At 31.8% G+C, this 144,179-nt stretch overlaps 2 protein-coding genes, 1 non-coding gene and 1 pseudogene across 9 annotated transcripts in view; 2 read left to right on the top strand and 2 right to left on the bottom strand.

Moving 5' to 3' along the window:
- The window catches only part of LOC139495598 (periostin-like), a 57,849-nt gene extending 19,297 nt beyond the window's left edge, over positions 1-38,552 (top strand). For 2 of the 3 annotated variants that reach the window (XM_071283880.1, XM_071283879.1), the window contains exons 2-21: positions 13,258-13,423; positions 15,584-15,693; positions 20,616-20,770; positions 21,707-21,866; positions 22,454-22,568; positions 24,082-24,226; positions 24,563-24,722; positions 25,166-25,425; positions 26,352-26,511; positions 27,152-27,266; positions 28,643-28,790; positions 29,449-29,614; positions 30,328-30,442; positions 32,158-32,302; positions 33,988-34,123; positions 35,000-35,126; positions 35,820-35,979; positions 36,553-36,721; positions 37,246-37,348; positions 38,266-38,552. In XM_071283880.1, coding sequence (XP_071139981.1) covers positions 13,258-13,423; positions 15,584-15,693; positions 20,616-20,770; positions 21,707-21,866; positions 22,454-22,568; positions 24,082-24,226; positions 24,563-24,722; positions 25,166-25,425; positions 26,352-26,511; positions 27,152-27,266; positions 28,643-28,790; positions 29,449-29,614; positions 30,328-30,442; positions 32,158-32,302; positions 33,988-34,123; positions 35,000-35,126; positions 35,820-35,979; positions 36,553-36,721; positions 37,246-37,348; positions 38,266-38,504 — 3,054 coding nt within the window. In that variant the 3' untranslated portion in view covers positions 38,505-38,552. Of the gene's footprint in view, positions 1-4,898; positions 5,186-5,348; positions 7,699-13,257; positions 13,424-15,583; positions 15,694-20,615; positions 20,771-21,706; positions 21,867-22,453; positions 22,569-24,081; positions 24,227-24,562; positions 24,723-25,165; positions 25,426-26,351; positions 26,512-27,151; positions 27,267-28,642; positions 28,791-29,448; positions 29,615-30,327; positions 30,443-32,157; positions 32,303-33,987; positions 34,124-34,999; positions 35,127-35,819; positions 35,980-36,552; positions 36,722-37,245; positions 37,349-38,265 lie in introns of those variants that run through there. The other variant, XM_071283878.1, reaches the window with a different exon arrangement.
- A 2,808-nt stretch (positions 38,553-41,360) lies between these two features.
- On the bottom strand, positions 41,361-41,467 carry LOC139496474 (U6 spliceosomal RNA). Its single transcript, XR_011657672.1, has one exon. It is a non-coding gene; the product is annotated as a U6 spliceosomal RNA (small nuclear RNA).
- Positions 41,468-55,829: 14,362 nt separating this feature from the next.
- Positions 55,830-119,761, top strand: LOC139495597 (NADPH oxidase 5-like). Of its 5 annotated transcripts, none has more exons than XM_071283875.1 (16): positions 55,830-56,073; positions 84,604-85,417; positions 99,224-99,335; positions 101,210-101,360; positions 102,863-103,073; positions 103,817-104,208; positions 104,634-104,809; positions 108,280-108,471; positions 109,246-109,378; positions 109,942-110,115; positions 110,844-110,867; positions 113,749-113,798; positions 115,610-115,666; positions 116,339-116,548; positions 117,133-117,408; positions 118,970-119,761. In XM_071283875.1, the coding sequence occupies exons 2-16, from the start codon at positions 84,936-84,938 to the stop codon at positions 119,099-119,101; spliced, it is 2,772 nt and encodes a 923-aa protein (XP_071139976.1). In that variant the 5' UTR covers positions 55,830-56,073; positions 84,604-84,935; the 3' UTR covers positions 119,102-119,761. The 5 variants fall into 5 exon arrangements, with proteins under 5 accessions (XP_071139976.1, XP_071139973.1, XP_071139974.1 ...); XM_071283872.1 differs by lacking the exon at positions 55,830-56,073 and adding an exon at positions 68,604-68,662; XM_071283874.1 differs by lacking the exon at positions 55,830-56,073 and adding an exon at positions 72,895-73,020.
- Positions 119,762-122,567: 2,806 nt separating this feature from the next.
- Positions 122,568-124,225, bottom strand: LOC139494852 (uncharacterized; annotated as a pseudogene).
- Positions 124,226-144,179: the final 19,954 nt, after the last annotated feature.

Raw genomic sequence — 144,179 nt, 5'->3', positions numbered from 1 at the left:
ACACAAAGAGTCTCTGCATGCACGAGATGGCTATTGAAATAAAGAAAGGAGATTTTAATGTATTCAAATAACGTTGAATAATTTTTATATCATCTAGTCTTTATATTTATAGACTGATTTATTTAAAAAAAAGAATGACTTAAAGGTAAATAACAATACGGAACCATTGAGACGTGCATAAGTATGTGAATGTCGGTGCCTTTTAGAACCGACTACATGGTATGGGTATTTCTCATAGTTGAAGGCCGAACGGTGGCCTATAATTGCATAAATCCACTTCTTTTGACCTTTGGTGGATAGTTGTCTCTTAAATCATACCATGTTTCCTTATTTGTTCATCAGTATGTGCATGTCGTGCAGGGTGTTAAGACAGCTATATTAAAAAAAAATCGCATATATATGCTTCTATCGAATGGTTGATTTGCTTTCGGACAAAACATGTTAAAAGCAAAATCACAAAAATACTGAACTCCGAGGAAAATTTAAAACGGACAGTCCCAAACAAATGGCAAAATCAAAAGATTGTGAACGGTTGCAAATTTTGAGTGCAAAATCAAAAGATTGTGAACGGTTGCAAATTTTGAGTATTAACTCCACACTTCCCTTTGATTGTCTAAAACCTAAATGAATACATACAGATGACATTTGTACTATCATACATCATGTTAAATTCGGTCGCGCCTTTTCTCTTAAGTACATGTAGCTTGTACCCAACAAATCTGTTTTTATGATTGTACCTAACCGTACCCACAAAAATAAAAATGACTCACAAAAAAAAAAAAAAATAACATTAAATGATTATATCCGCCACCAATTAATTCAACTAGGAGTCAAGCTGACTGGGAAAGGTTGTAAATTTAATTTAAAATTCGAATAAATGTCTTATTTCCGATATAACAACAACAATTTAAAACACTTTAGAATTTCTTCAAAAAGAAGTGAAAGGTTGTGACACTTTCTGTGTCCACTTAGTTTATTTTGTTTGGATATGTAAATTATTTTTGTGATAATAAACAAGCCCTGGATTAAAAAAAGTCTATAGTTTTCGTTTCCTGTTATTTATTTTGTTTGTGTAATCTAAAGGGTCAATATTTGTAATTGAAACTGGGTAAATGTTTATGTATGTTTGACCTATTATAAAAAGTACAAAAGGTTGACCTATTTTCAGTTGAACTTTTTTAAGACAACTACAATGTACAAACAAAAGACTATTGACCGTAAATGTTAACAACTGGTGGTCTTCATATTGTCTGAATCAAATGAGCAAAACCAAAACCTTATAGCAAGCTATAAATCCGGGGCGGAATCAGGATTTCTGACAGCAGGTGTAATTCCATAAAATGACAGTTTTATGGGGGGGGGGGGAGATAATGAGAAAGGCAAACAAAAATGTGGCGGGGTTCAACATGTTTCTCATCTCCTTACTCCTTACCCTTTAAACAAACGGTCTATTTTGATCATCAATAAATTGTCTCGCAACTATATGTTATTTTTCTATTAAGTGTTCCTATCGGAGACGTTACATGGAAAGTTATCGTCTTAAGAATATTAATGCATCTGGTATAGACATTATGACTTGTATATAACAAATAATGGTAACATGGTTTGTAAGATTCAATTAGACTGAATCTAAATCTCCCGTATAAATTACTCCCTTGGGGGAGGAATATGTCCTGAAGTGAATTAGAATCATTGGCCTTGTTGATATCAATTGCATTTTATTAATCGGTTTATAATCATCTGCCTTCTTCTAGACATACATACATGTACGTATACGACGGATTGAAAGACAAAAATCAATTTAAATTCATAACCCTGGAAATCTTTTCTTTTTAAGCCGTGGTAAACAAGATGCTTTTTTCTTTCATTGATTACTTTTTTCAAATTGACAATCGTACGTATGACTGATGGGAATTTGTGAAAAGGCTTATAAAGTTGCATTTGTTAACTGTCTGAAGGGCACATTATTTTCTTTATCTGTATTAGAATTGTTGAAATAAGTATTGCGTTATGCGTTTCAAATGACTTAAGTAGACTGAACACTTCACCAAGGATTAAAGAGGGTTGTATTGTCCTTTATTGGCCAACATGTGTTCCGAATTATCCAACATATTTCGGACAATCGTGTTGTTCGACGTCACCTGTTCATACATGGATCTTCTACACACTTTCTATGCGAATTCCTTTACGACCTACCTTGAAAGAAACAAAGAGAAAGGCAAATTACATAATCCAAAAGAAAAGGTATCTCGATCTAAACAAAGCATAATTTATATACATGCTTATTTGTACTTTTATTTAGAATAACATGATAACTCCCCTCCTCAGAGGCCTTTTTAGAGGGGACTAGGGGGCACCGGTCCCTCCCTTCGGTAGGAAAAATTAAAGTAGGAAGCAAGACTGGAGCGGGCCTTCTCTTGTGTAGTCAGTGTGTCTCCAATTATGACATTTTCTGGATCCGCCACTGCAGTCTTCTATCCCTTTAGGTTTTACCACTGTACTAGTAAAACGTCTTCCTCCAATATATGTACATATTAGTAGGCCGTTAAATACCTATTACGTTTGTGACAATACAAGTACAGGTTCTTTATTATTTTTTTTTAAATATTTTCAGCGTTCACTTTAAAACAGTCGTTGGATAAATTTAATATTCAGTTTATAATTCAATTGTAATGTTCTTTGTTGCTTAATGACTGTTGCTGCATGGAAAATCACATTGAATCAGTTTCTTTCCACTCATATTACTCTCTCCGAATTTTTTTCTCTATAAGTTGTGTCTTGTTTTTACATAATTATAAATGTAAAATTGAAAACGCTATCAATTGTAAAACATTTATATCTATTTAATACACAATGCGTTTAATCTTCGTTGGAATGTGTCATAGTTTATGTCATAACATTACGAGAGAGAGAAAATAGTAGTAAATACCTACATTGTACATAATTGATGTAATACTATTGAAGATATTTACATTGTGTTAGTAATGTAAGATACGTGTATTTGATAAGAGGTTTAACTTTATCTGTGTTTTTATGAAAGTGAAAGAAACAAGAAAGAGTAATCTTACATAATAGATTAGTTTGCCTATAAAATCGAAAAAAGTTATGCAATCCATTTAAAATCCTATACGACATATCATGATATAATGAAATAGTTCATATCAGTCAGAGAGGCACATGTACATATATGAATGGACTATACACGTTTCAAAATATAATTGCATGTTTCAAGTTTATTCATCTATGATTTATTGTATAAGATATTTCTTATTTAGCTAAACAGATAGGCTAAGCAAAACAAATCGGATATATGTTTTGACCGTTTTGAATATATATATATACATGTACATGTACCGTTTATCGACACTATACTAAACAGGTTATAGGGCTAACTAAGGACAAGAACGTTTAACATATCAACATCAGTATATTAAAAAATCAAAACATTCAAATAACAGGCGATGTCTGAGTCTGATGTATTTCTTAGTAGTATTTGCTGTCTGAAGTTTAGGAATTTTCGTTGTATGCTTTCTGAATATAAGGAGATGTGGTTCTACATGTATCATAATGATTGCCAATGAGTCAATGATCCATCAGAGACAAAAAAAACTACTGCGTACTTAATTACTGCAAACGTCAAATAATACATGTACAAGAAAGTACGAACAATAAACACAAAAACAGACATCGCTTCCTCAGATTCTTACATGTATGTGGTAGGACGAGATTTAAAAGTAAGACGGATATAACAATGAACCGAAAAGAATTTGTACAAATATTTACACAAAAGGTCTTAAATACTTTAAAGGTTCTTCAATATTGATAGCGATAAAAGCCTTCCGACAGCTGTTTTGAAACTAACTTAAACGCGATGAGCTTTGATTTGAAATAATATTTATATGGTTGACGAGACACTAATACCACTTTGTCCCCTATAATTACTCGGAGATTACAGATATTGGTTTGTATTGAACATTCACACAATAAACCTGAATGATAATCATGATATATAGAATGAATCAAATTTTTCAACATGCCTTTAAGATAAATAATTAAATGTTAATTAATATCTTTTATCATGCAGGCGGCATTGCAATGGGTTGATATTTAAGGTATACAAATCGTGTATGTTCCTTTGAAATAGGGTTTCATTGTTCAAGTTTTTTGTATCTAGTTCAGGTAACCGTCTTAGATTATCTATTATTCTTAAATCAAGTTTTCTTTTGGAAAAGGGGGGATGGGTATCGAACTAAACATCCTGAAACCTTTTTAAATAAATTAAAGTTCAACTTCGAGGCTATCTAACTGAAATCATACAGTCATTAGAATATGTGCACATGACCACTCTCTCTCGTCCTTTTTCATATACACACACATACATATAAATGATCGCAAAAAACTTCTATAGAAAACTCGTCTAAGCATGACTGCGAAATGATGGACGAGTTCGAACTTTGCGCTCGTCAGCTTATATCATCAATATTTCCCGTTTAAGTGGCTATTAAATAACGTTTTACGATCGATTACCGTAAAACAAACTGACCGAGGTAAAGTCACTATTGACAAGGGGTGATAACGTTGGATCAATATTTTATTTCGGAAGACTTGACACACAAGACTATTGATCGAATTTACATGTATAATCACTACCTTGGACGTTTGAGAAGTTTTGATTGAAAATTTGAATATTTTATATTAGAACCTTGATTGACACACAAGACTATCGATTGCATCCGTCACCTTGGACTTTATAGAAGTTTTGATTTAATATATTGTTTTTGAAACTTGACGCACTGTATTATTGACCTTGGAAGTTTTATAAGAAGTTTTGATTAAATATCTATGTGAAAAGATTATAGATCGATTTGATAGTAGACTGCTAGTGATTTGAATAAACGTTCTTTTCATTATACGGCTGAATATCATTCTTAAAAGAAGAATCTTTATAATTACGTGATTATTTAAGAAATCACATTTTTCTGAAGGAAGAATTGCTTTCATTCGGACTATTTGGAATACCACTTTGTATAAATAACTTTATATTTTAAACGCATCTGCAAAACTAATATACATAGTTGGATTTATTTTCTGTAAGAAAGTTATGGGCTTTCTTAACAATTTCTCTGAGGATGATAGACGTTAGCTATTTTCAGCTATTGAAAAGTCTGTGGATTTGCAATCAGCTGCTATTGAAAAGTCTGTGGATTTGCAATCAGCTGCTATTGAAAAGTCTGTGGATTTGCAATCAGCTGCTATTGAAAAGTCTGTGGATTTGCAATCAGCTGCTATTGAAAAGTCTGTGGATTTGCAATCAGCTGCTATTGAAAAGTCTGTGGATTTGCAATCAGCTGAAAACACATACATGTTCACTATACCGTATGTTATAGGACTTCTGTGTGGGACATACAACAGTTATGCATTATTGTCTAACCGCCTCCAATAATTCGGATTATTGTGATCAATTTTATAGAAGTCTGCCTACACTATGACAGATTTGTTTATATTTTTTCCCCGCTATTCCCAATGTGTAGAAACATGTCGCCGATGCTGTAACATTCTGATAGAACATCGTGAAGTGGAGACGTTAAATTGATACCCACGCAAAGTTGTACAAGACAATTACTTGATAAATTTCAAAGGTTAGCATTGCTCTAAACCGGGTGTTAAAACATCGGTTATTAGGAAATAAATACTATTGTCACATAGAACATCGAAAGCTTGGTTTAAAATTTCGGAACAGGAAGTTTTTTTATAATTGTTGTATTATCTAAAAGCAAAACATCAAAATCTTAGAGGAAATTAAAGTAGAAATATTCATGCATTTGTTTAACGAACAGTATTGTTATTATCAGGAATGCATTGTCTTGTGACGTAAACTTTGGAATACGAAAACTAAACAGAAACATACCTCGTGTATTTGTTTTGGCGATGCGATAATTGAAAATGTGCATTTCTCGTAATTGTTAACAGAATGCAGTAAATTAGATGATCTTCTCATAATGTATGTAAAAACAAGATCTTAATTAAGTGTATAATGAAGATCACTCATAAGTGATTTCTCATTTGTACCGCAACCGCCAAAATATATTTTTATATTTTTATGTTGGATTAATAACGATATATCGCTTCAACTACTTAGCCGTCTGTATGCAAATTTTGCACATGTTCGGATAAATATGGCATTTTGAAACATGCGGCATCAAAGTGATTAGGTGATGAAATTTATTAATGAAATTGACAACGAATTCTGTGTTGGCGGGAAAGGTGATTCTATTTTGGTTTACAGGCAGATGTGTTCATAGAGCAGCAGACGAGACGTACTAAATCGGGACTATAGCCTCCAAATAAATGATATCCGACATTTTTGTGTCTTGAAACTAGAATAATAAACTTTCTATCAAATATACTTATTTTCGAAAGGAGATCGTAATTTAGAAATGAGTATGTTTAATGATATTCAATCGGATTATTAAAGTGAGAGCTGATTTCCGATCGATTTAAAATTAAACACAATTCGTGATTTTTTTCTTTTTGAAAGACACGAAAAGAACAAACGCAAATCCGATGAACAATTATGTATTATGTGAATTATTTTAAGTGTCTATCAAAATCCAATATCCGGCCCTTTTAGTCGTAACACTATACAATACAAAAATACGTTTCAAGTTCTATATTTATCTGAGATTTTATCGAGACAATTTATTAACTAAGTCTATTGTTGACAACCTTACATTCCTCATTCGTCAGCGTGAACAATCTATATAAGTAAAAAGGACTATGATTAGTAGATTGTATACTATTACAGCTACTAATGTGAGCTTTGTTGAACAAGAAACAATATATCTATAGTTTATGTGCAATCGCATCTTTATACTTACATGCTAACTGAAGCATACACGGAAGGTAAAAACTTCAGCTATTTATTAAGTAAATAGTACAAATTCGGTCGTAAAAGTTTTTTTTTTACACCTGCAATAAATAAGAAAATGAACTATTTCTACACTCATAAAGTACTATTGTGTGTGTTTGTTTAAAGGAATTCATGAAAAGATAAAGGAATATATATTGTTTTGAGGATTTTCAGTGATAAATAAACGTTTTAAACAAATACTATTCATATTCACCGAAATCAATAGTTAACAAACTATTGAGAGTGCATATCTGTCGACGGGAATAATAGATGAATCGAAGTATTTTTGTTCGTGTAGATGAAATATATATATGGGGTAAACTATTTATTGGTTTTGGAGTGTTGTGAAAATTAAGTTGTATGCCATTGGGAATAAATCTTCCATTCATAAAACGCATGTTCCAAAAATCGATGACTTTTGTGAATGGGAAAAGACGACAATTAACACACGAACTGATAAATTATTAACTTGACCTATTTGAATTTGTCATGGTCCATTGCACCTCGAAATTGTTATCCATCAAAGGAGTATTATTTCCTCAATTCACTAGGGAAAACCACCTCCGTAAAATGTGAATAATTGAAAATAAACAATCAAGTGTAGGATTACATTTACTTGTTATTAGAAAAAAAGTGTTTATTCAGCTATTATAAACAATATGAGGATCTTTGTGGAATATGCACTTTTAGGAATTTTGTTAAATTTCAATGGAGTATTGCTGGACAATTTATACACGGAGTCTAAAACAATCGTTGAACTGATATCGGGAACTAATAGATTACGACAGGTAGGTTCGGTCATCTGTCAGGTAATGACCATGGGAAAAGGAGTAGGTTCAGTAAGACCCCTTTTTGGCCCAAAAATATAGCAGTTTTACAAAATTGTGAAAATGTAATCTTTTAACTATTTATTGGAAAGAAGAATGATTCTGTTACACAAATATGGGCTGTTTTTGACACAACAATGCATATATATCGGGTACTAACATCATTAAGTCATGCTAAGTTACTGAAATCTTCAAAATTTTAGCATTTTAGTTAAATTTTAGATGGTTTCCGGCTTAAATGAAAGTGGCCGCATTCGTGTTCATTCATAATATTGAAATGTATATTGTATTTTATGAATATACATAACATATATAAAGGTTGAGGATGAACACGGATGCGGCCACTTTCATTTTTGACAAAAAACTACTGAAAAGGGACGTTTTTTTTGCATATTTGATAGATTTTTCTTATTTCAACTTGAATCGGAGCGTTTTAATGCAGTTAGAATCTTTCACATAAACTAATTGAATCAATTAAAATAGACACTTAAGTGTTTAAAAAGTGTCCAAAATCTTTCGTTAGATAAACCTGAAATTTGAGGCCAAAATCGGCCCTTACCGGACCTACTCCTTTGTGAAAAATATCCATAAAACATCATATGGAAAGAACATGGGAAAATAGATGTCCGTCCGATTTTCGAGATTAATAACCAATTGAGAATCTCCATAAAACATCATATGGGTAGTTTGTTGGTCATATAGCATGGGCTAATATAATGTGCGTCCGATGTTAGGGATTAATCGAATCAATTAGTAGAACTTGTGAACTCTTGGCTTTTTATGTATTACATCTGTTTCAAAGATATACTTTGCGGTCAACCTGTATAATTCAGTCCCTACATGTTATCGATCTATCCTACTTGCTAGTTTTTACTTGAAGTAATCGTAGAATTTAGCGGAATATAACGACTGAATTATTCGGGTTTACTTGCGATATGTGGTTTACTCATTATCGAAGGCCGTACGGTGACCTATAGTTGTTACCTTCTATGTTATTTGGTCTCTGGTGGATAGATGCCTCAGTGGCAATCTTACCACACATTTCTATTCTTTATATTTTATATAAAAAAGAAGATGTGGTATGATTGCCAATGAGACAACTATCCACAAAAGACCAAGATGACACAGACATTAACAACTATTATAGGTCACCGTACGGCCTTCAACAATGAGCAAAGCCCATACCGCATAGTCAGCTATAAAAGGCCCCGATAAGACAATGTAAAACAATTCAAACGAGAAAACTAATTTAGTTAATTTTGTTGTAATCTATAGAAAATAACTATAAAAATGAAGGTCTCGCTCATTTATTGGCAACCTGTGTACATATAACATGTATTGCAGAAGAACCCGTATTCATGACTTAAACTTTAAAATTCCAATCTTTTTAGCCTTGCGTTTCATATCATTTGTGTACAATAGCACAAAGTAAATGAGAATTGTTTAAACTAATGACTAGCTATTATATTTGGCATCATGAAGTACGTTTACCTCTACTATAATAAAGATTAGAATACAATACACAATATTACAATTAACATTCTTTCGTGACGGGGCTAAAGTTAAAATGAAAATTAGCTAATTCGTATAACAAATAAATAAGTATATACAAGTACAGAATGTAGGCTTACTGTATGTTGATGCAATTGTCTTTTTATTATGGCGAGAATATAGATTTTGAAAGCACTCTTTAACAGGGGATGACTCTTTTTCTTGAAATATTGTGATGTATACATGTATGAAATATATATGTAACCAGGCACGGAAAAAAGGGGCGGAACACTTGTTTATGTTAATTAACCATACCCAGTAAAGGATCTAAAATTTAAAGTGAGGGTCTACTGACACTATGGAATAGGAGCTCAATCGGGTTCTGTTGTACTGATGAAAATATAGCGACACGAAACGAAACATATACATTTAATTGGACTGACGTTATGAGAGCTCGAGTATAGTGGCTCGTATTTTCTATTTGCTGCGTGCATTTAAAATTTTCAAATAGTTTTTTAATGACGGGAAACCGACATAATGATGTTAAAATCGATCCAAAAAAAGCCAGAAATCATGCAGGATATAAACGTTGAGAAAAGTAAAAATGAATCATTTATGGCAGTTCCAACATTTGTAGGTTACATGTTCGAGGTTTGACTATATGACGATATTTGTAAGTCACACGTTCTGGGATTGACTATATGACTATATTTGTAAGTCACACGTTCTGGGATTGACTATATGACTATATTTGTAAGTCACACGTTCTGGGATTGACTATATGACTATATTTGTAAGTCACACGTTCTGAGTTTGACTATATGACTATATTTGTAAGTCACACGTTCTGGGATTGACTATATGACTATATTTGTAAGTCACACGTTCTGAGTTTGACTATATGACTATATTTGTAAGTCACACGTTCTGGGATTGATTATATGACTATACTTGTAAGTCACACGTACTGAGTTTGACTATATGACGATATTTGTAAGTCACACGTTCTGAGATTGACGATATGACGATATTTGTAAGTCACACGTTCTGAGTTTGACTGACTGACTTCACTTGTTAGTTGTATACGTTCTGAGTTGGATTGGATAAATATTAATTTTGTAAGTTTCTCGTTCAAATTAAACTAAACATATGGATAGAGGTAAACATGTACAAATGTACATGTCCAAAACTATCAAAGACAAGTCGTAAGATTGTGTAAAACGTCATCAAATGTAGATATGTGTCTTTCATATTGATGTATTGGTCTCCAATTATTGGGCTGATTGATTTAATTAGATGTTTATGTCCATCGTTATGTTTACACGACATGTTTATTTATCATGGAAAGATCTCAGTATGTCTCTGTCTGTCGTGTAACTGTGTAAAGTTTGAGTCTTTCAATAGTGTCCCATGAAACTTTAGCGTATACATGATATAAAAATTGTATGACTTTCATTTGGGCAAGCACACTGTTGCATCATTTTTATTTCGAAAAAAGATAAGGTTTAGGACGTTGAAAAAAAAAGATAGAAAAATAAGCAAATAAATTAAGGAAAGATAGAGACCGAAAAAATCGAAGCAATTAAAGAAGAATTAAGAAATAAGGTTCCCCCCTCAATCCAGACCCTCATACAAGCAAATCTGACACTGAAATTCGTTTGTACAAAACTGCTTGTTACAGAGAAATTGTGTGTTTGAGTGAGTCTAGAGACAAATAGCAACTTAAACTGAACAAAAAACATACAGTCATGGCATACAAAGTTTTATGTGGCGTAGATCTGTTGTAAAATAAAGATCTGCTCTCAAATTCCCCCTCAATAAAACGTGTCACTATTTTAAACCTCTATAATCATGTAAAGTTGAATAACCTTGCATGTAAACTTAAATAGCGAAACACATCAAGTGGTATACAAAGAATAATGAATAATGTATGCATTAACGAATACAGAAATATCTGCACCATAAAGTGAACGAAAAGGCTTTTATTGCAAAATGCCTGTATCAAATTGTGTTGGGCCTCGGTGTATTGTGGCCTTTGTAGTGCAACTACTATAATTCTAGCTTGTCAACACTGATATTATTGTAAATTCGAACCCCGAGCATACGACGAGTGCATCGTATTATCTTTCTACTGCTGGTGTTTGTCAATGTGGTCGTCTCTACTGTATATGTGTATTGTTATGTTGCTGTCTTGTTGACGTTCCATTCGTCTCAACTCGGCCGTTTCCGTACCCTCATCTAACGGAGAGTAGCGGATTCTACCGAGGATTGCCGAATGATTGACGTTCACGTCATATCCCTTGTATTTATTGTATAAACATTTTGTTTTTCTTGAGAGTTATTCACTATGAAAAGAATAAATAAAAAAAGTGCCGGATTTTAAAACTATTTTTGATCGTGAACGGTTTGTAAAAGAAGACTTTTTCTCACTAGGAAATTATATTTTTAAAATACATGTCATAACGGTCAAAACTACAAAATGTAAAGGATTTATGTAATAAAAAGATAAAGATACGCACGAGTAAGACCTAAATAGATTTAAATTGACAATAACTTAATCTTTTAACCTATTCATATTTGAAATACGATGTTTAGAACGACATAATAATACCAAACTATATCTAAATTACCATGTTATCAAATAACATCTGGAAGATGGGCGGTATTCAGAGCGGATTATTAAACCATAATATACGTTTGACACTCTATTCGACCAAAGAGAAAAATCACAACTCTTTTCTCTGTTGATGTTTTTCTTTTAAAGAGAGGAGAAAAATTATGTAGTAAAACTTGTGTCGGCATGTCTTTCTTTTTTTTTCTACGTATTTGTTTGTATTAAATTGGTGTACATGCATGACATGTATTGACATTTTTTACAAGATAATGTACAATTGGTAAAGTTATATGCCTCGTCTACTGCACAAATATAAGTTTTATTGATATTTTTTCACAGTATGCTTCATTTTGGGTTGTTTGAACTTCCTTGGTGGTCTCGTGGTAACGTTCTCCTCTCGAGTACAGGAGGCAGAGGCAAACTATTAAATCGGTATTTTCTCTAAAGTGCAAAAGCCGGTCAGCTCGTTTTTTTTTTAAATATGTCCTTGTTGACTGCCATGCTCTCATGCAGACTGTTATAGCCTGTGAAAATTCGTTTTAACGTGTCGAGCTTGTATTACGGTACATTATCATACTGGGCGAATTTGTATCTAGTTCGTCACTGAGAGATAAACATAGTAATTAATCATCCTCTGCATCAAGATTTTCGGGTTGACCTTTTGATTTCAAAATAGCTAGTAAATCATTTCTCTATCATCCTATCAGCCAACCCCCCCCCCCCCCACCCCCTAGGATGACTGGGGAATAGAAATATGGTCACTTGGTCTTCTTCCGACCGGCAGTAAAACACTTGACGAAGTGGGGCGTCCGTTTGGCTGTGCAGGATGTATCAAGTTCGCAGTCACGTCCGGTCAGATTGGGGACGTTAAATCAGATGCCTCGTGTAAAGAGAGTGCCACGCTCTTTGCACGTTAAGAACCCTTGCAACAACTCTTTGAGGGCCCGCAGATGGCCTGTTGCAAGGCCAAATTTCTGTCCCTATCCAATTTACCCTCATTTTCCAGTGGCAGTCCAAATTTCCCCGACCATCATCCCAAATGGCCTCTATTATGACACGACCTACCTATTGTATTTATTGTGAACTTGTTCTCGTCCTGAATATGCATGAAATATTTGCCACTGGACGTTAAGCAACCAACAATCAATCAATCATTTCTCTATCATTCCAAAACATTATAATTTGTGGTATGACTTCCAATGAGGAAACTATACGAACAAAATCCGAATGACATAGATGTTAGCAACTATACATGTAAGTCTACTGACTGCCTTATGTGCAAAACCCATCTCGTTTAGTAAGCTCTAAAAGGTCCCAATATGTCTGTTTTGTGTTGGAAATCAAATATATTCATATCGTATTTTCCTTGCTTTAATTATCATTGATACTGTATATTCAATTCCACCATTTTGTAGGTTTCAACCATGATAGAAGACGCTGGTTTGTCCTTGTTCTTTGAACAGAGTCATATAACTGCCTTTATACCTACAACAGAAGCTCTATTGACATTCGACGACAAGAAGTACGGGTACGACTTAACAGACAGAGAAACAGTCAGATCTCTTCTGTTATATCATATGGGTAAGTGGTCTGGACACCTACATTTGTATTAGTAATTTTCCTGTCCAATGGTCCCGAAAAATGAAATTGTCTGGAATAGAACACGATAGTTGTACATACCTTTCCTTGTTAATCTACCACATTGAGAAAAGGATGTGAGCCATTCAAGTTATCTACAGGAGGTCTCGTGTAATAATAGAAACGTTCGATTGTGCAGAGGTTTCATAGGCATAATCAGATGCACAATCAAATTCAACTTAATATATGAAAGACAATATTGATTTAATTACGACAGATTACTTTTTCTGGTATCACACGATAGTCTAAACGGTTCCTTTTACATTTTACCACGTTGGTAACTCAGCCAGGAACGTGATGTAGATAACTCAGCCAGGAACGGTATAAGTCGAATATTTGTAATATTACGAGGTTTCAGGAAATGTAGAATCAAGTCAATTGCTTTTTCTAATGATACTGTTAGAACAAAAGTGTAGACATTAGTTTTGCATTTTGTCTAAGAAAGAAGATGAAGCCACACAAAAAAAAAATGTGTTTTTCTTCATAAAAAGCGAAACGGTCTCTATCTAACTCCAGGAGACCGCGACCTTTTAGAATAGTTAGGACGAAGTTACATAATATTTCCGATTTTCATTTCTGGTGTCATTGTAAGTTTTGAAAACACGACCAATGGTATTTTTCTTCTTCTTTTTTTTTTTAACCGGAGGCTGTCATTTGATTCGGTAAAACATCCGGTCACGACGATACGTTATTGACTCTTTAATTGATCTAGTTACTCTATACCTTTAAAAGATTTTGTTCTTAACGACTTGCTAACTGTTTGTTTAATAGCAGCTATCAGTTCGCGTCAGTATTGTATTTGTTAGAGAACAGTAACCATTGTTATTTTACATGTCAAAATTTTATGAAATTCAAAAGTTGACCTTCCGTGTCAAACCCTTTTGCTGATCAGCTAGAGGTCAAACAGATCAATGCGATTGGAAGAAAGAAAAGATCTCTGTAATTACAGCTGAATTAATCTGTGCGCCCACCCTAAAGAATTCATACTATGTTGTTAATATGTGGTTTCTTCTATTACATATGCTCACGTTTTATTCTGTTTTTGTTTTGTAGTTTTGTTTGTTTATTCTTTTAATAAATATTGTATTGAAAGTACAAAAAATAGGAACTAATCTTCTATTTACTTTACAATGTGTTCTTGCTCTTATCCATATACAGGATTACAATATCAGTGGTTTGTTTATGCTGCTCCTCTCTGTATTCACGGGGGATATATGAAAGAAAAGAGCGGAAGCATTAGTTTGTAGGGTCATGTAAGCCCCAAACTTAATATAATGGATTTTTCTCAATGTTGAATGGCGTACAGTTGCCTAAAGTTGCTAACAACAACTTCATTTGAACTTTGGTGAATAGTTTTCACATTGGCAAGCATAACCCATCCTATTAGTTTTTCGAAGCCACTGTTATTTCAGTATCGTATGGATAATGTCAGTACTTTGGTACCGACACGATTAATAATACTTTTCTTACATAATCCATAGATTCAATTTATGATAATATAAAAAAGAAGATAAGGTATGATTGCCAATGAGACAACTCTCCACAAAAGACCAAAATGACACAAAAAATTAACAACTATAGGTCACTATACGGCCTATAACAATGAGCAAAGCCCATACTGCATAGTCAGCTCTAAAAAAGCCCCGAAATGACAACGGAAAACAATTCAAACGAGAAAACTAAGAATACATTAAGAAACTTAAGGCACCAACTCGCTTATACAAAGTTTATTCGCCAAATGTGTTGTGATATTTAACATTAGTGTAATCTAACAGTATTGCTTAAAACAGCTAGTTGAAAAAAGCTTAATTACATAAAATGTCATGCTTAACGAGTGAAACTTTGCTTAAAATGTTTAAAGAGTCCCAAACATTTGACAAGTTTGTTACGTCCGAAAAAATCTGGGTTTAAGTTCAATATGAATGCTCAAACTAACAAAAAAAACCATGACATTTACAAAGCTATCAAATATTAATGAGTCGTCATGAATATGCATGAAATATTTGCCACTGGACGTTAAGCAACCAACAATCAATCAATCAATATTAATGAGGAAAAGCTGTATTAATTTTATCTTGTTAATGCATGTCCGTGTCTTTTCAGTTAAAGGTACGTATGTAGACAGTGATTTACCATCAGCAAAAGAAGCGAGATCACTTCATCCTTCCGGTTATAAACTTTATTTCAACCAGGTCACAGAAGGCACCGAAAAGGTCAGTTGGTTTCATTAAAAGTTAAGGTACCAGGTTATTAAGTTTGAAACTTTGTGCCAATATCGTGTTTAATAATTGCAGTCTACGAAATAGTCCAGGGAAATCAACGGAAAAGTCACACAACAAATAGTTAGAGACAATTTTTTACTATATATTATACATGATATATGCAATCAACAAAATACTCCTTCAAGTGACATATATATAATATTTAGAATGAAATTCAAAACAGTGTAGCTGTGGCCATTGATTGACACATTAAAATCATCCATTGACTGGGACAATTTAGGTGAACGTTTGTATGTAACGACCAATGCTTACTATGTACTTTTTAAAGACACTTAAACTATGGGGTCACCAAAGGTTCTCAACACCTAAATAAAGTAATTCGAAAAATTAATCAGAAATAACAAGATATTTTGATTTATATCAATTATATAAATTAAAACACAAAGGTTATTCCTGATTAATTTTTCGAATTATTTTATAATTAAAGGCGTTAAGAAACCTTTGGTGACCCAACAGTTTAAATGTCTATCGTAGGTACGTCGTGAACAGTGGTCGTTACAGACAAACGTTCACGTAAATTGTCCCAGTCAATGGATGATTTTAATGTGTCAATCAATGGTCACAGCTACACTGTTTTGAATTTCATTCTAAGTATAGTAATTCTGTATGCGATGTGCACAACTATAATGCAACGATATTACAACATTTTCAAAGTCCCAACAGCTTTTACACGAACATGGTTATTAAAGCAATTGTCATTTGGTTTTTTTGGTTAATTTTTGGCTGTATCTATTATAGAAGTGGATAATCAATGTCTTTTAAAACCACCCTTATCATTACTATGATATTAAAGTGAAAATTACAGTTCATACATTTTACGCGCCCGTAGCGCCTTTCTGACGACCCAGGAACGATAAAAAGTGAATATTTGATAACCAATTATGTATGGGAACCGAAAAAGTTGTTGAGCATAATGCCCAAAAAGGACATAACATGATAGCCAAATCCAATTTAGGCGAACTTTAATTTTATCATTTTTCCCTCAACGTCTGCAACCAATTTTCAGGATAAATATATTTAAATATTCTTTTTTTAATTGTATACCTATCCATTCCTTTCATAAATAGTTTAAACTTGTAAAAGCTTATTTTGATTCATGAAGATATTCATATACTCAAATTAATAGTTTGAACAGTAAAATTCTCACGAAAATTAATTCAGTCATACATTTTTGTAAAAATAATTATCGAGCTTTGCTTATACTGTTTATAAAGTATGTAACAGTTATTTAAAAGTTTGTGATAATAATTAAAACATTGAGATATTTTCTTTGCTCAATTGTAAAAGTTAGTAATTAAAAACAAAATTAATGTAAATTTACTTCGGGTTATTATTCCTATATCATGTTACCTAGTTCTCATTCACAATATTCCGATCTTAAGTCCAAATATATAAATTAATGCATATACAGGTACATATGTATATACATGTATATAAAATTAAGAAGAGTTGTTATGATTGTCAATGAGACAACTCTCAACAAGAGACATGCAGCAATTAACAACCATAGAAAACCGTACGGCCTTCAACAATGAAAAAATACCTCATAATCAGTTGATAATAAAATCATCATAGATTCCAGGACTGAATTTTATATATACGCCAGACGCGCGTTTCGTCTACAAAAGACTCATCATTGACGCTCGAATCCAAAAAAGTTGAAAAAAGCCAAATAAGAGTTCCGAAATAACCAATGTAAAACAATTCAAACGAGAAAACTAAACGGCCTATTTCATGTACAAAATACCAAATAAAAACAATATGATATACAGCAACAACCGACATGACGGACAACCATTGAATAACAGGATACTGACTTAGGACAGGCACATACATAATGTGGCGGGGTTTAACTACAAGTTTTAAGGCGCCCTACCTATATATACATGCATATACACGCACGGTGCATGAATAATAAAACATTTGAAAATTGGTATTTTCATGTAAATTATATGAATTAAATTTTACAATTAAATATGATTTACAGCTCCTGAGTCCATTTATTAATTACCTAAATATATAAATTTAAACAAGTTTGCCAATGGGTAGTTTTTTGTATTGGATAATTATAGTTAATATGCAATATACTTAAAATTGTTGAATTTAAAAGGTTTCCAATAAGGAAATAGATGTTTAAATTAAAAAAAAACTGTTTAAGGTGGTATGGGAGTCTAAAATAAAAATGATAGAATTTGTTCATACTTTGCCAAAACGTTGTATCTATTGATACATGTTGAAAAATATAATAAAAATGATAGGTCACCGCGCATTTTCTCAAGCTACAGGACGGGACAAAATGACACATTTTGTATGGATTATACAGGAAAAAACACCATTTTGTGATTAGAAACTAAACAAAATGATAGAATTGTTAAATACTTCAGGAAAAGATAGCTTTCAGACACTGTTTTGAGAATATCAAAAGAAAAGATAGGGTCACTGTACGTTTTTTCCGGCTAAAATACAAAATAGGAAAATTCCATACAGAATCCTTCAGAAAATGCACTTTTTTAAAGTTACCTCCCCTTAAAATGCCAATTTAAAAAAAAAAAAAAAAACAACCAAAAATAATTAACATTTGCAAAAATATCAATATTTAGAAGTTATATTCTTATAAATTGGTACTTTTAAATGAAAATGTACATTAAACATCTGCATTCCTGTATCAAATTTTGCTAACTTGATGGAAAATCTGGACCTTTGATTCTCTGTTTTTTACAATCCAAGATGGAGTAAGACACCCATACCACCTTAACCATGCTTGCGGTTATATTCGTAATTATATAATATTAGTTATCTTGGTGTAATCAGGGGTGTACAGAATTTTACACCGTTGTTGAAAATTCATACACCCTGAAATATTTTATTTTTTTTTGGGGGCAAAATTTCATTTATTTTTTTTTAATTTTGGCAAAATTTTATTTATCCCCGGGTGAACAAGGATTATTTACACCGGGGTAGTAAACCAATCAGATTGCAGTATTTTTGCTGCATAAGAAATAAGGATCCTTACAGGGTTTTTTTCACACATTTTACATTTCTATGCATCCTCTATGTGTCCACTTTTATCAGATGGAAGTTTAGTGTTAGGGATCTACTTTATTGGGGCTAAGATAACATTTAAAACAAAAAAGGCAGGATAGGAGTTTTGAGTAAAACTAAAGCAGGATGAGACACTAACTCCTTCTAAAAATCAAATGATAGCTCCCTATCAAATATGATTCCAACCAGTTTTTATTTTTCTTGTGCCAATTGCTTCCTTGTTCTTATGTCCTTTTTTTCCCTGTTTGTTATAATTGCGTTTTCTTTCAATTTTTGTTTTTCTTTCATTCTTGTTGCTTTCTCATCATAACATTACAACAAATCAACAACAGAAAAAAGATATCATAAGTTTTCGAATTCAGTTGTCCTTTTTATCCCTGTCAACACGTACAATTACAAGATTGTCACAGTATTCATGTATGGTCGCTTGTCCTTTTATAAAACTATAAAGTTGATCAATTTTGCTTTAAAGTTGTTATTTCATTGTGGTAAACCCTACACCTTCTGATAACATTTATAAATTACTACCTATAATTGATTATTATCAAGCAAACGTGTCTTTTTGTATTTTCACTTTAATCTAAATACAAGGCGTTTGGGTATCAAAAGCATACATTTGTATTTAGAAACGTGTCTTATCTGGTTTGATTCAGAAGTTTCATAAAACAAACAATTACATATTTTTAATCTTTACGAAACGTGACTAATCGAGTAATTAGAAAGATATGTTGTTGACAATTGCACTTCTTCTTTTTTGACATAGCAATCGGATATTACTGAAATACGATAAACAAATGCATATTCCTTACCAATAAAATAGGTCTAGACTTTCCAATATATAACCGATGAAGGTCAGATCTTCTTGTGCATCCCGCACGTAGACAGATGCACTTGACTCCAATGTTAATTTACTAGGATTGTGAGTTTTCCTACCGAAGGGCGGTTGTTATCTACCGATACTTTGGCTTCCTTCACCCATAAAGGCTGACTGCCATAAGATAGCATAACACATATTAAACAATCAATCAATCTTCTTGTTCAAAGTTGACTTTAACTTTAATATGTTTGGTTTTATGTCTGCTCTTGTATGTGGTTTTATTTCGTCTTTCAATTGCACCAAGTTATTGTTGATGTGCACAGTTGACATACACTGTATAATTGTTGGCTGTCAGTCTGCTCTCGTATGTGGTTTTAATTCGTCTTTCAATTGCACCAAGTTATTGTTAAGTGTACAAAGTTGACATACACTGTAGAATTTTTGGCTGTCAGTCTTCTTTTGTATGTGGTTTTATTTCGTCTTTCAATTGCACCAAGTTATTGTTAAGTGTGAACAGTTGACATACACTGTATAATTGTTGGCTGTCAGTCTGCTCTCGTATGTGGTTTTATTTGGTTTTGCAAACATGTCAAATTGACTTCGAACACCCAACACGTTCTACTAGTTTTCTTTTACTTCTCATTGCATATATAGTAGCAGTGACCCCGATATTGACAAAAGTACAATGATCTTCCTATCATAGCAACACCGCCGATATAATTTTGGAAATGATACCCTCTAGCAAATAAAAAGGATTGGTTCGTTGATATTGACAGCTGAAATCGAAAATAGTAGTGTAAGCGATTATATATATTTATATCAATTAAAGGTGTTACGTTATTTGTCTTTAACTTTACCATTTGTGATATAAATACATTTTCCTTAGTCTGCCCTTTTTGTTGTATCGTCGAAATATTAATCTTCTAATGACGAGGTAGTCAGTATACTTACGAATCCCTTAATGTTTTAAACATTCCTGCATTCTTCATTTCAGATATTTACTGTGAATGGCGCAGTTTTGATCACTTCTAACATAACAGCAAGTAATGGTGTTCTGCATATCATTGACAGAGTTATGGCCCCTATCACCAGTGCCAAAACAGTACATGACTACATCTTATACCCTGAGATACCCAGTTATTCATTTTCGTAAGTATTATATCTTTCATTTGTAGTTTATTTGTTATATATATTTTAATCTGCAACGCAACTATTTTATAATAAAGACAAGATATTTTAGTCTTAGGCAGCTACCATTTGATTTTTATGGGGGGGCTAGGATGAAAAATTTTGTCCTGAATTTTTTTTAGTTGTAATCTCTGTCCTGCCTTTTTATTTTTCACTCTATTCGGTCCTGCTTTTTGTTTTTTAGTTTATCCTGACTTTTTTTACATAAATTGTCATCCTGACTTTTTTTTTTGCAAGTGTCTCATCCTGCCTTTTTTTTTTACTCAAAACTCCTGTCCTGCCTATTTTTTTCAAATTTCATCCTAGCCCCCCCCCCTAAAAATGGTAGCTCCCTTAGGTACATGTTTTTTTATTACATGTGGTTGTTATTGACTTTGAATGAGCTTTGAGTAATTGCACACACTCTTGTGTATTTTTGTATAATGTGTTATGATTGTGTTGCGCTTTGTATCTCTCTGATTATTTAAGCCCTTTTCCACTGTATTTTCATAGTTTTTGTTGATATTCTACAACTACACCGCTGTCTCAACCTTAAGTAAGGGTTAAGCGCAATCAATCACATTTACCCAAAACATTGTATATGTGCATGCCTGTCCAAGTCATTAACCTAATTGCCGTTTGTTGTTGTATATAATACTTGATTTTCGATTTTTGTTTTTATATGTAATTCGGACCGCTAGTTTTTTCGTTTCAATTGTTTTACATTTATCATTACAATTTTGTGTATTGATGATATTTCTTCTGTTAATTTTGAGGACCATCGAACATTTTTAGAGCTTGATAAATTGTCCGAACACACTTTCATTGTTAAGAAATTAAGTTGAATTCTAGTTAATTTAGCTCAGTCAAATCTGCCTTTTGTTATTAATTCATTGGTTTGTTTACTTTAAATTACAGATCGATAAATAATGCTTCCATAGTCGACCTGGACTTACGACAGTGGACATCAGAGACAAACCGGAAGTTTACAGTATTCTTACCAAATGATGGCCATTTAGTATCTATGCCCAGTTACGGACAGGACAGATTATTCAAGGACTGGTACCTAATTAGAAAGGTAAAACAAACAGATTGATGTCCACAATTCGCCATTTTAGGTTCTAAAATATTGTAAATAATTCAATTGTTCATTCACTAAAATGACATATAAAAACTTACCAGATTGAGATGCTGCAACCAGGGGAGTGTTTGGTTATTTCAATGACAAAACTGACAAATGTCAATAACTTTTCATTAAAAACCTTTGATACAAAAACTCATACCCAACCAAACCACTGGAGAAGAACTCTATTGCTCTGAATGGTCAATGTTATTTTTAAAAGCTTATACTACATACTTTATATGAGTCACTTGTGTTCTATCTACAAAATCTGTGTTACATTTAAATATAGAACTTGGTGACGAAATCACATTTAATGACTAGTAAAATTGAGATTGGAAATGGTGAATGTGTCAAAGAGACAACATCCCGACCAAAGAGCAGACAACAGCCACCAATGGATCGTCAACACAGCCTGCACCACGTTGCGGGCTTCCGTTGGCTCCTGAAACAAAAATGTGCACTTTAATATTCAGAGAAAATGTATTATACAATAAAAAAAAACCTAACATATAAATGACCAAACTCTATGTGGTTTTTTCCAGATATACCATGCACATACAGTTCTAGATACATTTTCCTTCATACCATCTAAGGGTGATATTCCAAAACTGACCTCTATGCAGGGTGATATTACCTTCCACAGGGAGAATAATAGAGGTAAGAATATTACATGACCGTGTAAAGAGGTTCTTGCGGGGGGAGAGGGGTCCTTTATGTCTGTATCCTTTTACTTATTAGTTCATGTTTCTCTATTATTTGCCCATCATTTCTAGTCTTATTAGTTTAATTATATTTATACTGGACTCGTTCTATTTGAGCAGTTAAAATGCGTTGACTGTATATTTCTATGTCATATACAGTCACTGACCCGATATCACTTTTTCTCATGAATATTTAAATAGAAGTTGCCGAAACAATATTTAATTATTCATACGACCTCTTCAACCTGTCCTTGTTTCCAATGCATACAGCGATGCGTGGAACGACTCAACCTCGTTTCTTATGCAATTATTGGAAAAACATATTTCATTTGTTAATATTTTTTGTTTGCAACCTATAAATCATTGTTTTATGCTTATGGTTGATATTTTAGTCCATACTCAAACGATTTCGTTCACCATCGAGTGTGGGATTCAACAGGTAAATGTACATTTCATTGTGTTGTATATTTCTTAGCAAGCATGATATGAGGCCTTTTTAAAAGAGATTTCCCCAATATTAGAATAAAAAAAAATAACCTTAACGCATTAAACAACAGTTAAAAATGTTTTTTTAGATTGCAGTATAAAGACAATAATAGTGCATTGACCTGACATATCAACGGCCTCGCTTTCCCGTTTCTAAGCCTCACCCTTATATCGTTGATATGTCAAGTCAATGCACTATTATTGTCTATTTAATAATATAACACCATTATTCATTATTCTTTTTAGGCCTATTACTATGTATGTTGTATACCCCCATTCACACCCTCTATAATGTATTCTCCATAATTTTTAATACTTTAAATAATATGATATTACAAAACATTTTGTTGTCCACCCAACGTAACTATATAATATTACATAATTTAGTATGAAAGGGATACGATAATCACCAGTTTAGTAGTATAATTTGACTCTAAACTGATTCACATACTTACAGGGATAATTGAATATAAATACATCATTTGGTTAAAATAAACCAACTATCTAGAAAAAAAATATGAAAGATAGATTAAATAAAACGACATTTATTTATCATAATTCGTTCCAAATAAAAAATAACAAACATTAGTGCCTTTAAAAATGCTGCATGACGGAAAGTCTTTTTTTGTGGAAAAATCATGATAATGTCAAGACTATTTGGAAGGAAAATGATCTTGTTCTTTGTAATTTTAAATTCCATACAAACAATAAAATTGAGAATGGAAATGGGGAATAAGCCAAAGAGACAACAGCCCGACCATAGAAAAAAACAACAGCAGAAGGTCACCAACAGGTCTTCAATGTAGCGAGAAATTCCCGCACCCGGAGGGGTCCTTTTGGCCCCTAAACAAATATATACTAGTTCAGTGATAATGAACGCCATACTAATATCCAAATTGTACACAAGAAACTAAAATGTATTTCTTCATTTGCGTGTTTTGCTTCTTACACACCAAAGGTAAAACGCATGATCTCTTTTTCAGTATATATAAAGAGTAACAGAGTAAAAGCTTTGGTCATCCAAGCTAATGTACCTACTGTTAACGGTATAATCCATGTTATAGACAATCTGCTATACTTTATCTACATGAATATTGTGCAGACAATACAGAAACTACCTAATACTCAGTAAGTAATCTTTAGTTACATCTATAAAAGCAACCAATTAAAAGATGCTTTCCATCCAAGTCACAGTGTTTACAGAGTTAGAAACTATAAGTAAAAGTACGGAGCCTAAGCTCACAACGAACAGCCAAATATAAATTCAAAGGGCCGGCTGCTTGATTTTGTGTATTATTTCTGATATTTGTGTGGTAAAATTGACAGGGGATATTTAAACTGCAAATTTAAATCCCTTTGTAGCTTTAACGCTTTTAACATTGTAATGATTTTGTTTTAACCTTTTCGTCTGCAGTGTTTGTTTTGGAAGATATTACAAGGAACATTTTGTTTTGTATTTTTCAGGACATTTAAATTATATTTAGAAAGACAATCAGCAGTCAAATCATATCTTGGAAGTCTTAACGGAACAAAAACAGTATTTGTACCAACTGATACAGCTTTTGCTAAACTACCATCTAATAAACAACAACAGTTTACCAATGATCTTACCTACTTGTCACAGGTAAAATGTTATTGATATATACTTAATTTGACATTGTGAATATTATTATAATAATGGATAATGGTGTAAATTTTCCGAAATGCAAATCTTAAGTGCAATCGAAATGCGGAAGTCACCAAAGAGATGTGGAAAACGAGCTAACAATGCCATAGAAATAACTGAAAATGAGGAGAAAGCAAAGGTCAGTCTCCAAAACACACAAAACATAAGTGATGAGGAAAATGAATTCAATTAAGAAAAAGAGAATGATCTTTGATGCACCCTGAAGGGTTACCTGTTCTCGCTCCACAGGTGAAACTCGTCGTGTTGCAACTTAAATATTCCATGAAAACTGTAAACCATCCATTTTACATGTCGAAGCAGCATGTGTGGTTACTAATAGCACAGGAAACAACCAACAAAGTACAGATCTTTTTTTTTTTATATATTCTATATATTTACAGATTTTGAACAACCATATTCTGAGTTCAGAGGTAGATGAAGCATCTTTGGTTAATGGACAAACATTCACAACACTGTCCAACAAGACCATTACAGTTATTAGAAAAGATCAAACATTTTATTTGGAAACCGAAGATATGCAAATACAGGTGGTAGAAACAGATATTGGTTGTACCAATGGTGTTGTCCACTTAATTGATAATGTTATACTCAGGAAGGATTATACGGTGTGGGAAGCAATTACAGGAAATGATCAGTTAATGTAAGTAAATTTCATTTTCTCGCTGTGTTAAAAGACCAAAAACAGATTGATGGCTTTCGGGTTTTTCTGGTCTTTGGTTGGGTTGTTTTCTCTTTGACACATTCCTCATTTCCCTTTTCAATTTAAGTCGAACGTTTAACCTCACCAAACATTGCTGTAACTACAACATATAAAAACACTTATTTTATTGTGATATTAACAACATACATTTGTAAATAAATAAATGCTTTTCTACTATTTTGAAAAAGAATATGTATTAATTGCATAATATGCAAGAATATGCAAGATATTTGATAAGGGGATTTGAATAAAACATTTTATCTTTAAGTACAATGTGTCCGAATATATCTTTAAATCATTGTGTATGCAATTTAAAAAGCTAACCAAGTTCTGAAGTATAAATATCGAGAGCAGTCATTTGGAGATTTGCTTAAATCACTAGCTATATACACACTCAAACCATATGCAATGTGCATGTTACACAAGACTGTGAACACTCTTAAACTCCGAGATAAAATGACTGTGAAAAAGAGACAAATTTACGATACTAAAGGTGTATTCAAACTTATAAAAAAAAAATCAAAAATTTTATCGAACTATCAAATATATTGAATGTTTTGACTTCGTCTTTATTCAACTATTTCGTGAAAGTAAAAGTTTTGCATCCCTCATTATTAATAGTACATATTATAAAGAAACAATGTGTTACTCGAAGGTTGTTTTATTGCATTGGTAAACAAAGGCAAACTATGTTTATCTACCTAAATCTGCACGGCAATTTTGCTATTAGGGGTTTAGCAACCAGTAATAAATCGACCGAATACATATGCATCTACTTGTTGAAATATAAAATGTATGATTTAATCGTTAAGTTAGATTGTACAAAATTAAAATGTGTATTATATTTTTTTCATTATTTTTTTCAGAAAAATGAAAAGTTTTATGCAGAATTATAATGATTTACCAGCATTATTGAACAATGCCGGTGTTCATGTAACAGTATTCTTACCATTTGATTACGTCATGGATGATATTCCAGGATCTACACTTAGTAGCTTTTCTACAAATCCGGATCTTTTGTATGATGTATGAATTACTTCTTAGCAAATCACTTAGATGCACGCTTATTTTATCGGCTTAAACCGTCATCAATTCTTTAGAAAATACAAATTGAGGTAACAAAAACATGAGGAAAACCCTGTAACATTTTCTCCCGACAGTGTGGACGTCCCCATCATGAAAATCTTCACTCAGTCTCATTGGTTAAACATAAATTTGAAGGCCGTAGCATATAGAGTTAATAGCCGTACTTTGACCTATAATTGTTTACTTATTACACATTATGACTTGGATGGAGAGTCGTTTTATCATTGGCATTCATACCAAATCTTTTTATTTCTTTTAGCTTAAACAATTGGGAATTTTAACATACGTTTACATAAAATTTTCACAATTTCATTGCAGATGAAAAAACTCAGATTTGTAGTGTCAAAATTATTTAACTGTATGCACCACATTTTTAATGTTATTTCGAATAGACAGAAAAAATATTACAGTCATTTCTTATAATTTAATTCTAAATTCCATTTTGAACCGTAGAAAACCATGAAAAAATGTTGATGACGTCATGGTCACATGACTAAATTATGCTATGGGCTCATAACAAAATAATGTCAGCCAATCAGAAGACGCGTTACATCCAAAATTAAATTATTTCCATTTGTAGGCTCTGAGTGGACACATTATACTTGGTCATACACTAGCCACATTTAACATGAGTAGAAAAGAAACATTTAATACATACGGAGGACACCAACTTACTACAGTGTTTTCCAAAGAAGGTGAATATGAAATAACCTGTCCCATAGGCTTTTAATTCTACAATTCATATATTGATTGTATAAATCCGTTGTAGGTCAATACAAGTTCCAGTAATAATAACATTAACCGTACCAATTTTCCTGCACCAGATGCACATTTCGACAATACATGTCTCTTCAGTGATGCTCGTGACCAAAATATTTGAAAATCCAAAGCTTATATAAAAGATGAGCTATAATCCAAAAGGTCCAAAAAGTATAGCCAAATCCGTGAAAGGAATCAGAGCTTTGCATGAGGAAGATACATTCCTTAATTTATAACAATTTCTAATATTTTGTAACAGCAAATTTTAATAACACAAAAAATCATCCGTATTTTCATGCCAGTACCGAAGTACTGGCTACTGGGCTGATGATACCCTCAATAATACGCTGCACAACCAGATGAGGGGCCTATAGGGCATACGTCCTCTTTGGTCATATTTTTTGTTAAATATCATGTTTTTCACAATATATATATTTTAAATTTTAGTATAAAATCGTTCATAAATCATTTATGAATTATGCCCCAGTTAAAAAGTCTTGTTTCTTACCGTGGTAATAAGGATCATCTTCAATTATAATGTTATACTGCTAATGCATTGTAACAAGAATCATATAAAGCAAGTACAGGGTTGTCAAAGAACATGACAAAAAAACATGTATAGAACTTGTGTATTCAAAGCTCTATCCAACAACACAAAAAGTGGAATTATTTTCAAGGAATATAACACAAATACCGAACTAAAAAGGGAAATTAACAAAATCTGGAAGCCCCCAAAAAATGAAAAAAATCAAAAGTGAGAGAGTAAAAATCAACTGACATATACCTGACGTAGTACGGTCCTATTCTTAGTGGTGTAGCCAGTAACAAATTCCATATATTGTATTGCAGTTGCTTATATTTTATGTATAAATTAAATATTACAGGTTAACTTTTAAAATAGGGTTCAGTTCGCACTACACTTCTAGAAAAAGTGTTTATTTGTATCGAGAAAATTGATGAAGCAATTGAAGAGCATTATGACGTGTTCATATATCACATAGAACAACATATATCATAGTTAGAACGGTTGATAAATCAAGAATGATCCGCTGAGAAAACATTTAACTCTAAGTTTATGAAGTTGAGAACATTTGTAGAAATGTAGAGAAAACGAGTGAAATATCATGTAGAACAATTGAGAAAAAGGTTGAAAACAATTGGAAATTCTGTTAACATTTATAATAGTTGAGATAAATTTGTAAACGGTTAAAATAAGAGTTAAAACGCGGCAAGATAGCATTAGGTACTCTCGCTATATTATCAACAACGGTTAACGTAATGAAAATAATCAATTGTTTGTCACGTGTTTCAGAGATATCCGTGACTGGAAGTTACATCAAAGCTGGAGTTATTGTTAGAGATATATTATGTTCTAATGGAGTTATTCACATTATTGACAACTTGATGCATGTGGCAACAAGAAATGTATTAGATGAAATGAAAAGACACAAGGAAATTAGGTAAACCAGATCATTTATTTAAAAATAAATTCTTTAAGGCTAAACCATGGATTAAAAAAAACTTTTTTTTGAGTAAAAGCGACAAATTTGTTTTTGAGATTTATTGAAATAACAGATACAACATATTGTTCTATTTGGTGATGGTCGAAGGAGTCGAAGTTCCCGGAGAGAACCACACACTTTCGGTATGAAAACTGAGAGTCCTAAGTCAATTATGAATTGAGCCGCGTGCACTTAAATTGATCACACAACCTCAGTGTTGGTAGGCTAGTGATACAGTTTTTTGGATGCTAAGACCACTCGACACTTGAAGCCCCTAAACATACATTCTCTTCAAGCTCACATCTGTTTCAGTAGAATTCGTACAATTATTGTTGTAATACATTTTACAGTACAAAAGATTTTCTGAGATTTTCATTCCATTTCTAAATCAATTAGCATTTAAGGTGTCTTCAGATCTAACGAATATAAATAGTAAAATCGACATTCATACAAAATGACTTCTGTTTCTGTCCAAATATATTAAATTGATCTACTCCATAAAGAGTAAAAGTAGGTTTTCCATAACACAAAATAAACGTCGGGATATTTTTTTAAATAAGAGAACGAGTCAAACATTTATCACCATAAATTGATATTTAAATATATTTAATTGTAGTGTTGTATCATCATTCATTGGACTTTACACGATGCAAATGCTACAAAATCTTCTTTCTGATAAAGATGAAGATATTACCATTTTTGTGCCTGTCAATAATGCCTTCAATGACATACCAAGATCTCGTGCTGATAAACTTCTGATGGATAGTCTTCTTTTAGAAAGGGTAAGACATTATAAGTGAGAGTTTTAGCTAGCTAGAAAATCAGATTCAATCCACCATTATTTACATAAGAATATGCCTGTACAATATCAGGAATATGACAGTTGTTATCCATTCGTGTGGTGTGTTTGAGCTTTTTTTTTGCCATTTTGTGCTTATGAACTTTTACTTGGAAATCAGTATTTTTCGCATTTTACTTTCAAGAGGCATACATCATGTACATAGTGCACAGAATGTTATTCACACTCAAAGTAAAAGCAATTGTAAGGCATTGTTTAAAATGGAAAATGATAATCATATTATTAAGCTACGATTTGTAAGCTTAGAAGAAATCACAAGCACTGACAACAGTTATTTATTTTCAACTCAGGATCTGCTTCCCTTCCGGAGCACCTGAGATCACCCCCAGTTTTTGGTGGGATTCTTGTTCCTTAGTCTTTAGTTTTGTCTTCTGTACTATTATTTGTCTGTTTGTTTTTTTATTTTTAGCCATGGCGTTGTCAGTTTATTTTCGATCTATGAGTTTGGTTGTCCGTCTCTTTGGTATCTTTTCGTCCCTCTTTTATTGGACATTATATTATATTCAATATTGACAAGTTGTACACAATATGTATTGTATTTTCTGTTTCTGTGATACATTCTAAACTGTGACGTAAATAAGTAATGAACAAACACAGATCAATATTGAGATGTATATTTTTATCTTAATTTTTCAGATTCTTCAAGCTCACGTCGTAACATCCGGTAGTCATTTAGTTGAACAATTATACGCTGAACAAAATCTTATATCTGTCGAAGACACAATTTACATAAGAAAGTCTAACAATACAGGTATAGTATTACAAATCAAATGTATATACATTTCTGAAGTAAAACAGTATAAGATATTAAAAGGAACACGAACTATTGATAAAGGATTTTCTATCTTAAAAAAAAACAATTTATTCATTTGTTTAGCACACGAATCTGAAGAATTCCTACATATTTATAAAAAATGTTTAAATGCACATTTATGACACGGTCATTTTGTGGTAAGGAGGAAAGAAACAACCATTTTTTTTTTCTGAAAAGATACAACTAGTTAATACTAGAAATAATAAATCCTCGAAATCGAATTGTCATCAAATGAATACCAATTAATGAAGGCACTGGCTACGGTTACATGGAAATGTAACAATAATAAAAATATTATTGTTACATTGGAGACTAAATGCCGGAATGCATGGTTGGGTAAGGAACTGTTTAATTACGAATGTAACAATAATTATTGAGGCTACGGTTACATTGCGTTATTGTTACATGAAAAAACGCAATGTACGATGGGACTAGTAATATGTACTTAATAATAAAAGTTGAGGACATTTATTACATACGTTTATAACATACAATTTATTTACTGTAATTTTTTATTTACAATGACAATTTCTACAAATCCAGTAAGTTGTTTTTAAAGTCCGACACATTTTTGATGACCGAAATTACGTCCTCCACGGATACGTGTACATACATAATTTCTTAGTATTTAAGTTACAGTAAGCAAACTTTGCTTTTGATTATCAATTTGCGTCAAGTTATAAAGTTGTATGAAATGTATGTCTTGTTTCAGTTTCGTTTATTTTTTCACCATAAACAAAATTGGTCCAAAGTATAATGACAGTAATAAGAGTAGGTGTGCAGTTAAATACTTCAAAAAAGTGAAACCATTGAACTATATTTTTCGCCTTTGACAGTCACACTCCTAATCTTGAGTAGTATATTTAAGAACATCAAAACCATTAATACGTAGTAAAACTATTCAAGTTGTACACCATTTGTTGAATAATAATATTTTATTATTTATCAGTATTAAATTACAAGTATTGTTTAGTACATATGAAAGAATGAAGCAATACAACTATAGAAGATTTAAGTTTAATCAATCTAGCGTACATTGCTGTTTCATGTAACAATAACGTAATGTAACCGTAGCCTCAGGAATTATTGTTACATTTGTAATTAATCGGTTCCTCACCCAACTTTGCATTCCGGCAATTAGTCTCCAATGTAACAATAATATTTTTATTATTGTTACATTTCCATGTAACCGTAGCCAGTGCCATTAATGAAACTCAGATTTTTTCACAAATATTTCAAATACACAAGAATAATTCAACCTCCTTTATGAAACCATCAGGTCGAGATTTCGAGGTTCTCCTTCGATTGAAATATTTTACATCCTATATTTAAGTGTGAATTCACATTACTATAAGACGTGTCACGGTACTTTTCTATCCCAAATTCATGTATTTGGTTTTGATGTTATATTGGTTATTCTCATCGGATTTTGTCTAATGCTTAGTCCGTTGCTGTGTGTGTTACATTTTAATGTTGTGTCGTTGTTCTCCTCTAATATTTAATGCGTTTCACCCAGTTTTAGTTTGTTACCCCGATTTTGTTTTTGTCCATAGATTTATGAGTTTTGAACAGCGGTATACTACTGTTGCCTTTATTTATTGTAACACAGTTGTACTTCTATACTTTAAAATGTATTCTTATTTATTTTACAGTGGGTTTGGTTAGTAACAATGTTCATTCAAAGATAACCACCAGTAACGTAATGGCTACTAACGGTGTTATTCACATGGTGGACAGATTACTTTATTATCCATATTTTACGGTAGCAGAAACTATGTCAAAAGATAAAAGACTGATGTAAGATATTAAAAAATTAATATAATATTTTTATTGAATGATAAAAAAAATGGCGATATTCTATGTGAATACTCTTAATCCAGGCATATTGAAATAAAGGAGACATATGTCATCTTTTTGTTTCACAACATCAATTGTTTGTATCTCCTGCGTCCGAAGCGATTTTATGGAATAACCTTCATCAGAAAAGTTCACAGCTGAATATTTGTAAACCAAAGATATATAGGAGCCACAACATTTGAAAAGCTATATGACAAAAAGGGACATAAAACATAGTAAAATCCATTTAAATTCAACTTTGTCCGAGGGAGTTGAAACCTTCGTTGATAAATAATTTCTAAATTTATAATCGAACAATTAAAGAACCTCGAAAAATATGAGAAAATTGTATTTCTACAACTCGATTCGTTTCAAAATGAACAAATGAAGTGACAAAAGAGAGTAAAATAACTAATAAATGGATGTAATTTGAAAGAGTAAATTGTGGCTACATTCCATTAAATAATACAAAATCGAGAGATGCTCATATTGCTATGATGAATGTCGTCGTTCTGTTTCGCTGCAATAGCTGAAATAGTGTATATTTCTAAAAACATGCATGTACGTATACAGCAGATAAATTAATAAGAAGCAGAAACTATGTAATACGGTCATAATTTATGCTTATTTGACAAATTTACATGTACTTATTTACTTTATAAAAGGTTCATTAAGGGCATACGATAAGTTTTGATCTCGTATTTACAGTTTGATGAAAATTTCCATAAAGGCTATTTTTTGCCTGATTTAATCAAATATGTAATAAAAAATATACCTTCATGTGCTACTTTTTGAGTTAAACGAGGTCGAAATTTTGTATATTTGCTCAAAATTAGGATTTGTGGCCGTATTTTCCCTTTCGAAAGAAAGAAATAACTTTTTTGTTTTAAAAGATAAACACAAATTATGCTAAAAATTTATGCATTTTTTATTCAGAAATAACTCATATTTATCAAATGGTCATGAATTGAGAAAAAAACCGTCATATTTTGCTGTAGATTATCAAAATTAAAAAGATTGCACTATTTACAATCTTATAAAATTTGCTCCATATAATCTCCCTGCAAAAAGAAACAAAATTTCATTTTAAAAAGTAGGGGTCCATGCACTCGTATTCAAATTAAAACAGTTTGAATGATAAAAATAAGTCGAAAATGCATCTTTTCCCGATATGTCACAGTTTGACGTCGCGAAAATAACATTTTACGTTACCAACGTCATTACCTCCCCTGTAACTGTATCGTATACCCTTAAGAATAAATACAACATTATATTTTCAGAAACAAATTTGAAATAACAAATCATTCAAGAAAAAAAATGTTCGTTGTATTCATATAACAAAAATATGCAGATGATTGTATTGACATTGCGATAAGACGTGTCACGGTACTTGTCTATCCCAAATTCATGTATTTGGTTTTGATGTTATATTTGTTATTCTCGTGGGATTTTGTCTGATGCTTGGTCCGTGTCTGTGTGTGTTAGTTACATTGTAGTGTTGTGTCGTTGTTCTCCTCTTATATTTATGCGTTTCCGTCAGTTTCAGTTTGTTACCCCGATTTTGTTTTTTGTCCATGGATTTATGAGTTTGAACAGCGGTATACTACTGTTGCCTTTATTTATATAATTGTTAAACATTTTTTTAGACCATTCTTTAATATGATGTTTGAAAATGAAGACTTTCATGATTTGTCTGATGCATCTGATGAAGATATGACAGTTTTTGTGCCATCTCCTTCATCACTAGCAAATATAACTACAAACCCGTCAATTTTAACACAGGTAATTATTATTCCCTCTTATATATCTACATTACATACCATTGTACTGTACATGAAACGTTTCTGTTGCAAATTTAACTAGAATCTTTACACGGATAATCATTATTCCATCAATAATTTGTAAGTCTCTACAGCTATATGTGCTTGTTCATATTTTGTTTAATAATTTCCACCAACTGTAAATATAATACCCTTTACCAAAAGAGACTAATGTTAGTTATTTGAACTATAAATTATATGTTTTGAATATTCATCAATATCATTTTGTTAATGTTGCCCAAAAATTAAACACATTGATGTTCATCATAGAAATGAACATTGTGCACATTTTAAATAAATATTAATGCTTCAATGTAAGAACTGTTTTGTTTAATTTGATGTATGGTTATTTCTCAGTGTGACTATAACATGTATACACCTGGAAAAAAGTATTGCAACACTTCCGTTGAAAACAATGTTAAATGACATGATTGTAGAATGTGTCTAATTTGGGTTTTACCAAATACTTTTAGTTAATTTATGTTTTATAATTGAATTTTTGGTATTAACTTTCTTTTCGTTTTCTGTATCAGATGTTTAGTTTGCTGTAAAAATTACTTTTATAAAATGTCGGTATAGAAGACAAGACAAAGTTTGAATAACTTTTTCAGTACAGCTCTTATAATGCGTCTGTCTAGTCTTAATTTTGCCTGAAAGGTAAGTTAATGACACAAATTCAATTCGAAACTTTAACGGGGTCAAAAGTATTTGGTAAAACGCAAATTGTACACATTCTACATTCATATCATTTTACATTGTTTTCAATGGAAGTGTTGCAATACTTTTTGTCGGGTGTAGATAATCAATTTTCAAATAAATATAACAACCATTTTTGTAGCTGTACCTAGGTCATGTCCTGCCGGGATTAAAAATTGACCAGAAATATCTAAGTAAACAAAAACCCAAAGGTGCTGTTAACGTGACAGAAAACAACATTACATTTTCAATGACAAATCAAACCATAGGTGAGTATAAAAAAGTAAAATCACAAAAAAACTGAAATTAGAGGAAAATCAATTCGGAAAGTCCATAATCACATGGCAAAATCAAATAACAAACGCAGCAAAAACGAATGGACAAGAACTGTCATATTCCTGACTTGATACAGGCATTTTTAAATGTAGAAAATGGTGGATTAAACCTGGTTTGATAGCGCTAACCCTTTCACTTTGATGACAGTCTCATGAAATTCCGTAATATTTACATTGATGCGTTAACTAAACAGACACAATACATAAAGTAGTCAAAATATATAACCATAGTACTGTACATTACCAGAGAGTATTATATAGTGTCCTTTTTTAAAGGCAGAAAATGTTGAACAGTTATATACATTGTACCGCTGTTCAAAACTCATGATAGGTCTTCTTCATTCTAGAACTATGCCAGTGTTGTCAATTCATTTTTCAGTAACTATGTGACAAAGAAACATTGGAAATGTAATAATTGAACAGGTTGATTTTGATATATCTGAACATACTTGGAGTTATATATCTTACCCTATAACTACCTACGTTTGTCTCTTGGTGAAAATGAAAGATCACATTAGTTTTAGTTTCTATAATATAACATTCTTTGATTTTGATCACTTCTAATTAAACTTTTAAACTTAATGAAGGTAGAACATCTGAATTGATTTTATATTTGTTATTTTCCAGGTTATTCTATTGATGTTGGTTACAGTAATTTACGTTACTATTTTAACATCATATCAGACGGTATTGCCTGTAGTAATGGCATTGTGTATATGATAGATGGCCTGCTGAACTTTAATAATAAAACTTTGATTCAAGAGATACAGAGTGATAACAGTTACTTGTACGTATTTTTAAAATGTGATTTACTTGAATTCATCACTTTTTATATGACGGGAAATAAATACATAAATTTCAGAACAATTTATGTACATATCTTCTTAACTGGATGATTATATTTCATCGTTTATTTTTATTTATTACGCTTAAAAAACAGTCGTATACATTACCAAAAACGAATAAAAAGAATAATTCTATAGAAACAGTCGGATGCATGCATGTGATGCAGTGAGTGTATTTGCAGATAAATCAAAACCTTAATGCTTGTATCTATGATGAGTTTGTTTAATATATTATGCTCCTCTAATACCGTCGTAATCGCTGCAGAACAAAGTAAAATATACTGAACTTTGAGGAAAATTTAAAACGGTAAGTCCGTTCTCAAATGGCAAAATCAAAAGCTCAGACACATCAAACGAATTGACAACAACTGTCATATTCTGACTTGGTACATACATTTTCAAATTTAGAAAATGGTGGATTGAACCTGGTTTTATAGCGCTTAACCTCTCACTTGTATGACAGTCGCATCAAATGTCATATGTATGTTGTATGCATACTGTTATTACTTTTTCAGACATGCTTTTAACTACATGTTGCGGTTTTGGCCCTCTGATAGTGGTGACAAACTTCGACAACCTGATAGGAATTTTACATTATTTCTGCCTGCAGCCTTTGTTGTTGACAGTCTTTCTAAAGCAGCAGTTGATTTTTTAGATAGTATTACAGAACAAGAGAAGGACGAGGTACATAATTATTTAGCACATTTTTTTGAAAGTTAACATTAAATTTTCTAAAATTGAATTTCTAAATTGCATCTGGTAATTTCATATGACACTTGTTATACCTGTTATATGATTACAAAAATTGTCCAATTTATAATTTCGTTAAGAACGCTGTTAAATATTATGTTTTCCGTGAAATTATTACCGTGTAGAAATCAGTAGAGTGACTGATAATTATTTAACTTCCGGTACTTTGGTCTTTGTTGAATAGTTGTCCTGTTATTAACATAAGCAACACGACGGGTGCTACATGTGGAGCAGGATCTGCTTACCCTTCAGGAGCACCTGAGATCACCCCTGGTTTTTTGGTGGGTGGTTCGTATTGTTTATTCTTTAGTTTTCTATGTTGTGTCAAGTTTGTGTGTCTTTTTCATGTTTTACCATGGCGTTGTCAGTTTGTTTTAGATTTATGATTGTGACTGTCCCTTTGGTATCTTTCGTCCCTATTTTATAAATGATGCAAGATCTTATATTTATATTTTCAGTTCTACGCACGCCATGTAATAGAAGAACATGTCCTAACAATAAAAGATATATCACAGGGATGGAAAATGAAAAATAATGTTACTACTGAATTTATTGACAATGGTACGTACTATTTGATTCCTGAACGTGTTGGTGATACTGTAGAGTCTGACTTGACATCCAATTAAATGCAAACAGATAAATAAAAAAGCAAAATAAAACAAAACTTTGTAAAATTGCGTTTGTCCAAATTGCATTTTTGGATTTATCAACAATAGGAACTCGGTACGAGATATCTAAAATCTAATGACAGTGTAAGGAGCTGTTTGAACAAAACGAATCTAAAAATAGAGCCAAAATATTTCAACGGTTAAGTTCAAATATAAATGATAAAGTATGATACGAAAGCACTATTGTCGCTTCAATACGAAAATCACAACATATTATTAATCTATCAAAATCATAATTTTTATATGACTAAATTCAAACAAAATATAGCATTTATATTTTCTATAGGTTTGTGTAATAACTAAATGGACAGAAAGAACAAAAAGAGATTAATAAGTACATTAAATCATAAAGGGGTCAAATAGAGCATACACACATTTATTTTTAAATTTTAATTCATCAAAGATACCAGGCTTAGAAATGTGTATGCGAGGTGCAAGAAACTTCTGCAAAGGACTCATAAGTGACCAAATAAAAAACCGGGAGCACTAGAGCATTAATACTGTACTTGTTTTCTTCCTAGGTAATACTATCTTAATAAATACTAGGACAATAATACGATGTACTGCATTTAGAATATAATAGCATCTAAAACATAACATCAAAAACATATACTATCCTGCCTAAAGGATAGGTACCCGAATATTGAAAACAATTACGACTCATATGATGATTATTTTTGTCAGAAACAACTAAATGTATAAATAACATACATGTATATTTTTTACATTGACAATTAGTTTTCTTTTCATACGAGAAAGAGAATGTAATTATTTCTGACATATTGAAAACATTTTATTTTCTTGTTTCAGAAATTTTTCTAAAGTGGAATAATACTCAATCAAGAATAGTACATGCTAATATGTTATCATCCAATGGACTTATACATATAATAGATAAACTATTCATAGACTTACCTGAAATGCCAACAACAGTCTCGCCTAAAGGAACAACTAAAAAATCTTCACATACGAACGGTTCGGAATCTGTTTTAATTTTCCATTCATTTTATACAATAGTTTTGACTATTTTTATTATTTTATTAACATAGTTATGCATTGTTTTTTTGGTATTAAATTATATTATTTTTGTATTAAAATTAGTCTTTACTTTACTGATAACGCAAACTTTCAGCAATTCAATGGCATGATTATATAGTGATCAAATGTACCATGATTATAATTTAGTACGCCAGACGCGCGTTTCGTCTACATAAGCCTCATCAGTGACGCTCATATCAAAATATTTATAAAGCCAAACAAGTAAAATGTTGAAAAGCATTGAGGATCTAAAATTCCAAAAAGGTGTGCCAAATACGGCTAAGGTAATTTATGCCTGGGATAAGAAAATCCTTAACTTTTCGAAAAATTCAATGTTTTGTAAACAGGAAATTCATAAAAATGATCACATTATTGATATTCATGTCAACACCAACACACTGCGCTGTTGATACCCTCGGGGAAGAAACGTCCACCGACAGTGGCATCTGTCTTGTACATTATTATTACCTTTAAGGTTAATATCAAAATCAACAGACTCTGTTGGCCAGTTGAAAGTATATGAAATATTTATGATTATACGATACCTGTACTAATAATGTGCAGAACATATATTTGTGTAATATCAATCGAATACATTCATCAGAAACACAACACACATAACCACCTTAGTCAGTAGAATTCAGGATCTTCAAGTTTAACTGTTTAATCATACCATTACACATATTTGTAAACATACCTACTATCATGACAGAAAACACACATGAACAAAAAAGGTGGAAATTAATTTATCGTCTTTCAATTGAGCAAGTTTTGATTAAACGTACTTTCTTGACGTCTAAAGGATAATTTCACGTCTTAATGATTATACAAAGCGTAAAGAACACCACTTCTTAAAATCACTGCAACGTTGTGGTCATTTTCGCAAATATATTGTAGACATGCTACTGAGTTACTAATCATTACATACGCATTAGTGAAATTAGGAGTTATCTACTTTTTCATATGCGTTGGTAATATTTTATCATAATGGTTGTTTGTTTTACATTTATAATCCAAAAATTGAACGTTTATCCGAACATAGATGTACATGGAATGTCTAAAAAAATAATGGAATACGAAAAATGTGATGCAATGCATTTCTTCGTTCATTTTAAACTCATAATAGATACATTGTTGTAATTGATTCAACTTTGTTTTTTAATTCGCCAATAGCTACACGTTTTTTGCATAGAATTTTTCTAGTAGATGACTGGTCAACAGCGATCAAATAAAAACTTCTAAAAGATTAAATCATTTACAATCAAAATGGACATATGAAACAGACCCTCAAAATTGTGTTTTTAATTGTCTAAGAACATACCTATGCCCTGGTTTAAAATAAAAACACGCGTTTCGAATAAAAATTTTGCATCAATAACATTTCAGATGAGCACCAAATGTGTACAATTGGTAAACCTAAAACGCTATACACTCTGAACAGAAACAATTTAACATCCTTATTTCGACCAAATTGTCATATTTTCGAAACACATTTAGATGTGACATACATCTACTATTGACGACAATGTTGCTAACTTTTGGACATGCACATAACATTGTCAGGTGAGGATTAACTTGTCGCTTAGATCTTAACCATAGGCCTTTTAAGGTATATCAAGTGAAAAAAGGAAAATAACAAAAATACCGAGAATTCCAAGAAAATTCTAAATGGAAACCCATTATGCAAATGACAAAATCAAGAGCTAAAACAGACCAAACAAACGAATAATTTTTATTGTCTTGTATTATTATGATGTGTTTAAAATACCGAGGAGGTTTTATCGTAGGAATAAATCACCTTACTCGCTTAGTAAAACCTTCCTGAATTGTTGACCCGAAATGCTAACTAAATTTCGGGTTGGGTTTTTTTCGAGCGCCATTGACAAACCTTTTGTAGACGAAACCCGCGCATCTAGCGTACAAAACTTGTCTTCGGTCAGTTTTTCTTAATTACGACTAACTCACACTTATTGGTAATCATATATCTTTTAAGATTATAATCATATCATAATAAATTCGATAGTAAGAGGAAGGATACAACCTTATTTAATTGTGTACGTTTTGAAACCAAAAACGTGCACAGTAAATATTTATAATTCATTTCGGTTAATCAACACCGCAAAGACGATGACGCAAGAATGGAAATAAGAAATAAAAAATTTTCAAACAGGAAAATGAGTGCACAGAACGCCATATATTACTGCCATTTTCCTATTTACACATTAAGCTCAGCCGCTGCCACTTTCCCATTTAAATATTCAGCAAAGCAAACTCTGTGCCATATCTTAGTAAGTTAACAAATAAATGCATACTTTTTGTACATATCTAATTACAAATAGCAGATTACTGATAAAGATACAATGAATAATTAATGCGATTGCGAAACATGGGTGAATAAAAATTACTGCTGAAATGATGAATCTGATTTTGTTATAATAGGAAACCTGTGTCGTCTTTTTCTCATCAATGATAAAAGAAAACATCGCATTTTTTGTAATGTACGGTATATCCACACCAGTGGCGGATCCAGAAATTTTCATAAGTGGGGGCCCACTGACTGACCTAAGAGGGGGCCCGCTCCAGTCACGCTTCAGTGATTCCCTATATAAGCAACCAATTTTTTTCCCAAAAAGGGGGGCCCGGTGCCCTTGCCCACCCCTCCAAATTCGCTTATGCACACAGTCCATGTAACACAGAACTTGTCTATTATTCTTTAAATAGAACATACAAATTATTTATGTTTTTTTTTTTTTTTGCGATTTCTATCCTAAACCAGTTCACGTTCCCATTAAAAAGTTAGAGAGTGGGTGCAATCACTTCTGCGTTTTAATACTCAAGGAAGTCATATGAACAACGAAAATGTATAAAAAAATATGGAACGCTTCACGAATTTGCGTGTCATCCTTGCGCAGGGGCCATGCTAATCTTCTCTGTATCGTTCCAATTTTAGTATATGTACTGCCGAAGCGAGTACATGTAATACATTAATTGAGTTGAATTTATAGGCTATATTTCACAATAGTAATATACACGTGGTACGTTATATTTGCATTTGATTCTCATCGACTTGCAATTCAAACATCCATCTGTGACTAAAACATATAATTAACAATCTGAGAGAAGAACTATACTATTAATTTTCCTCTGATATTCATAATAACGGAAAATGTTAAAGATATATGTGAAAATTGAGATAATAGAAAAAAGATATCTTGTAAAGGGAGGTAATATTTGAAGTTCACAGGTAATTGTCTTTGTTTTTAAAGGTGATTTTTCAACCTGAAATAAATCTCATATATTTAACTTTATTCTTATGCCCCAATTATTGGTATTATGTTTTTTTTTCGTTGCGTCCGTCGTTCATTCGTTCGTTCGTTCGTTCGTTCGTTTGTTCGTCCGTTCGTCAGTCTGTATGTCCCGCTTCAGGTTATAGTTTTCGTGTTATTAAAAGGTCTGGTCGAGGTCGTTTTTTATGAAGTTGAAGTCAAATCAACTTGAAAATCATTACACATGTTCCCTGTGATATGATCATTCCTATTTTAATGCCAAATTAGAGATTTTACCCCCATTTTCACGGTCCACAGAACATAGAAAATGATAGTGCGAATGGGGCATCCGTGTATTATAAACACACTCTTATTTGAATGATAATTTTGTTTTAGCTATTGATACATGTGATAGTATAAGGAACTTGAAGTATATCTTTTGTATTAATACTTTGGTGCATATAAGATTTTGAATTTATTGGCAAACAGTCAGAGAAAACCTTTTTTATTTTTTGTTATTAACTTGTTATTTTTATAATAAAATTGAAAATGTATTCCCGCCTATTTTCGAGTACAATTATGTATATATAACCTACCAGAGCGGGTATCTACAACACAGGCGAAGATATAATCTTCAGCTTTCCCGGATTTAAGGTAGGTAGATTTTTTTTTATTTTGATTTAAAATGCAAAACATGAAATAAAAAACTTACTATCCAATTCCAAGTGAAAATTATGCGTTATTATTTTATATAGTTTTTTTTTCTGTGAGAAATAGATATTAGGATATAGATATAGGTGGAAATTGTCTCCGTTTTGAAAATTTGAACATTTTTGCAGGTAAATAATATCGAAAGCGATTATATTTTGTTTTCACTTGGATACAAAAATTCTTCATTTCAAATGCTTATATACTGCCAAACGAACAGCATAATAAAGTTCGGGTTTATCTAAATTGCAATTAATAAAATATGAACATTATGTTTCTGATATCCAAACCTGAAAGACTTTTTGATTATAGACTGAATATTTGATTCATATAAACACGTTAAATGTGTGCATAAACTTTCGCCTTTATCTTTCTATATTATAAATCATAAATACTAGCCATCATGATTACATGACAAATTATTTCTTTTTGTAAAATAACTGTATAGAAAAAAAAACTCTGATGTTCGAATGTTTTGTATTGGGTGAAAGCATTTCTGATGAAAAACAAAATCAGTTTTGCCCCAGGTATAAAAAGCCATATTTGGGACAACTTTTCGGACATTTACATTTTTAAGTTATAATGATATTCAACTTCGCATTTGATTTCACCCTCAAACTGTTTTGATTTTAACACCACTGCGCTCGACTGTCGTACCAAACTATCAACCTGGTATGTTCAATGAGTTTCTTAAAGTCTGTTTGCAAGGAGTGATTACACCTCCGCATCGACGGATAGAGCGAAGTTTGACTCCGGTGTTCGTCCGTCACATGACAGTTTCATTGCATTTGTTTTTCAGACACTATAAATCAGAGGTTCTGTTCTAGAAATATTTTACAAGCTTTATCGTATGACATGGTTTCAGATTCATTGATAATCAACAGAAAACTTATTTTCTCTAAAGATAATAGCAATTTGCGTTGCAATTTACAACGAGGAGAAGCTTTACGAAATTCGTTATGTAAGTAACATGCTACGTATAACGTAGATAGGCATATCGTATTAAAACTTTATATATTTATTTAATGAATTAACCCCTGTAACGTTATCCGACGTCATTATAAATGAAGCCACCACTGTCGGTGAGTTTTGTCTAACTGATTTATCAACCGTTCTAGAGGTGCCTTTATATACTCTCCGTGCTTAAGGTTTGTGATTTTGAATACCCGCCGCTTTTTGTAGAAGGTCTGCAATGCTTATTGTTATCAAAACTATTTTAAGAAATGATAAGAATAAACAATTTGAAATGTTTACATCGAAAAGCTGTGATGTGTTAAACAGGTTTTCCATATTTTGTGGATTTTTTTCGGTGTACTCTAAGTTATATAGTTTTTGTGAACTCTCTCTTTTGCACATGCCCAGAGTATCAACTAAAGTTATGGTATAATTTACATAATACCGAACAGATATAAAAAAAAAATGAAATGTCTTTATGATATCCAAAAAATGAAATGGTCATTTTTATAAATTTCCGGCTTACAAAACATTGAATTTTCGAAAAAAAACTAAGGATTTTCTTATCCCAGGCATAGATTACCTTAGCCGTTTTTTGGCACAACTTTTTGGAATTTTGGATCCTCAATGCTCTTCAACTTTGTACTTGTTTGGCTTTATAAATATTTTTATATGAGCATTACTGATGAGTCTTATGTAGACGAAACGCGCGTCTGGCGTACTAAATTATAATCCTTGTACATTTGATCACTATTTAACTTATATATATATTACTAACGCTTACAGACCAAGTGTGACACTCTCGTATAACTTTTCTAATGGATAACAAAAACTAAAATATCAAAAACACCGAAATCCAAGGAAAATATAAATGGGGAGGTCCCTTTTTAAAAAGGCAATATCCAAAACCCAAACACATCAAACGAATGGAAAACAACTGTCATATTTGTGACTTGGTGCAGGCAGGCATTTATTATTTGTATGTAGAAAAAGGTGGTGAAAGAAATTAGAGACGCTTGCAATATGTAAGCAGGCTTCTTGTGATCATGCGTTGTATTGTAATGTGTGTTAGAACGAACCATGTCCTATCTGATGAGAACTTAAAACGGTAGTATCTTTTGCGAACATTTGAATTTATTTTACTTAGTTAAAAATATTATCACTTTATGCTTCCATATATCGAAAGGGAAGACACATATTGGTTAAATGTAATTCACATCCGTATTTATGGTTTGGAAATAATAAACACAGACAACTGAAAAAGCATACTTCTGTTGGATGATATGTGTTCGTGACAGATGCCTCTGATGGATTAGAATCGTCTTACTCTTCCGGAGTACGTGAAATAAAACCTCGTTTTGATGGGTTTCGTATTGCTCATTCTGTAGTTTACTATGTATTGTTTTGTGGACTGGTTTCTTATTTTGCCGGTTTTCATAAACTCGTTTTTTTTCAAACAGAGGCGAAGAATATCACGGGGATATACATAATCATAAGTCGAAATTAAACTCTAACGCCATGAATAAAACAGAAAACAACTGAATAAAAAACCCCATAGAAAACCAAATACTGACCACGGAAAATTTGGAGCTGATCCATATACCCATATGTGTGATCCAGTCCAAATCATATTCAAAAACTGACATGAAACCGGAAAACTCGTATTTTTATTATCAAATATACAATTTTGTCATGATTGTTGTTGTGATAAAACAAAATAATGAATACTTGAACTACGTAACACATACAAGACTGGAACTAGATATTTGGCATCATTTAAGGTGGTACAAAACACTACAGTAAGATAACGCTGTGAAAAACAGCTGGGCGTTTTTTTCACATTTTATAGTTAAGGAAATGTTAAGCTTCTCAAATATTTGGTTTTTGTCAAAAGCCTATATATCCAATGTTTTTTGTCCAAAAAAGAGTTCGGTTCAAGTTTTTTGAATTTTTATATTTTTCTTAAAGTGTCAAAGTAAATATCTTGTCAAAGTTAAACTAGTCAAATCAATGTACAATGTAAGTCTAGGTGTTTGGTACCACCTTTACCGATAAGACGTGTCACGGTACTTGTCTATCCCAAATTCATGTATTTGGTTTTGATGTTATATTTGTTTTTCTCGTGGGATTTTGTATGATGCTTGTTCCGTTTCTGTGTGTGTTACATTGTAGTGTTGTGTCGTTGTTCTCCTCTTATATTTAATGCGTTTCCCTCAGTTTTAGTTTGTTACCCCGATTTTGTTTTTTTGTCCATGGATTTATGAGTTTGAACAGCGGTATACTACTGTTGCCTTTATTTACAAGTACAACACAATATATCATAAAGAAAGTCTGCACAAATTCGATCGTATGACATTCATTTACCAAAAATTGTAAATATCTTCTAATAAATATATTTCTGTGTCCACTAAACTGAAAAAAATATATGAAATAATTTAAAAATTACATTGTATGATAACTATTTTTCTGAATGCTTGATTTGAAAATTAGAAACTTATACAAATGATAAGTTTGTTATTAAACTAGTATTCATAAACGACCAACTCAATAATTTTTTTTTTCCATAACTTATGAACAATTTCAAAAGTGATTTTAAACTTTAATTGCATTAAATTGTTTATGCTGAAGTACAATAATACAGTTATATACAGATTTAAATTATTACAAGCAACTTTGAAGTTTTTTCCCAAGAATAGATTAACTAAGCCGTATTTGGCACAACTTTTTGGAATTAAAGGTCATCAATGCTCTTCAACTTAGTACTCGTTTGTCTTTATAACTATTTTGACCTGATCGTCATTGGTGAATTTTATGTAGACGAAACGCGCGTCTGGTGTATTAAATATAATCCTGGTACCTTTGATAACTATTTCAATTTTGTTGTAATAAACTTCAAAATAATCTTTAAAAAAGAAGTAAACATTCATTTTGTTATAATGGGCAAAAGAAATTATCTTGAACTATAAATTAATCAAACTTAAAATTATAAAAACTGGGCAGGAAATACGGTTACGGCATCAGCAGTGTATTATTAAGTGTGTAGACATTCCGCCAATTTCATAAGTTAAAAGTAGAAACATCGAGTTTTGAACCTCCTTTGGAAGATACAATATCTGTGATGTGTGTTTACATAATGTATTGTAACTGATTTATCGCGTCAACCAATTATGTATGTATGGGTTAATTTGTCAGAAGTATAAACAACTGTCATCCGTCTTGGAGGTACAATGCATAGCAATTTGACTGAGCACAGGTAACAAAATTTGAAAATGTGTGTTAAAAAATTATAAAATTAAATCTTCATGAAATAATTTAATTAAAAGTCATAAGAAATCACTCAGTTATCTTTCTTACTGTGAGAACAGAACGTCCACATAAAATGTCAGACATTAAGCTGCAATATACCTGACGACCTCAAACGTTCAAAAAACGATGAGCACATATAAAGACGTTCGACGTGTTGGGAATGCAAATATCCGCTATTATCTTTGAAAATACTATACCTAAGGCAGAATCAAAACTAATTAGTTAAAGAGAGGGCGATAGAGAGCTGTCCTCCACGTTGTAAAGTAATCATTTAATTTTGGATGTAGAGCGTCTTCTGATTGTCTGGCGATGTTTTGTCTACCATCTAATATACATAATGTTGTCATGTGATCGTGACGCCATCAACGTTTTTCAAGATTTACTCCGGTTTAAAATTGAATTTAGAATTAAATTATAATGAAGCAATGTAATATTGTTTCTGTCTATTCGAAATAACATAAAAATGGGCTGCACACTTTTAAATAACCAGGTACGCGAATTATTCAGTGTGCACCACATTTTTATATCATTTCTTATACATTGTAGACTTAAAGAAAGAAATGCATGGTTAAGGACAAATACGATATTAATGTTACATTACGGCAGATTTTCATCAGAGTGTGGATGTCCAAATGAAAAAAAAATGTGGGCAATGATATTTTAAAATCTATTTATTGAGTTTCATAGTAAAATGTAACATAATACGGCTTTTTCAGACTCCAAATTGAAGCAACATATATCTTGGAAATACGCTATAGTAATGACACCAAATATGTAATACACATATAAAAGAGGGACGAAAGATACCAAAGGGACAGTCAAACTCATAAATCTAAAACAAACTGACAACGCAATGGCTAAAAATTAAAAATACAAACAGAAAAACAATAGTACACATGACACAACATAGAAAACTAAAGAATAAACAACACGAACCCCACCAAAAACTAGGGGTGATCTCAGGTGCTCCGGAAGGGAAGCAGATCCTGCTCCACATGTGGCACCCGTCGTGTTGCTTATGTGATTATTATAAATCATTACCTGGACTAGAAATTATACAATTTATCAAATATACATTCCTCTTAGAGAAATGGAAACGATAAGAAACTACGATTTCATACGAAATCCAATTGGGGACGCAGTGAAAAAAAAAACCTTGTTTATGGCCGAAATCGGCTATCGAAATTTCTAAAAATTAGAAAAAAATCATTTTTATTAAAGTATGGATATAACTTTAACAATTGTTCGTCTATTTTTAAGATTAAGATTTAAATATTTAAGAAGTCAAGGTATGAGATTAAAGTCAAGATTTTGATACACCAAAATACTACAAAATGCTTTTATAATCGATTTCAATATCATGTATCGTATTTCACATACGTCCCCGGTACTCACTTTATTAATCCACTTTTAAATTTGACATTTTATAAAATAAATGTTATTCGCTTTATGTCTTAGTTATGTTTAAGGATTAGCTAGTTATACCTTTGCAAATGATATTTTCATGTCTACCAGGTGTCACATTCGTCTCAGGGATATCCGATGTAATTGAATTTGATCAATATTTTGATAAAAAATTAATAGTGAAAATTAATACAAAAAGTCATGTGATTTTACTAATAAAATGTATTTCAAACATATAAAAAGTATTTAAATTCGAATCAAAATAGATATTGAAATGCTTAAAATTGGTCATTTTTTAAAAATAAATAGACAGATGTCAAACAGAATTTAATTCATTAGAGTAAAAGTTACTAATAGCAGTATGTTTAACATATAAAAAAGTATTTAAATTCAAATAAATTAATAATGAAATGTTTGATACTGGTCATTTCTTGAATAAATAAATAGGTGTCAAAAGGGACTGCGAAGAGAAATCTGAATGACAAGAGACAAAAACAGTTACATCACCTTTCACCCAACATATATATATAGATATATATATACATATATATAGAAAAGAGATCAACTGGTGATTTTTTTTTGTATTGCAAACGCATAGTTGTATAACCGAATTTTTAATAGTTGTCTTGATTGATTGCTGCCAAAAAAAATCAATTTAGTGTAAAAAGTGTTCTTCCAAGCAGCAATAGGCTATAATGATTATTGAAGCCAAAAGAATCAGTTCAACGTTTATTCAAGATTAGATAATAAATACACATTTAAGAATTGAATTTGTTCAAATCAACTTCTGAGCATCTTTAGTCTATGCTTTAAAAATAAAAGAACAAACAATTAAAATTTTCTTATAATATGATGCTTTCTTTATTCTGTACATCACACATTTATGTTATCAATATAGTTCTAAAAAATTAATTCACACAAAAATACTGAACTCCGAGGAAAATTTAATTAACTCCCCAATCAAATGGCACAAGCAGAAGCTCAATTACATCAAAAGATTGGATAACAACTGCCAAATTCCTGACTAGTACAGGCATTTTCTTATGTTACAAATGGTGGATTCAATAAGGTTTTATAGCTAGCTAAACCTCTCAATTTTAATGGCAGTCGCATAGCATACCATTATATTGACAACGATGAGTGAACAAAACAGACGAAATAGGTAAAAAATGTCAAAAACTGGGATACAACAGTCAACATTGTTGTATAACCTTAATCACTATAAAAACAAACAAATATGTAACAAAGAAACTAACTTACTCTTGTATTTACTACAGTTATTCTTTATACATTGGCACCCATTATTCTCTAGTCTTAAATGGCAATTGTTATATTATAGTTCGTTTCTCTGTATGTTACATTTTAGTGTTGTGTTTCTGGGTTTTTTTTCTTAGTTCTCCTCTTATATTTGATATGTTTCCCTCAGTTTTAGTTTGAAACCCGGATTTGTTTTTTTCTCAATCGATTTATGAATGTCGAACAGCGGTATACTACTGTTGCCTTTACTTTACATGTATTGCTAATTATTCTCTTTTCATTATTTTCTCTGCCAATTATTCTCTATTCTATAAACCCAAGCCAGTTCTTCAAATATCGCATAACTGGTCACTTTCACTAAAGAAAGAATGTTTGTATTTGATCAACATATTATGTACTTAAATATTTCAAAAATAATACAAGTAAATCGTGCAGATGACATCCGATTATAAATTCCCAAGGTGTTTTATAACTGTATATTTTCTTTCAGTAGTCAGCCCTTTAAATATATATATGTGTTATTTTAAATAATTATGGATGTTGACGATTTAACTGTGAAGTTTAACTACAAACTAACCAAAATAAACAAGAAATTATGATAGTAATGTCAAAGGAATTAAAATATCAAAATACGGATAAACTTAAAAGTAAATATTTAAAATTAAAACTTTAACAGATTAGTAAAATGGTTAGAACCCCGCACATGACAGGTGTATTTGACTCCAATCTAAATTCACTAGGATTGCCATTTACCTTCCCAAATTGGATACTTTTATCCGGGCGCTCCATCAGGGTGGATCTCTCTAGGGACTCCGGCTGTCTCCACCAGCTGAAGCCGGAATTTTCGATATCCATTTAGTTATAAAAAACATATGCATAGTATGTTTTTAATTTGCGGTTTTATGTGACATTAAGTTAGATTCTCTGTTTTTCACAATCCAAGGTGGCGAAAGACACCCATAGCACCGACCGTGCTAGGGCTGTATAGCCAGTCAAGGTCGTTAAAAACTTCCATTTGTTTGCGCATACCATCTCAAGTACCACGTTATTTTCTATTCTTTAAATTTAAACACCCAGTTATTCTCTATTCTTAAATTGTTTGCCTACTTTTCACTTTTCTTTATAGCTTCCCCTCTTTGTTCTGCACTTTTTTGCTCATTATTTATTCTCTACTCCCATCCAGACCCTCATACGTTATTGTCAAGATATTGAAGTTGGTCACATGAATGAAAGTTTCCAAAGCTATGAAATTTAATATTCTCCACAATAGTGTTTCCATCACCTCTGAACTTTCAATATGAAATTAAATAGCGTACGTATTAAAAAATTAGCAATTACATGATTGTATATGTGATGTATATATTGCATGTTAAGTCATGAATGAAACTTATTAATACTTTGAAAACTTATCATACTTTATCTACCTTTTTTCAAAAGAAACATGTTCATACCTTTTCAATTAGGAATGAAACTTAAGATTATAAAGAAGTAATTATTTAGATAGGCCAGAATGAAAACTATTTTGGTTCTGCGTTTTTCACAACAACAACAAATCCCGGTTGTATGATAAAACTGCAAAACACATACAGTGTTGCACGTCTTTTTTTTTTTATTTCAAAATTGCGTTTTTAAGGATACTTTCTGGTTCCGAAATTTTTGAAGTAGCAATAATGAAGAATACCCTTTACTTTTTTTTCTGCTCAGAAAGTATAAGTCATCACAAAAAGTTTCCTTCAAATTTGTCGATATTACACAACTACTTTTGCATATAGGTACTATTTATGTACCAAAAATCTGTAGTACTGAAAATTTAAGTACTACATATTTTTGGTTATTTCGTTATATTTTCAGCATTTTGAAAGTATGTCAATATCAAATCTCTTAAAATAATGATTTTCAAACATGGAATATTGTGATCGCCTTTGGTATTATTTCTGTACCAAAATTTGAAGTACAATACACGTATGTAAATAGTACAATAATTTGAAAGTAAAGAAATAGTACTAAATATTAAAAGTAAATTTCCAGTACTACAGATTTTAAGTCCAGAAATAGTACCTATGCAAAAGTAGCAGTGTACTACACGTATAGCCGACATTCTGTTGTTTTTTTCTAATAGCAGGGCAGCAGAAAAAAAATTATCTTAATGTCTTTAACATTTTAGTCTCTTACTATCTTGGTGCTGCTTTACATTGCATAAAAATACCATTGAAAGGCAATCATTTAAAATAGATATGTACAATGTAGCAGTAATTATATTCAATGTAAAAATACCATTGAAAGGCAATCATTTAAAATAGATATGTACAATGTACCAGTAATGATATTCAATGTATAAAACTCATTTTTTTTCGTCTTCGTGAAAACGACTCCAATATTTCTGTATGGCTTTTGCACATTATTAAAGGCCACGTGGTGATCTATACTTGCTAACTTCTACGTCATTTGGCTAGCATACCACTTCTTTTATTTTAATGTTAGTTGACCATGTTTGTCCACTAGACCAACAATATTTTAATGAGTTATTGGTCATAAGCTGTTTGGTTTTCAATGTTTGGCTTAAGCTAGTTATTATTAAAATTTTCAAAACTATCTTAATTAAAGAATACCAATCAATGATATGCGTTCTGCGAGAGGTTAAATTATATGTTATAGGAAACATATGCTTTGTTTGACCAGTTGATATAAAAATAAGAAGATGTGGTATGATTGCCAATGAGACAACTCTCCACACGAGACCAAATGACAAAAAAATAACAAGCATAGGTCACCGTATGGTCGTTCATGCGTTTCAAACTTGAATATTACATCTGAAACCATTTGTTTTTAACCCCCTAAAAATTTACTAGAATCACACAATGAATTTACACCCCCCTCCCCTTAAAAAAAAACAAAAAAACCCTGGAATATTGAAGTTTGATGCGTAAGTTCTCTTCTGTTTTTATTTTTCACAGTCATTTGTGTACCGTGAATATATTAAGTAATTTTAAGTGTATTAATCGAATAAGTCCTTGTTTGACCACTAGAAACTGACTGTTTAGTCAATAATATATATTGATCATGCACTTTTAGGTTTTTCATGTTTGTCTTTAGCTAATACTTAATTAACATATCGTTTTAAATTTGAAAAACTTTTAAGTCTCTGCAGGATCTTTAGTTATATACTTTAGAGGAAGTATATGTTTGGTTAAATGAATATAGCGTTATTAAGAATATTTCACGTGTAACGCATGACTATGACAACTAAAGATGAAGGTAGGGAATTTTATATTGTTTAACCTACTTTTAAAACTACAGAGACAAAAAAAGACTAAATTTTTCCGTATCAGTAGATTAAAGAGTACCTCTCTAAAAATTTGTCAGATCGAATGTTTTAGAGTCAAGATCTGGATGTGGTCTACAGAAAACGGAATAAGGGAGAGGCCAATTAAGAAAAATAAATAAAAAAAAGTTGAACAAAAAGTAATAAGAATAGAGATTCTTATATGACGAGCTTCTTTTGATTTGTGAACAAACCCATGCGTATTTTGACTTCTTCAGAATAATGAATTTTATCAAATTATCATGCACTTATATTTTCCTTAACTTTAAAACACTTTCAAACTTTTAAATGGCGCACGTGATGTTACTAATTAATAGGCATTATATTCGTGTTATTTTAGCCCTCACTATCGCTCGGGCAAAAATAATCACGAATATATTGCCTACCCATGTTAAAACTTCAATAAAGTATAGCTTGCAACACTTATTTCTTGTAATTTTAAATAATTTTGTGCTAAATTTACAGAATGGAATATTAAGGGTGATACAATAAAAAACAAAGTTGAGTATAATACGGTGAAAAAATATAAGGATTGGGTATTAAAGGGTTTATTGAATATGAATTATATACGGAAAATAATTGGTCACTAAGATATACAGAATAAGAATAATGTACAATGTAATTAAGGATCCTCTATTTAGACCCTCGCGTGTCTTACATTAAAGGAAATAAAAGCCGGGTTTAATAATTCGAATCATAACTCGTTAGAATTGTATTAGATAACTTTCAAACTTGGTGCATTTGCATACTTTATTAGTTCGTATATTATATATGATTTTTAAGAAAGTGATAAATTTTATTAATAAAAACACCGCATATCTACATGTACTTATTCCCCTGCATGTCTTTTCGATTTGGGTTTCTATCATCCTCGGAACTAAATATTACATTATGTATTAAATATATAAAAGGTATTTTTTACTAATCCTAATTGACATATGAATTGATTAAGTTTACATATAAATATTTAATAATTTGTCAACATATTATAAATTTCATACATGATATTTAAATTAAACTGAATTGAAAAGTAACCCAACTCGATAATTTCACGCACAATCACGAATCGTCATCGGTCCATTAATTTTCACAATAATCTGTAATGAACCCATCTTTTTATTTGAATTTTGTTTGGTATCTGTGTATTCAACGAATCAAATTTCCGTGTGAATTAGAAAACTGTCAAATTAGGTTATTCGGGTGGTGTTCGTTTTGCTTAGTCTTTATTTTTTTATGTACCGGTAGTGTCTTGTGTACTTTTGTTTGTCTCTTTCAGCCATGGCGTTGGCAGTTTATTTTTTATCTACGAGTTTTCTGGTATCTTTTTGCCCATTTTTTATTCGGCAATGGCGATATTGGTCAGTGAACTAGGTACATGTGCATATATTTACGCAAATGTTACGTGACATTTTCGAAATAAAGACAGCGACCCAATATTAAAAAAAAAAAAAATTGACGACTAGTTGTCACCATGACAGGTGTTTTAACTCATGTTAAAAAGTTGTTCAGAATACTTGCTTATCCAAATTTAACGGACCCTAACAATGAATCAAGTTGATTGGTTAAATATAAGGTAAATACAGGTCAGACGACGTTTAACCAAACATAAAAGAAAAATAGAATTGATAATGGAATCGGGGAATGTTTCCAAGAGACAGCAAACCTACCAAACAGCAGAACACAGACTAAGGCCTCCTATTGGTCTTCCATAGTTTTCATTAGTTCAGCGAAGTAAATGTAACACTAAACGTATAAATAAATCAAAGGTCGACTTTTTACAAGCTAAATGAAATTAAGAATGGAAATGGGGAATGTGTCAAAGAGACACCAACCAAACCATAGAACAGACAACAGCAGAATGGCACCAATAGGTCTTCAATGCAGCTAGAAACTCCCGCACCCGGAGACATCTTTCAGCTGGCCCCTAAACAAATATATATACTAATTCAGTGATAATGGACGTCATACTAAACTACAAATAATACACAAGAAACCAAAATATAAAATCATGCAAAATGCCTATTCAAACTCATTGGAAGCTTCTTCACTTTTCTTTACAGCAATGCATTTAATCTTTAATGTCCCATAGTTGATATGTTTTCTTCAGAGCGGTTTTTTGTTTGTTGACGCTTTTTTTTTTTTTTTTTGGCAGGGCGATGTGAAAATATTTATGTATACATAAGGTATTAGTTAAAGTATTCTATTCCATAGTATACTGTCCAAACATAAAACCTTTTTCTTATGAACGCCAATTTCCCCTCCTTTTTTTTATTAACTTAAGTCCAAGTATAGAAGTCTACCACCTGCAATGACAGTATGTGTGAACATCCCATCAGCATGGATCGACTTGGTGACCTAGTGGTCTAAGTAGTTGACCTACTATATCGTGATATCGAAGATGAGTTTCATTTTATTTTAAAATGTAAAAAATATGACAATATGAGAAAATTGTAAATAAAAAGGTATTATTATTATACAAATTTATCTGTTTTTAAATTACTACAATTATTGTCAACAAAGAATGTTTCAAAATTGTCTAATTTAGGAAAATATTTGAAATACGCCACAGATATAAAATTTTCATGACAATCCTATGAATGATTTTTGATATGTAATCTTGCCTCGAATTGTATTTACAATGTTCTGTTAAGATAAACATGTATATATTTATGATAAACCTATAAGCTATATTGCAAAAGCTTTCCAGGGCGGTGGTTATTTCCGGGCACTCCGGCTTCGTCCACTAATTAAAACTGAATGCCACAAAATAACACAAAAGGTGTGCAAAGTGGCGTTAAACACAAAACAATTAATGAATCCGTCCGTATGAAGTTGCGAACTTGCGGTATATACTGACTGTGAAATAAATAAGAAAAATACTGTGTGTTTTTATGCTGTCTAATATTTTTGTCTTTATAATAAACATTGAAAGTCTACTCAAACACACGTGGGGCGCTGATAGATAATTGATATAATATATTAAACACTGATTTCTTATTTAATTTTAATTTGGAAGAAAAATACGAGAGACTTAAACTAAAAATTTAAATCCTTATACCGAATTATTAACACACGATTAAAAGGAAAATTGAAGATACATGATAATTTAAATTTAAATCAAAATATGATTTTAAATGTGCACGAGTCACTAGACACAAAATCGACACTTATTCTAATCTTTTAAAAAAATAATTGAATAGTGATCTATCTCTTATCTTTTAATATACCAAAATGAATATTTTCGGACACACATTCCTGTATTTTCTACTTGGATTTTAGGAATTATAGTGGCGAATTCATTCCCACAATACGTTATATGAAGACGAAATGGAATATATTTCTAAATGAGAAAATAATATCTTGGTAAGTTCCATAAAATTAATTATTCATGTCAGTTTTTAGGAGTGATATTTAAAAAAACCAACCAACAGTGATGCTTAAGGTGGTACCCAACACTTTTGCTAAAATTAATTTGGCTCGTTTAATTTTCATAAAATTTTGACAAAGTATTTACTTTGACCCTTTAACAAAAATATAAAAATTTCAAACATTTTGAACCAACCGTTTTGTCAGAAAAATTACACTGGTTATATAGTAGTTTGACAAACACCAATTTTGATCATTGAGAAGCTTAATATTCCCTTTACAACACAACGTAATTAAAACGTTAAGCTGATTTTACAGAGTTATCTCCCTGTAGTGTTAGGTACCACCTTAATTTATTTTTTTGAATTTGGTTTAATTTAAGAAGCTACCACTTATCATCATAATTAATATTAAGTAAAACCAGTCAGATTGAAAATACAAATGCTTAAAAACGGTATAATTTACAAGCAGTGGCGGATCCAGACATTTCTATAAGTGGAGGGGGGACTGACTGCCTAAGAAGTGGAGGGGGTGGCCCGCTCCTGTTGTGCTTAAGTAATTCTCTATATAGTCAACATTTTTTACCACAAAAAAGGGGTGTACCCAATTGCAAACTGATTTTATTATTTATAATTTGGATTAAAATCGGTACTGAGAAAGTACACTAAGTTAATAAAAGGCCCCGAATGTTGGAACTCTTCTAATGATCTTTATCATCAATACAAAATAAAAGTACATAATTGTCTTTTTTCAATGGAAAATATATTGTAGTCTGATATTCATATTTTCCCCTCTCTAACGGGCAAGTATCTTTACACAGGAGGTTTATATAATTCAATCATGTATAGAAAAAAATACAATTCCTTAAACATGTACATTGCATCGAAACATATAAGGACACATCATGTTTTATGAAACGTACGGGGAAATAAATGTTATTATGTAATTGAAATATATGAATAAAAAATGTAAATATTATATCAACACGGATTATGAATAAATGCACTGTGACAATATTGCGAATTATAAACTAGAGGCTATCAAGAGCCTGTGTCGCTCACCTTGGTCTATGTGCATATTAAACAATGGACACAGATAAATTCATGACATAATTGTGTTTTGGTGATGGTGATGCGTTTTTAGATCTTACTTTACTGAACATTCTTGTTGCTACAATTATCTCTATCTATAAAGAACTTGGCCCAGTAATTACAGTGGAAAATATTTTCTAAAAATTTACAAAAATTAATGAAAAATGTTAAAAATTAACTATAAAGGGCAATAACTCCTTAAGGGGTCAATTGACTATTTTGGTCATTTGACTTATTTGTAGATCTTAGTTTGCTGAATGTTATTGCTGTTTACAGTTTATCTCTATCTATAATAATATTCAAGATAATAACAAAAAACGGCAAAATTTCCTTAAAATTACCAATTCAGGGCAGTAACCTAACAACGGGTTGTCCGATCCATGTGAAAATATCAGGGCAGATAGATCTTGACCTGATTAACAATTTAACCCTGTCAGATTTTCAGGTTTTTGAGTTATAAGCCAAAGACTGTATTTTACCCCTATGTTCTATTTTTAGCCATGGCGGCCATCTTGGTTCATTGGCAGGGTCACCGGACACATTTCTTAAACTAGATACCCTAATGATGATTGTGGCCAAGTTTGGTTTAATTTGGCCCAGTAGTTTCAGAGGAGAAGATTTTTGTAAAAGATTACTAAGATTTACGAAAAAATGATTTAAAATTGACTATAAAGGGCAATAACTCCTAAAGGGGTCAACTGACCATTTAGGTCGTGTTGACTTATTTGTAAATCTTACTTTGCTGAACACTATTGCTGTTTACAGTTTATCTCTATCTATAATAATATTCAAGATAATAACCAAAAACAGCAAAATTTCCTTAAAACTACCAATTCAGAAGCAGCAACCCAACAACAGAATGTCCGATTCATCTGAAAATTTCAGGACAGATAGATGTTGACCTGATAAACAATGTTTTCTAGTCAGATTTGCTCGTAATGCTTTGGTTTTTGAGTTATAAGCAAAAAACTGCATTTTACCCCTATGTTCTATTTTTAGATATGGCGGCCATCTTGGTTGGTTGGCCGGGTCACGCCACACATTTTTTAAACTAGATACCCCAAAGATGATTGTGGCAAAGCTTGGATTAATTTGGCCCAGTAGTTTCAGAGGAGAAGATTTTTGTAAAAGATTACTAAGATTTACGAAAAATGGTTAAAAATTGATTATAAAGGTCAATAACTCCTAAAGGGGTCAACTGACCATTTTGGTCATTTGCCTTATTTGTAAATCTTACTTTACTGAACATTATTGCTGTTTACAGTTTATCTCTATCTATAGTAATATTCAAGATAATAACCGAAAACAGGAAAAATTCCCTATATTTACCTATTCAGGGGCAGCAACCCAACAACGGGTTGTCGGATTCATCTGAAAATTTGAGGGCAGATAGATCTTGACCTGATAAACAATTTACCCAATGTCAGATTTGCTCTAAATGCTTTGGTTTTTGAGTTATAAGCCAAAAACTGCATTTTACCCCTATGTTTTGTTTTTAACCATGGCGGCCATCTTGGTTGGTTGGCCGGGTCACGCCACACATTTTTTAAACTAGATACCCTAATGATGATTGTGGCCAAGTTTGGTTTAATATGGCCCAGTAGTTTCAGAGGAGAAGATTTTTGTAAAAGTTAACGACGACGGACGACGGACTACGGACGCCAAGTGATGGGAAAATCTCACTTGGCCCTTCGGGCCAGGTGAGCTAAAAAGGGACTTCAGGGTAAAAAAAAATAATGTTGAACTTTGGGAAACAAACAGAATTTAAAAGCCTTTCCACAAAACGAAGACAAAAGTTAAAATAAATAAAAGGCGAACGTTCTACAACAGTGTCAACAGTATGAACATGGCATTGGGAATAATACGAAGAAAAACAGGTGTATTTGATTTATAATCAATTTTTAACAATAATTCGCGTAGGGAAATAAATTAAGGGATAACGTATAATAAAATAAATAAACACTGTACAGTGTGTGTTGCGTGACTTACAGGTATTTGCGAAATAGATATTCTTTTTAAAAGTGACTTTCTGTTCGACTTTTAATAAATAATTTTGTTATATAATTAGGTGCGATAAACATCTCTATTTCATGCGATGAATCGACAAAATTTGTACAAACTATGTAACATTTAATGATAATGAGAAAATTAGGAAACAATTGATATAATTGTTTTCTATTAACTGACTAAACCCGGATAGTCATGTCCTTCTCCGTAATCGGTCTCGTTTATTATTGAAAAAACAAAGTGTGTCAACCAATACTGTACAAACAAGTAGCAGATTTTATCTTATTGAATAAAAAACAGAAAAGGTTGGGAAAAGTGAATGAAGAAATGCTGCATAAATAAACATGCAAGAAGTCTCACCGGAATCACGAACAGACTGCATATAACTACAGGGATATCAAACTAAAATGCAGATCAAATAACAGATAGTAAATAAGTAAAACAAATGTTGTGCAAATTATGTCACATTTAATGGTAATGAGAAAATAATGACACAATTGATACAGTGTTCTAAAACTGATTAAACCCGGATACTTCTGGCCTTGCGGTCATAAAACTTTCGAGTCAGTTTTTGTACTCGTACTCGAAAATCAACCAATCAAAATTCGTGTTTCGAGTATGATTTTTATGCTCCGAGCACTGAGCAAAGTTTTATGACTTCAACCCCTGAACCTTTCCATAATTGGTCTCTCTTACTCTGAATTACGAAAGTTTGTCAACCAATGACGTTGTAGCCTAATTTGTAAAATTAAATCATTTCAGATTTGTTTTTAAATTTACAAGGATGCCTTATTTATCTGGATCTTTAATCAAACTGGATATTACTTACCATGGTTTCATGTAACTTAATAATTTTATGAGATACAATGAAAATCAGGATGAGCATAGGACAATCGTAGGTAGGACTGTCAAAAGCTGGTTTTGTTTGTCGATGCCACTGCTGGTGGAGATTTATTTCCCCGAGGGTATCACAAGCCCAGTAGTCAGTACTTTTTGTGCTGACATGAATTGTGATTGATATGGTTATATTTATAAATTTACTGTTTACAAATTTTTGATGTTTTTGAAATACTAAGGCTTTTCTACCTCAGGCATAGATTACCTTAGCTGTATTTGGCAAAACTTTTAGGAATTTTGGTCCTCGATGCTCTTCAACTTCGTACTGTATTCGGCCTTTTCAACTTTTTTGGATTCGAGCGTCACTGATGAGTCTTTTGTAGACGAAACGCGCGTCTGGCGTAAATACTAAATTTAGTCCTGGTATCTATGATGAGTTTATTTACATGATGACATGTTGCAGACACGATCTAAATAATCGAGTATCCTAAATCATAGACCTAAAATGATATAGTAGGACATATTATTCTAGGACACTTTTACTGACATTGCCTTAAAATTTTATGGAATATAAACTATAATATATACCCTCCTATGACATGTGTGCAGTTACTTCGATGCAAAAATTTACAAAAGCCCTACATAATGCTTTCATAAGCAATGTGTATGTTATCAGCAAAAAGTCAATTGAAGCATTGAGCTTAAATCCTAGGCAAAAGACTAACGCATAAGCATTAACTTATTGCCTGGAATTCTAGGAAATAAACCTTTTTTCCCTGAAATATGATGATGATTGTTCAACAAATTGCCAATCATTATTTCAGACAATAAATGAACTCGGGGATTGTTGCTTTATCTCTCATGTAAATTTACATTTGGTGAAATATTTTTGATGTAAATTGTGTTTATATCAAACTTAAAATGCATTGATTGAACAGATATTCTAATTTTAGTATTTTCTTCATATTCAAGATAGAATTATCTTGTACTTCTTTCTGGTAATGTAAATTTGAAAAGTTTCATACAAGTGATTATTTCTGATTAAAGTGGAATAATTGTAAATCGATTCTGAAAATTATTTGACAAAAATTCGCACTTCTCAGGTCGAACCTGATTTAGTCTTGTCAAAAGTAGACAAGTGAAGATTACAAATTTTACTCACATATTCTTTCTATTGATTGTATTGTATATGCGATTGAATAAATGATTTTCTTCTCATAAAGGTATGAACATACTGCATATTATGTAATGCATGTTTGAAAATATAAATAACATTTTAAGTGTAATGCAGTTCATCTAACCCGGAGGGCAGACCTCCGTGGATATGTATCGTATACATATACTCAATGGTTCTAGTATGATAGGCATTTAAGTGGTTTGTATTTTGAGGAAATATTTTTTGAATCTTTCAATCTGAGCATATACCCGAGATATAACGATGATCTTTTGGCAGCGATTGAACTTTTGACATATTAAACCAGAATAGACGTCTCATATATACTACTAAAATTAAAAGATGTATAGCATTTTCAGCATTGAAGGCTTTAAAAAGAAAACATATGGGAATGGAGACTGACGAGAAAAATTGAAAGAAAATGTTTCTTTAGAGGAATTATATAGAACTTTGGAAAAAGTAAAATACAAAAAATACTGAACTCCGAGGAAAATTCAAAATGGAAAGTGCCTAATCAAATGGCAAAATCAAAAGCTCATACACATCAAACGAATGGATCACAACTGTCATATTCCTGACTTGGTACATGCATATTCTTATGTAGATAATGGTGTATAAAACATGGTTTTATAGCTATAGCTTAACCTCTCACTTGTATGACAGTCGCATCAAATTCCGTTATAGTGACAACGATGCGTAAACAAAACAAACAGACATAATAGGTAAAAATGTCAAATTTACAACATTCAAGATTGTCTTAATCTTAACCACTAAAACACAAACAAATATGCAACAAAGAAGCACAAAATGGTATAGATTTGCCATAGTACAATAACACAATGACGATATGTATAAGTTCAGAGCCACGTCATATATGTAGCGAAGAAACATAAAAAGGCGTATAGACAAAGCTTAAAGCAAAAAATGAATGAGCAACAAATAAGTTTTATAATAGCACAATAACTGGATTTATAAGCATAGAGTCACGTCACATGCATACGAGAATAAAAATTATGACAAACTGAAATGACAGTACGTACCACAAGCATCTTATTCACAACAAAATCAAACAAATATTTAACAAAGAAGCACAAAAAGGCATATATCTAGCCAAACATCATCACCCATCGCTTTCTAATTTTTGCATTTTATCTATGTATGCAAAATTCACCCATAAACGACTGAAAGCCTTAAATGCTGCGACCAAATTACTAGACCAATATTGACTCACATAAACAGATCATGGCAACATAAACCGTATGATTTGACCAACTTATTCCATCTATCCATGTCTATACACATATTTCTTGTGATTTTATCAACCTATTTTTTTCACTTTGTACAAATTGTAACATGAAAATTATATTTAGGGACAGGAGTAGTAGTTAAACTCATTTTATTTGAAGAGTTCAAAAGTAGAGGACAGGTTGATGTAATGTATATCCAATAAAACTCGAATGGAACATATAATTTTCTATACTTTTACTTTACATAGTTTAAAAATTAAAGCTCCCACGTCAGACTGTTCTTCAGGGAAGGCGTTCGATTAAATTGATGTTTGGTGGGCTCCATAAACTCCAAAGTGACAATGGTCGTGAATTAACGGCTTTGTTTTTAAACCTTAAGAAGTCGACACCCAATTTTATGATTTATGGTGAACTTGGTACTTATCCCATGTCTTTATATATACAGCTGCGTATGGTTAATTTTTGGTCAAAAATGGTTAATGGGGATGATAACAGGATTGCTAAAATACTATACAAATACGTGTTCTTGAAAAATTCGGACAACCAATTTAGGTCAGATTGGTTGAAATGCATTAAAGATATATTAGATAAATGTGGATACAGCAATATATGGTTGTCACAAGGAAATTTTAATTCTAAGTGGTTGGGTATTAGTTTAAAACAAAAGTTATTTGATCAGTTTCAACAGAAATGGAGAGCTGATATTGACTGTTCGCCAAAAGGTTTGGCCTACAAATTGTATAAACAAAATTTTGAATTTGAGGAATATCTGAATATTTTAAATGATAAAGATAGAATAACATATTGTAGATTTCGTACGGGTAACCATAAGTTACCCATCGAAACTGGTAGATGGAATAAGATTGAGCGAAACCTTAGATATTGTAACTTATGTCATTGTAACGAGATTGGTGATGAATTTCATTACACTTTGCAGTGTAGTTCTTTGGCAAATTTTCGAGCACAATATTTGGATACTTTTTTCTTGCACAGATGTAACATACTAAAATTTGAAAAACTATTTCAGTTAAAAATTAAAAATAAGTTGAAAAAGCTGTGCAAATTTATCAGGGTTATAACTTTTCAAGTGAGTCTTCCTGGTTAATCACCACTCTTCTTTACTATACTGTTTATCATGTATTATTTGATATTTTCATCTCATCTTGTCATGTGTGTTTGTGTTATGTTATATGACTTTTGATGAACTTCTTTGTACCATTGTATCTTTATGGTGTTTAAGAAAATAAAGAATCTTGAATCTTGAATCTTGAGTAAAAACTTAGTTGGCCAACACTAGTGACTTCATTTGTTTAAACGTCAGTTCCAGTGGCGTTATTATGTACCAACGGTCTTCCAACTTCTTGAACAAAGGTCTTTTTATTTACTTGTATTTGCATTCTAGGCATTAAGATTGATGCATGGGGACATTTTTCAGGATTTAAGCTTGAAACATTGGCTTTATAAATGTCTGCCTTGCTGTCTAGATTTCATGGTTATTGCTGTTTAGGATTTAAGCTTTATGCCTATGAGATATAAACCATACTTTTGAAAAAATGATGATAGTCATCAAAGGTACCAGGCTTATGATTTGATACGCCAGACACGCTTTTCGTCTACATAAGACTCATCACTGACACTCAGTTCAAAATAGTTAGAAAGCCAAACAAGCTCAAAGTTGAAGAGCATTGATGACCTTTAATTCCAAAAAGTTGTGCCTAATACGGCTAAGGTAATCTATGCCTGGGATAAACCCTGCTGAATACGCCTCGAATAAATTTTATGCTGTAAAGACTTATACAATGTTCAATATACCTCTGCATGTACTTACCTTTTACATACTATTGAAAGATTTCAAGTGCTTCGTACAATTTATGCGGACCTCTGACTACTGCGTTTAAATATTTTTTTCTTCGTTGATTATAACTATCAATACAACATACAAAACTTTGAATATGTGTATGCATAATTAGTTATCATAACGAATTGATGAATATTTTAAATTTACAAATTTTACACTGAATCACAATTATTCATGAGACATTTATTTACTTTAAAGTTATCAAAATCAAAACTAACGTTTTCTTTTAAGAGGCTGTCCAAGTAAATGTCAGGCAAATCCTATGATATTGGTGGCACAACATATTGTTTTTCCCACTGAATTGTTGGATCCAATGCAACAATTATATCATACAAAGGATATATATGTCAAAGATATTTTTGAATCATCAGTGGATGGCTCAGAAAATGATTTTAACGTTCACTAACAATGCAACAAAATTTTGTACAAAATGAAGAGTTATCTCCCCTTTTCAATGAATTTGCAGTGCTTTCTGTGAATTTTTTTCTCTTTATTTGTAGTACTTAATAAAAAAAAATTAACTTTAAGAAAGAATGAAATTGTGATATGAAATAGATGAAAAAAATTTGAAAACAACATATGTCATGTGCCACCCACTGCCTGGTTTTTCCATGGACACCCTCTTAAATATTCTTGTTACTATTCATAAAATATATTTGTTTCTGAACTTACATTTTATTATGATTCCTATCTAACTATAACCAGTTTTTAAGTACTGTAAGACATAGAAAGATATCTTTGTACAAATCAGTTTTGAAGGTTAATTTTGACTAAATTGGTTTTATAAAAAAGGCATTTTCAAAGAGTCTTTGCAATTCCTACTAACTGAGTTTAAAAAGTATATTTTGTACTTGAAGGTTGTAAATGATCTTGTATTTTTGCACACATAACCATATTGCATTTAAATACGAGGTTGGAATATTTTCTACCTCAGGAATATATTTCCTTAGCTGTATTTGGCAAAACTTTTATGAATTGTTGGTCCTCAATGCTCTCTAAATTCGTTCTTTATTTTGCCTTTTTAATTTTTTTTTTATTCTAGCGTCAATTGTGATTCTTTTGTAAACGAAACACTCGTCTTGCGTAAATACAACATCAATCCTGGTATCTATGATAAGTTTATTTGCATTTAAATTCAATGATTGATTATAGTCTTTATCTTACATTATGGTACAAACATGTATAGTTGTACTCGGATTACGGGCACATTCATGAAAACAACAATATGAAGGATAATCCTTATCAAATACATATTTGCTTAGAATATATTCTATATATTCTCTCACACTTTGTAGGGATAATCTCGATGCAAATGTAAACTTAATTATTAAGTAAAATTGCAATATGCATTCTTAATATCAGCAATGTATATGTTCGTATGTTTATGTTAAATTATTGGAAATATGCATGTATAATATTAATATAAGAATAAATAATACTTCTTAATTATGTGTAGTGAAGACCTATACAATGTTAAGATAAGTAGTATATATCTCTAATCTCTACAAGTTTTTTTTTTACATGCATGCCTTATGAACGGTTTAATCTTTTTCGTATAAATAGAGGGGCGCAAGATACCAGAGGAACAGTCAAACTCATAAACTGACAATAAAACGGACAACGTCATGGCTAAAAATGAAAAAGACTTACACACAGATGATAGTACATACGAAACAACATAGAAAACTAAAGACTGAGCAACACGAACCCGACCAAAAACTGGGGGTGAATCTCAGGTGCTCCGGAAGGGTAAGCAGATCCTGCTACACATGTGGCACACGTCGTGTTGATCATGTTATTGTATTCATCTTAACTAATTGATGAATATTAACGAAGTTTTCGTTGAATCACGACTAATCATAGGACATTTATTAGGATACTAGGTTCTTATTATTTTTAATTTAACCACATACGGTGACCTATAGTTGTTAATTGATGCGTCATTTTGGTTTCTTGTGGAGAGAAGTCTCATTGGCAATCATATCACATCTTCTTTTTTTATATGTAAATGACCTATGCCTGTTCCAGTTGCTCTCTTAACTTTGTCAATATAACGGAACTTTAAACAAGAGAGGCAAAACAACTGTAGTAGCTGTTGGAAGTTAAGATAGGTATTTAACCAGGCTCATCCCACTACTTTGTCAAAAAAAGCCTATACATCTCGGGAATATACATCAGCTGTTTTTCATTTGTTCCATTCGTTATATAATCGAGGCAAATTGAATGACTTTGTCAGTTTCAAAGACTTTTTCTTTTCTAAACTAACCTTGAAAATAGGTAAATTTTATCAGACTTTTTCCCTGGGAAATTGATCATTATTCTTCATAGGAATGTCATACTACGGTGTATACGTTTCTTATTTTATCAAAATGTACATTGTGAAGCGATTCAAAACCATAATAAATATTACATAGCCTTTAATACTTGCCAATATCAAAATATATGTTGAAGCTTTCGTCTTGTTCGTAAAAATTATGCTGACTCCTTAGCGACCGTTTACAGAATTTTCTTTATAATTCATAATTAGCCAGAAAAAATCTGTGCATTTTCCAAAGATTATCATGTTTCATTAAACATATGTATGTCTAAATATCTATCTAAATGAATTGCCAAATAAATCAAATTCCAAAATTTGACGCTGAAGCACGACTCTCACTGAGCCGAATGCTGAGTCATTTAAATACTTAAGGTCGTACATAGCACTACATGTATATAGCTCTGAAAAAAATCATATTTTTAGTACGTCTGCATTTACACTGTACTTGAAATATTACCTTAAAGTGCACATTTTACACGCTGCACGGGATTTAGATTTTTTACTTTTGAACAGCAGTAAACTACTGTTGCCTTTTTCATATCGGCTTTTAATTATTTATGCGTCGAATAGTAAATACTTGCAGAGGACAGGTGAAAATATCGTATACCAATTGTACATTCGTTTTTACAGCCAAGTTCATTGAGTGTGTAGGGAAAGGTAAAATCCTTGGTTAGCTTGTTTGTTATCTGGACTGTCAAGTCATTATTATGGATAGGTAAACTACCCTCCTTTAAAATAGATTAGCACGACAAACAATCAATCTAGCTGTCTGTAGGATGACACATTGATAGGAGGGTAGTATACCTTACCTAATAGTGAAATCACGGTTCGGCTAACAAGCAAGCTAACCTAGGATTCTACCTTTCCCTGCACACTCAATGAAATGGGCCGTAACCTAATAACCGATACAGCTGCTGATTATATTCTTGGAACGGAAAGGTTCATCTTAAATTTACATTTAATGTTTGATAATGATAAAGATAAATATATTCTTCTTTCGTATCTTTAGGAAAATAAGGATAAGAGAAAAAAAAAATGGAAAACAGACTTAACTTTATAACTTTTAGAGTTCTGTTTATTTTTTGTCCATTAAAAATCATTCAAAAGAGTATTTAAGAATAAGAATGAAAGAATCCTTTCCCGAATTATCGTTGCTCTATGTCATAGACACCAGGGTAATCGTAAAAGTTTTTTTCTTTTAAAATCTGTTTTCATTTTAAGAGAATTTACGCGACTTTCATACAAATGAGTAGTTTTTATTCGTTTATTTGATGTGCTTGAGCTTTTATTTTCGCCAGTTGTTAAGGGACTTTTTTCTTTTTTCAGTTTTCCTTGGAGTTCAGTATTTTTACATCTAGTCGATCGTAAATTTTTTAATGTCAATGATGTGTACACAAGATATCCTAGCTCATATTTTTCATCAACTCGAAACTTATGCCTCTGCGTCAGCGTAAAAGTTAAAATCTTGAAAGACTAGTATATTAAGTAACCAAATATTAATAAAATCTTTGATAAAACATGTTTATCAATATAACAAATTAAGTAGATAAGCTACTTTATAAAGGTATTACAGTGAAACCTGACTAAACCGAACCCTTTCGGGACTTGAGATTTCGTTCGGTTTTGGCAGGTATTCGGTTTCATCAGGTTCACAATGCATAACATGTGATATGGTTGGTCTTCAGAACAAGTTTGGATTAGACAGGTTTCCGGTTTATTCAGGGTTCGGTTTAATCAGGTTTCACTGTATAAACACATAAGTCGACAATATAAATGGAGAGTAAACACACGTATTTTTTTTGTCACTGAGATTTAGAACTTCGCAATGATATTGAAAGAAAAACCAGAGTCAGGTCACCTCACTTTACATTTTTTAATGATAACGAAATAACTATGTTGAAATTACACTTGAAGTCAAATAACAATTGAAATTTGTAATTTCAAAACAAAGCAACCATTTATTTTAAAATATTTAGGTAATTTGATTTTGAAAACTGATAAGCTGTTAAATTTGTAGATAAATCTATGTTTATATGTACGAAAGTCACCTGCTCGGTAAGTTATTTATTATCAAATCTCAAAAATTAAAATTTGTAAAGTTTTATAAATACTGAAATATTAAAGTAGAATTTAAAATACAAGATGGCATGTATCTTTAAAATATATCAATTAAAAAGATATACCTAAGGGAACAACCCTTTAATTCAGAGAGGGGGGTTGAGGTAAATGTTTTTTCTAACAAACAAAAATTTAGAACCCAAAATTTGATGAAAAAAATAACATGACCAAGCGGATGAAAGAAAACAAATGTTATGAATCCAGATTTCCCCCATACCTTATAGTATTAATATTGAAAAAATAATTTGACTGATAGCGTTGAAAAAACTAAAACTAAAATTTTTACTCAAACAAAAAACCATACCCCCCAACTTTGAAGTTAAAGGATAGCTCCTTAAATTGAAATGTCATATTTTTGCAGATATTCAGCACTGTGGTTGCCACATATAGAGGAGAAAATGCTTGACCTAACGGAGCACATTATTTCGCCACCTTTAATTTTCTGTTTATTCGTTGGGGAGAAAGGGCGGGCGTGTTACTGCATCATTAGTTTTGTGAATACTTTTTTCATCTTTTTGTTGCTTAGATTTTTGGGAATGGTTTTGTCTGTGTTTGTAGAACTTTGGATATCTATTATCCATCTAATATATTCAATCTTTCTTCTCTTTTCCCTCAATTAAAACAGTGATTAAGATTATAACAAAATGTTTACTGCTGTATCGCTATTTTCAACATTTTTTCCTATTATGTCTGTTAGTTTTGTTCACACATCGTTGTCGGTATACTGGAATCTGATACGACTGTCATACAAATGAATGGTTTAGTTAGCTATAAAAACAGGTTTAATCCCTATTTTCTGAATAAGAAAATGCCTGTATCAAGTGAGGGCCCTCATGGGGTTTTTGATTATGTGATTACTTGGCCGTTTTTTTAATGATTATTTGATTATTAAGCCAAATATTTCATGATTATTTGATTACCTAGGACTGTATTTTTAGTTTATGATTATTTGATTACTAAAGATAAGCAAATATTCAATGATTATGTGATTATATTGGCAAAAAAATGGTGATTATATGATTACTAGGACCCCCCATGAGGGGCCTCTCAAGTCAGGAATATGGCAGCTTTAGTCTATTCGTTTGATGTGTTTGAGTTTTTGATTTTGCCATTTGAATAGGGACTTTCTGTTTTGCAATTTTTCTTAGTATTTTTGTGATTTACATTTTTAAATCATTTGTAAAGACAAGTGAACCTCTTCGTGGGGTTTTTGATTATGAGATTACTTGACCTTTTTTATAGTGATTATTTGATTTCCAGACCAAATATTTCATTATTATTTGATTATTAATCTAGCACTGTATTTTTCAATATTTGATTGTCTTATTTAAAAACATAAATAATGATTATGTGATTATATTGGCAAACACATTGTGATTATGTTATTACTTGGACACTCCCATGAGGGTCCTCACAAGTCAGGATTTAAACAAACCTGAGGATTTCGCATGAACTTCAAAATCGCAATACCGGGTGCTTTAACATTGGCCATGCTTCCTATAGTATACTCATAGGGACAAGAGTAGAATGAAAGGTACAAATACAACTTAAATTTGTTTTCATGTTTTTCGATATGCATGCAAAAAGTAAACACTAAGAATCGTGTTGTTATGAGATTATACAGACACCATACCCAAGTTATAAATATTATCATTTCAAATATTTTTATTGATTTCGAAATATTAAAGCTTTCTAAATTAACATTAATATTATGTCATTGTACGAAATACACATTTGGAGAAAGTTAACTCTTTTTGTTTTTTTCTCGTTTTAATCAAATATATGATTGCTGGTGAATAACTCATATACATTTCCAACTTCCTGTAGATTTTAAGAGAAAACTTACAGCTGTTGGTCTCAAGTCAACTAAAATTAATTTGCAGTTACTGTTGAATTCCTACGATGAGTCTCAAACGTGTCTGCTTCATTTTACAAAATAGCTACCGCATGTGTTAAAGGATATTTAAGCAATTTGCTAAGCAGTGTAGACAAGAGAGTCGACAAGAATAATTGAAAAAAAATGAATATGTTTGCACTGTCTAAAGAATGGATAATGCAGTTAATGAATAGCACCATTTTGATCAAATTAAACGATCTTGTTGTTGAAGTGACAGTGCAAGATTAGAACATTATAATAGACAAATGCATGAACTCAAATTACACGATACTTGCTCAAAAGGCGATCGTATCTTAAAATGTCCAGTTGTCACGATAAATTAATAAGCTTATATTATAAATTTCTATAGCACTAACGATCAAATTCTAAAGAAATGATAGAGTTCAGATATTAACCTAGTAAAAAATGTCCCGTATTTTAACACCGACGTAAAATAATTCTCGGTCATATTTTTTTCACATTGATGTTTAAAAAAATACAAACTGTAGACATATTTTAAAAACGGCACAAATATTAAAATTATAACTCAAAATGTTTGAAAGAGCATCCAATCCTTTTACAGAAGTTGGAAGCTATTTAAAAAGGTATAAAACGTTAAACTAATTTAACGGGACAATATGTATTAAATCACTGAAGCCACGCTTTCCAATCGTTGTATTAATCTATCGAAGAACATGTAGACAAATTTGTCCGTTCGGAACAAACCGTAACTTATGTAGCTTTATGCATAATAGAATCGGAGATAACTGTTTTCTTCAAAAATGCAATTTTTGGTTAGTTAAAGTTCCGCATTTTTTCTAAGCATTTTTAAAATGAATTTATAAATCTATAAAGTGTTATCAATAAGTATCCATAATCTTTATTGACGTCTATTATCACTGAACTACATGTAGTACATATTTTTGTTTAGGGACAAGGTGAAACAGTTCTCTGGGTGCGTGATTTTTTCGCTGTTTTGTAGACCCATTGGTGACTTTTAGCTGTTTTCTGCTGTTTTCTGCTCTTTTGTCTCTGAATTATTTTCAATTTCCATTCCCAATTCCCAATTCCCAATTCTCCATTTCCATTCCCAATTCTCCATTTCCATTCCCAATTCTCCATTTTCATTCCCAATTCCCTATTCTCCATTTCCATTCCCAATTTGGTCATGTTATTTTTCATTGTATATCGTTAATATTCAATCCATTCAAAACATGAAATGCGAGAAGGTGTTTGTTTGTTTGTTTGTGCGGTTTTTTTTTTCTGTTTGTACGACTGGTAGTTCATCAACAGCTGTACTGATTTAATTATGTCATAAAAAGAAATACTTGATTACGATTTACAACTCTTGTTTTAATATGACGCAAGATAATGGTAAAAGTCGTTTAGCAACGTTAAAATCGTATAAATTCATAAAAAGATGCAAACCATTGTAAAAAAAAAAAGCCTGAACTCCACACTAGCAAGACTGGACCCAGTGTATTAATTAATTTCAACGTGTAAGGAAAATATTCAGAACTGAGGAAATATTTGCAAGGACGGATGCGTAAGCATCTTCTGATCTGTACGCGCCAATCGCAATGTTAAATATTTTACTCTCCGAGTCGGACAAATTATTAAAATGTTAATATATTTTTTTATGAGAACCCTTTCCAATTTGTAAAATGTTAATGTCGTTCTTTAAAACAATCGTAATTGGATTTAGATGGGACTCATTAAAAAGCAAATATTTTGAGAAAGAATAATGAATCGGTAGAAGAAATATTTAATTTTAAACGACAGAAAAGTACACGTACTTTTTAGTATCATTGATGACGTTATGGTCTGACAAATTTAAATTACAAGATCAGTCCATTATAGTGCATATATAGTTGAATAATTGGGCACTCAAAGTCGAAAAACAACACCGTTGTGTATTAGTTACATAACAGGGTTGTATCTTTAAATGTTAATGTCACGAAAATAGAACTAAATTTCCAATATATGGCACGAGCCTCCAAATTCGGTTAAAAGAAATATATAAGAGTTTTTTTTTAATTCAAAATGGTCATAAATTAATATTGACAGACATAAGCACGATCGTGTGACGTGTAGAACAAAGAACTTTAAATATTGAATTAAGGATCACCCAATATAGATAGGATTCACAAAATACAAAAGAAGATTAAAGTTCAATAAATAAAAGTTATGCGTTTTAGATATCTAAATTATTGCACGCATTACACTAATTTTAGAATTAGCTGTTCTTTGTTTTTGTTTTATACTGTAGTTAGCCAATTTACTGCACAGATACATGTGCTAAATAGAGGGAGTTGTCTCATTCGCACTTATACCATAGCTCCTAATTTGTGTATCAATTAGAAGTAGAATAATAGAGGAATATTGTTATCTGGAATCCAGCTTCTAATGTGAGCAAACGGTAATATGCAGTTTAGTATTTCGTAACAGATCCTCTCTGACTCTATATTGCATTTCGCCTTTTTTTTTTTTTTTTTTTTTAAATCAAATAAAAGGTTGAATAATAAATTATTGAGGCAAAATGTGAATTGCAACATAAATATAATACAGACACGTACAATGTACAATATCGGAACATATATAATACATATATGTGCACGCTACAAAACAAATAGCAGCTTGTGTATCCTTCTGATGCTCGTAATACTAGTGTTTATACTATTGAAAATGTACGTCTGTTAATATTTGTGCATTTGGCTACAATTTTCGGTTCTGTCTTTTTTTTTTTTTTTTTATTCCAAACTTAACTTTAATTTTTTTTTTATTATGTTTTGGTTTTTCAAATATTTTGGTCTCGTTGTAGAGATATGTTCCATCGACCAAACATCACTGTAGAGATATTGACAATCGACCAAACATCACTGTAGAGATATTGACAATCGACCAAACATCCCTGTAGAGATATTGACAATCGACCAAACATCACTGTAGAGATATTGACAATCGACATGCAATTCAGTATCCGTAAACGTATTACCGTAAATGTTATAACACATGTAAGGTAACTCGGTTGGTCCGAAAAAAAAGATATGTTTTATATAACGTGATGGTACCCAAATTGCACCTATTTTGACAGTTTTTTAACCTACGTTTATATATGCTTCACACAAAAGTTTTCAGTATGTGTTCATTTTGTAGATGCATCATTATTTACTTTATGGTTTCACCAATTTAATTTTGAATTCATTTGGAATCATAGAAAATTGGTTTGAACTAACCTCCAAACCATCGATGATTCAGTAATGAGGAGTACCCAAATTGCATCCATGCTTAAATTCGCATGGTCAATAGTCTGAAAACCGATCTTTTGTTTAATTTCTTAAAATATTCTGAACAATTGGATATAAGTCCATGCTTTCTCTTCATTTTTTACGAAATGGATACTTGTAACATATTGTATTTGCTGATTTTAAAAAGATGACGTTTTGATGACGTCGCATGGCGACGTTTCCGTACATTTTGCTTTTTCAGTATACAGTGCACCTGTTGATAAATACTGTGAACGTTTTGTGTATATCTAAATATGTTTACCTTTGTTGGAAGACGTGCATAGTATCAAATCATAAAAATACAAATTGTTTAGTCTCTAGGAAATCTGGGAAGATTTCCGTTGCTATGTTTGCTAAATAGGTGCAATTTGGGTACTCGGTGCAATTTGGGTACCCTCACGTTAGACTTTTTTTTATTTAAACGTCATTTTTATATTAAGAAAATGCAGTTGCTGAAACCATCCTGTGTCAGCACTACATTAAAATCTGAATTATCGTACTGGACCGAGATATCTAATTTTTGTTAATTAACACACTGTGATCACATAATGAATAAGTATGTTTGTGAAGCACATACGTCGACCACAGTTTCAGTCTGTGTCAGACTGAGTCTCTCTTTGAAATAGTGGGAATTTAGATTAAAAAAGATCCAAAATTAGATTGAAAATTCGACTTAAAATAATACTTCTGTTGCCCTTTCCGTTAACTAGTTCCGGAGTAATTTTATTCTATACAAATTGAAGTCCTGTAAAAACAAAATCTAAACAGGAAAGACGTGGTTCCAAGTATCATGAATTATGTCACCCCTTGATGGTCTGGTCTCAAATACCCATAATGCAATTTTAGTCCAGGACCTGTACTTCCGTATCTAATATCTTTTCCTGTTATACCCTGATTTCATTTCATCCTGTTTACTTATCGTCTTATGTCACATTTGTTTACGTGTATCTTGGTGGTTGTTCTCTACGTTATTTTTAGCATGATTAGATTTAAGTGTTCAACTTGTTAAGAATTTTTTTATACTTTCTGTTAAAAGTTTTTCAGCTGTTTAATCTGGACGGTTAAGAGCTTGAAATATTGAATCAATTTGATTTTAGATATTCAAATATCATTTTGACATTCAATTTTCCTGGCAGGCTGTTTTATACTTCAATCCCATCCGCTTTTGACGAATGCTATTGAAATAACATTGGTAATACCTACGAATTAACTCATTACAGGGTTTGTACTATCTTCAGCCATTCGGCAATCCTCGGTAGAATCCGCTACTCTCCTTATGAGGGTACGGAATCGGCCGAGTTGAGACGAATGTATCTTCAGCAACACGACGGGTGGCACATGTGGAGCACTCCCGGAGCATCTGAGTTCACTTTTTGATTTTTGATGGGGTTCGTTTAGCTCAGTCTCTAGTTTTCTCGGTTATATTTTGTGTACTTTGATTGTCCGTTGGTCATTTTCTTTTTCAGCCATGGTGTTGTCAGTTTGTCTTGTACTACTAGTTATTAGTTTGAATTTCCCTTTGGTATATTTCTCCTCTCTTAAAAAATATATATTCAAAGATATAATTAAAACTCAAAACAACCGAAAAACGAGGAAATAGTTCATAGAGAAAACTTATTTGGAAAGACTTTAATGAAAATATAACAACGACGCTTTATAATTAAAACAATCATTCAAAAGTATAATAAATAAATTTAAAACTTATAGAGTTACAAAAGACACTTTAATTTAATTTGTTTGAAAAAAAAACTTCTTAGAGAGATTTCATTTGATTTTAAAAGGGGTTGAAATTTGAAAATAGGCTGGATGAGCAACTTGCCAAAAACAAAAAGAAGCAGGATTACAATTTATTTAAAAAAAAAAGTCAGGCTAGACTTTTATATTAACATAAAGCAGGACAGAAAAGACTGAAACATAATTTAAAAAAAAACAGGTCAGAGATTACAACTAAAAAAATGCAGGAAAGGTTATTTCATCTAAGTCCCTCCATAAAAATCAAATGGTAGCTCTCTAAGATTATAAAGATTATTATAGTATAACCTTAAAGGGAAACTTCGCAAAAAAATCAAAAATTGATATTATGTTCATTCTGTATAAAAATGCTCAAATTCATGAATATTAAAGTTTTATTCTGCTTGATAAGAGATCACCATCGATTTTAAATTTAGAGTATCAATTCTCTCCGGTCGGCCATTTTGTTACCTTCTCCGAATTGCTCCCAAGATATGTCTAAGGACCAAAACTACAGTAACCCGATGTAGTCGTAATTGCGTGTTGATATCTTGTCAATCGTACGGTTGTTTTATCCGACTAGTTAACTATAACTAAGTTGATACAGAAAATTTCTTTTTTTTTAATAACCATGATCTGTTATTTTTAACAATAATGATAATATTGGAATTAGTAAAAAGTAAAAGTTTCAAATCATAAATAAGTGTTCCGTGAAACTTGAATTGTTTTCTGAAATCTAATTAGTTCATAATTCTTTTAATATCTTCAAATAAATTAGGATCTTCGCTCCACTGATCACCTCCATGGCTAAAGGTATTACTCCCAAAGGTATTGCAGGGGTGTGACACGTCCAGGTATTCAAGCGATTTCCTGTCGAGCTTGCAAATTCATGCATCGTTTCACTTCTTAGGGTATTGGTCAGTGTACACAGCCGATAACTTATAACTTTTTATTTTGAACTATTAGGTGTATAATATGCATCTCTATCTTGCGTGTCCGAAAGTGATATTATATACTAGTCATTACTAAACTCATACCAAGGATTTGTATAGTAAGTCTAACTATACAAATCCTTGCTCATACGCTTGTTTATGAATAAAATTTCTGATGTAAAGAAAATTATTTATAAAAATATAGATAATACCTAAAAATAAACAACAGATTTGATGAAATAAAAATCTATATACATATTTTTTGTCAATGGTGAAGGACAGATCGGACCATACCAGAAATTTTGATTTAAAAAAATGGTAAACGGACAGAAAGTCACAGGACAAAAAGTCACAGGACAAAAAGTCACAGGACATAAAGTCACAAATTTGGTAGGACAAAAAGTCACAGGACAAAAAGTCACAAATAATTTGTTGACAATTGTTTGAATTTATAAGAGAAATATCTTGAAATATTTACTTTTTAATACATATATTTAAATTAAAGTTTAGGAAATGTGTCATTATACTTGAAAAATCAAGATTTATTTAATTTTAATCATGCAAAAGATATATTTCTTGGCACCATGAAGCCATTTAAGTGCCAAGCCACTTTGACATTTTGTTTTTTTAACAATTATTTGATTATCTTTTATATATTTTTGATAAATTTTGTTTACAAAGTTGGTATATAACCAATAGTTCAAGAAAAATACAAAAATTTTTTTGTAGAAATAAGCTGTTTTTCTTTAAAGAAAATAATCAGAAAAAATGAATTGTGACTTTTTGTCCTGTGACTTTTTGTCCGTGACTTTTTGTCTGTGACTTTTTGTCCTGTGACTTTCTGTCCTACATTCAAAAAAATGTACTCACTTGTCGACCATCGTATATACGCCAGGATAAAAAGTTACGGAACTATAGCGCAAATTCAAATATATACATGTATACATTGTACATAAGAAAGAAACATACATTTTTTTTATACATTGTTGGTCAAATAGCTAATTAAGTATTATATATAATTGGGCCCGATATAGTTACGGTGCGAGACGAAGACTATTTTGTTAAGGACATTCCCGATTATGTAAAACAAAATGTTTTTGTTTTTCACACTTGAAAAGCATATATGTTCGTAAATTTCAATTCCATTCCAAAAAGATTCTTAAATTTTCTGTCAATTTTTTAAAAAAATTATCAAATATCTGAAGTATTCGTGCTTTGTGAGATTTGAAATATTTTGATGAAAACATTAATTCCTAAATAGGTAATTAAAGATAACTTTGGATGGACTAAATTATATAATTGCAATTGTTAATGATCTGTTTGAAATATTTAAGGCTGCCGATCCTAATCTAAAATCTACAATTTTTGGTTCATACACTCGTAATTAGAAGGCTATTTTTATTATAAATTTATACTTCAATTAAAATAATAAAGTATTTTATCGTTACTGAATTAATCAAAAGTCATAACTCATTTAAAAGTGATCTTATCATGCTTACGCAAAATATAAAAATATACAACAGCTATCCAGTTATTGTGCGACCTTATTATTCCCGTTAATTAATTAACTTTTTTTTACATTTCTGCAGGGACGTCTATATAAGTCCTTGATTTCTGTGTCTAAAACTTTGACTGACTCCCGTTTTCAATTCATACGAAATGTTGTTCACACCTTCAAGCCAGTAAACCGTGACGCCTAGATTTCACTGAATGATGATTAAAGGATTAGAATTACATAATGCTAATCCTTTAATTACCTTGAGTTAACCGACGCACTCAACATTCTTTAGGTGTCACAAAACAATACACATTTTATTTCCTCCGTACAAGCAAGCCGTGAAAATGTTTGATGGAATGAAGCAAAAAGGTCAAAATACAAACGTGTATTTTTATTACACTATTGATCATGTCAATTTCATATGTTTGTTTAAAGTATTTGTAGAAAAAATCATAAAAATGTTCTCTTGTATGAATTAATTTTATTATTAAAATTCGATTTAAAATATCCACACGATCTAATTTTAAAAGTTGCATGGCTATCACTTATTTTTCGTTGGTTAATAGCTACACCAAAAGTCGTCGATGCGCTTTAAATGACGTTATTAGATGGTTAACGAACAAGACTTAAATGAGATATTTTCACTCCCGGCATGCATCAAAGACTTAAACTACGTCACATAAGTCAGGAAGTTTCAAGAAATAAAATTAATAATTCCCAATTTTCTCCTTTATTAGATTTCATATCAAAATAAAACTTGGTGAATATGTTTTTTATGGTATTATGAACAAAATAAGATGAAAAGTGAAAATTCGCGAATTATCCCTTTAAACTAACAAATTTCGTGACATTTTTTGAAAATAAGTAAAATTTAATTGTTATTTAATATGACTTCTATCAATTAATACAATTTTAATTTCTAATTTTAATTTCAATTGTTGATAGTCAAAGCAACTGAGTATATATTTTTAAATGAAATAATTGCATGATAACATTAGTATAGCATATGACAGGACTGTTTTGTGTGTAAATACCCGTATAATTGTTGACATATAATATAGCAAGCATGACATTTTATGTAAGGCGGTATTTAAAGTCTGATTAAGATCCAAACAAACACTGGACCATTATATACATGGAAAAGAAACACTGTTTATTTTTTGGACTTTTTTCGACATTTTTAATGTAATCGTTTTCTTTACCATCACGGTAAGTTTCGTATAATCAACTTATGTCTCCATAATAGAAACAATTTGGAATTTCGAAAAGAAAATGCCTCTTAGGACTAAAATGTTACATGTACAAAGTTACATTGTAACAACCTGCAAAATATAAATTTGATGAGTTATAGCTCATAAAGGACCATTTACCAGAATTTAATCAGATTGTAGTTTTTTTTTCTTTTCGAATTGAGACCCAATTAATATGAATGCAAATATAACATCAGCCTTTTCCTGTCATATTTCCAAAATCGAATGTCTCGAAAGACAGCTCCATAACCGATCAATATTTTATGCTTTTTTTTTTTTTTTTTTTCTTAACTAATATACTTCCAACTTAAAGTATCAGTTTTATAATCTTCATTTTTTTATAATTTCAACTAAGTACATCCTTCATGTGAGGTAGCAGGTACGGGAATTGATGATGTCGCGGGATTTTACAGTAAAATTTTGCAATCAACTAGGGCACGAGGAACTTCACAAATGTATGAAATATACTTAAAATTACCATTTCTCGAAATCCTGTCCTATGACTTTTCTTTTAAAAAATAATATGTTAGGGTCAACCATTTAACTTTCAAAAAATAGGCGGGTATGGTTTGTTGTGTGTGTAGAAAAATAAAGATTCAGATTCAATATTTTATTAAAGTCTCACCACATACAATTACATATATTTACACAATAAAATATTCATACAGGTACATAAAACATACATGTTTAACAACAAACTTTAAATTCACATTGTATGTGCCAATCTTAAAAGATTTATGAGAGACTGTATTATCAATATTATTAAAAAACAATAAAATATTGTACATATTATTTATAATATATATTTGCTTATGAATATCATTAAAATACAGCATAATCAATTATATAAAAAACCATTCCTTCTGATTAAAATGCTATAGCAGGTTCTGGCGACACTTTCAAAAACTTTATCAATAAACAACGCTATACTTCAAATTGTTTTGTTCAAAATCACTATCAGGTATGGGCAAAATCTTGCATAAACAGAATATTTGTTTTCTTCAATTTAGTTTTTTTTTTTTTTAGAAAAAAAAAAAAAAACAATACCTCCACCCCCCTCCCCTTGAAATTAAATGGTCGTTCACCTAAGTTGCCAGTGAAATTTCCGTATGCAGATCCACAAAGTTGTGGCAAAAATCCGGGAGATTAACCGTTTACGTACCGTACATTGTAAACATAAGTTGATTTCTAAATTTTATGACTTTAAATTTCATTTAAAATGTTTTAGCATCGACAAAATATATTAAGAATAGTAAAATAAGTATAGTAAAACTGCACGAAATAAATACTATCATCGTAACTTGATTAACCATAAATCAGAGGCGGATTTAGGGGGGCAGGGTACCCGGGCCCCCACCCCTTTAGAGAGAAAAAAATGTTGATTATATAGGGAATCACTGAATCGTGACGGAAGCGGGTCCCCTCTAAGCAACCAGTGGGCCCCCAATTATGAAAATTTCTAGATTCGCCACTGTAAACTACCAACAGCTGGTAAATGGACAAGAAAAAATGAATGCAAGTTTTTGTTAAGATTTTCAGCTTTCATTTTACCTTCGTCCTCCAAACATAATATAGTCTCTTGTTCCGGTAGTAATATGCTCTCTGAGAGTCAAGAAAGTCGTATTTTCGACCCCAACTTCAGGATAATGATACATTGTATTTGCTGCTTTTCTACTACGTAAACGGTAATACGGAGTAAAATATTATGAGTAACGAGTCGGGACTAGAATGTACGTGAACATCAGTAGACCGAAATCTTGTGAACTTTCACATAACAAATGTACCAATCAAAAACAAAGCGGCGTTCATTTTCATATCAAAATAAGCACATTCTAGTCCTAATATGCATGATATATTTGCCACTGTACGATCAACACCAATTAGTCCTTATCCCAATCATCATCATAATAAGACAAGGCAGGGTAGGTGACGTGGCTGTTGTTTTAAGGAAATTAGATACTCATCGATTAGTTTCAAAATAACAAGATAACACTAGTATATATTGATAGATGATTTATAAAGTAACCAAAAAAGCCAAAAAAATATATAATAGATCAATGTGCTTGTTCTCGAGATATTAGCCATTGAAATTCGAGGGTGATATGTTCTCTCTTCATTTTTCATAGCTGTATCATTGACAAGTTTAAGTTCTCAAAAACTATTAAAAAATAGCCAAGATTTCATCTAGGACTTTTACAGATGGCTTATAATTATACCTGTAGAAGATTTATAAAAAAAAAAAAAAATGGGGGTCAAATTTTTTTAAGGTATTATAATGGATAAACCAGAGGATTCCGAAAATCTGACAAAAATTCCAAAACATTACAAACGAATATCCTTAAAGATAAGTCTGCTATGATAAACTGAAGTCAAGATACTCAGATTAAAACTAGGTACTTCAGTCGCACGTTGTTTCTACAAAAGACGCTTGAGTTTAAATTTTAAAAAATCCAAATAATGAAGTAAAAGAGCATTGAAGACCAAAAATATTGAAATTTTTTTTTAAGCTACGGTAAACTATTCTTGAGGTAGAAAATCCTTTTTTCTAAACATTTAATTTATATAACATCAATGATAGAAGAGGACCAAGAGATACAAAAGGGACAGTCAAATTCATAGATAGAAAACAAAACTGACAACGCCATGGCTAAACAATAATTTACTGTCACTTTACATGTAGGGTACCGTGGTATTGTATTGCATGTACGTTTGTAATAAGGTTGTTTGATTTATAAATATATATAAAAAAGAATTTCAGCTAACTTCTGCGTTATTGTGAACATTCATCATATATCTACACGCACTTTTTACGTAAACACAATTGTATTGTGTAAATGTAGACATTCAATGATTAAATGTATCCTTTTCAATGCATCTATACACTAAAAAGCCCATGTTCGTATTACGTCACTTTTATCACCTGACCCAGCATGGTTGCATGAACAAAGATATCTAATCCCACTTATATCAGTGTTGACGTGATAATGACGCTGAACACAGATATTTGATGATTTATTGAGGAACGGAGAATAAAGTTGTGTCTACCTCGATATTTTCTACATTTTTGCACGATTCAGGACAAACAATGACATTTTTTGTTTAAACATATTTATTTATAGTGGATTTGGAAACAAGTTACATGTATTACAACTTATATTAATCGCCTTCTAATTTGCGAGTGAGAGTGCAGCCTTAAAAGTAGTGACATTAGCGCGCTTATTTTAGAAATCAACAAGGGTGTCTTTTACGTGCAAAATATATTGTTGACTTTTAACACGGGTCAGCCATTTATCGTTCCCTTCTGACGAACTAACATACTTTGTCACACATAGAAACTGGATGCATCTTGTAACTGGTAATGTGTTGGCCTGGAATCACACACCCTCACACACTAAACACTCCGACTCTGGTACTAAATCTTGCATCAAAAGACGACTCTGGTTAGCGCGATGTAGAGTTGGAACTACTCAGTGTAATACTAAATCCAATCTGCCCCATCAAAATAATACCGGTTACAGTTTATATAACCATGGAAGTAATATTACAGATAAAAAAATATTAGAATAGTTGACAAATAATTCTCTAAATAGAAAATAGATAATAACTAACAATAGAACAAACATACAGACTTATTTATGGAATTAAAGTCTTGGCTTGTCACGTACGAATTATTATAGATCATTTGAAGTAAAATGTCACTAGTTGACAAACAAATAAAGACGTGAAATTAGATTATCTTAATATTCTAATCTTGAATTAAACCTTCCTCAATAAAAAAAATAAGAAAAATTGCAAATATAACAAAAAAAACGGTGATTTTGCAAAATGTCCGAAAAGTCTCAAAATCATTTTTTTTCCATTTTTGTCACTGTGACACTAGCAAATGGTGTCAAGAGATAGTCGAAAATTTAGTTCCTGGAATATTCTCCTCTGAACGGGGATCAAACCAGGAACTTTTGTGTTAGTGGTCCTACATACTAACCAATAAACCACGACTCTCTTATATTATTGTATGTAGGGTACCTTCTAGTATTGCATATTAATAATAATAAAATAAAAATTATATTTAATAAAACTTTTTTTTAGAAAGATGACAGATATATTCTGTTTCACATATTCAACGAGAATATTAAAACATGTTTACAACGGGGTTTTCTTCTTGTTCAATATATCTTTCGAAATAAATCATCAGATCCCCTGTTAGCAATTTGAAATGTGGCTTTTAGAAGAAGAAAAATTAACATACATGTACATGTACCAGTGATACATGCATTACTTTTGCATTTAAATTGGTAAAATGATACAAATATGTGCAAATAAGAATTTGATGTATTAATGTTAGTGTGACCTTTAAACTGTTGACACCAGAGGACCAAGATGTAAACAACTACAAAGGAAATTTAACCACGTGACATGAGCTTACGTAATCAAGAGACAGCCAATCAGATCTCTCCAGCATAATACGAACATGAAACAGACCTGTAAAAAATATGTACATGTACAAGTATCATATATAATAATTCAAATAATGTAAAATAAAACTTTCTTTGTTAATGGTATCAACGTGGGAAAATAAATTTGAGTTCGTAATTAGAGTAGAAATTACATAATTTATTAAAAATAATTTTATTGGATCATAGACCATAGACTTTAACTAAAATACGGATTTTAGTGGTACATGTATCAACGTGGGGAAATAAATTTGAGTTCGTAATAAAGGGAGAAATTACATAATTTGTAAAATAAATTTCATATATTGGATCATAGACCATAAACTTTAAACTAAAATACGGCTTTTGGTATGATTTAAATCTGTTAGTTTTAATGTTTTGAATACTTTTTGTACCGTTTTTTCCTTTCCGTTCTTTCTTAAATAGCGTTTCGTCTGTTTTATATGAAACATGTTCTTTGATATTTGTTTTTTTTTTGTTTGTAGTTTTCATTTTGTTACGATTAAATATTTTTCAAAGTTTATTATCATATATAATCCCCATAAACATATTGATATTCATGAATCGTTCAGGTAGTTTAAATATTTTAAGACCATTTTATTTAGATCCAATATAAGAATAAAAAGGCGTGGCATGATTGCCAATGAGACAACTCTCCTGGTGAGACTAAATGACGTAAATGTTTTAACAACTAAATGTCATCGTGCTGCCCTTCGCCAATAAGCAATTCCATAGCACATAGTAAGCTAAAAATGGCCCGAACTACAAATGATAATTATTCAATAGAGAAAACTGTGTTTCGTCAATGTTTAATACTTATATTAAATAAAGACAATCTTTTTTTTTATTTTAGAAGTTTTTCTGGAAAGTCAACAAAAAACGAAAGGTAAACACGTGGTGACAATCACTGTCGACAATACAACTGGTAGTCACATTCAAGGTTCAACATATCTGAAGGAATTAAGAAACCAGTCTAAGGCGCATCAACTATCAAGCAGTACAAAACTTTGGAAATCTCACGATGATATATACACAACAACCCAAGATATTCCGAATGGTTTAAGTCTGCTACGATATCTTCCTTCTAGCCCAGTTGAAAGTTCGTACCAACAGTTCATAAAGCCTAAGCCTATTATACGAAGTTTTTTTATAGACGAAACTGGGTCCCAGCTTGAGATTAGTGAAATGAGCAAGTCGAAACACACAAGTCCAGCACAAGGTCTGGCATACAAGAGAAGGGAAGATGTTGCATACACGAACCCTGCGTTCGTTGACTCAAAATCATCAATTTCAAACGAACCCGAAACGAAGGACATAGTCACCATTGGTCAAGATATCAGTTTTAAAACCAACGGTCATCCAAAAACTATTGGTTTTGAAGATGATTCAAAACATGAATCTAACAGCTCCATAAAGGGGAGCAGTAATTTAGAAACCCATGGAAAATCTACGCCTACAGCTCAAGTTATGCCAAATGTCCATTTTAAGGATGAGATCTCTGATGAATTAAGCGACAGTGTCAAAATAGATATGGTGAAAGATGTCGGAAATCATTCAAACGGAAGTACAGAATTTCCCAGAAGTTCACCGGATGCGGATGTACAATCTAAAATTATCCACGACAAGACCAATAATAATATAGTACCTGGAGATAAAAATATTGCAGAGTAAGTAGAATACATAAAGTTTCAATATACCGTCTGATTTTGGTTTTTAAGGCGAGTGCAAGCACCTTTTTCTTCAGTCTCGTTTGACTTGAATATTAGAGTGTGTTGGTGTTATTTTTTAAGATATCATTTACATGTAAGGTCAATATTATATTGAACAAAAACATTCACCAAGTTAAAGTGGCTTTTGATTGATAAATCAATCGCCACGAAAATATTCTAGTTAAATTGTTGATCTTCTAATCTAGTAATATACTTTCAATGGCATTCTTGTGTTCAGTGTAAAATGTATATTTTGATAAATACTGATAAATTTTGTAATTATTCACTGTATCTAAGGAATTATAGCACGAGAATTAAACACCTGAGATTTTTGTCATAGGAAACCCTATTTAATGTTTACAATGTTAGTTGCAAACATTTTTAAATATAAATTCCTCACGCAAAAAAGAGGTGTTTTGTTCCACATATTAAATATGAGTTCTTCATACAGGAAATTTGACAAATCGCACTTTTTTTATATTTTAATATGGACTTTTTATTTGATACCAAATCTTTGTATAACTAGAAAAAGGTTATTATCAAGATTTTTTTTTTATTAAATGGGGTTCATTTATACATTTGTAACAAAATGGAGATATCATTTTTCAAAATCAAAAAAACATTTTTTTGACATTTTTTTTAACTTTTAAATATAATGTCTTGTTTTTTTATTCACACATTGTTGTTAAAAGGAAATTTTCAGTCATACAAATGAGAGGTTTAGCAAGCCAGGTTTAATCGACTTTTTTCTAAATAAGAAAATGCCTGTACCAATTAAGAAATAAATATGACAGTTGATTTCCATTCGCCTTTTAATTTTTTTTTTTTTTTGATTCGAACGTCACTGATGAGTCTTTTGTAGACGAAACGCACGTTTGGCGTAAATATAAAATGTTAATCCTGGTATCTATAATGAGTTTTTTTTTATTTGTTCGAGCTTTTGATTTTGACAACTGAGGACTTTCCATCTTGAATTTTACTTCGAGTCGGTTAAGAGCTCTTCAGAGCTCCTGTTTACTACATGTTAATTTGTACATATCATACCCCTGGCAACTCTAAATACAATTTACTTACTTACTTACTTTCGAGTTTGATATTTTTGTTATTTTAATTTTGCATGTTATTGAGCACATTTCTTTGTTTTAGTGTAAATGTTTTTGTTTTGATGTAAATATACATTATAGAAGTATATGGAATGGTGTCTTCTTTGAAAATAGGTAAAGCGATCCACACGTATACTTTCACTTATATATCTTCTATACTATTACATCCGATTGCATTGAGTGTGTAGGAAAAGATAATTTATTTGTTTAGGTTGCTTGCTAGCTTAGGCCAATTAAAATTAATTGATAGATTTTCATCCCCGCCCGCCCCTCTGAAATCTTCTCGCCCCAATTTTTATTTTTGAAAAAATTACGATTTCCGGATTTTGTTCATTTCCGTTACCGGTAACCCTCGATAATTTCGTTTCAATCAAACTTCCTGTTTCACAATTTCGGTTTTTGTATTTGTTACAGTATTCTTACTAAATTATTAAGTCGATATATTCTGCTGATCTATGATGACAACATCATTTACCGAGAATAGAGATTGATTACGAGAAAGACATGAAATATTCGGGTTACGAGTAATACGCTGTGTCCAAGAACGCAAATCACCGTATGTCACAAATGTTTGTGATTTAATAGAACACCTTGGATTTTATTATATTTATACAATAACTTTGTGTCAAGAAATTTGGACTGTGAATGAAACCCAAAAACGTAAGAATCGTGGAACACATCGGTACAAAAAAATCATGACTGGAATAAAGGAATTGACACAAACATGAACTTGTTAGATTGGTGACCGTATATTGAGTTCAGAAAGTCGACAAACATACGCATTTTTCATTTATCAATTTATCGCAAGCCCTTAGATTTAGATTTAGCTATGCCTTCCGATTTTTGTAGACAAACAGCAAACATCCTCTGTCCCAATACCCACAATAGTCATTAAACAACTTTGTGTTCTACATTGTAATTATATTCGTATCTTGCATATTTAAAAGGACCAATCTTATTTTTCAACACTGTTTGAGTTTTCATTTTATTCTGTACTTATAATACTTGTGTTGCATACCAATGCATTTGCTTCATTTTATTAGGACAACAAACGATTGCTTAGAAAGCAAAATAAAGTTGGTGTAGGTAGTCAAACTGAAGAGAGCATTTCTCCATGTTTCTGCTGTTTACTATAAAATAGGTTTCTAAAGCCGCAATTACATGTAGAACAGTGGTGGCCAATCAGAGATATGTATTTAATGTATTTTGATGTTGGATGTGTACGGATTGATAGTTTAGTGTTAGATGCATGATTTTTTTTATTAGTTGTTAGTGGCTTTGAACTAGCTGTCAGATAACTGCGAGTACTCTCAAGATCTGTTCCTAGTGTCTTTTTGCTATCGGAATCATAAATGAGACCGTTAGTTTTCTCTTTTGAATTGTTTTACATTGTCATATCGGGGCCTTTTAAAGCTGACTATGCGGTATGGGCTTTGCTCATTGTGGAAGGCCGTACAGTGACCTATAGTTGTTAATGTCTGTGTCATTTTTGGTTTCTTGTGGACAGTTGTCTCATTGGCAATCATACCACAACTTCTTTTTTATATTAAGCATTTGAAAAATCATACAAAATACCTTATACATGTATTTACATGATATAAGCTTATTATTACACTTGCATATATGAATAACACGTTACAAGAAGGTTTCATATGAAATAAAATTTAAAAAATAAAATCCTCCCACCCGCCCCATTTAAAAAAAAAATGGATGAAAATCTACTAATTAATTTTAGTTGGCCTTAACGGTGAAGTCATTATCAAGTAAGGTATACAACCCTCCTTTCTACATTTGAAAATGCCTGTACCAAGTCAGGAATATGACAGTTCTTGTCCATTCGTTTTTGATGCGTTTTGTTATTTGATTTTGCCATGTGATTATGGACTTTCCGAATTGATTTTCCTCTGAGTTCAGTATTTTTGTGATTTTTTTCGAAGTAGCCTAGTCCTACAGATATGGGCGTTTTTCAATAAAAGTGTGACTTTCAGACCTAAAAAAAATAGAAAATCAACTTGTCTAAAATTTTGTTTCAAGAGTTATTTTGAATACCTCTATTATAGACCTGTTTGTAAACAAAAAGTGCAATCGTAAATACTCTTTAAAATGATATTACTTTCATAATTTGTGTACTACGAAACTAATTCTAAACACACATCTTATTACAATTTTAAATGTCTCCTATATACATTCAAGTTTGTTTACTTTATATATCTCATTTTCTTCTGAATTGGAGAACCATTTTTATCGATAAAGATGAGACAGTACTTCACATCTGAAGGTACAACTCATGTTAGGTAGTGGAAATTTTGATGCGTTTCGTAGTTGACAAAACCGTTTCGTAGTGGACAAAAAGTTTCGTAGTTGACATAACCCTATTCTATGTTAATAAAAACATACTAAAAATTACACGAAACTAACCCTTGTTATTTGTTTTGCACGAATATTATTGAAAAAAAGAGTAAAAAAAGACTGCATGGTAGTGGTAGTGTCCACTACGAAACGTTTTTCTTCCATACTTGTTTCGTAGAGGACATATTCACATGTTTTATTTTTTTTCCACAATCCCCATATTACAATAGTAACAAGACTGATTGTATTCATCAAAGCATGTATTAATCTGTACACTGATATGTTTTTCATAATTTTAAATCCAGATACTGAAGGAGATTTAACCCGTTTCGTAGTGGACATTAACAAAAATACGGCATCACTCTGGTCCATTTGATGTGCTCAATTTTTCTTACCAACAATTTAACTGCCGTTACAAAAGCATCACTTCTTTTGTAAGACCCTAATATTTATATATCTTGCAAACACAATTACATTGATTTTATTAAACTGTTTATTAGCAAATTTTAATGACTTCGTTTCGTAGTGGACATTTTGTCAGGGACACACCTTCTGAACTTAAAAATCCTATGTTAAAAGTTGTTTATTAAAATATGTTGCCTCTAAACATACTTTTGAATTATTAAACAACTTATATTAACATTTATTTCTACATATTTTTTTTTACGATTATTTAGAGTATGAATGTTGAACAGGCGGTCTAGGGACATGCCATTTTGGTTGTTTTGGACCATTCAGGTATCAATATATTATCAATCCCTCTAAAAAAAATAGACTTTTTATTTGCTTAAAAATTTTAAATCTAATTCAAAGTACTGACTGCACAAAAAAATTACTTGTAAAGATCAAACACATTTTTTTTTTAAAGTGGCTGGGACAAGAAAGTTAGTACGTTTTTATTGAAAAACGCCCATATATTGGTTATCAGTCGGACTAGTCTACTCTCAGTCTATGGAAGAAGCGTATCGATAAAAACTTTTCTTATATCACATAGCGATATTGTCTAATATCAATTGTAAATGTGCAGACATTCCATGCGGAAAATGTTGTTTTCGGCAACGAAAAATTAAGAAAATACTAATTTTGAAACTTATTGTTCAAATATAAACAACAATTGAGTCTAAATATACATGCAGAAGTTAGTTAGAAGCTTACGTTTATGTCAATGTAAAATTTGAAGTGCTGTGTTTTTCTTATATACATAAATAAACAATGCGATACTTTTAAAATATCAATGCGATACTTTTAAAATATCATAGCGGTGTTTTTGTTATATCAATATTAGTACCGATTAGTATTAATATTAGACTGTTGTACCCATATTTTGACAATTTTACCTATTATGTCTGTTTTGTTCACGCATCGTTGTAAATATGACAGAATTTGATGAGACTGTCATACACGTGAGAGGTGAAGTGCTATAAAACCAGGTTCAATCCACCATTTTCAAAATTTGAAAATGCCAGTACCGAGTCAGAAATATGACAGTTGTTATCCATTCGTTTGGTGTGTTTTATCATTTGATTATACCATTTGATAAGGGACTTTCTGATTTGAATTTTCATCGGAGTTCAGTATTTTTTTTTTAATTTTACTTCTTAGTAGTATTGTATGTAAATAAGCAGTTTTAAGACCATTGCTTAAATTCAAATTGTTTTTGGTAACATCTTACAAATTTCTCAATTGATTTTGGAAGCAAATCTAATCAAATAAGAGTTTAATAAACAATGCCGTAATCAAATAGCTAAGTATCAAAATGATTGACCTGTACTTTTGAATCTCCTTTTTTTTTTTAAATTAGACCGTTGGTTTTCCTGTTTGAATGGTTTAACACTAGCAATGTTCTTGTTCCTATATAGCGTGGTGTTCGCTGTGAGCCAAGGCTCCGTGTTTAAGGACCTACTTTGATCTATAATGGTTTAATTTAAACAAATTATTACTTTGATGGAAAGTTGTCTCATTCGAACTCATGCACCATCTTCTTATATCTATAAATCTTTAAAATTTCCCCTTATAAATAACTGCTTTCCAGTTCTCCAACTGAACAATCTAAATTTATGAATATAGAAAAGATATATAGATATAGGAAGATGTGGTGCGAGTGCCAATGAGACAACTCTCCATCCAAATAACAATTTAAAAAAAATAAAAGTAAACCATGATTATAGGTCAATGTACGGCCTTCAACACGGAGCCTTGGCTCACACCGAACAACAAGCTATAAAGGGCCCCAAAATTACTAGTGTAAAACCATTCAAACGGGAAAACCAACGGTCTAATCTATATAAAAAACGAGAAACGAGAAACACGTATATAAACAAACGACAACTACTGTACATCAGATTCCTGACTTTGGACAGGTGCAAACATTTGCAGTGGTATTAAACATTTTAATGGATCCAAACCTTCTCCCTTTTTCTGAAACAATAGCATAACATCACAACATAGAAAACACACGATAAAATATCAATTGACAGACTTAACTCCATCAAAAACGTAAATTAATACACAATGAACGAATGAACGAATATACACATTTCTAACGTCAAAAGACATTTACATCTTATTTATTTGTGTTCTAAACATTTTTTTTAGTACTCATTGAAGAAATGAATTTATAACAAGCGATACGGATTGTTATTTTGCACTAAGAAAAGTTCGCGTATTTATACGATCGGTTACTAGCCAAAAACGAAAGTCAAATCTCTGTGGCAACAATACATCGGAATACCCTCACGGTCATCGCGATGAGAAGAGCGTCCAGGCGGCGAGCTGATTATGTTCATAGAGATATCGATTTACCAACGGGGAAAAGTCTTTGATATCCAAAAAGAACTGTCTTCCTTCTCAATATCTTTTGCTATGTTAATAATAATTTTTTTCTGTTTGACAAGATTTTTGATTTTCGTTGTATCTGAAGTTGTCCAATTTTTATAGTCTGAGGCTACTCAGTTGGTATCTTCAAAGAGCGGGACATCAGCATTTGTACATTTCAATTTGTTTGGATTATTCATTTTACCATTTGAATATTCATTGTAATTTGGAGCTGTATTGGATTGGATTGTTTAAATGAATGTTTCTTTTAAGTAATGATATTTTTTATCTATTTCGATATTACCAAGGTGGGTAGACTATAGCAGTGTGACCAGTAAATTAGAAACTAATAGGTCGGTAGACGTATTTGCAACCGCTTTTAAATTCCGCCATTGCATCATCACTTCAAATAGAATTATAAAAAAGAAGATGTGGTAAGATTGCCAATGAGACAACTGTCCACAAGAGACCAAAATAACGCAGACAATAACAATTATAGGTCGCCGTACGGCCTTCAACAATGAACAAAGCCCATACCGCATAGTCAGCTATAAAAGGCCCCGATAAGACAATGTAAAACAATTCAAACGAGAAAAAACGGCCTTATTATATAGAAGAAAAATGAACGAAAAAAAAAATATGTAACACATAACCAAACGACAACCACTGAATTACAGGCTCCTGACTTGGGAAAGGCACATACATAAATAATGTGGCGGGGTTAAACATGTTAGTTAGTTGGTTAAACCATGTGATTGAAAACAATAGACTGAACAGGTTGTTAACACTTTCAACTAACAATAGGTTCAAGCAACATTTTCGGAATGATAAGTTCATGTAAGCGTTAATTGTGTTACAGTTACGAAATTTTAGTGATGTTGATCCTAAAACATTGAACTGGTCATGATCTAAGTTTGTGAATTATGTTTGCAGTTTTCTTGACATGCATTGTGACGTGTCATCGTATTAATTCTATATTAGAAAACTATAGCAGTTATATTAGAAAAGTATCGCATTCATAAATTTTTGATATTAAAAAATCATCGCTATGATATAAGACAAATATCGCATTGATATTTTAAAATATAGCAGTATCGTTGACTTATAGGAGATTTTGGCGTAGCAAACAATTGAATTCATCTCAATTGCATTCCACTGAATTTGCTACATGATATTTATAGAATGTGTACATCTACAAATGATAAATCGTGCATTTATGTTTCATTTATTCAATAATTCAATTTTCTCGTTTAAATACACCTTGCTTGTTATTACATAAAATAACTCATGAAAATTATACACCAGACGTATGTCATGTTAAATGTCGCCCTGTTTTAAGAAAAGAGTCATTACTTTATACCGAGAAATCTGCCTTTCTTCGTACAAATGCTAACATTCGTCTGAAATTTCCCACAATGCAACTCGTTGATATAAGACAATATCGCTCGTTGATATAAGAAAAGCTTTTATCGAATCGCTTCTTCCATAGACTGACTCTTATAGAAGGGTAAACTACCTATCTTAATAACTACGTCATGGGTCAGCTAGCAAGCCAGGTAACCAAAGGTATTATCTTTTCCTACACACCTAATACAATCGGCTGTAAATGAGAAGACCTCATTTTGTGTGTCGCTTGTCTCCCTTCCACAATACATTATTTACTCTGCCGCTATGTAATATATGTAACATGCATAGTTGCATTTATCATCCTCGCTTATGACTATTTAGTTTGAGTTATTTTTGGAGGAAAACGAAAAGAAAGGCGTGCTGATATTGTTTCAATCATCGGACTGAATTTGAAGTCAAAAAGATTTCCGTTTATGACTGTTTTAATTTTTCATAAGTACTTGGGTACAATCATCTTCGCGATTTTCTGTATTCTTTGATCATACATATACTATTATAACTAAATAACGTGTGTTTGCTATTTACCATCAATTCCAATAGTTTACTAACCACGACGGTCACTGATATAGAGTCCCTATATGATATATCAGTGAACTTTTATAGTTTGTATAATGAATGTATGTTCATAGTATACAGACAATTAGTAAACGAAAAATAACTGTCTCTGGAAAAAAGGGGAAGGCTTAAAAATGACAGTCATAAATCTTTTTCGAGTCCTCGATCGTAGCCACTCTGCCATTGTTATTACATCACAAAATCCGAGAAGTTACGATTTGCACTCTGCCACTGTTATTACACCACAAAAGCCGAGAAGTTACGAATTGTATAGTTTTATTTCATTAGTTATCCTTAGTTATGTTGACTATAGATTTTTTTTGTAGAAATCATTTTACGAGCAGTTTAAAAACACCATTGAAAATCAATTTAAGTAAAGATTTTTTGGTAGGAGTGCTGATCTACAAAAACCTTATCGCTTACCTGCATCCAACTTATCGAGGTTTGACGAGTGTACTTTTTTGTCTCATAATTGATTGACAGAAAGCCTACCTAGCTGCTACAATCATGTACACTGAATCAATATGCCATTTCAGAATCTAAAGAACTAATAATTGATAGTCCTGTCTGTGATTAACTGACAGATTAGGCATAATCAGTCACTTGAATCTTTATTTTCAATTGTGTATACCAAAATGTTGTGAAAAAATGGCAAGGCCATTTCGTATCCATGAAATTAAACATTATTACTTTTTATCAATAGTTTAGTTTACGAATAGTTTTCTTTAGATTATAAAACGAACTAAGGACAAAATTATCATTTATTCATTTTCCTTTTTCAAAAAGTATTATAAAAACTATGATAGTTCTTTGATATCAAACATTAGATTTTGCTCTTTCAATGGTATTTTCAAACTGCTTGTATTACAAAATTATATAATAGTAATTAAAATGCAACAAATATTGCTGGTTATTTTTAGTTATTTTGATAGCAGGTAAGATTTCAGTAGTATGTTTATATGCCAGATCAATAACACAGTTTTTTTGCCATTTCACTGTACGGAATCTCAAGTTGTTCTCTTATTTAACTTTTCACATTAACATTTACTAACTGCATTTTCCAATTTTAAAGATTGGAAATCTCAATTTTTATTTTCATCTCTGTGGATTATTTTTTCCAGCGGAATGATCTTTCTGAAAGCATAAATATTCATTTATATATACTAGCAATAATACATCAACATAAACTGTCTTTTTTATATTTCTCTTTTTTGCTATTATTTGAATATGGGATATCTCCTTAAGGAAGCTGGTTTGTCATGTTTTGGAATTTCTGTCAGATTTTCGGAATCCTCTCGTTTTATCCATTTGAATGCCTTCAAAAAATTTCCCCATGAACCCCCATTTTTCTTTTAATAAATCTTTTACATGTAAAATTATAAGTCATTTGTAAAAGTCTTACAAAATTTTGTTTATTTTTTAGTAGTATTTGAGAACTTTAACTGGTCAATGAATAAAGCTATGAAAAATCAAGAGAGAACATTGTCCCTATATTTTGGCTAATATCTCGAAAACAAGCACACTGACCCCTATATATTTTTTTGCTTTTTTTTTTATTCCTCAATTTATTCCCTATCAATACATACTAGTTTTATGAAAAGTTATTTATGTTGAAACTGAGCAGCGAACATCCTTAAGCACTCTTTATCGCTACATTTTCTCAGTTCAAATAGTAAAATAATAGTGACCAAATGGATTAAAATCATAAACATAAAAAAGGATGTTTGTTTATACTATCAGTTACATTGTACATGATGAACATTCGTTTTATAGTCCTATGGCATTTTTGCACATATTCACATTGAGTTATGCAAGTCAGCATACATTTTTTTTTAAAGTTTTCATTCAAACTCAGCTTTTTACAAATTTTCAATGTCCAGTCGTCTGCTTTACCGTTTTCCCGCCATTTGAATTCAATTCAAAAGAAATCCTAATTCCGATTCACTGTATTTAGTACATGTATCTCACTATACAATACTTATATATTTTTTGCTAAAAAGTCGGCTTATATAGTTGCTACAAATTATACTTATATATATATACGCTATACATCATGCTTACATGTAGTTATACGCTACAAATTATACTTATATATAAACGCTACACATATGCTTAGATCCATTACAAATTAGGCATATATTATTGCTACAAATTATACTCAGATAAATGGTTGTATATACAATAAGAGCTTAGTCTATCTTACACTATTTGAAAATACTCTCATATTTTATTTCCATATATAAAAGAAGATGATTATCTCAAAATAGAAGGCGTGTTTGTTTAATTCATTCATGTTTATTTTGTGTGATGTTATTTGTAACAGACAAGATAATCTTTAATTAAAATGGAGAACTAGGACGATATTTTGAAAACTATGTAAATTTATGTTACAGATTGCAAAGCAAACTCGTTTTTGTGTTATTCGTTAAAACTGCAAATGATGTTTACATATCAATCATTCGTTTTCCCTCTAAACTTCGTATCTTGTTTAAAAGCACGAATATGTCATTCAATAAATTTCAATGTTGCGTTAATACGAATTCAGATTTCATTAGAAAATATAATAGATATCATAAGTCTGCAAAACAGATGATTTGAAAAAAGACGAAAAAAACAAGACGGCAGTTTTACCTCGTTTATGAAAACCAATAGTTACTTTTACTAGAGATATCTTCCGGATGAAATGACTTTTTGAATCATCAAAATGTATAAAATGTACCAACCTTTCAAATTTTTTTTAGTGGGGGAGGTATTGTTCTATTCTTAATATCGTTAAAAAAAGTGAAATAAAGTTCAAATCTATTTGAATCAAAAATAAAATAAACACAACATCGATTAAAAAATGTTCCTGTATGTTATACATACTTGTGTAAAATTTTTATATCGACACAAAGCCACTGATGTCTTCATATACATGTAAAATGCAATGGAGAGTCGATGCCTTTATATATATTTCCTTCTTAATATGACAAGGGGAAAAAAAGAAGTCATCTGTATCAAATATGATCACATATTTCAATATGTTCAGTAAAATCATTTAATATTCTTAGTAAAGTAATAATGTTATTTAATAAGTTATTGAAAAATACTACAAGTTTATAAATTGTTATATCAAAATAATTTTCACCTTAAACAAGCAAGCAAGCAGAGAGCCTGCAATTTATTCGCAGTCGTTTATTGCTGTTTCGAATAGTTAGTTTCTATTTATTGTTTTTCTTAGCTTGTTCTTGTGATGTGGTGTTACACAACTGTCATAGGTAATTGAATTGTTAGAGTCTTCAAACATGTTTAACACAGCCACATTCTGTATATGTTCCTGTCCCAAGCCAGGAGCCTGTATTATTTAACCCCGCCACATTCTGTATATGTGCCTGTCCCAAGTCAGAAGCCTGAAGTATTTAACCCCGCCACATTCTGTATATGTGCCTGTCCCAAATCAGAAGCCTGAAGTATTTAACCCCGCCACATTCTGTATATGTGCCTGTCCCAAGTCAGGAGCCTGAAGTATTTAACCCCGCTACATTCTGTATATGTGCCTGTCCCAAGTCAGGAGCCTGAAGTTTAGTAATTTTCGATAGTTCTCTTGCATTTGCTCTGCGTAAATTGTTTCGTTATAAATTTGTCTGTTTATATTCTCAATCAAATTGTTTCATATTCTTCTTTTTGAGGCCTTTCATAGCCGACTTTACATATGGCTTTTTATCACTGTTCAATGCAATACAGTTGCCTATAATTGCTTACATCTGCTTCATTTGACTTTGGTGGATAGTTGTCTCATTGGCAATCATACCGCATATCCTTATTTTAATAATAACAATGAGTTGATACTAACATACTTTTCTTATATCGTTTTACTTCTCTCCTGCATATAAACATATACTTAATTTACTTTTTATATATTTTTCAAATATTATTGCCTGCTAACATCGTTCAATAATTTGTTTGCCATGCTCTTACTTGTATTTGTTTATTTTATTTTCAGCCATTGTTCTTTGTTGTCTTCGTAAATAAAACAATGTCATTCACGTTTTGAAATTATGCAATAATATATACATGTACCACACCTCCTAATTTGTACACTGCATATGCGCAGCCAAAAAAAATATCATTGCAATAGAAAATTGAAATTCAGTATTCAATATCTTAATCATTCTTAAATCCGGAATATAAACTTGAAGCCGGGATCGAACTTGTTTGTTTAGATTTTTGTTGTTGACATATTCATGTCAAATACGTGCATATCCAATGCATGCTGGTACTGCGCAAGGTCATTCCCCCATGTGTTTCACTGATTGTATTAAATATGTCACTGAAGGTTATTTGTAATATTTTATTCAAAATCAAGCATTAATGTGATGGCAAACATTCTAGCTTAATTTCCATAAATGAAAGTTAGAATACATTAAGCTTACTTTAATATATACATGTACCACAGGTTCGGATTCATAAAAGCCGCAACCGGCGCGGGCTTACTTTTAAATAGTCAAAACTATTTATTTATTACTGCTAGATTGTGTCAAAATAAGGCTTTTGTATTGCTTATTCGCACGAGCATCTTATCAACCCTGATGATATGCGCTTGTATCATTGAAGTACATAATGAAAAGCTTTCTCACTGGCAAAACATCTAAATCATAAGTAAAAGAAAAGCCAACGACTTCTCGGGAAAATATGAAAAAATATTGAAAAAACACACCTTATTCAACAAACAATACATGAGGGGCAGGACAGGGGGTACCCTTCTCCTTTCTCCCACCCCGTTCTCCTTTCTCCCATTAGAATAAAACATCTCCTTTTGAGATATTTTTTCTTGAAATATTAGAAAAATTTTTAAAAGGAGAGATATTTTATTTTTTCTCCTTTCTCCAACTTTTTCTCCTTTCTCCCAGCCTTCCTCTCCTTTCTCCTTTCTCCCACCCAATTTCTCCTTTCTCCTACCCCCTTTCTCCCTGTCTCCCTTACCCCTGTCCTCCCCCTCATACATAGAAAACTGAAAACTGACTCCACCTGATATCAGATGATCCGGGAGGCAGTCCTGAAAGACAATTGTATACAAAATACACTGCGACGGACTTAATAACAAAAACATTATGCAAGATCTGATAAATTAGTTAATGGTAACAGATCCCCGGCTGAGACATGTTAATGATTTTTTTTAGTATATTCTTTTACCAAGGCATTTTTTACCCGGAATGGGTCGTTTCTGGATTTCTATAACAAAGAGGTTAAAGACGCAAGAGAAAATACAAAACACAATTAAGTTAAAGAAAAATGACAACGCTGTAGAAAAAAAAAACACGAATACGAACAAGTTCACAGTACTGTATTTAGATAACAAAAGACCGAGCAACACAAACCACAACAAAAGCTGGGAGCGGTCACAGATACTCTGGAACGTTTAACATGTACTGCTTCATGTTACACATGTAATAGATAGCTATCTGCCATTAACACGTTTCAATTATTCTCAACAATTATAGTATTTTTAAATGATCTGTGTTTTGATATTACAATGATTGTATGTTTTTGTAAATAGAGATGAAGAGGTTAAATGGTTGGCATGGATGGAAGTACAGTTCAAAAAGATTGCAGGGGAAGATGGAGAGATAAGTTTGGAAGAGTTCAAAAATGCATTGGGGGTGAAAAAGGTAAATTGAAAGTGTAAAGTCACTCTGAATCAAAGATTGAATTTGAAGTTTCTCGTTGGGGTTGAAGACCCATTGGTAGAATTTGGCTGATTTTTTTTTACTATGATGGGGTTATCGGGTTGTTGTCTCTTTGACACATTCGGCAATTCCATTGTCTTTTAGCATAATTCTAAACAACAGACAATTATATACAAGATACATGTATACCGTTCTTTTGAAAGGTATCAAATCATCCTGAAATATTGGGCACAAGACGTAAAGCAGACACCATGAAATCAATTCAAAGTATCAGTCGTCCTTAACATGCAATATGTGATCCGTGTAAACTTATCGAACCTTTAAACAAACTTACAAGTAAGGGTTATCTTACCAATATTGTAATTAGATCTCTGAATATAGTTTACATTGGCACTATTATCGATTTTGTCATTAGCAAATTAAAACATAACTAAATTGTTTCTTCTTTTGAGGCGGGATGTATAGAGACACAGACACGTTAATTTTTATCGCTATAGAAGTCGCTTCTCACTATCCTACTACCTGTCGATACATTTATGTTTGGCATTGCACAAGTCATGTCTTCTCTGACTGTTCATGACGTTAAAATATTAATCCCTGGGATGTGTTTTAGTTGATTTTAGTCTCTGTTGCATGATTTTTTATAATTATTTGTTTTTGGTTTTTAACTAGCTTTCAGTAACTGCGAGTACTCTCAAATCGTATTTTCTTGTTAATTCGACCTTTTGATACTGTTTATAATGTTTTTTTGTTATTTTATATTAATGTGGATCTTGTCTATATAACAGCTTTGATTATTTGGAATATCTTCTAATTTTCACTTACTACATTTGTATAAACTTCAAGATTTACCTGTATTTTTAAAACGTTTTTTTTTTCTTTCAAAATTGATAATTTTCGAAGGGTTAAATATTTCGCAGTGGTGTCTTGCCATGGCTTTGTTTGGACTTGTTTGTTTGATTTTTGGCCTTGAATGTTTGTCCCTAATATTTTATTAACTGTGCATTTTCATTCAGATATTGCAGATCAAATTTATTCGTTCATAGTGTATTAATTTACGTTTCTTGATTGAGTTAAGCCTGTCAATTGATATTTTATCGTGTGTTTTTCTATGTTGTGATGTTATGCTATTGTTTCAGAAAAAGGGAGAAGGTTTGGTACCATAAAAACGTTTAATCCCGCTGCAAATGGTTGCACCTGCCTAAGTCAGGAATCTGATGTACAGTAGTTGTCGTTTGTTTATGTAATTTATACATGTTTCTCGTTTCTCAATTTTTTTATAAAGAATAGACCGTTGGTTTTCCCGTTTGAATGGTTTTCACAAGTAATGTTGGGGTCCTTTATACCTTGTTGTTCGAGTGAGCCAACTTGAAGGCTCAGTGTTGAAGGCCGTACATTGACCTATAATGGTTTACTTTTTTAAATTGTTATTTGGATGGAGAGTTTTCTCATTGGCACTCACACCACATCTTCCTATATCTATGAGATATTTGCATCTTGACTTTAAGCAGACAACATCAATTCAATTCTAGATTACAAACATACTTATATATTCATGAAACATTTGCCACTGGACGTAAAAAACACAAAATGAATTTAATTCAATGTTTCAAACGTCTTACATGCATTTAATATGAGCCACTTGAAGTTTAATAGACTAAATCAGTTCAATTAATGGTATCATACTTAAACATGCATGAAATATTTGCCACTGGACTGGACGTTGATTTATTCAATTCAAGATATCAATTGTCCCATCTAAAGTCTAGACAAAGTTAAATTTAAAAAAATACAATAAAATATGTTTTTAAAGCAAAACATACGTATTAGTTAACATTATTCATATTTTCTTTCAGTCCTTTTTTGCTGAACGTTTCTTTACCTTGTTCGACAGCGACAAAAGTGGTTCTATAGAATGTGACGAACTCATGGTTGGTCTCCGTAAACTGACCAAGGGGACGCCGGCAGAAAAACTCAAATTCCTCTTTGATGTATATGATGCAAATGGTAGTTTACTAATTAAACTAATAATTTTATTTTCTTATTTATGACATAAACCATGTCCTAAATGAATATAAAAAAGAAGATGTAGTATGATTGCCAATGAGTCAACTCTCTAAAAAAGAAAAAATGACACATCCATTGACTTCTATAGGTCACTGTTCGGACTTTATCGATTAGCAAGGCACATACCGCATAGTCAGCTATAAAAGGCCCCGAAATGCATGTTGTATATGCATACTTTTAATATTTTTAAAGACACATCGTGATTGATTTCATGTTCAAAATGCACTTGCTACGCAGCATTTGATTACATTATAAATAAGCAAAAGAAGGTTTGGCATAAATGCATTACACAACTCTCAACCAGAGATCAAACGACAAAGAAGGAAGTTGACAATCATAAGTCATCACACGAACTTCAACAATGAGCAAAAGCACATACGGTTGCTACACAAGTACATATAGTTTTATAAGGAGAACCATTCCTGTCCTGCATCATAAAATGTATAATTAAATATGGCAACAAACTTGCTACTATTCTATTAGTAAACTCAAAACAATCAGATGGTGTACCATATACCAATATATGATATTTCCGCGGGGGGGGGGGGGGGGGGGGGGGGGGGCGGATCTTTTGATAGCGTGTTCGCCTCGAGTGCAGGAAGTCAAGGGTTCGAATATCCTCCGGGTCAAGATAAAGATTTTATAATTGATATGTGTTCTTAACACCCTATGCCAGTTGTATAATGAAATGAGAGAATAGACTTGTTAGCATGTGTCTGGTGGGGATGCTATGTCTTCCTTCATACTGTTACCTTTTGAACTAGCAAGTTAAAAACTCCGACTCAGTGTGTTGATCTAGTACAACGTAGGGTTAATATTCGTATAACATTAACATGTTTGCGTCCTGAATATGCGTTTGATTTGCCGCTGTATATTAAAAAGCCGTATATTATTACCATCATCAGTTGGGAGAAAGAAATATTGGTCACATCTTATACTGAGATATTTGATATTGGTACCAGTAACAGTAATTTTTATGCTCGGTCGCGGCAGAAGAAACATGGAATGTTGCCCTTGTCCGTCCGTACGCCCAACAAAGTTTGTGTTCGCCAAATTTAGTTTGCCTCAACCACATGTTATGAAACTTATATATATACACAGTTCGTATTACCACCCCCCCCCCCCCCCCCCAAAAAAAAAAGATTCCAAATTTGGGTGCCGTCAATTTACCGTTCTGGAGTTATTTCCCTCTGTAACGTTTCATGCAAGCGGAGGCATTATCCGTGTCCCATACACACCTTTTCTATTTATTTTAAAATGTCTTAAACCCAAACCTTATTGAAATTGCACGTAATTGAGATTTAAGATTTTATTTTTTTTAAAGATTTTCTACAACAATTAAGGTTGTAACCTTATAAAATCATTTAATAGCCTGATTTTTTTGATTTTTTTGATTTTATTTTTAAAAGCATTATCTAAACATTTTAATATTTTCTCAAAAGAAAGTGGTACTATTGATATCGATGAGTTGAAGACCGTCCTGAGATCGTGCATGGAGGAAAGTTCCCTACAGCTGAGTGAGGATGATTTAGACAGTCTGACTGCTTTGTTGTTTGAATCAGCTGACGAAGACGGAAGTGGGGAAATATCATTTGACGAACTGAAAGCGGAACTGGAGAAACATCCGGGTGTTATTGAAAATTTATCAATCAGGTATAGCATTTTACCGAAAAGTTCGACAGCGTACATGTACAAATGTATATGAATGAACCCATAAATTATACACTCTTTTATAAAATATCTTTGAAATTTTCTGGGGTGTTATTGAGAATGTATCAATCCGGAAACGCTCTTAACCAAAGTTGTCAAAGTTAATAATAAAAAAATATGCTAGTAGTGTTATAAAAAACTATTGAAAGAGTACTTCTTGTTTACAGATTTATTCAAATTAGCAAACGTTTTACCAAAATGAAAATAATGTGAAAGTATGATCGGAAGTAAGAAAAACGTCCGCCAGGAAAAAATACTTTTAAACGTACTATGTTTGTACACTTCTAAATCTCTCATTTCTAGGCATATTTGATAAACTTTATTCCAGAAACATCTATCATGTACAGTTTATCGAGTTAACTATATTGAGTTTGCAGATTTGTCACCGTATGAATTTGACGGTCGCAAATACATTTTTACTAGTCTTGCGATATTCTAATCTACCTTTATTCAACAACTTCGATCGTAGGTGTTCGTCCTCAGTTTGGTAATCATCGAAAATGCGAAATTGGAAAGTTGTATCCGATCTTTTTTAAATAATTATGTAGAATTATTGATTTCATGTAATTTAGAAACTAGCAAAAGAAAATAATTAAAACTAAACAAATAAATAAAACAGGGATTGAAATGCCCTATTATGACATAACAAAATCAAATCATAATCTGATCACCAATGTTTATTCTAGTGCCGCCCAGTGGATGAAGCCGCCAAGTAAGAAGAAACAAAAGGATGGTTTCTCAAGATATTTCACAAAAAGATATATTCTAAATAATGTACGAAAAGTTTTGTTCTTTTTGTGGTATGTTTTGGCAAACATTGGATTTGGAATTTATGCTGGTTGGAACTATCGAACATCGAATGGATTTATCATTGCTGCCAGAATTTGTGGAATGAATTTGAATTTCAACTGTATGTTTATACTCGTTCTCATGCTCCGTAAATCATTGACGTATCTGCGCATGACAAAAATAGGCAATTTGCTGCCGATCGATCAACATATTTTATTTCACAAAATGGTCGGAATCATGATAGCGTTTTACAGCGCTGTTCATACAATCGCTCATTTGGGGAATGCAAGTAAGTATACTTCGTGTTAATGTTTTTCGGTCTGTGCGTCGGTTCGTCTGTCCGTTCGTCCGTCCATCCGTCCGTACGTTCGTCTGTCTCGATTCATGTGAAAGTTTTTGGTCAAGGTAGTTTTGGATGAAGTTCAAGTACAATAAATCTAGTACACATGTCCCTTATTATATGATATTTCTAATTTTAATGCTAAATTAGAGTTTTGACCTCTTTTGGTTTGTTCTCTTATAAGCAATTTATGTTTGTGTCTCATTTATTCGTAGATTATATTTATAAAACAAATGTAAAAGAAAACCATAACCTCCTCACAAATGAATCAATAGAAATAGATAATAGTACTATAAAAGAAACGTTAAACATACATTTTTCGAATGTGCAGATAATATTTGTTTTTAAATGAAGTCTTCGGCTTTTTTTTTCAGTTTTACTGGATAAATCCAGAGACGATCTGAAGCTGTGGGAGATTTTATTTACAACCAAAGCGGGCTTTGGATGGGTTTACGACACAGCTATTCTGACTGGATGGGGATTAGATATCATAGTGGTCATAATGGTCATCTGCTCAATGCCATTTGTCCGGAGAAGTGGACACTTCCAGGTACGTACAACACATGCACATATGCATGAGCGTAAAGTCAAAGATAAATTGAAAATAAAGAAAAGTCTATAAATTTCACCCGTAAAATGTGTAGTATACTATGAATCAGCTTTAAGGAGAAGTGTACGTAATTGCACGCCTCTAGCGGAATACGGGATTAAAAACGTTCGTCGTTAGTTACGCAAGTTATCTCCCTTACTCCAAGAAAGGACACACGAAAGAGAAACTACTTTCTGCGGTCTATGATGAATCCAACCAGCACGCCTGTGCTGTCTTAAAACCTCATAGAAATTATCTAAATAACTCTAATTAGAAATCACAGCATTCTGTACGTTGTTCTGTGTGCAGCCTGACTTAAAAACACTGTTTTTTTTTTTTTGTTTTAGACGCGTAGGAGAAGGCGTTTCGTGTTTATGATATCAACAGAAAGAAAAAACGCCTTAGAACAAAATTATAAACAAATAAACAAATAAACATGTAACAATTTTTCTTCTATTGATATCAAATAATAAATTAAAATGAAACCTGAATTGACCCAACAATATCGTTTTAAAAAGCCGTAGTCTTGAACGAAAAACACAGTACTCAACGTAAAGTTTTATAATAGGTTACAAATAATAAATGAAAGACGTGTGAATTTAATTGTTTAATTAAAAAGACGTTGAAATGGTCGTATTTTGTGCAATTGAAAATTTAAGGACATGATTTATATTCATATAAGAAATCAGACGATACCAAGAGAGGCTAATTTGACCACTAGTGCAAAACTTACCAGTCGGAAGAACAAAGACGGAAAACAAACAAAAAATAAACAAATTATGCCCCAAAAATTACTCGGTAACTTAAAAATTGTCTCACTCTAACATTTATCTTAAAATAAGTAAAAATTATGTCATTCAACTCCCAGTTTTCAACTTTTTCTACATGTGCAGAAAATAAACAGGTGTCTTCTATTCCGTCCGCAATTTATGGGAAAACTAAATCTAAATTTAGAACCATATTGAAATTGAAAGTACACATGAAAGATGAAATATGACATGTCATTTCTTCTTTCACAAATCCCAATTTCGAAGAGATATATAGCGAAATCTGTTTTCTTTTATTGTGCCTGTGTGCATCATTCAAAATTAGAGAATGTAATTTTGAAGTATCAAGTCTCAATTCAAGATTATGAATGAATTGAATATAGAATTATGGGGGGGGGGGGGGGGGGGTAAGACCTTTATCGGAACTCCGGGATCGGGTGTTTTTAAGCTCGGGATTTCGGGATTAATCCTTTTGGGATCCGGGAATTCTATTTCCGAATTTCGGGTAGTCGGGATTTAAATGTTTTTTAATTCGGGACCTCGCCGGAATTCGTGTTTTTAAGCCCGGGATTACGGGATCTGGATCCCTCCTTCCCTCCTCCCTCTATTATGGTTAAAGAAAGGAAGTCAGGGAAGTTTTGTGATACTTGTAACTGCAATTTAATATTTAGTGGAATGAGAGGTGAAATGTGTTCAGACTATTACATTTCGATTTTTTTTTTTTTTTAAATTTAACCAAAGTTTACTGCAAGGGGTGTTTAACGACCTCGATGATTATCCATGAGGATCTCGCACTCGGTCAGCTCTAGGTTTTCACCTAGTTCATGATCATACAAGAATTGAGAAGCCTGTGGTTTACTAGTCTTATAATATGAGACTTTGGAGTTCATATAATTTACATTTAACGTTTTTTATCGAATATTTCAAGGCTTTTTGACTATCAATGTTGACCCTCCCCCTCTTTCCAATTGATTGGATAAAATGAATGGATTGCCGCCCCTATTTCAAACTGAAGTCATATAAACTGACTGGTATTCGAATTTGCTAAAAGAAATAATTGGTATCTCTATTGATTCAATACCGTAATGCCGAAAAACAATCATTTGTTTCCGCGAATTCCGAACAGCTAGAAATATATTCCCGAGTTTCAATTTGAGTAACTCGAATAATTCAAGCCCTTTCCATGTCCGATTTTCTCCCACACGAGAAATGTACCATTCGTACATCAACTGAATAATACGACTGAATTATTCGGGTTACAATTTGTGTAAATCCCGAATGCACATAAAAGTAAAGGTCCAGCCCGACTTTCGGAAATGAACTGTTGTAGATTTCAGATTGATTTCCAGAAATAAAAATCATACAAAAATGTTTCACGCAAATATTCGTCTTCAGACGTGTAAAGTTATACAACGGTTACTAGCCGGTCTGGATTGTGATAAAAAGAAGCGCATGCAATGCATAATATATATAATGTCGTGGCTCAGGGATGTGTTGAATTATAGAGATGCTTACATAAATGCGGCGCAAAGATAAGATTAATTTACCCAAATGTACTAAGAATTACCAAACAACTTAAATTTACTTAAATATTGATTTGTTATCCTGTGCCAGACAGATGGTTGATATTCTGAGAAGAGACCTTGATGAAATGAAGTTTTTTGGGAACAAAGATTTTAAAAACACGTCGCAGTGTTTAGATTTTAACAAAAAAAATAAGGCACCAAGGTCGAAAATAGTTCTAGTTCATAATGAAGAAAATGTCAACCGTTTTCTAGTTTGGCGATCTCCGAACGCACCCGAATATAATAGACAAATACAATACAATCATGAGTACACAAAACGTAACATAAAGAACTAAAGACCGAGCAACACGAACTCCAACAAAACGGTATATATTTCATACAAGTATAGAACTATATATATATATATATATATATATGAAGCGTCGTAACTGTTGCGGCGACGTCAATAACGTTGTCGTTGTTTTTTGTTTTTTTACACTCAAGATTCAACTTTAACAGGGTATAGCTTGAAAAGTAGCACGGTTGCTAAGGACTTTCTTTGCACCAATCGATTCCTCAGACATTTTAGAATCGTCTCATAAATTTAAAAAAAAATCGATTGTCTAATATAATAGAAAATCTTGGAAATGTAACAATTCCTGCTGAATTTCACGATTTTCCCTATATATCCTTTGTAATTTTGGTGTATGATGCTGTTAACTTCAACAGCTCGTATCTCAAAAACGAAAACGGTTACCCCCTTTTTTTATTTTATTTTCCGATTTATTTTTACAAGCAGAATCTACATGTAAAATTTAAAAAAAATCCATTGTGTAGTTTAATTACGTACACTTCGCCTTAAGGAAAAAACATAATGTTTTCGAATATTTCATCCAATCTATACATAGAGGAACGCATGCAAAATAAACACTTAAATGAGAGAAAAAAAACAGTCATACATATACTTAATCTATATGGGTACCTTGACATCTCCCGTTCACCAATAAATCCTATGCCAAGGGATGTAGTTTTTACTTAAAACCGTGTATAACATGTTCTATTTATATTCGAAATATGCATGTGTATTTTAGGTTTAAATTTGACACACATATTTGATACATGTATACATTATACACATAACGTTATGTTTCTTTTGTAGGTGTTCTATTGGACACATATGTTATATGTACCATTCTGGATTCTTGTTATCATCCATGGTTCAAACTTCTGGAAATGGTTTGTAGCTCCTGGGCTTCTGTTTATCTTGGAAAAACTTTCAAGATCAAAATTTATAAAGAGAGCTCGATATGGAAATACTTATATCGAAGAAATAACATTATTGCCATCTGGGGTAAGTTTGCATTAAATTAATTACTGTGCTGAAAGGTGACGATTTTGTGGGTTGAAATGTTTTGCGTATAAATGCATTCATTTTTCGCGAGGGGGGTGAAGCTGCATATTTCACGTTAACAGTTTTGACAGTTTATCTTTTAAATAACGACGAAAATCGATGATTATAAAAGATGTTTTGATTGATGTCGTATGTGTACTATATCAATAAAAAAAATATACCTACATATACATGTACCACATTTATAAATATGGTTGAATCGTTGAAATTTCATTTATTGGTTAAAACGACGATGATGAAAATTGAACTGCTATTGCAGACTGGTACCAAATGGTTTTCCTTCAACTTTCTTTTTCAACTCATTTAATTTCAACAAACTATACTTGCATATTCACGTGCTTTCGTCGTGTAATTATTATTTATAACCATACTCTTGCAAGACAGTGATATTAAAACGAGACTTATTCGTCATCGACATCCTTAAATGATTGAGTATGGTATGTATGTATATAATTAAAAAGCTGGCTTCGAACGAAGATATGCTACTTGATTATGCAATAATGTTGTATTTGAGAGTTACAACAAAAATAAGTACTGAAATCGAATGATATGGTCACACAAAATTGATGAGTTTTTCTGTAAAAGGTCAGGTAGGCCTAACATGTAACACCAATTGTTATATATTTTCAAACTCATTGCTTAAAATATGAACTTATATATAGTTCTGTTTTCAACTAAAATTGCATGACACACTTTTTGCAATTTTATTTTTAGGTCACACACTTAGAAATTTCAAGACCTGATAATTTCTCTTACAAAGCAGGGGATTACTTGAATATACAAATTCCTGCAATTGCTGAACACGAATGGCATCCATTTACAATAAGTAGTGCACCAGAAATGGACGGTACGTATTAATGAATAGATGCGGAGGGATCAGTGTCTTTTTTTTTGAGTCATTACGTGAATGTTTAATGGGGTACCCAACACTTTGGGTAAAATAGATTTGGTTTGTTTAATTTTTATACAGTACAACGTATTTACTTTGACCTGTTGACAAAAATACAGAAATGACTAAATAATTGAACCACCGAGTTTATAGGAATAATTTCGTTGGATATAATGTAGTTTGAAAAATACTAGGTTTGATCATTGCGAAGCTTGTTTTCTCTTTACTAAATGGACACGATTAAAACGTTCAGCTGATATTTAAAGAGTTAACACCCTTAGGTGTTTTGTACCCTTAAATTCGTATGCCTTCAATACAAGACACATTGTTAGTTAAATAGGAAAGACGTAAGTTTAACGTATTCGCCGCGATTTATATTTGCGTTATTTTTTTTCTCACGAAAGTTGCGAGAAATAAATCGATCACGAAAATGAGTTGATGTGCAGTATGTTGAACTGATCACAAATGCCCTAATGAATTTAATAAGGTATTCTTCTACAGATTTGTGTCTCTTTTAACAGGAAGATTATGGCTACATGTAAGATCAGCTGGACACTGGACAAAGAAATTATACGAGCACTTTGAGAATTACGACCCCGGAGAAACCGAGGACCTAGACGATGACCATTGTCCAATGGATGACATTGAAAGACGGCGCAAGTCTGCCGTAGGTTCAAGGAGAAAATCAACAATTGGTATGTACAAGTGAGAAAAAAATTGATTGATTACTTTGTGTTCAATACCATTCCCAGCTATCATTTATGTCGTAGCTGTTAGTAGTAATTAGTAAAAGTATTAAAAAGGAAAATCAACGAAAAGTCTGTAAAACACCACACTGCACTGCCGACATATGCAACACTCTGACAAAAGGGATACAAATTATCAATTTTAAACGCACATTGCATGGTAGATTATACATAGATAATACCAAATACACTTTAGAAAGCCCCGTTTGAAGTCATAGTTTAGAAAAAACTGCATGCAAAATAAAGTATGTTCTAAACATAGAATATTAAGATACAAAATGAAGCAAGTTTGAAAAAAAAACCGACCAAATCAATTACTTACAAAACTTCAAAAAGCACAATTTCTAAAGCACTATATATACATGCACAGCACCAGCGTGAGCTGTTTATTTGAAGGGTAGGTAGCAGTGTTTTTGAATGATCAAAAAATGTTTGCAGGTAACAGTGATAAGGCAGTTCGTTCTAGATTTTGTGCAAAATTAAAACGAAACGATTTCAAACTTACTTGGTAGTTTGGGAACTGTTATTTCAGAGTAATGTTTATATCTAAAATAATTATAGTCCTTATTTTCAATATCATTTAAATTATGTAATTAAATTAAATTTTTATTTATTATTTCAAATGATTCAATGACTTAACTGAGCAAATTGTATGCATGAAACATATTTTCTACTAGAGGTATTAAATGCCATGCAGTTTGGTAAGAATATCTTTAAACATATAATGCTTGATACATGAATTAGCCGTTTCAGAATTTAATGTATTCTGGGTAATATTTTCAAATTGTCGTGATTGGTTATAAAAGTCATACATTTAATGGAAAAATGGGTACGAACAATAAATTTACCAATAGCCCTTTAGGTTCTGAAACGGTCAGTGCTTGCTTTGTCTGAATAAAACATCAAATAGTTATGCTTGCCCTAACAACTATATTGGTTTTATGTTTCTTGCTTTCGTATATTTATATATCATTGCATGCAGTATATTAGGCTAGTTTTTACCCTTGCAACAATATTAAACATACCGGTAGAACTCTCCTGTGCAACGTACGTGTACCTGAGTCAGAGAATAGACATATATACATATGTCTCTGGTCAGAGTCAAACGGATTAGGGACAGGGAACAATAATATCTGTATGTTCTACTCGCTATTTAATACTGTTGACTTCTATGTGTGTAAATGTGTGTATATAAACAGAAAAAACAAGTTTTAATTGAAAAAAACCTATGTTGGATAAAAACTGCAATTTGTATACGTGTGCATATAAAACAAATTTCGTTCTTTGACCCTGCCGACTGCCATGGATGATTGTCAAGAAAATTGATCACAAGATTTAAAAAAATGGATCTTTTATATTATTAATATATTGTTTGTGCTGTATTTTTAATTGGATTACAAACACTATAGAAGAAGAAGATATTTTATTTCCAATTATGGGCCCCAATGGGCATAAAACTTTACAACATCAATAATTTTCATAATGCAATACAAACAATGATATAAAAAAAAAAGATTAATGAGAACTATTTAGGTTTTTAAAGAATGTGTAGATATTAAAGAATCTATAATATATGTGTTTTTTTATAAATACTTATGCATACTAATGCAAGCGTGGTTGATATAGATTTTTTAATTCTTTATTACGTTAAACAATACTGTTTATCAGTATAATATGCATAAATATACAATTTACAAGTTGTATAGCGTTAACAAACACGTACAAAATTATCAACGGTCTACATTTGTACTAACGGCTTTTAAAATTAGCAATACATAGTTAACATCATAAAATTATAAGTAAAATTAATCAACGTATATATTCATGCCAAAATGATTAAAATACAGGTCACGATTAACATACAGATCATGATTAAGATACAGAAGATCATGATTAAGATACAGAAGATCATGATTAAGATACAGACACTGTGTTCACTCTATGCTTAAAAGGATCTTACAACATTTTATATCAACAAATTGCAATGGAAATCCTGCCCAATTTGTATCATTACGACAAAACTTGAGTATCCCGAAAGATCGTAAAAATAGAAAATTCAATGGACCGTTTTCAGATCCTTTTAAGGGAGCGTGGACTTAGGATCTGTGCTTTTCTAGTTAAGTGCAAAGGCAAGTACCGTGTTGGACAGCGTTTCCTGAATACCACGTGGTCTTTGCACGTGGTATGTACTTATCAATCGACAGATTAAACGAGTTTCCATTGGTTGTAATTTGTTTGAGAGATCCTTGGAGTGCATCTTAATGTTCATCTATTTATACGAAGAGTATTTTTTTTTCTCTCAAGTTCGTTATGTTAATATAAAAAAGAAACTGTGGTATGATTGCCAATGAGAGAACTGTCCACAAGAAACAAAAATGACACAGACATTGATAACTATATCATTATCAAGATAGATTTTCAATTTTACTTAACTATTTTATTTGAATTTGACTTTTTAGGTGTATTCAAGTACCCTGGTTTTAAGTTCCGAAATATGATGTGTATATTTCTATCACTTGTAGAAAAGTAAAAATGCGTATTTGTACATGTATATCACTTCTTAAAATGTGTATTCATTTATCACCTCTTTAGTATGATGAATAGTGAAAAGATTTGTGTTTTTCTTTTTCTTCGTTTTTTTTTGCTATGATCTTTTACTAAGAAATTTTAGCCTGTCTCTGTCCTGTGAAATATACTTTTTTTCAATTTCTATTCCATCAAGAGAAACATTGATTTTGATTATTATTATGGTCAATGATAACAAAGTCAATTCAATTCAATTCAATATTTTATTTCGTGACGTCTCACCTTATGTATAAAATTACACAATACATTTATAAAAGATACCTTTTGTATACATAAGCCAATCTGTACAGATTTAAGAGAGACGATAATCAACTAAAACCATATGTATATGTACATAATAAACCTGAATGGTAAAATTATACAACACAAATGTTTAATTTTTATTTACAATATAAAACTTCCTGGCGTCTTTTAAGAATAAAATTACAGGTATTGGCACATAGTCCTATAATATCTTGATTCGAAGTGAAAATACCATTTTCTGACAATCTGTAAAACTATTAAAATGATCATCAATTTTAAGAGACTCAGTAAAAAGAACTTGTATAAGATCATTATAAACAGGACAATGTAAAATAACATGATATTCATCCTCGACAGTATTAAAACAATTAAAACAACATCTCTCTTCCAGCGGCAAATTTTCATACCTGCCAGTTTCCAGTCAAATAGGAGCCACCCCACATCTAAATTTTACAAAGGCGCTTCTTTCACAAAAAAAAAAGACATTAACAGTTTGCAGTAGTTTTCAACAATATAATCCTGCTTAAAAATATTTTATAATGCCCATTTCCCCGTCTGGAAGAGGAAGCGCTAACAATACTTTTCCATTCTTCAATATAATTATCAAACCTTCTTGACATGACTGTATAAATAAACATATTTTTATTAACATTAGTGTGTGTATTACAAAAGTCAACCAATTTAAGTTCCGTGAAATGTTTTTCAGACATCATACAAAACTATGTTATTATGATTTTGATTTTTATTTGCCAGGTCGTCAAAGAAGCAAATCAATGGGCTTTTTGAAGCCCTCCATCGACAAGGTAAGTTATTAGTACAAACGAATATATATAATGTTTCCTTTTAAAATATTTTTTTACAATAAATAATACTTAATATCTACTGACCAATTTTGGTCTTGAATCTAAGACATCAGTGTACAATTTGCCACTGGACATCAAGCAAACAACAATCATTTGACCAGTGTCTAAATGTCAATAATGATATAATACAAATTTTTTTTTCTTCATTTTTATATGTACAACGCGATAAGAAATCCCATAGCTTTTAATTTTTATTTAAGTCCGGTCAATTGTTCTCACATTTATGTTTGGCTGTAAGCAAAGGACATCAATATTTTTTTTTCTTCAACTAACAAGTATTTAAAAGCCAAAAACTATCTATGGACAAACGAATATATTTATTCTGATGGTCACGTGGTACAGCATCGATCTGATTGATGGATTGTTGATGTTTTAACGCCACTTTTAAGCGCAACTTTTGGGATATTTTGTGGTAGCCAGTTTATATTGGTGGAGGAAGTTGGAGAGCCCGATGCAAAACACCGATCTTCGATCTTCGATAGGAAAACTGACAATTCTTGTCAATAAAGATTGGAGTCGAATGCAGCCGAACGGGTGGGGTTCGAACGCATCGCTCTGTAATCAAACAATACACTTTAAATGGTATTGTTAAAACCATTGTTATTATGGTAGTAAATCAATGATCGGAGTAAAGCTATAATAGATACACAAATCACAAGGTTGTTTTATCACAAGGTTTTTCCTTTAATTGACAATCTCATATTGCTAGACAAATCTTTTACATATAACTCATCCTTTTTTACATTTTAATGAATGAATCTGTAATTTTAATTCTTATAACATTTCAGGGTAGGATTCTGTTTTTCAGCTTGATATTTTTTTTAATGAAAACGAATTTGATAGGGACCATAGAATACTTGATTGATTGTTGGTGCTAAACAACGCATGCATACCCTTACCTTTGTCTTGAAAAAAACAGAGGCCCACGAGAGAACCAACAAACTTTGACAAGAAAACTGGCGAGCGCACCTGCCAGGAGTGTTGACGGGCTACTGAACGTTACAGATGAACTATTTATACCATTCATCTACTAGGGTCCCACAAAATATTAGAACGAACAAGTCTTTTGTTTTGTATGGCTACGATGCAATGACTAACATTACTTACGATACACCATTTTACTAACAAATGAACAATTATTGACCATGAAATTGTAGCCTTCGGTCCACCATTACGTGATATTAAAAACGTTCCCGTGAAGCTGCGAGACCTCAGGTTAATAGTCTGGTTCTCTCCCTTGAAACATTTCGGGAATCAGAGCCAAACAGATAAAGGGCAGGGAACCAGTCTATGTGCAATGCTCATTTTTCCTTCGGTCCACAATGACGTGACATCAAAGACGATCCCTACAAATCTTAGAAACCTCCTGTAAAAATTATCAATACCACTATTTTGATTTTTAGTCTTAGACGTTTCCATTATGGTCTTGGTGTCAAAAGAGAGAATTTCTGAAGCTAGAAAGCATGCACTCTATTTTAGACAACGTTTCTCAAAACAATCCCTATCGCATTCAATATCATATTCCGGTCGATTTATTTTCTTTCGGACTACATTTGTAGGCATGAACTATTTGCCACAGGACGTTTTGCAAACAAAAACAAAATCTATCCTTCTCCTTCTATTTCATGTCTTAATTTTATTAACTAAATTGACAGACATGTTAAAGAATCATATATTGATATTAGAGCTAGACCTATATATTTAACGTTTATTAATATTCAATGTATTAGTATGTCCTTATAACTTTGCAGAAAGAAGTAGAGAAGCAAAACAGAATAAAAAAGAAAAACAAGCATGTGAGAGTAAAGGTACGTATTACACTCAAGTCAAATCCATTCGGCATTGTTAGTTCGGCACCTCTAGAAAAGGTAAAACCAGCATCTGGTCGACTCCTAACCCAACCAAAAGGGTCAAATCGACACCTAAACGGGAAGCCAATATCATTTTTACCCATTTCTTTCCTTTTAGTTGGTGAATAGGTTTTGGTTTTATTAATATATACTAGACGCAAATGGAGCAACACACAAATTATTAAGTCTTGGAAAAACAACTGACACAGCCATACAACTTTAAAAACTTTGTAAAGAAAAATAAAGATTAAGCCTTCAACAGGAATCTCACCAAAAAACCATAGATAAACTAAGGCTCTTTGGAAAGGTAAGAAGTGTCAGGTTTCTACAGATATAGGATTGTATAATACACACGGAAAACGTATCATTTAAAAAAATGCAGATGTGGTATAATCGCCCATGTGATAACTATTATCAAGAGACAAAATGAACTGGATGTATGCAATTATAGGAAAACAAACGGCCTTCAAAAATGTGAAAAACCCAAACCTTATCATCTGTTATAAAAGGTTATTTGTTGTTAATCTCTGCCTACGATAGGATAATTCTAGTAGGGCATTCTAAAAATGTATGATGTGAACTGATTTTCTTGTTTTTAAATATATTTTTACTCAACCTATGTTATTTTAGTGTTACATTGATGGACCATATGGGACAGCAACTAGAGAAATTTTCCAAACAGAGCATGCAATATTAGTTGGAGCAGGAATAGGAGTAACCCCAATGGCGTCCATTCTTCAAAGTATAATGTACAGATATAAAGAATCCAAACGTACCTGTCCTAAATGTTCACATTCCTGGTTCGGATCAATAGCTCATACCGCAATGAAAACAAGAAAGGTAAGTACCAGACGTAAGTTTTCACATTGAATTTCCTGGTGTCTGTCAAAAGCAAATACCTCAATAAAATCGAGGAAGATAATATCACTGTAAGACTGTTGAAAATCCCTGACGGTGCATTTTGGTTGTATTCCTTCGAGCAGAAGATTAGTTCTAGAAAACTGGTCGTAGAATTAGGAAAGTATTTCTTCCACCGTTCTTGATTGTCACTGCACAATGTAGTATTGAGTTCTCATTTTAAATTGAAACATTGAGTTATTGGTTAGATATATCAACAAGGTGATGTGGTACATGCATGAATGTTACCACAGGACCAGAATTTTAGCAACAATGAGTCTTCCACCGTTAGCCTTGAAAGTATGAACTTCATGTTAATCTAACCTTGACGTACGCTATCAAATGCCCCTTGATAACAATTCAAACTGGAAACAAACGATATGATTAATTATAAAAAAGAAAAGCACGTTTACTGATCATGACGTTCATATACATGGTTTGGATCAGGAACAAATAAATCTTAAGTTTAAGAAACTCTCGAATTAAAAAAAAGTTTGAATGTTGTTTTTTTTTTTAAATAATTGCAGGTTGATTTTGTGTGGATAAACAGAGATCAGAAATCATTCGAATGGTTCGTAAGCCTTCTAACAAACCTAGAAATCGAACAGTCCCTTGATAACGAAGAAGAAGATGATAGTAAAATTATAGACATGCATATGTTTATGACAGCAGCACAGAAAAAGACAGACATGAAAGGCATAGGATTACAAATTGCATTAGATCTCATGCATGAAAAATCAAACAAGGATTTAATAACGGGGTTAAAAACTAAAACACAACCAGGACGTCCTGACTGGAATCAGGTTTGTACACATTTTATAATTTATGAAGAATTGACATGCTACAGGGTCAATTAAACGAAATATAGGGTAATAATTAAAAGGCTTACCGAAAAAGAAATAAATATCAATAGATAAATATGCAATTTGGGATGCAATTTTACTCTTTTTCTATTTTTTTGTCGTATAGGGAAGTGGAGGAATGGTTTGACGTCAGTTTTATTTAATTTTCTGACTATGTGGCAAGACTAAAACTGGGTTGTAAGTCCTCTTACGATACCATTTTGGGCGGTTTATTCATAATGTAATTCTAATTTTTTTAAAGATCTTCTATAAATGCAGTTTAAAATTTTTACATTTGTGACAATATATTAAATTTTTATTTATTAAAAAAAGTGTATAAACTGATTTTTTATTTTTTTTTTATTATTAATTATGTATTTAGAAATTTTAGGTCCGAGTTTCTATAAAATCCATACCAGTTTTATATATAAACTATACCTATTTCTTAATGGAATGACAGCATTTTATGGTTTAAATAAATAAATAAAGTTATTTTTTTACAATTATATACTAGGATAAATGAATGAGATTAACTTTGTTATAACAGGTTTTAACTAGGTTAAATAGCGGAAAGTATTATTTGATAAGTTATATACACAGTGCTAAAAAATAAGGTTTTAATGATTTTTTGTAAATTTAGCTTTTTCGTTTTTATCTTTTTCGTCTAACTTATCATGCTTATATATATATATATGCTCTAATTTTAAAATTTTTAATAGCAAATACAAAATATAAAACCGAATAGTATATTTTTTATCAACAAAAAATTACAATAAGATAGTAAATATTACGTAAATATTATAAAAAAAAGGGTCTAGCCTAAAAAAACCCATGCCTTTTATATTTTTGATATAATCTAACCTTCTTTTAAAACAGGGTGTTAGCTAGCTATAAAACCAGGTGTCAATCCACAATTTTCTACATAAGAAAATGCCTCTACCAAGCCACGAATATGACAGTTGTTATCCATTCGTTTGATATGTTTGAGCTTTTGATTTTGCCATTTGATAACTTAAGGGACTTACGTTTTAAACTTTCCTCGGAGTTCAGTATTTTTGTGATTTTATTTTTAATACATTTTTTTTCGATAATGCACCGATTTTAACCTTGGTTTTATATTTTGTATTTACTCTTTCTTGACCGAATACAAAAAATATTTACCTCCGAATATAATTTGGAACCTGTCGACAAATTTAAAACTCCAGAGTCAAAAGACAACCTATATTCGTAGGATATAAATTTAAATACAAAAAATACCGAACTCCGTGGAAAATGCAGAACGAAAAAATCCCTAATCAAATGGCAAAATCAAGGGTTAAAAAACACCAAACGAAAGCACTTACAAAATATGTATGCCCCCTTTGTATGCGTTACCCTTGACCTTCCGTCCTTTCGTCCCTCTGTCTGCTGTCTGTCCATTTTAAGCGGGGCGTTCGTGTCCTCAGACACCTTCTTCTTTTATTTGTTTTTGTTTTAATTTTTCGTATAACGATAACCAATATAACATTATTATTATTTTCAGCTATTCAAATCATTTGAAGGAGAGAAGAAAGGAAAGATAAAAGTGTTCTTTTGCGGTGCACCACAGTTGGGCAAGATAATAAAAGAAGCAGCTGAAAGATTTTCATTTGCGTTTTCTAAGGAAAATTTTTAACATCGGAAAACTTTGATACTATTTTTAATTTCAGTGAATCAGATGTTGTTAAGCATTCCTTTTGACCATTAGAAGGTTCGTTAAAGACAACCGGAATCATAGATTAGACGTGTTATAAAGTTTATCTGTCTTGTAAGTTGAAAGTTACGGGCGGTGTATACACACTGTTTATAGCTATTTAGTCCAATCCGGGGGATAAAAGTCACATAGACAACGTCCTGATTGTTTCAAGTGTCGTAAATACCAAGGTCATCAGTAATGAGCCAGGGAAGAATATAAATATTTTGAAAGTTTGATAGCTTATGATCCATTTTTTTATTTGAAAATTAAAGCGATAAAAATGCTCTGAATGTTTGAAGCGTTCACAATGGTTTAAACATGTATCCTTAAAAATTTGTGTGCACAAAATACAGTTTAAACAGGGCCCCAGCTAGCTTCAACTGGTTTGTGACTTCAGGAAAAAGTTGTGTAATTTCAGAATTAAACTGGATTGGAATAAAGAGCATACCGGTGCATTGTGTCCTATGGACACACATTATTGTGAACTTTACATCATGATGTCATTTTGTAATTTCTTTTAAGTTTCTGTAGTACAGAAATCAACAAGTAATATATCTTTTGTAAAGTTTGCTACATTTGTAATAAATACAAAACCTTTAACTTGTTTGCTTATCTTATGCCTCAGATCGTAAAATACGGTAATTTTATACTGCCGATGTGTACGTTCTGCTTATAAACCTGGTACCTTTGATAACTATTTACACCACTGGGTCGATGCCACTGCTGGTGGACGTTTCGTCCCCGGTGGTATCACCAGCCCAGTAGTCAGCATTTCGGTGTTGACATGAATATCAATTATGTGATCATTTTTATAAATTTCCTGTTTACAAAACTTTGAATTTTTCGAAAAACTAAGGATTTTCTTATCCCAGGAATGGATTACCTTAGCTGTATTTGGCACAACTTTTTGGAATTTTGGATCCTCAATGCTCTTCAACTTCGTACTTGTTTGGCTTTATAAATATTTTGATATGAGCGTCTCTGATGAGTCTTATGTAGACGAAACGCGCGTCTGGCGTACTAAATTATAATCCTGGTACCTTTGATAACTATTTACCCTTCTGGAGCACATGAGATCATTAAGTCTATGATATTTTTTCACCCATCATGATATATAATACTGAAAAAAAAATTAGCATCCCAACTTCTTACTGTATATAAGTAAATACAATTTTGATTTATTTTTCAAATACTAGTAAGTGTTTACTTTTCGTTTCTTAATCTTCAATCATTTTTGTATTTTAAAGAACTTAAGTTATGTTGGTGAAATCTCAGTCAGCTAGACTGTAATAAAACTATGAATGATGCGGTCAAAATTGAAAGTCAATATTTGTTGCAAATGGTCGGCTGAAAACATGAATACTACCACAGAATTGACGAATCTTATGGCGTAATTAATTACATATAAACACAAATTTACAATGCAAACGAGAAAAACTAACGGTCCGATGTATTACAATTCAATGTAAGAAAAACAAATACGACAGACAAGAACCAATAACACTGATTGCCCTACAAAAACTACAATACAGAGATACGATTGTTAAAGCCGGTTAATCTGACATGTTCATTGAATGTAATACTTCAATTCGTCTCATATTAATCGACTGCAGAAATATATTTGCAATATACTCCCAGAATATATTTGTAACATAAAGGAATAATTTTGTAAAATTATTGCTTTGAATTTCAGTTTTAATAATAAATGTTATATAAGCCAAACATTCAAACTTGATAATGACACGAATTGACCACGTCAGTCCTGAATCTATGACAAACGTGATTATATCAACTTTTCAAATGTCAACTTCCCATTTCTCAGCAGTAACGTCAATTCAGCCTCATGATATGGCGTTTACATATCACAATTGATAAGTTACGCTTGTATACAGTCACACTATACGGACTTCATAAAGAGGGATGTGCTCCTTTAACAGAAACTGATCCCACAGGGTTACGAAGAAGAACGACTGAAATCGACAATACAAATACAAATATTATACAGTCCCATCACAAATTGGTTGACGTGTTTCACTTTTTTAGATTTTTAGATACCAGACTACTGTAAACCAACTTATTTTTGGGAGCGACTTTATTTTTCGCTAATTTTCGCGACCATAAAAAATAACTCGCAAAAAATTGGTCGCCGCGAATAAGTCTCTTAATTTTAATTGGGCGTGTACCAAAATTAAAATGGGTAAACTTTATTACTGAAGGAAATTGAAATGAACACATTATCCCACGAGGATGCGGTGTGTCAGTGTAAAATCACCTCGTTGGCCGTTGGCCTAAGGGTGATCTTACACTGACACAACAAGTCCGATTGGGATAACATCTCAGCTCTTCCAGACCATATGAAAAAAAACCATGTACGCTACATAACATCTAGTTACATACAATAATTATAATATACTGGTACTTTATATATTACTATATAGAAAATACCGTATTTGAACTCCTGATACAATGTCTAAATATGTTAAAATAACATTAAGTGTGTATCCAGTCGTCCTGGTGTAGGGGTATGGATCGTGGCTTCATATGCTCAAGGTGTTGAGTTCGAGTTGCCGCATCGAAATTGAAAATTTAGTGGATATTTCTAAGTTTTATTGTGTGTTCGACATTCCCGCCAAAATGTTACAGAACAAAAGAAACCATGCAGAACAAAGCAACTAAAGGTAGGGTGATCTGGTTAGGTTGATCCGACTCAGATCACCCCTGTTAGAACAAAGGAGTTGGAATGTAACATTATGTAAACACACAGATCAGACGACATAATTGTCAGGTAAGTCATATCCTGCAGCTGTGTATACAATCAATTATTTACCGACTATCAACATTCCACATCTCAGCCAACTGTTACGGATAACACCTGTGTGATCTCATACAAGTGAGAGGTTTAGCTAGCTTGAAAACCAGGTTTCTACATAAACAAATGCATGTATCAAATCAGGAATATCACAGCTGTTAATCATTCGTGTGATGTGTTTGAGCTTTTCATTTTATCATTTGCTAAGGACTTCCGTTTAGAATTTTCCTCAGAGTTCGATATTTTTGTTATTTTACTTTTCACCTTTTCAATTGCTTGAATAGTCCAATTAATGTGTATTGGATTTATGTTTTTAAATCTATTTCAACATTATTGACAGTTTTACCAGCTTCTAATTTTGTACCATCTTGTGTGCATACCATGCAATGAATCACGATTTCACTTCCATCTTAATCTTAGAATTACCAGATAAATCAAGGGGTTGAAGGTCTCAGGTACATCCTCCTGGAACATAATTAATTATTATGACAGCTTTCTGCAACTTGTTTATGGAAGATTCCAAACGGTAAGCAGTATAAACGTCAAATATTGCAAGAGCTGGTTGTTTAAAATACGACTAGCAGCTTTTTCTGCTTTGTCAATTCTCTCATCACTAACACAAATTTTTCCTATTTTTGTGTCCCAAATATAACCTAACCATTTCACATACTGTGAAGGGAACCAACTACAATTTTCATGTGCAATAAAAAATCCAAGAACTTCCAATTTTTGTTTTACCTCTTGACTGGTTTAACGACACGAGCTCAAATCTCGATCACCACCTAAACCATTATCCAGAAACATGATGATTCTTTTGCCTTCAGATCTCAAATGTTTGACTAATTCTCGTAGTACTTTTGAAAAATGTACCCAGCAGTAGCTAAACCAAATGGCAGTACATTAAAAACAAAGTATCTAACTTTGCCTTCAAAGTCCAATGAAAATCCTAAAAAAATTCTATGTATTTGACAAATCTCAATATGATGATAAGCCGACTTAAGATCAAAGGAAAACAGAAAATCATCCTTCTGAAACATTTCTCGGGCTACTTTTGTATCTTCATACTTAAATCTGAACTTGAACAAATGTATGTTTATGTGTCTACAATCTAGTACAAGTCTGGGTTTGCTCGATTTGTTGTATGCAACCGTTAAAGGGTTAACTACCTGCGGAACCTCATGTACCTCAGAAATACATTTTTTCTGTAAAAGATTGCTGATCTCATCTTGAACAAATTTCTTATTGTTTAATGACGATCTGTTGTTTTTAATTACAGCGTATTGAGGCTCGGTTTTGAATGGTATTTTATAACCGTTTTCAATAACGTCAATAATGTGTTTGTTTTCGGTAATCAATTTCCATTGACCTATATTGACCTTGAGTCTACCAACTGGCGATACGCATTCATGCTGAACGGTTGTATATGTATCAATACACATCACCGTGTGAGTATTGTTAACAGTATTTACTTTTGTAGTTACAGACTTATTGCTTGAACCACTGACTAGAGGCGCAAAGTGGCCTTGTATTACATTAATATTATCAAAAAATAAAATTTGTGAATAAGAATTACTTATCTTATTTTTCATGTCTGGACATTCGTCTACCCAATGACCCTTATTTCCACACTTGAAACATCTTCCAGGCTTAACGGATTTGGTTTCTTTCTCTGGATTTCTGCTATAAGGTGTTGGTCTTGGTTTGCCTTTCTTAACATTTTCCGCCTTACTTTTTCTTTCTGCTCTAGACTGAGCCCTCATCATCTTCTTTTCGTCTTCTGAGTCGTCAGCGATGGGATTAGCTACGTACTCACTGACGACTTTCCATCCAAGCTGGGAAGAGTCGGCCAGTTTTATAAGCTTTTGCCTTTCACGCACTAAAGTCAATACCTTCACCAATCTTCATCTTCGCTGTCTGCAATGACTTAATTCCTAATTCTGGAGCTTCCAGGTTAGCTTAAGCTTCTTTTAGCTTGGTTAACACTTTCACCTCATGACGATACTGGTTTTCATTTCCTTTACGCTGAAAACTATAATTGTCAGTCATGGTTTCTTCAAGCTTGGCTACTTAGTATCTGAGTTTGGGAAATCTCCAGCTGTGACTGTTGCAGATTTGATTGGAAAGATGAAAGCCTACTATCCATCACTGTAGTTATGCTGTTTAGAAGATCTTGCTGTGAAGAAGAAACTGCATTTTTCACCTCGCGTAGAATAACTGCCTTAATTGAATCGTCTAAATCGTTGTCCATCTTGACCAGTTCGAAGTTGGCGAGAGAATGGTCTAATAGGGAAATTAACCCGCGAAAAATGACCATTCACGTGTTGCTACAATTAATATCACGTGTCAATACATATATTTGAAAGAACCGTTAGTACAATAATTTTCCTCTATACGTGGAAAATTATAATTATCCATTCGTGTGATGTGTTTGAGCTTTTGATTTTATCATTTGCTAAGGACTTCCGTTTAGAATTTTCCTCAGAGTTCGATATTTTTGTTATTTAACTTTTCACCTTTTCAATTGCTTGGATAGTCCAATTAATGTGTATTGGATTTATGTTTTGAAATCTATGTCAACATTATTGACAGTTTTACCAGCTTCTTATTTTGTACCCTCTTGTGTGCATACCATGCAATGAGTCACGATTTCATTTCCATCTTAATCTTAGAATTACCAGATAAATCAAGGGGTTGAAGGTCTCAGGTACATCCTCCTGGAACATAATTAATTATTATGACAGCTTTCTGCAACTTGTTTTTGAAAGATTCCAAACGGTAAGCAGTATAAACATCAAATATTGCAAGAGCTGGTTGTTTAAGTGGGAGATTTAAACGCTTTTCGTGAATGTACGGCAAGAGAAAAGTGTCAATAATATCAACATTGTTTGTTGGTTAGACAAGTGGTTTTCAGAACGATGAATATCACAACCTTAAAGAAATTCCACTGAAGGATGACAGTTTTTTCCTGAAACAATAGTTGAGTGGAAATTAAATGTCCTGGCATGGTGCATGTCAAAAGAGTCGTGATCTGGCGTTTGAACTCGAGACCGGCAATTTCAACCTACAAAGTGTTATTCTTCACTCGCAGTCTTTTGTTTGATTAAATATTGCCGTAAAGACATCTTTAAAACTTGGTGCCTTTTCTTAGCTATTATTCGTGTGTTTCTTTGTCCAATATGTTCTCCTATTTATTTGTACTGTTGTTCTGTAATGGTATGTTGTCATCAGGTTCAACCCACCATTTTTTTCTTTTAAAAAATGTCCTGTACCAAGTCAGGAATATGGCCATTGTTATATTATAGTTCGTTTCTGTGTGTGTTACATTTTAACGTTGTGTTTCTGTTGTGTCGTTTGTTTCCTCTAATATTTGAGTGTGAATTCACATTACTAAAAGACGTGTCAAGGTACTTTTCTATCCCTAATTCATGTATTTAGTTTTGATGTTATATTTGTTATTCTCATTGGATTTTGTCTTATCCTTAGTTCGTTTCTGTGTGTGTTACATTTTAATGTTGTGTCGTTGTTCTCCTCTTATATTTAATGCGTTTCCCTCAGTTTTAGTTTGTAAACCGGATTTGTTTTTTTCTATCGATTTATGAGTTTCGAACAGCGGTATACTACTGTTGCCTTTATTTATTCATCAAATGATACCATTAATTACATCACAACTTTGTTCTAACAGTGGTGATCTGAGTCGAATCATCCCTACCAGATTACGCTACTTAGAGTTTCTTTGTTTTGCATGCTTTCTTTTCTTCTGTAATATTTAATAGTTATTTTATAAGGACACGGTGTGTCAGTGTAAGATGATCCCGATGGCTGGTTTCGACTTTATTTCTGGTGTTTATGCAGGGAATCGAACTCAAGACCTTGCGCATATGAAGCCATGATACATACCTCTACACGAGGACGACTGGATACAAACTCACTGTTAATTTAACATATCCAAACATTGTATCCGGGGCTCATAAAGGATTTATACTATATAGTAATATATAAAGTATATTATACTTATTGTATGACATTCTGAACAAGTTTTTTTATATAGTCTAGAAGAGCTGGGATGTAAAAAAGTTATCCCACTCGACCGTTTGGGTGATGTAACATTGAAACACCACGTCCTTATGGAATACCTATTACAAAATGTTGGAGTTGTACAGGTGCATGCAACTTCACATTCGATCATGTTTTAACTAGTGACAATAGAAGTGACGATTATTTTTGGTTATAATAAGATACACGTTAGAGAAAGTGTTAATCGCGAAATTGATAAGCCGCGAAATTGAATTGATGTCCTAAAAGGCGAAAAAAAGTTTGCGAAAATGAGTTGGTTTACAATAGTCGTTTGATATGTAATTTTACTGATTGTGTCCTTTTCTTGATTTTGACATTGTCACTGAGTGTCGATTTGCATGGCGGATGATGTATACATATTAGGAAAGGCTTACCCTGTCGACCCAGCTGATCTCGCTCCTATTAAAGTTCATGAGATTTCCTCAGTCTTTTTTTTAACCATGATTTGTATATTCTTAATAGATTGATGAGATCTGAACATCGGTCAACTACTGTTGTCTCGAATTTAAAGCAATACCATTGTTTCTGTTAGTTTTAAATATTGTATCATTTACCTTTAAATGAACTTTACATTGATGCTGTATTCTAAATTTATACACACAACTATTTGTTATCCAATAAAGACAAATATTGTCAATCTTTGTGAATGGACATGAAAGTTTAAAAAAAACCTTAATTCTGCAAGAAATGCGTTTGCTTGTCCACATTGTCTGGGATTGTCGTTTAAAAAAAACACTACGCCCTCATTATTTTTGTATCCGTTTTATATTCGATTTAATGTCTTTCATACTAATAAATTCACACTTTATCAATTATATGCTTACACCATGCTTAAAATTATGATTAAACAAAATATATTCATTTTCTGTCTAATTGATAGCCCAACCTCTAATGAATTACAAGACTATGCAAAACACCTTTGTTAAAATAAAACGTTTGCATTCTTGCAGTTTGTTACTATGGTTATCGAGGAAAAAAGGGTATTAGTACGACATGTACTGTAAGAACTTAAATATAGCTTTAATGATGTCTCATGGGTTGCTATCTCATTGACGTGTAATCCCATATCTCCATTCATATATCATGTATATGATAGACAGATAAAAGTTCAATGTTACTGCAGTCTGGGTTTATCCTTTGACTTTCCAAGCATGGTGTATTAAAGCATATAATACACTAATCTCGCTGTACTCTGCATATCTCGAATTTTCTTTGAAATCTTCAGTTAATAACAGTCAATTAAGATATGTTTAGTTTATGTTCAGACTGTTCAGTAGTTGCTATCAACTTGTTACAAAACTACAACATACTGAATTACCAGACAATTAAGAAAATATCTGATTACCACTGAATTTAAAAAAGGAAAATATCGGAATAATAACTAAAAACTATTAACAAGACTGAACTTTTTTAAGTTCAGAATGTTTAGTTGATATGAAATGGTTTTTCGTATTTTTCGTGTATCAGTTTTACTGTGCCATTTTAATAAGTTTCCTAACTACTTTTGGAATTTTAGGAGTAGCACGAGGACACCCAAATTAATTTTCAGTTCGTTTTCTTCTCTGTTTGGATAGCTATTCCATAATTTTCAAAATTGACTTTTCACCAAACAGAATGTTGATAGGTAGTAAATGAATAAAAATAAGACAATACCAGTACGAAATCTTATTTCTCTTCAGTAAGCACATATTTTAGACTCTCTGCTTATCTTCAAATTGTTCATAAGTTACTTCATTAAACCGCTTTCATAAAATTCCATTGACTGTGTACTTTTGAAACAGAAGTTGTGGGTCTTTCATAAAATGGTTCTTAGTGTCGTTTAATCATCCTTCTAGTAGATTTCAATGAGTAGAAACCTCCTGTCCATGTATTCCATATAACACCATTAGCAAAATTAGAGTGCTGTCCTCCTAAATATTTCCCATTCAAATTAGAAGAATGACATCGCGTGAACCACCATGCTCCTTTATATATTTGGGCACAGCTGTTTTGATTTATGTCATTATCCTTATCTTTAGTTGAAAACATCATGCCGTTATGGTACTTCATACTATCTCCTGAGCAAATAAAATAAAGATAGGATTTGGTTGAATTTGATATAAACTGATATAAGACATGATAAGAAACACTTTGCCAAAAACAAGGTGATGATACCTCCATTCTTTCTGATCATGTTTTATGTCATATGTTTCGAAAAAAAATATTGAAAATATATAACATTAACGGTTCAAAATAACTGCACTAGGTGAGCGTTTTGACAGTTAATGTCTATTACGTGATGTCCAAGACCGAAATTTTTGACATTCTGAAATCAAACTGAATTTAAACGTTGGAGAGCTAATCAAACAAACCAGACGCCAAATACAGACAAGAAATCAGCGGTTGGCATGAGGGAGATGTAGTCTTTATATCAAAACGATTTCCAAAATGTTATAGCGTTAAATTTCAATCAAACGACATTCGTATTATCATGCCAGTACCGATGTACCAGTGAACCACCATGCTCCTTTATACGTTTGGGCACAGCTGTTTTGATGCATATCGAAAACAAATATTGAAAATTGATAACATGAACGGTACAAATTTTACTGCACTAGGTGATCGTTTTGACAGTTATTGTCTATTAAGTGATGTCCAAGACCGAAATTTTTGATTTTTTTGAAATCAAAACTCAATTTAAACGTTGGATAGCTGATTAAAAAAAAGAACCTTAAGTATACCCAAATATATATATAGACAACATTCGTATTTTCATGCCAGTACAGAAGGACTGGTCACTTGGCTGGTTATACCCTAAGATACTAAATCCATCCGCAGAGGTAGCGACCATATTGGTAATAATAACGTTAATGGTACCAACTTTACTGCACCAGGTATGCGTAAAAGGTGTCATGAAATGGTCAGTTGTATTTTGAACATCGCTGGAGGTCGAAATATACAGTTTTGTTGGTGTTGGTCACTAGGAAATTAAATAAAATCATTCTAAAAGTGAGTTTACGTATATATGCTAATTTTGTAATTGGTCAACTGTTGATTTTTTTTAACGTTTTTTGTTCATCAAATCAAAATGACTACCTTTTGAATGAGTATTATTTCGCGTTACTGTTTTTGATATCCTATGGTGTTTGTCGTTGATGGAATATGTTCGTTGTGGTTCTGCGGTTTGCATGTTGTGTCGACTATTATATTATTTGTTTGCGCATTTCTCTCTTTTAAATGCTTTTGTGTGTGTTTGTGCGCTGTATTCCTGTCACGTAGTGTTTTAGCGATATTTTTTTAACATTGTCATAAAGCGGGAGGTTTGGCATGCCATTAAACCAGGTTCAACCCACCATTTTTTCTTAAAATGTCCTGTACCAAGTCAGGAATATGTCAGTTGTTATCAAATAGTTCGTTTCTATGTGTGTTGGCTTTTGTATTTGCTGCACTTCAATGTTCCTGTTGTTCCTTTGCTTTCCTCTTATAGTTGATGTGTTTCCCTCGGTTTTGGTTTGTAACCCGGATTTGTTTTTTCTCCATCGAGTTATGACTTTTGAACACCGGTATACTACTGTTGCCTTTATAGGTCCGATTCGAAGTAAAAAAGTTCTAAATTCCAAACAAGAAATAAAGCCTCATTTGCTAGTGAAGAAACGATGTTTGCATGTGTAAATAATTAAACCAATGGAGCAAAAATCCAAATAAAAAGTCCAGCAAAACATAAGCTAAATAAAGTTTCTCTGGTTATCTTACGAATTAGCAGACCCCGGGGATAAAATAGAAATTAAAAAAATATCAATAACATAGACAGTAAATAATTTCTCCTCAAAAATAATGTCACCCACCCTAAAAAGAATAAGATAAAATAAAACAAGACTAATAACAAACTAAATAAAAAATAAACTTCTCATTTTTGGTTTTCATTTCGTAAAACAATCATGCCTTTAAATTGATGAATGTGTCGTAATTTTTGTTATCAGTTTTTCAAAACTTAATAACAGAACACATTAATTTCTAGTATGACGTCCATTTTAAATGGACTGGTACACATTTATATTTAGGGGCTAGCTGAAGCCCTCCTCTGAATGCGGGATTTTCTCGCTATGTTTAAGACCCATTAGTGGTCTTCGGCTGTTATCTGCTCCTTGGTCAAGTTGCTGTCTTTTTGACTTATTCCCCATTTCCAGTCTCAATTTAATAAATACAATATTGTGTAAAAAGAAATGATACAATTACGTAATAACTGTATTTAAATAAAAATCTACATCTTCACTACACTTACTGTCCATCGAAATCCTACTGTATCCATATCACAGTAAACATCAAATATTGCATTCATTGGATATATTGTATATACCCCTGATGCACTTCCCACAGGAAGATCACTGCAGTCACGTGGCCTCAGTTCTAAAAATTAGTTTTAAATGGGGATTTTTTTTCGTTCATAAAAAGTTTAATATTTATCTCGAATACTAGATATATACGTAGAGTGCATGGAGAATGGATGAATGATAACACTTTGTGGTAATAATGTTTATATAAGTTAATATTTTCCAGTTTTTGACTTCTTTACATACTGGTCTTCATGTAACATATTCCAAGTACCTTTCCTCCTTTATAGAGGACCATGATTATTCTTGTAGTTAGTGCAATTTGTCAATTTCATAATTATTAAGTTAAGCACATAATAAATAACTATTAAGGTTTATATTTTTTGTATCACTGATCAAAAGTACTTTCTTAAATATTCTTTAAATTATTAGTAAAATGTTCCTAATAACGCCAATGTTATTTCCTTCTGAGATCACATGAAACAACATAAATGAAAGAAAAAAAACTGTTTTTCCTCAATCATTGTAGATAAACTCATCATAGTTACCAGGATTGAAATTTTGTATTCGCGCCATACGCGCGTTTCGTCTACAAAAAACTCATCAGTGACGCTCGAATCAAAAAAAGTTAAAAAGGCCAAATAATGTACAAAGTTGAAGAGCATTGAGGACCAAAAATTCCTAAAAGTTTTGCCAAATACAGCTAAGGTAATCTATTACTGAGGTAGAAAAGCCTTAGTATTTCAACAAATTAAAGTGTTTTAAACGGTTAATTTATAATTATGACCATATCAATGATAATCCATGTCAACACAGAAGTGCTGACTACTGGGCTGGTGATACCCTCGGGGAATTAAAACTCCACCAGCAGTGGCATCGACCCAGTGGTTGTAAATAAACTCCTCATAGATACCAGGATTGAAATTTTGTATTTGCGCCAGACGCGCGTTTCGTCTACAAAAGACTCATCAGTGACGCTCGAATAAAAAAAAGTTAAAAAGGCCAAATAAGAGCATTGAGGACCAAAAATTTCTAAAAGTTTTGCCAAATACAGCTAAAGTAATCTACTCCTGAGGTAGAACATCGTTGACATAATAAAGTTTGAATTTGACAAAGTTGTTTGAAAATTACCTTTTGTAAAAGCTTGAGATAAGTTGCTGCTAAGACACGAGAAAAACGCGGTTTCATCCCAACAATAAATGTAAAGGGTAAAGACATTAAAATTCATGAAGGATAACACTTTGTTCATCTGATTAGTGTGTCTAAATGCATATGCAATGAACTATTAAACTTACGTGTACTACTTTCAGATAACTTAATAGGTAATGGAACACAATAGTAGGCCGGTTCCCGTGGCATACAGGGTTCATTTGTGTTACAATCATTTCCTTTGCATTGACCAGCTAGTTGCTGAAAGTTGAGCGGCCAAACAATTACATGAAAATTAACATTCAATCATTTGTCCGAATTTCTCCCGATGTTACAACATTTTCAGCTGAGATGAAAAATAATTAATCACAATTGGATTTTCAGGTTGTTATGACTGAACCTTGACTTTGGACTATATTATTTAAAATAAAATACATTAGAACATCATTTTTCCAAAAAAAGTTTTCATGTAGACAAAATAAGTTAAAACAAAAATGGAACATATGCAGTAAATCTCAACTGGTCTTTTACTCACATGTATAACTAATTTTTACAGTGTTGCAGAAGTGATTGCTAAACAATAAAGTAATACAAAAATAAAAAAAAATTGCCGTATTTGATAAAAAAGTTACAACCAACCAGTTAAAAAACAAAGAATACAGTAAAATTTCAAAATTAAACTATTTCTAATCTGTTTTCCTCGCACGTCATGCATGGACTGTAATATGTAATACATTCCACATCCGCAAAATTCTCATCGATACATTTTTGGGGTATATGAAAGATCCAGTATCGTCAAAGAATGCGAATTACGACGACGAAATAAAAATACTCTCTAATGGAAGATCTGAGATCTGTGTAATATCAAATGACAAAATTGCTATATGAACATACAAAATGTAAATGATATTACTTAAAATGCTCATGGTACGTTTTCCTAGAATAACCTTCTTCAGGTTTGTCTAAATACATTCTGTAAGGGGCGCACATAAGACCAAAATTTTAGCCTAAAAAAAAATACACCGCTAAGTTACATAATCTAAAGCAGAAAAATCGAAATCGCGTTATGTAAACATATACTAGGATTATTACATTGAACCTTCGCTTAGTTTTGATACCTAATTTAGAATATGCAATTAATATATACATGTATGATTTGCCACTAAAGGTGATTGTTACAAAGTGTCTGGTTCTTGTTGGTAAACTGAAAAAGTTCTCACAATTAAGGGGTTCATATCGTCACAAATAAAGAAGTTTTTTTTTTGTTTTACTAGTCGTATCATAATTATTTCTGTATAAAATTTGTATTATTGTGAACCTACTCTTTTTCCTGAAAAATAGTGTAATAGAAGTGGTACTATATCATATATATACGCTGACTATTTTAAAAATTAAGTTTTGCCATCAAGATCTAGACCAAAACATTTATATACAGACCCAAAAAATATTGATGAATGAGATCATTAGGTATACATACATATCGCCATTATGGGATGTATTGAGGAAAAGGAATTTAATAAAGATATTCCTTGGCAGAAAATTTGTAGCTTGCACAGAAGTTTTAAAATCTGCTTTTTATGTATACACCAGCTATTTAGATTTCTGTGACAGTTGTTCCTTATTTGCGTGACTATTTGGTGTCAAACAATAACCCACTTTGCAATGTAATGACATCATTTTTCTTGCGATGTCATTCAAATTATTTGTCAAGGTTTGACATATTCTGAAATAAGGAACACATAGCAATATGGCGTATGGTCATTTTAATGTCTTATACATGTAGCTTTAATGAGTCATTTTATAATTGTGTAATTTCAAATTTAACATTAAATTATCAGATATTTTATCAAATGAAACTTTCATTAAATATCTATCAATATAAATACATGTTCTTTGGAAAAGGAAGATTTCAATTGTTGATTATATATTTTGTCCTATTAATTTGGATTATAATGCATGTTATTTTAATTGCAAATCACTAATTACTGATAAACATGTGAAATTTAATTATTGCAATTAAAAAAATTCATGACTATAAGTAAAATTAAGAGCTTTTATAATAACACACCTGATACTCTCACTTTTTCGCATTTATAAAAATATCGCAATAATTTCTGAATGTACTTACTATATCAATAACTTTTGAAAACTTGCATTTCTAAAGACTAAAATATGTTTACAATGAATACGAGCAATTCTATGGCAAAACATCTTTAAAACTAGCTTGTAATCAAATATGACCAATTTCATTTGTTTATTTCGAAAAAAGCATTATAAGATAAGGTATTTTATTATCCTAAATATTCTGGAACTATTTTGCAATATTTTGTTTTATGAATCCTATATCGTAATTACCTGTGGAAAAGTCGTGGCAGCAACAAAGCTATTTCCGGGACTTTCAATGAATCCGCATATACTTTCCCCGGGTTCAGCATCATTTATCTGGCAAGTTTTATTCCATGCTATAAAGTTTATAGATTTTCATACCTGCACTCTTGAGCAAAACTGAGCGCACCACATCGGCATAGATAGCGTAAACAACACGTGACCACTATATAATTTCGTCTTCTTGTTTTTTGATAACAACTATTTCACATATTGCCAAAGCAAATAAGAAAATCAACAAAAATGTTAGACGATACATATTGTGCATTTTGAGATAACATGACAAGTATTTTTTTTTCGAAATTGATGAATATTTCTCAATGCATAACACTGACAAGATCGACCAGCAAATGAATCTCGTTGTATTCAGTTGTCAGGTAACTGTTAAAAAATAGATGTGTATGTTGAAAAAAAGATTAACGCTCCACATAACAGAGACCATCTCACATTCACATTGCATCATTCATAAAGAAGTGACATTTGGTAAATTGATTTTCGTCATTATTGCATAACATAACTATTGAAATCAGTGTTTTAATGAGAAACTAGGGAACATTCAAAGATCTGATGTTTTATCATTTAAGGATGTTTGCTTCTCTGTTTCAAAATAACAAGCTTTTTAAAAGACTGTTATAAATTGATAGTATATAAATAAAGAAACTAAAAAAGCAGAAAAAAATGGTGGGTCCGTGTGCTTGTTTTCGAGATATAAGCCATTGAAAATTTGGCGGGAAATAATTCTCTCTAGATTTTTCTTACATTTAACATTAACACCTTTTTTGTTTAAAAAACTATGAAAAAATAACAAGGATTTCATAAGATTTTGAAATATGGCTTTTTAAATTGTATGTAATAAAAATGTGGAAAGAAAAGTGGGGGTTAGTGGGCAAATTTTTTTTATGTTAATACATGGATAAAACCAGAGGTTTCCGAAAATCTGGCAAAAAATCAAAAAATAGAGGAGTAAACATCCTTAAATGGTTTTTCCTTTTCTAAATATTCACTTTGTCTTTTCATTCATTTTCTAAAATCTTCCATTAAACCTTTCAATATTAGCTTTCAAACTATTTATAAAATTTTCTTTGGATAGTCGTTCATCTGGATACTTTCTGCTTAAGTCGATAGGAAGTTAGAAAAATACAGACTATGTTTAATTCAATTTCATATAGAATTCAAGATGATATAAAATTTCAAAAAGAAAATTATTTCTTAAAAGAATATGAACAGTTACCAGTAAGAAAACATAAATTAAAAAAAAAGAAAATTAGGAAGGTAAAAAATACAGTTGACGGTAATTTTGATAGATATTGGTTTTTTTTTTTAAATTAGATATCTATCTGCCTGATAATATAGTTGTCTTATGGACAATCATACTATATATTCTGCTTGTATATCAAAGAAAAGAGAGGAAAAGACACATCCTCAGTTTGCTTCATCCTAAAACATAATTACTTAAGTTTGCCAAGCTAAATTGAGAAGTAATGCTAGGTTCTTATGTTTATATTAATCTTTTGAAATTTGGCTTGTGTTTTGCATTATATAAGTAGAAATAAAAGATATGTGTTAAAGTGCTAAATTTAGAAGAAAAAAAAAGTTCATTAAAGTCCTCAATTTTCGCCTTTCACTTTATTTGGTTTACCTAATTAGGATTTCATCGGTTTTCTTTCCTTGTTTACAGCAAGTTATTATAGAGATATTTATAGCTGTTTGATTCGATTTGATATAAAATTTTTTGACGCCACTTTTAAACACCGCTTTTGGGCTATTTCGTGGCGGCCGGTTTTTATTGGTTGGAGGATGCCGGACTGCCCGGACAAAACCACCGACCTTCGATAGGAAAACTGACAATCCTAGTCAACTAAGATTGGAGTCGAGTGCACCCGCACAAGCGGGGTTCGAACTCACAACCTCGGTGTTGACCCGCTAGTGATTACAGTAGTAACTACTTAGACCACTCGGCCACTGAGACCCCTTCTAGCTGTTTGCAATGCATATGTAAAAGTAAATGCAGATGAATCAATTACATACTTAATGACTTCACCTGTCCATCTAATTTCATCTTCAAGATGACGATATCTTTTTTTAACTTAATCGTCGCGCTTAATATCTGTATTGCAGTGTTTTTATACAGTTTTTCTATTCGGTTATGCTTGTATTTGTAATGAATTTCATCAAGTTGGAATAATCTTTTCTTTCAACATCATATAAAAACGAATATGCAACATGGCAAACTTTGAAGTCCTTCTGAGAATGATCCGTCATGTTTTGAATTTTATATTTGGTCCTTTGAAAACCTATCCTAAATGTCCTATGCATGAATGAGTAGTTGTTAAGTTAATGATATTGTTCTGACTTTTCTTACACTTTATATGCATAGTACACATTTAGTATCAATGACGATATCTTGAAATCCATGGGATATTTTACAATAACTCGTTCGTTCACGACAATGAATACAGTAAACAAAAATTATAAGGTTTAACATGCCTTTTTTGAATAATTATTCGGTTAGTGAAATAGAGATGTGCCTTCAAATTTATCGCTCAAAAAGAAAAAACTTATGACTATTAAAAGGCTTATGTACCCCTCTTGTTTTAAATTCTGTGAAAATTTGTGGCAAGGTAAAATATTTTAGAAGGAAGACATCTATGCTGTTTTCACTGTTTCGGAGGAGGTTATACAAATTTGTAAATCCGAAATGAACAAACAGTTTGATTTGGTGTTTATATACAGTTTTTACACCAGGGTTTCTCAAACCTCCATATACATGATATAGGTAGGTTCATTAGGACCCTTAAAACCAAGCACACAGACTTTACGCTTGTTTTAATGATTAGTTCCTGTATATTAGGATAGCCGATCATTATGTATCTTATCATCAAACAAAAACCAGATATGAGCAATGTATAAAATTAATAGAAATCATGAACAAAAATCGTTTTGTATTAGCTTCTCAGAAAATAATTTCGAATTCTAAAAATGTCAGACACACGAATGATTGAAACCGGCTGCATAGTTAAAGTTCATAGGACAATAGCAAACAAATTAATTGGGTTAAAGGTTATACTCTACTTATTCATAAAACCTATCAGAAACGCATGTTATGTATTTTCATTAGCTGTGGAAATTATACACATGTTTACATTTCAGTCTAGTTTTCTAATCCAATTCAACCATGTTTGAACGCCCTTTGCGATTGCAGATTAATATAGTGATTGTTGTTTTCTTACCGGCCAGTGATAAATACTTCATACCTGTTTAGGACGAAACTATATTAGCAATCAACAATTAGAGTATGTTGGATGTACTAAACATATATGTAAAGGCTGCAATTGTTCGCTCTACGTCTGAATTTGGAACAGCGGTAATCTTTGTATTTCTTTTGGTAGCATTGACAGCAAAGGACATTCGCTTAATCTCTTCGTTTAATCTCAAAATCCCTATAATTTGAAATACAGTCACATGTATAATCCATTTAGAATTTGTAGAAATAATTGCAGAACTTGGCTGGATTTCCTTCCAAATCATAGGATACCCCTATCCTACTAGAAATACATACTATGGTTTACTTTTTTTTTTTTTTTTTTTTTTTTTTAAATTGTTATTTGGATGGAGAGTTGTCTCATTGGCACTCACACCGCATCTTCCTATATCTATTAGGCGATAATTAAGACAAGGCAAATGATTTTAAGAATATGTTGGGGAGCAATCGAGCGTACAAATGTTCAAAACTTAAATTTAAATGATGTCATAATTTAGATAACATAATTATAACGCAAGAGGAAGATTAAGACCAATTGTGTTGGTTAGACTTGTCTAAGGCAATAGGCCTCGACAACATTGGTCCTAGATGTCTTAAATATTTGGCGCGCGAATTAATCTTTTCCCCATCTCTGTTGTTCCGTTAATCTCTTCATTGGTGCATTTATCCATACTGGAAAATAGAAAATGTGATGCCAATTTTCAACAGTGGTTCTCATTAACAGTTCTCCAACTATAGATCAAACTCTCTGTTATTGGTAAAACGATGGACAAAATGTGTTTTTAGATATTTATTTTTTCTCACTGTAAGATATCAACACAGATGCAACAATGTGTAATGGCAGGAGATAGCACTGTTAATCAACTTATTTATATCGCACACGATATTGCGAAAGTCCTATGCTCTGGAATATAATCCGAGTTATGTTTTAAAATATCAGTTAAGCGTTCGACCGCGTCTGTTATAAAGGCCTCATTCATAAACTAGAAAAAGATGGAATAAGATGGATCTTCATGAAATGGTTCAAAAGTTATTTATCCGAGAGAAGGCATAATGTATCATAGGAGGATATACCTCTAATGTTAATAGTATTAAAATCGGTGCACCAAATGCTCAATTTTAGAACCTGTATTATTCTTATTATTTATGAATACTATTGTATGCGACTCATCATGCAACATCTAACTTTTCGCTGATGATACATCATTATATATAGTGGTGGAGGCCGAGTATACTACGGCTGATTTAATGAACTCTGGTAAAAATCACATAGGGTCTCAACAATTGCTCGTTAATTTTATCAGAAAAAAAATACGAAACCATGACCATATCTATAAAAACAGTAAAACACTTTATCAATTAATATATAAATGATACGCTTAAACAAGAGGTTGAGCAAGGTACACATTTAGGATTTATATTTCAAGAAAACAGTTGTTGGGAAAGTCATGTAATTTATATAATTGATAAAGTTACTCTGCGCTGAAATCTTTTGAGAAACTAAAATTTTAAGTTATAGCGAGTAATCATCTGCTATAAAATTGAGAATTGGAATAGGGAATGTGTGAAAGAGACAACAACCTGACAAAGAGCAGAAAACAGCCGAAGGCCATAAATGGATCTCCAACAAAGCGAGGAAATCCCGCACCCGGAAATGGGCTTCAGCTGGCACATTAACAAAAATGCAAACTAGTTCAGTGAAAATGAAGGTCACCCTTAACCATGTTAACACCGAGACATATACATGAACTAAAATTTAAAAAAAACAACAAATAAGACAAACAAAGACAAGAAGTTCCTGACTTGGGACAGACACAAAAATGCGGCGGGTAAAACATGTTTTGTGTAATCTCAACCCTCCCTTTTACCTCTAGCTAATATATAATGAACAAGCTAATCACACAGCAATAAGCACAGTCAAACTCACTCTAAAAGATGTCCGAGTCCGATATCAGGATAGGTAACAGAAGAAGCTAAGCAAAATTACAATGATACACGAGCTAACAATTAAGGTCTTCTAGTATTTACTGACATGCCAGCTTCAGACCTCAATTGCAATGATTGATAGATTTATATCATATAAAAATCATGCACAATCCCTTCCGTTATGGGTTAAGTATGATACCATCATAAAATATGTGAGAGGAACATAACCCGTATCGAGACAACAACTGGTTTCAGAATGAATGTGTTTCTTTTCGATGCGAAGACCCTATGATTGAATCAATATTAGTTTCAAAGAATGCCATTGTGAATGACCTGACAACAGTATCCGTACTACATAATAAGTCTGTTCAAAGGTTTGTGTAGCTTTTGAGGTAAATGACGAAATTTAGTGTGCCTTTTATAGAATATTATCAAAAACCATTGGATGTGAAATAAGGTTGCAAGTTGATTCATATTTACGAATGATATCCTTGTTCCGATGATAAAATTTTGTAAATGTTTTTAGTATGTGATATCGAAAACCCTGGTGTAATAATTTTTCCGTAATATAGAAATTTCTTTCGTTAAAATCAAATTAGTTACAAACACGAGCAAATCGAATAAGTTGAGATATATAAACAACATAAGATAGTGTCAAGGGAAAGTCACCATCTAAAAATGAATAATTAATAATAGAAAATGAAAGACCATATATTTTATCTTAAATTTTGGTATTCGCTTCCTATTAAAGATAGAAAAATCAAGATCCAGTAAGAGGCAGTGTTCATTGCTACATTTGTACTTTCAGTTTTATTTAAATTCAGTTAAGCAGAAAAAATCTCTTGATTGTACAAACTGAAGTCGTCATTATTGAGAGCCAAAATATCATCCAAATATCTAAACGTGTAATTAAATTTGTGTATCAGGTGTTGTTTCGATGGGTCGATGCAAGTTATTTATGTCAGTTTCATCAGGCATATACTCGTATATGCGGATACTGTTTTGGATAACATACCAACTCATTTAAAAGACAAACTAAACATCAAATGAATAGAATCGAATGGTATTGTCACAGAAGCCAAAAAACTTTGTTCTAACACTAAATTTAATTTTGAAACTGAAAGAAGAATCCAGACTTGAAGTTATAACGAAAAAGGAAACCTAAATACCGAACTCCGAGAAAAATTCCAAACAAAAAGTCCCTAATAAAGTATCAAATTCAATGTGTGTGTTGTGACTAAGGGCTGTTTTCCGTCTCTTTGGTCAGGTGGTGTGATCTCAACCCTCCTCCTATACCTCTAGCCAATGTAGATTAAAAAAATAACATTGAAAAAGTATTTAATACATAATATTAGAAAAATAACTTCCTATTTTAATACTCGTTGTAGGATAGGCCAAATACTTCATGCTTCACTCCAGTTGAACTGCAGTGGCGTACATGAACACCTTTTCAAGAAAAATATTGTTCATGCCTGCCTCTGTGTATGTCGACAAGTTGACAGCAGTTAACTGTCTGCTAGAATGTCTTAATTATAGACTCATTAGGACATACACCAATTCCACATTACCAAGAACAGTTTAATATACAAACATTATTATCAGGTAGTGAACTCATCAGTGATAAGGAAAACGAAAATATTTAAAAATTTTGAAATTGTACAAAGCTTTGTTTTGGAAACAGGGAGATTTTTAAACATTTAAATTTTTACATGTTTTATGTCGATTTAGATATTGAAACCTTGTAATTTAACTTTAATTTGTGCATCATTTACATATATGTACACCTTAATGTAAGACCACAATAGGAAATTAGTTCATGACATCTTTCGATCAAATTGACTTCTGAGTTACTGGCAAACCCAATAATTAAGTGAGACAGATTTATATAAGTTCCTCTTGTTTCCAAAACCCAGTATTTCGGTTTTATACTAGTAATGTGTGCACTTTTAAAATTAAAAAGTTTATATACATCTAAATTCAAATTAGTAACCAAATTCCATATTACAATGAAACTCTAAATAAAACTTGTGAGTTATACATTACAGATCAAAATTTGTTGAAATAAAGTGTTTTTAATTCATGCAGTTAGTTCCAGTGTTTATTAAAGCAGAAAGGGCACTAGTACGATAAGAACTTGACAATAGCTTTACTTTTGTATGATGGGTTGCTGTCTCATTAACGTTTATCCCATACCTTCATTTATATTTGACAAACAGATAATGAAGCCCCAGTATATCCATTGACTTTTAAAGCATTTTCTGTTATCGCTTTACTCTCTATATCCCAAATACCCTATAAAATCATCCGTTGGTTATAGGCAATTAAGATATGTTTACTCAGTGTTCAGTTGAGTTGTCGGAATAGCAATTGAATAAACTGGATTAAGTACAGGACAAATATCTCAAAATATCTGAATAATAACTCCAAATTATAGACAAGACTTTATTCTTTAGGTTCAGAATGTTCAGTTGATTCTAAAATTTCTGTTTAAGACAAAGTCAATTTTCGAGAGAAATCTAAGGCAATGCATTGTGAATGTTTTGTTTATTGTCTTTTGAAAATACGCCTGCATTATCTTATACTTTGTTAACTACGATGTTTCATAGTTTAAAACTTGATCTTTCATCAAACCGAAAATAAATAGTTAGTTAATTAAAAAAAAGACAAACACAATACAAATATCTATTTCTCTTTATTAAGCATATGTGTTATAATCTTATCTTCAAATTATTTAAAGGTTACTTTATTAAACATCTTTCATTACAATTCATTTGACTGTGTACTTTTGAAACAGAAATTGTTAGTCTTTCATAAAATGGTTCTTAGTGTCGTTTGATCATCATTTTAGTAGACTTTGGTGAGTATTTAACGCCTTTCCATGCTGTCCATATGATCCCTTTGCGAGCATTCGTGTGTTGTCCTCCTAAATATTCCCCATTCAAATTAGCTGTATGACATGCCTTGTACCACCATGCTCCTTTAAAGTTACGTGCACAGCTGAATCTTGAACGTTGGTCGTTATCCTTGTCTATAGTAGAAAACATCGTGCCGTTGTGGGACGAAAGGCTATCTCCTGAGAAAATAAATAAAGATTGGTTCATTTGATTTCCATATAAATATAGGCAAGAAACACTTGGAACAACTAGATTATAATAGACCATTTCGTTTGAAAGTTATTTCATTTGTTTAGGAAAAATATTTCAAAATTAAATTCATGTTTTTATTTTACCTGAACCAAAAATTGAAGTGAAATAGATGTTTCCCCAAAAATAAGTTATAATAGTATATTGTTTTCTTGCATATTCTCGGGAGGTGTTACTTCTCGTAGGAATTAAACAAGGACATTTGATACAATACACAATGTATTATCCCCGCTTGGGGAGGAAGTAAAGAATCAAATCTACTGTGACATCGTTGGGTTGGTTTTCTAGGCACTTTATACATGTTCTAACAACTGGTATTTTTTAATCATAAGAAATTCGATGGACACTATATAATTCGTAGTTTGCACTTCACATAGGCAGACACATATCTAGGAAGCCTTAAACGTGTGCGGTCGTTATGAATAATTTGATTTTGATTTTTATCTGTGTTTCTTTGTATACTTTTGATTAATAAATTTTTAAGAGCTAAAATTAAAAACACTAGAATTATCGTTGTATTAATCGTGTGTTGTTATTATTTTTTTAGATATAAAGTTTTGGTCACTAAGGTTTCTTTCATAATATTGTATATATTCCAAATTAAAAACCTTTTTTTGTCGGTGAAAATAGAATAAAAATACCGCAATGAGAGGAAAATTCAAACGGAAAGTCCGCAATCAAATGGCAAAATCAAACGCGCAAACACATCAAACGAATGGAAAAACAACTGTCATATTCCTGACTTGGTACAAAACCTTACAATAAAATACAGAAATAAAATATGCAAAGATAGCTTTGGTTATATGATGTCAGATAATAAAAATGTTTTAAAAAAAAGTTTTCTTGCTACATTAGTAAAAAAAATATACAAAACAAAATATTAAGTAAATTTTCTGAATATTTATATATTAAATTGAATTATTTGCCCTTACATTGAAGAAAGTGAAGAAAGATTATGAAACAAACCAATATTCTGTTTATAATTGGTAATAGTCGAAAAAATACAATGAATCAAATCGACGGTTGCCATATAAGGAAGATGATTCCTTTAACGTACCTTTTAGAAATTACACCCGGTTGTTGAGGGGCATCCTGTTGCTTTGTAGTATTTCTTAGGCTGTATTATTATTTGTGTTTTCCCTGGTTTTCGTTTTTGGCATGAATTGTAGATTTGTCTTCGACTGATGATTTGAATGCCAATTTTGGTCAACGAGATTTGCAATTTCCAATTCGATCTACATTGAATGAAATTGGAATTAGATACATTTCTAGTAAGTATATCTAACATATTCACTCTTCTTATTATAGAAGAAGGCTTTGTATGAGTTACAGCAAATACATTTGCAATGCGATTTTTCAAACGACCATTTTATTTACGAGAAAAACTTTATTTAAGATTGTTCGGAAGAGGAGTTAAACGGGTTTAAAAGTCACAGAATTAAAATTATCATCAATAATACGTAATTCATTTAAAACCTCTACATAACTGTAGTGGTTAATCGTTTCCCACATTTATCGCAATTTAATACTAAGTGAATGTAAACATACCTCACCTTCGGAAATGTTCTTCCTTTGTATGGTTGTTGTTATAAGGGAGCAATCATTTAATTTCAAGGTGAGGAAAAGGGGGGTTATGGTTTTTTCCGAGTCAGAATTTTTTTAGTTTTTTTGATGCAATCGAAAATCTGGATTCATTATACCCATCTCCACCTTGAAGTTAAATGGTCGTTCCCTAACAACATTACAATGGAAATGAAAAATATTTTGCCACTTGTGCGTCATAAATTTCCGATTTCCTCATATTAAATTAAAACAGTGGTTTTGTATTAAAGCTCGATCCTGATGAAGTTAATTATCAAGAAACGCGTTTCGAATGTAACAAATTCATAACGTGCTATTTAAATTCAAATTTACATTCTTGCAATTTCTTCAATGAATATCAAGGCCGGAAGATACTAAA

Source organism: Mytilus edulis, chromosome 11 (genome assembly GCF_963676685.1).
Source record: "Mytilus edulis chromosome 11, xbMytEdul2.2, whole genome shotgun sequence".
NCBI classification, from domain to species: domain Eukaryota; kingdom Metazoa; phylum Mollusca; class Bivalvia; order Mytilida; family Mytilidae; genus Mytilus; species Mytilus edulis.
This window is presented reverse-complemented; position numbering and strand designations above follow the sequence as displayed.

Coding starts and splice junctions, on each gene's coding strand:
- LOC139495597 (XM_071283872.1), top strand. CDS start 68,641: ATGTACGAAAGTCACCTGCTCG. Junction 108,472..109,245: donor TAACATTATTGCCATCTGGG/GTAAGTTTGCAT, acceptor TTTTATTTTTAG/GTCACACACTTAGAAATTTC. Junction 117,409..118,969: donor GACGTCCTGACTGGAATCAG/GTTTGTACACAT, acceptor TATTATTTTCAG/CTATTCAAATCATTTGAAGG.